At 41.9% G+C, this 144,179-nt stretch overlaps 1 protein-coding gene across 1 annotated transcript; it reads left to right on the top strand.

Moving 5' to 3' along the window:
• The first annotated feature begins 33,742 nt into the window (after positions 1–33,742).
• On the top strand, positions 33,743–96,107 carry LOC143147248 (uncharacterized). Its single transcript, XM_076312337.1, has 5 exons — positions 33,743–34,219; positions 42,593–42,858; positions 67,013–67,207; positions 80,068–80,225; positions 92,362–96,107. The coding sequence occupies exons 1-5, from the start codon at positions 34,215–34,217 to the stop codon at positions 92,908–92,910; spliced, it is 1,173 nt and encodes a 390-aa protein (XP_076168452.1). The 5' UTR covers positions 33,743–34,214; the 3' UTR covers positions 92,911–96,107.
• The last annotated feature ends 48,072 nt before the right edge of the window (positions 96,108–144,179 follow it).

Below are 144,179 nucleotides of genomic sequence, written 5' to 3'. Positions count from 1 at the left end.
ACAGAGCGAGTAAAAGATAGAAACATGGAGTAAGAGATAGATAGAGTGAGTGAGTGAGTATGACAGACTGAGTAAAATATGGAAAGAATGAGCAAGTGATAGAGAGAGCGAGTAAGTAATAGAGAGAGCGAGTAAGTGATACAAAGAGCGAATAAGAGACAGTTAGAGATAGACAGTGAGAGTGAGAGGGTGAGCGAGAGATAGGTAAAGAGAGAACGAGTGAGTAAGAGAGTAAGAGAGAGAGAGAGATCTAGAGGGACGACGGGACCGAGGATGCGCGGCCATCGGTGACGAAATCGTCCTGGCTCGGGACGTGATCCTCCATTCATGGAAGCACGGACGGGAAACGGTGAATGGGACCGGCAGAATGGGAACGGGACGAGTAATAATTTCGCGTTTCTGACTCTCCCGCTGTTGGAGCTGTTGGCCTTTTCTGAGCTCTCTCTTCGTGGTATCCTTTTTTTCTTTTTTTTTCTTCTTTTCTTTATTTTTTTGTGCGAGCAGCGAGATTGCCTTCTTAACGGGCCCCGGTACAGGGAAGATTTTTCGTGGCACTTTCAGGGGCGTGTTTTTTAGCCGCGAATTTATGCACGCCCGAAATCTGGAATAATGGTAACCGGCGAATTGTCGCGAACGCGCGCTGGGAGAAAAACTCACGAGAATCTTTGACTTGGCTCGTAGCCGGAGGTGCTGCTCCAGAGATTATGGTCGGAGTTGCAAGGTGTCGGAGAAGTGGAGTACCGGTGTACGGAAATGGTAAACAATGACAGTGAACGCAGATCACGGAGTGTTTAAGTATTTTACGAAGGATAGCGTAATTGCTTCGTGAGATTTCGAAATGAATGTCGACGATCGGGGATCGTGGAGTATTTAATTATTTTACGGAGGATAGTGTAATTGTTCCGTTAGTCTTGGAACAGATTATTCGCAAGTGTTCCAAAAGAACACTTGACTATTTTCTGACTATTTTCCGCGATTATTGTGTACTCGTCTTGTTCACTCTTTTCTTGGATCACTGTGTGCACACTGGACCATTCGGGGTAAAATTATACTTATCGACGGGACAAACGTAGCAATCGAAAAATACTTTCCTGGAGTATTTATCTTTCCTTCATTCAGAAATAATTACGTTTTACTGTTTTGCTTTTATAAGAATACGAGGTACGGTAAAAATGTAATATTTTTCGTACAATATTTACAAATTTCAAATCGTAATATCACAAAATTTCTTCACCATCTCAGAAAATTTTCATTACGATATAATCTCACTTTATTACAATCTTCGCTAAAAATAAGCTCCGTAGAATCTAACAATAGTCCACTGTATAGAATACGTCATAACTTCGAGAAAGAATGAATTCACGTACAAAAGATTCATCTCATTTACTAAAGTATCTTCAACGCAAGAGTAAACATAAATTTTGAAAAACGATACAACAACCAATAAATCGAAGAACCAATAAGAAAAAAAATATAAATAAATCAATCGACCTTCCCCGTACCAAGATCCGAATATTTCCAGCACACGCTGTGCGTGTATCTCGCGATCGTATTCGTAAAACACACGCACCAAACGCTCATAGGCGTTCACCGCACATTGCGTACCGATCGACGAATCGTCCCTCTCGGTAGGCCCAAAACCGATTAAACGCTGTAAAATCATCAACGTACCGATTCGAACATCCCGTATCTCTCCACATCTCGCCCCTCCAGATACTCGACACTTCGTAGAAGCTCCGTACCGAACGAATCGCGCACGGTATTATATTTCCGTTGCACGCTCGCGCGAGACGAATTTTACGTTACATTTCTCCCGAAACGGTGCGCGTGGATACCGGTTGCAAGACGCACAAAGCACGGGTACGACTCCTCTCGCTCGCGAGGGAAAATTGCTTTCATTGAAATTCAAAGTCGCGGCGTTGTACGACTTATTATTATTATTATTATTATTTTGCGCGGTGGCTGCGCGCCGACCCCGAAGTAGGCAGGCGAGAGAAGAAGGAGGAGAAGAAGAAGAATAAATAGAAAAAGAAAACCAAGTATAAGAATAAGAAGAAGAAGGAAAAGAATTAAGGGGAAGAATGAGAAGAAAAAGAGGAGAAATTAGCATCCGAATTCGAGGCCCTCCGATGGCGTTTCGATGGGCGGTGATCCAGGCCGCGATTTATCGCTGGTGGTCGAGGAACGCGCGATCGATCCGAGATCTCAGAAGCGTATTCGCGCGCGGAACCGTTTTCTCCTCTCGCGATCGAGGCGTGGCCCGGTTGTACCACCAAGGGATTTCCAGCAGTCGTCGTACGGGGCTAATAAACGATTATTTATCGGTAGGCGGGTTTCGCGGGTCGCTCGAGATCGATTGAGTCGTTGGCTGCCGCTTTCGTATCGCCGAACCCTATCCCTACGGCGCGACTTAATTCTCGATAAATGGCCGATCGGTTATGAATTTTATATCGCCCCGCATACCAATCGCGGTGCCAAACAGATGTCGTTCGATGGATATCGATTTTACGTTGTCGACGGTGTGTGCGAAACGTCGCTTGCCAGCGTTTATTAATGCCGGCCGGCAGTTAACGCACAATACGGAAATAAATTAATTCCGACACCGTGGCGGCGAGGAGTCGTTGCATTAATTTCAATTCGATCGATCCCTTGAGAATCGGAGACCATGGGAGAAACTTTCGAGGATCGAGTGTCTTCGTTCGATGCGTGCTTGAGAAATTTATTTAGAGCACGTTCTTCAAATTTGAAGCGAACGTAGTGTACTGGAATATAGAATTTTGTACAATTCCGGATCGTACGAGGTAACTACTATCCAATGGCTTGAGAACTCCAAGGAATAGATTCTTTATGTTTCTTGGTTATAGCGCGATAAGTTTCTTTGAGAATCGGAGACCGTGAGAGGAAAATTGGAAAATTGGAAAATTGGAAAATTGGAAAATTGAGTATCTTCGTTTACGCGTGCTTGAAAAATTTTTGAGAGTATGTTGTTAAAATTTGGAGTGAACGTCTCGTGGTGTACTGGAATATAGAATTTCATACACTTTTAGTTTCTTTGAGACACTTTCTTTTACACACGTTAAGTTTCTTTGAGAATTGGAGACCGTGAGAGGAAAATTGGAAAATTGAGTGTCTTCGTTTATGTGTGCTTGAAAAATTTATCGAGAGTGTGTTGTTCAAATTTGGAGCGAACGTAGTGTACTGGAATATAGAATTTTGTACAATTCTGGATCGTACTAGGAAACTACTATCCAATGGCTTAAGAACTCCAAGGAATAGATTCTTTATGTTTCTTGGTTATGGCGCGGTAAGTTTCTTTGAGAATCGGAGACCGTGAGAGGAAAATTGTAAAATTGTAAAATTGTAAAATTGTAAAATTGTAAAATTGTAAAATTGTAAAATTGTAAAATTGTAAAATTGTAAAATTGTAAAATTGTAAAATTGTAAAATTGTAAAATTGAGTATTTTCGTTTACGCGTGCTTGAAAAATTTATCGAGAGTATGTTGTTCAAATTTGGAGCGAACGTCTCGTGGTGTACTGGAATATAGAATTTTATACACTTTTAGTTTCTTTGAGACACTTTCTTTTACACACGTTAAGTTTCTTTGAGAATTGGAGACCGTGAAAGGAAAATTGAGTATCTTCGTTTATGTGTGCTTGAAAAATTTTCGAGTGTATATTGTTAAAGTTTGAAGCGAATGTTTCTCAATGCCTTGGGATATAGAATTTCATACACTTCCAGGATGTACAAGACACTAAAAAGGTCAAAGATTCTATGATACGGAATCTCCAAAATAAACAAAGAATATTATATTAATTTAGAAAACATTACTGGTTAATTTTATTTCGAAATTACAACCATTTTTATATTTTTCTAGTAGTTGATTCCTCTCACGAGAAATTCTATTGGAATTCACGTAACACTGTCGTGCGTTGTTCACGCGCGATACAATTTAATAATTCATAGCGTATTATCGAAGGTTCGAGTTTACAAATAATCGATGTTACACGCGAGAAACGTATCGCCCGTTACGAAAATCCAAACGCGATGGATAGATTCTAAACGCGCTAGATCGATTTACAACGAAAACTAGTATTCGAATACGTAAATTTTGGCTCGCAATCTTACGGAAAATTGCGAATTTATTCTCGTATCGTTTATCGCTCGGTGAATTGAAAATCGACGCATCGTCCACCCTGTATAGCGATCCGTAAAAAGAATTCAAGGAGCCGAACGAGAAATCAGAATGATCGCTACATGAATTATATTTCCTGACGCGTTTCATTGATTGGATCTCTGTATCAGTTTCGCTCTTTGTCCTGGCGTGGCCCCGGGATTATTGTCGGATTTATGCTAAGCTGAACGTGGCACGGGATTTGCCGAACGATACGCCCGTGTAATGAAGGCATTTTACAATTAGACACGGTGTATTACACTTTATGGTTATGTAGCGCGGTGTTAATATACTGTGTATGGCGGCAGCTGTGAAACAAAATTGCAAGTGCTACCGGTGCCTCGCGGAGATAATCTACGATAAATAATAATGCACGAAAAAGATGAATAATTTTATTGCGAAGTCGGCGAATATTTGTCGTTAACGATAGGAATAATTTTCGAAGCTCTTCGATCGAAGACACTGATCCTCTTCGAAAGAAATAAAAATTTGAGCAAAAGTTATAAAGTTCACCTTAACGAGGAAAGAAGATACTTTAATTTAAAAAATATTTCAGAATTTTATTCTGTTAAATGAAACGTTAACCTTCGGTGAAATGTATATATAAATAATATTAGAGTGTCTTGAAAAATATTGCTCCAAATAAAGCATATATTTAATACGTTTTTTACCAAAAAAAATATATTTTACCTTTGTTTTCGATTTCATAATTCGAGTCGTTCATTTCTCGAACGATTTCCCCCAAAGAAGTCTAGTTCGTTCTTTCGTTCTAACTATAATTAATAATTAAGACTATAACTCTTTCAGCGTACAGTCCAGACTTTTAGTTAAATTTCAATTAACATAACGCCTATGTGCGCAGTTTTCGTATCCAAAAATATCAAGACGATACGCGAAAAAAATGCAATTGCTTTCGAAACGATGCGAGATCATAAATCCTCGCGGCACAAATTATATTTCATCGCTTTTATCGCTCGACGAGTTAAGCTTTTGGGACGTGCAATAATTTCTAGGACACCCTTCCAATAACACGAGTTCCGCCCGAGGGTGTTTCTTAGGGGTTGGTCCGTGAGCTTAACAAATAAAAAAGGATCACCGAATCTATCCTTCGAAACGATTAACCGTACGTCCATAACCAGATCCGACTAATCGTTCCCCGACAACCGAGCGAACAACGTTCCCGACACAGGAGGCGAACAATGCGCGAGCCGGTTGTGTAAAATCGGCGCGAAATTGGCGCGGTTCGAGCGATTTGACATCGTCTATTCTGGCGATTGGCGCGGCGCGCGCCATTTCGACGTCGCTTACACGGGGCCCGGTCCACTGTCATGCAAAACCGCGACACAAATCTCAAATCACGATTCGATTGCCATTCATCGGGGCCGGGGGCTGGTTGGTGACTGGGGCGGCGGGACGCGAAATCGAATCGAGGCGAATCGATGTTTCCAGCCGTGCTTCCACGATGCAAATGCATCGATCGTTCCCTTTCATTCTTCGTTTTTTTACGCTAACCCCACATCTCCCGTCTCTCTGTCTCTCTCTACCTGTCCCACCTATCCTAACTCTCACTGACTCTCTCTCTCACTATTTCCGATCCTCTCTGACTCTTTCTACCTCTCCTTGACTCACCCTGACTCTGTATCTCACTCTATCTTTATCTGTCTGTGACTCTCTTTAAGTATCTCGAACATTCTTTCATTTTTCCTGAGTATCTCTGGCTCTCTTTCACTTTTTGTGATTTGACTCGTGACTTTCTGTAACTCTTCGTGACTTTTGATGACTCTCTGTGACTCTCTGTGACTCTCTCTGACTTTCTCTGACGCTCTATGACTCTCTCTGACTCTTTCTGACGCTCTCTGACTCCCCCTGACTCTCTCTGACTCCCCCTGACTCCCCCTGACCCTCTGTGACTCTCTCTGACTCTCTCTGACTCTCTCTGACTCTTTCTGACTCTTTCTGACTCTCTGTGACTTTCGATGATTCTCCTTCACTATTTGTGACTCTCAGTGACTCTTTCTGACTCTCTGTGACTTTCGATGATTCTCCTTCACTCTTTATGACTCTCTCTGACTCTCTCTGACTCTTTCTGACTCTCTGTGACTTTCGATGATTCTCCTTCACTCTCTGTGACTCTCAGTGACTCTCTCTAACTCTCTCTAATTCTCTCCGACTCTCTCTCTGACTTTCTCTGATTCTCTCTGACTCTTTTGACTCTCTCTGACTCTAACTATCTCTCTCAATTCCCCGCTCCCTTTCTTCCTATCCCTCCGCGTCTCTTTCTCTCCGCGATTTTATTCACCAGAACTATTTTCCATCCCGAAAGTATATCCTACATATGCCACTTGCCCTCCGTCACAATAGGGGCGAGAAGGGCCCCGAAAGCCGTGAAAAAAAAGGGGAGGGAGCGTCATCCTTCGATATTAGAATTTAGGCATGCGGAAGCAGGTAACGCGCACGCTTACGACCGACGCCAGGACAGATCCTGCCCGACGGCATGAATAATTTCTAATCGGCCGTTAACGTTTCTCCCGCGCGGGTAATTCGATACGTATTTCTACCACGGGGTTTCGAGCACGAGTTCTACGGTGGTATGTATCGACGACAGAACGGTTACGCGCAAGTTTTTGTGGTGACGTTTCTGGCCTCTCGGTTGTTGCTCTTTTCGCATCACTTTCGAGAGTTACCCGGTGTATGTATTCCGTTGCGTCGCTAACTTTGCTGAATGAATTTGATCTTTACTCGAGAGGAACATTCATTACTTTAATCGATTTGTTAAATTAGTTGGAGATATTGAATAAAGTTGGGTAGTTATAATTGTACCCTTTTTAGAAATCTATGAATTGGCAGGGAAAAATATTTGAAAATATAATGGAAAAATAGAGCCACGACAATATATCAAGCAGATGTGTGAAATTTAAACCGTTGAATAAGAACAAGCAAGGTGGAGTTAATACCGTATGAACAATTTCAAAACTTCGCCAAAATGTTGAAGATAACTTTGCGACAATTTCAAAGACAAAAATCGTGACAATAGAAGAATAATTTTCGTGCGAAGAATTTATTAATTCTCTGAAATCTCTCGAGAAAACTTGGTGCTCGCCAAATGGAGCAGAAGAGTTCCGATAAACGCGACTCGAAAGATTGAAATTTACAAAATCGTGAACAATATTTTGTCTCCAGCGCACAATCGCAAGAAAGGAAGAAAAATAGTTACATTCGACTGATCGTGAATTTTTCTATCGGTAGATTTCTCCGAGGTAAAATTAAAAATCGATTCGATGGATCGTGCTCGATGGTGAGCTAGAAAATTTCCCAGGGTTCCTCGATCCTACGAATCCAAAATTCGTGATCCAGCAACAACAGGCTCGGTAGAAGAAAATTAGCAATCTCACGCAACAAACGGATAGTCACGTCGAAATGGGACGGGGCATCGTTCGGGGCAAGTTTCGCGGCGTATTCGTGAAAGAAAGTTTTTCAACTCGGAGAAAAAAGGAGGAGAGAGGATTCTGTGAGAGAAGGAAACGACAGTCGGTAGAGGGGAGCGACAATGCCAGTAGCAGCAGGTAACAATACTTAAGCTTGCTTCCTACAATAAACGCTGCAAAGGGGCCGCCCTCTATATCCTCGTTCATCCGCGCCTTTGTGCCGCGGCTCAGAATCTCTCTTCTCGCCGGCAATGGGATTTATTAACAGCACGACGAATTTATTGTTGCCCCGTTAGACGAAACGAAATCTCTGTCCTTCCTATTCGAACGCGGCGAGGTGATTCCGAGCTTCCTACGTTCCACTTCTTACCGTTCGTCGTTTGTTTCCCATCGGGATCTCCCGCCCTTTCACCTGTTTACCTGCTGAACTAGATTTTAATTGCTCCTTTCGATCGTATCGATAACGGTATTTCCGTTTTCGAGAAACCGATCCGCGATTCCAGAATCGAGACAATTAATTAATATAGACATTGATATTAATTAATATTCATTTTTGATTTGTAGCGATGGTCGATCACTGGAATCCTAGACCTAATCCAGGCACTTCGAATTTAAAATTTGAAGCCTTTAGAAGAAACGAATTTCAATATTTGTAAAGTTTTCAGTAACGTTAGTGTCGTTAGCTGTGCTGTGAAATACTATAATAAATACGTTGATAAACTATCGAGTATTTTTATTTTTCATGGCAGAATTTGAACAAATGTCGAGTGTATTCTTCGATACGGAAAACTGACAGTGTGAAAGAACTTTGTCGATTCGTTGAAAAGAATCTTACTTCAGCTTGAGTAGAATTTGTAAGGAATGAAAGTTCTAATGTAACTTCGTTCGTATTGGTTAAGTTCCGTTTTGTTTGGAAAGTAGTCACCGATTTGCGGTGTACGGAGATCGAAATGGTTATGGAATATTTTCAATCGGTCGAAACAATTTAAATATGAAAGTGGAGTAAAAATTCTCGTGTTACAAGTGTCGACGAGATTGGACAGAGATTGAAATTTGTGAGAAATAAGGATAAAAGTTTTCGAAATAACACACCTTTTCCCTCGAATATTATAGTTTCTTTTTAATTGGTAATTTTTCTTCGAAATGAACGTAATAACGTGATTTCGTACCGTTGAAGGAAACTAGTATCCACGATATTCCGTGAAGTTTGAAAACCACTGGACTGTGCGAAGGGAGAAGTCATCCATCGATGTTACCGCTTTCTGCCGGTGCGACTATGCAGTTTGACGTTTTTCAGGTGTCGGTGGTAGATCTATAGACCATTTTAGCTTCCAGCGGAGGGTTTATTTGAGTTTCTTTGCCAGAGAGCTGCAATGTTGTGGAAACTCGATAGGTTTCATCATATCTTTGAATTTGTTTATTCCCGCATTGACGTGCCACGTATCGAGATCTTTTAGCGTACACCAATGAAGTGTATTTAGAAAATTATTTACAACGGAACATTGAGTATCGATTCATCGTTTGATATTTTCTCTCCGATCGATCACTTTTACTCATTTCACTCGTTTAATCATTCTTTCACATTCTCACTTTGTCACTCACTCACTCACCAACTCATTTACTCATTAACATACTCAGTCATTCATTCACTAGCTTCTTCACTCGTTATCTCACTCACTCAATCATTCACTAATTCCTTCACTCATTATCTTACTCACTAATTTACTCACACGCTTGCTCATTCACTCCCTCATTTACTCATTTACTCATTTACTCATTTACTCATTTACTCATTTACTCATTTACTCATTTACTCATTTACTCATTTACTCATTTACTCATTTACTCATTTACTCATTTACTCATTTACTCATTTACTCATTTACTCATTTACTCATTTACTCACTCACTTACTCACTCTCTATCTCAGCTGTTTTCTGTTACTTACTCACTCATTTATTCAATCTTTCACTCACTCATTCATTTACTCATTCACTCATTTACTCACTTACTCTCTTCCTCTCTCTCTCTCTTAGTTGTTTTCTTTTACCCACTCACTCATTTACTCGATCTTTCGCTCTCTCTTTTACTTGCTCACTCACTCGCAGCCCTTGGTCGGACGTTTTCCGCGCGTGTTCCGGGGACCGAGAGAAAGAGAGAGGCGTCAAGTTTCATTGAGGGTGGCTGGTCCAACGAGACAACTCCGTGGGTAGAAACGTCCTAATGGCCTGAAAATCCAAACCCACGCGCATTCCGGATTCCGTCGGTCGGTCGGCCAGACCGCTGGGCGCCTTCGGGATTCTCCTCTCGTTCTTTTCTTTCGTTTTTGGCGGGAACACCGTCCGGCATGCTCCGTCGGCCATTCAGCCCGGACGGTCGATTGTTAACGCCTCGATGGAACAGGTATTTCTATCGGAACGTTACCAGGGAGGAGGTTTCCAAGGATAGGAACGTTTTTCGGTGATCTCCACAGATGGAATTTCGAGTGGCTGACTCGTTGGCGATCGCTACAAGTTTTTCAAGTTTAACGCGGCGAACCACTCCCGATCATGGCCAACCGAATCGCCTCGTATCGAAGTTTCTCGATTTTCGTTTCGATACAGAAAAATGTTTCTCGAGGAGAAAGAAACCGTGGAACTTTCGAAGCATCGATGTAGAATATTGCAGAGTGACGAGAGAGGAAAAGAGAAATAAGTGGTTGAGCTTGTTCGAAATTGTTACATCGTTTTAACGAGTTAGGTGTCGTTTGGGTACCTGCGAAGGAGTTAAATTTCACTCAAATTTTAACGAGTCCCTTTAGGACAGTCGTTCCCAAGTTCTTGCTACGAGACATCATTTAGCGACGAATCCGAACAATGAACCGATTTTGTAACGAAAATTGCATCTGTGAACTGATCTGCGCCCGTCGATAAATAGTCGACAAAAGAATTTATATTCGTACAAGAAATCCTCCCGATACGCGAATACAGAGTCGCCATTGTTTCCCATCACTCGTTACAGTAACAGTATACATTGTTACCAATGGTTGAATTCAATTACGAATATTTATTTCCAAGTTTAACCGTTACTTCCATCTTACGATATTTAAAATACGTTAAAAGCTAATTAAGTATACTAAGGATATTCGTACAGTATCGATCACTTTTCCTCGACGAACAAATATATATTTTCGATAACGTCCATTCAATCCACCGAAACAATTTATTCATTCTCCGCACACGGTTTTGTTAATTTCACGGCGAACGAACGATTCGAGACATCCCGATGCAACGATCCAATGTCACGTATCTAACACGTAACCGATATTCTCGAATGATTTAAAATATTGTCCACCCGCCCCGTGTTACCTCGATCCAAGACACGAAAAACGCGAAACAATATCCGTCCACCGGAATTGTTAGAAATTCGCGAAGAGATCGAGGGCACGATCCGAACGAATAAAAATCAAAAATGTCGTAATAGGATGGAGAGGTGGGGGTAGCCCATAGGTGGTTTCCAGTCCGCGGGGTGAGGCCACAAAGGGCCCGCCGCAGAAGAGAAGACTTTACCGGGTCGTTGCACGTTTTTCCGCGAGAGGAGGATCGGGGCAGATAAGAGATCTACGATAGAATAACTTCCTTTTGTGGCGAGTCGAGCGACCGTACCGGGGGCTGCTTACCCTCCCCTCCCCTCCCCCGTTCGCGTGAGTTCACGATTTAAAGTTACACGTACGCACGAACGTATGTACGCGCCGGATAATCCGATCGCGGGGGCCATTGTCGCGAGTATCTGCTCGACGCCCGCCGTTCTGCGTGTAAACTTTACGAGGCTCACCCCCCACCCCCTCCTTCCTCCACGCCCCTCCCCTTTTTACGTTGCTCTCCAATCTCGTCGGTTTTTAATCGGTCGACCCCAATATCCACGGGTTAACGTTCGTGATCCGATCGTGATCCCTTTACTTCCGCGGACTTGAGCGCGGTCGATTCGCGATACGTCGTTTCGCGCGGTCTGCTCTTCGTGTGAAATTAAGCGCGAACACATCGACGATATTGCGGCTTTGTCGCGCGAGGCGCGACGACGACGCCACTCGCGACACGATTGAGATTTTGGAGTATAGGGAACGAGCAGGTGAGTAGAGAACGTGCGGGGGATTCGTGGAGACGAATGGGGCACGCGTGGGTGATATGTACAGTCTGTCCGTGAGAAGATTGCAAACGAGTGTTTATACTTTTACTTTAGTGTACAATCTATTACCAAATCGTAAAGTAGAAAGGACAATAGGAATCGTGTGGAGGATTCATGGAAACCAAAGGATTACGTGTGGGTGATATGTATAGTCTGTCTATGAGAAGATTGCAAACGAGTGTTTACATACACACTTTAGTGTACAATCTATTATCAAATCGAAGAGGAGCAAAGTCAGTAGAAAGGGTGTGGAGGATTCGTGGAAACCAAAGGAGCACACGTGGGTGATATGTATAGTCTGTCTATGAGAAGATTGCAAACGAGTATTTACACCCCCAATCTAATATATAATCTATTACCAAATCATAGAGTCAGTAAAAATCGTGTGAAAGATTCGTGGAAACCAAAGAGATACGTGTTCGTGATATGTATAGTCTGTCTATGAGAAGATTGCAAACGAATGTTTACACACACACTTTAGTGTACAATCTATTACCAAATCGAAGAGGAGCAAGATCAGTAGAAAGGATGTGGAGGATTCATGGAAATCAAAGGGTTACGCATGGGTGGTATGTACAGTCTGTCTATGAGAAGATTGCAAACGAGTGTTTACACCCCCACTCTAGCTTACAGTCCGCCAATTCCCCTATGTAGCGTATTGTCGCTATACGGGAATTCTTTCTCCCGAACATACAGTGTCCCAATCGTCACCGGTCGATTTGAATTTCGCGCTATTTTTAAAACGTCTGTCATCTAGACAGACGAGACATTAATAATGAAAAAGTACACGGTAAAAGAACGCGTGCAAATTATTCAGGTGTATTAAGAAAAATCTCGATCTTCAACGCTAACGATTCGAAAAAAAGAAGGAAATCGACGTGACGATTGGGACACCCTCTACGTAAGATACACAAAGTACTTTTATTACACAAAATCGACCAAGAATCCTCCAAAATCGTACCAGTCTCGTACCCGATGTAACTTTCCTCTCCAGCATCCTCCCCCCTAACCGAGAAAAACGATACAAAGTTGGACACAATCGAGCAACGAATCCGCTCACAAAACAATCTTCGGTTCCGATCGCAGCTGCAACGAAGGATCGGCCCTCCGTTAATCGCGTCTCGTTAAATACTCCGAGGGAAGAGTGTTTCGCGTTGCCTCCCCCTTTCAATTCTCTCCCAAGGATCACCTTCGTCCCGATCTCTCCCCCTCTTCCAACCAACATCGTCTCGATTTCCAGGAATAAAGCCAAGACACCGTGGTATCCACTCCGGCAGCCTTTTCCTAAGCAATCTCCCTAATCTGAAAGATGGCGCCGATAACGTCAGTCAATTGGCGATTCGACTGACTCGGGCCTTGACTCCCCCCTTTTTTTTTCGCCCGTGCGCGCCCTTGGCAGAGAGAGAGAGAGAGGGTGGAGGGGACCCACCTCTCCCGGTCCCTCCTTTTGTGGGGAGAAGAAGAGGAGAGGAAGAGAGAGAGAGAGAGAAAAAAAAGAGAAAATGTACCAAACAATCGGATAGCAGACGGCCACGTCCATTGTGCCCGGCTAAATGACAGTGGGAGATCCTTCAGCTACCGCGCCGCGATGCGGATCTCTCGGTGGCTTCGACTTCCTTTCTTCGGGCGTAATGAGATGTCCCGAGATGCGTCGAACTCGCGCACAGTCTCCCCCACTCCTCTCCAACGGCCCCGTGAATCGGATTTTCCCCGATCCGTGGAACGGGGAGAGGGGGAACGACAGAGTGAGAAAGAGGGAGAGAGAGAGAAAGGAAAAAATAGTAGACGTGGACGGGGATCGACCGAAAAACGGGAAACGTGGACGTTTTGTTGTCGTTTGTCGTCGTTTGTCGTCGGTTGTCGTCGTCCTCGTCGTCGACGTTCCACAGCCCACGGTTGTTTCCCGTTTCGCGAGCGACTTCGATGCTGCGCGCGGAAAATTTGGGTCCAATGCCGCGTTCGCGGTTCCCGCCGTGCTGGTTATTCCACGCGCTCGAATATTTCGAAATTCGCCCGTTGTGCGAGGGAAAAGAAAAAAAAATTGGCGGCCTTAATTCGGAGCCGGGAGCGACCGCCGGAGTCGTTGCATTTAGAGTCGGCTGGTACCACCGACGACTGGTTGTCGGGATTATTGTACCGGGGGTAGAGGGAGGTCGGTGTTCGTCGATGTTGGAAATTGTGTCGACGATGAGACTGTTCGAATTGGACGACTGGATATTATTTTCTCGGCCAGTGGCACAAACCGCTCGGCAAAGAATTAAATATTGCGTCGTTCGATCGAATTTAAGCGAAACACTTTCCTTCGGGGAAGGGGAATATTCGTTCGAGGTGTTCGATCGAAATTGAATGAAATACTTTCTTTTAGGGAAGGGGGATGTTTGTTCGGGTTTGTAAACGGTGTTGGAATACGCCTTTCGGGCTGTTTGGGAAAATCTTTTTGAAACAAAAAAACAGTGTCGCAGAGTATAGCAATTTTGTAACATTTATCAACACTTTGTTCAATTTTCGAGTACATTTACAAGTACAATCGTTGAAAAATAAATTATAACGAGTAGAACAGGACAGATTCAAAATTAGTAATTGTCAAAGTGTAAAAAGTCTATTTTTCTCAAATGTTTCAAAATATTCATCTCGGACTTGTATTATTTCAGAACTCGTCGATTCAAACAATTAAGCACTTCTACTACAAACTAATTCGACATCGAAGAGCTTGAAATTGATCAGTCGCTCGTCGGAAATAATTATCAATCGTTTCCAATAATCCCTTACCACACAAAATATTCGACTCAGTTCCTTCCAAATATCTCCCACATACTTCCAACTTCTAAAATCAATTCAACCAATTCAACAATTATTCTTCACCCACCAATTCGACAACGAGAAACTTAAAACTACCAACACAACAAGCTCGTTGCAACCGCTTCGAAATCATCGATCCCTCCCAAAAACCGCGCAAAATTATCCCACGATTCGACGAGAACACCCGAACCACGTTCTCAATTCGTCACGTCTAACCTACGTCAGATCGCGCAACAACGAAAGCTTCGTAACAACGTACTCGATCGCGAAACGCTTTCCCTTAATTTCGGTGCAGTCACCGAACAACAAAATAAACTCTGACTGGAATTCGATGCAACGATGCGCGTCGAGGGTGGAAGAGTGTGAGTCGAATCGACGTCCCCCGTAGCGAGCAGGTGTATTCTTGTGGAGAACGACACGCGCGAACCGAGAAAGAAATCCCGGATAAGCCGAATTCGTGCCTGGTACGGGGTTCCGCTCCTGTTGGTTCGGTCAGTCCGTGTACACGCACGCGGATGCTTCCCATCCGGGAATCGAGCGTGTGTCCGTCTTTTTGTACGCGCGGTTCGGTCTCCTCGAGGATTCTCGGGGACGAAATTAAGCTCGCGTCCACCCCGGAGACGGATCCTCTTACGACATTATCGAGTCGTTGTCCTCGTGGACTTTTTCACCCCCCGACGTATGACGTTCTTTGTCGAGGTGACCGAGAATCGAAGACGAAGGGAGGGATTCACGAATCTTCTCGAAGCCGGTGAGTTCATTTCGTAGCGGCACTGTCGTTGGATTCTTCGGGGTCGGTTTCGGGGTTAATCTATCGATCGAAGGACACCCTGGGGGGAGGGGGGATTCTAGAGAGATCGACGAGTACACAGTGGGGCAATTTTCGTTGATATTTTGTTTCTCGATGGTCGTTTTATTGCACGGTTTGGTTGCAAGTGATGGATAGTTTTAGACATTTTTTGTTGTTTCTCTAGTGCTGTGTTTTTCAAAATGGGAGCGTTTGACGAGTTAAGGAGAGTGGTAGGATGTTTTTAATATAGGAAGGTGAGGGTAATTTGGATTTTTCTTTCTATTTGCGCACCGATGTGTTCTTCGGGGAATTCTTTGGGTTGTTCAAAAAGTCATTTCGTTTTCCAAAATGGAGAATACATAATTTAGTAAAATGGTTATACACTCCAAAAAAATCGTATTTTCACCAAAAAAAAAAAAAAACGAAATGACTTTCCGAAGAACCTAATAGATGGGTCGAGTACCAAAGAGGAATTTTCGTTAATGATCGAAATATTGTTTCTTGTCCGCCATTTTATTTTACGGAACTCTATAATAAGGGTACGTTGTAAGTAGTATGTGGTTTTAGAAACTTTAGTCGTTTCTTTATTGTAAGTGCTTTTTAAAATGGAGGCCACTTTATAATTTATAGAAGAGTGGCAGGATAATTTTTGATTTAGAAAATTAATATGATTTAGATAAAAAAATCGCTACGTAAGTACCATGTCGATCTACCACAAGAAAGCAAACAAGTGTTTCCTCTAGTTCACGATCTCCTAGTTGCCCCACCATCGCGGCCAATCTCGTTAGAAAAGATTGTCAGTGGCCAATAGGAACAATAGGTGTACTCAAGAAGTTAATACACTATAACCGAGTAAAATATAAACACTCGTTAGCCTTCTTCTCTTGAACGATACTCGCTAATCCTACAGTATACCTAAAACCGATGGAAACAAAACTCGACCAATCCCCATCGATCGGATCACCCACTTGTAACACTCCACCCTCTCGAGTCTCCACCCCCACTCCTCTCTCTCACTCACTCACTCACTCACTCATCCACTCACTCACTCACTCACCCACTTACTCACTCACTCACTCTTTCTCTCTCTCACACACTACCCACATCCTTGGAATATCCACGAAGCATCGCTCAGGTATCGAGTGGAGGATTTTCGGTCGGAAGATAAAAAGCGTCCGTAGCTCGGTAGCGCGGCCACGGGCGGGCGTCGCGACGCGATACATCCCTCTCGGGTACACAGAGAACTTTTCTCGCGGAAAATTCGACGGACCGCGCGGCTGTATCTCTCCCGCCAACCTCGACGTACACAAATGCGGGATTCTTCTCGAGTAGGCGGCACACGTCAGGGCCGTGAGGTGTCACCGCGCGCGGAAGAGGAAAACGCGCGATAGGGGTACGAGAGGGGCGGAAGGGGAGGTTGATGCTGGTGCTGTACGAGCGAGAGAACCAGCCAGAGGGGAGAAAGCGGAAGAGAGACGGGGAATTTATCCACGAATGTCGCCTCCTCCGCAACCCGCGATTTATTTGCCCGGGCTAAAAGCTTGAGAGCCGTCGTGTATTCCGCGCTGGGAATACCAACCGGCGGTGTATTCTGTATTCGTGTCGTCGTATTCTCATCCATCAATTCCATGTATCGCGAAAGAACGCGAGGCTGGTGGAGACGACGACTTTGGTTAGGGCGGAGGGTGAAGGAGGAGAAGCGTACAAGCTGGAGAGTGGGGAGTCGAAGATTTTTTTCTTCACCGTTCCTGTTCCTTTCTTCTTTCTTCCCAGTCATTGTTGCGCGTTGTCGTCGTCGTCGTCGTCGCCATTCGTCCGGTTTATTCGCGCCGGTATTGTGTTTACCGCGACGCAAGCACGGCCCCTTTTCTTCGCGCGCCGCGTTGCCGCGAAAATAGGTGAACTTGCCTCGTACACCCCCACCTAGACTGCTCGTGACGACGTCGACGACGTCCCGACCGTCGAGACGTCGAGGAAAATGGAACCGACGAGGGGGTAACCGTTCGTTGTCGTCGATCCGGATTTTTAATACACGATGGTTCCTAGCGGTGGAAAGTGTACGTTCGAGGAGGACTAATTGTGATTAGGTGCGATGGTTCGAGAAACTAATGGTCTGTATTAAGGAGAGACAAGGTGGAATCGTTTATTGGGAAGCTGAGTAAATTTTAGGGATTTAAAATTGGAGATTGAATGTTGGGAAGAGTTTTGTTCGAAGTTGATTATGTAGTGTTGGGAGTTGAGAAGATTAAATGTTGGGAAGAGTTTTGTTCGAAGTTGATTATGTAGTGTTGGGAGTTGAGAAGATGTCACTTGAGTGGAACGTGGAGAGGCAGGTTCTATTGGTTGGAGGTTTGAGACTGTTTGGAGTGCTCTTTGATGTAATTGTCAAAATGTAGGGAAAGACAATTCAGTTTCTTTTAAATTGATATACAGTGTTGGGAGTTGAGAAGATGTCACTTGGGTGGAATATGGAGAGGCAGGTCCTATTGGTTGGAGGTTTGAGATTGTTTAGAGTGCTCTTTAACGCAATTATCAAAATGTAGGGAAAGACAATTCAGTTTCTTTTAAATTGATATATAGTGTTGGGAGTTGAGAAGATGTCACTTGGGTAGATTATGGAGAGGCAGGTCCTATTGGTTGGAGGTTTGATACTGTTTGGAGTGCTCTTTGATGTAATTATCAAAATGTAGGGAAAGACAATTCAGTTTCTTTTAAATTGATATATAGTGTTGGGAATTGAGAATATATCACTTGGATGAAACATGGAGATGCAAGTCAATTGATTGGAGGTTTGATACTGTTTGAAGTGTTCTTTAACGCAATTACCAAAATGAGGGGAAAGACAATGCACAAACTATCCGAAGAAGAAGTGGAGTTTCTTGTATAACAGTAATAACTTAGTTTCTTCGTCGATAGCAACAAAGTAAATTCATTTACCGTTATTATCGTCAAGTTCTCGTTTCGTTCGATACTTCTAACGAAACTTTTCTTCGGTAAAAGTTCTTAAATACCCGCTCTACGAAAACAGTTTAAAAAAGGTACCATAAGAACACGTACCAACATTTTTAGAAGCCTCAACATCGGCAAACTAACAAAACTAAAAACCAAAAGTCAGGGTCCCTGGTACGATCGCAATAAACGAAGTAAAAATCTAAAAACACCATAGCAATACTTATCCAAAACGGAAGTCACCTCGCAAACTAAGATGTCTTACTTCTTCCTTTCGAAAGAAAGAATCAAACAACTCGAGTATCCCCATTCACCTACACAGAACAAATTCAACCTCGTTAAAGAGTACTTGGAACAGAAATACACCTTTACAATACACGTCGTTGAAAATTCGGTTTCTCTTTACGATGATCTCGGTTCGATTCAAAACCCATGATCCCCCGATTCACCGATCGTGATCCTTCTCCCTTAACCCTAAAAGAAATCCCTCGTTGTCCTCCCACCCTTTTATCCCAATCGGTGAAATCTTAGCGAACTGGTTCGACGGTCGGCAAAAACCACCATTATTCGCGATTCTCCTTGCAGAATTAATTGAAGGACCTGGGGATAATGGCGGCGGTCGGCTCACTTCCGGCAGATTGACCTCTTTAACGATATCTGCCCCCCACCCCCGTCCCCCGTCGGTGTCCCGTGGAGTTAGGCTCGAGGAAACGTCCATGGCAACGGGGGCACTGGAACGATCTTTTGTAGGTGCAAATTCGCACGTAAGTAGGTGACAGAACCCGGTGTATCCTATGGTTGGGGATCGTGGAGGGGGGGAGGGCTGTGTCGGACGCTTTTAAAGGGCTTAGCGCGAGCATTAGCCCGGGCATTAGCCCTCCTGTACGGTTTTGTTCCAGCGTGATACCTACACACCGCTGGTTCCGGGATTTGTCGCTCGACTGTTATTAATTATTTGCGGGCTGGGCTGGCCCGGTCGAGCCACGAGCCCCGGGGAACACCTGTAGGCCACGAGGAGACCGATTATTGTGCCGTTGACGAACAACGGCTCGGCCAGTTCCCCGAACAATGGGGTGATTTTGTGCAAACAGCGTGGGCGCGGCTGGTCTTTCAATTTGGTTACATCGCGTCGATCCGCCGGCTCGGAAAGATCGTCCACGATGACGAGAGACCTGTCGCGAGTACGATGTGATCGATGAACCGGGTTCTGGCTCGCGTTACGAGGACAATTTTGCAACAGAGGCTGACCATCCGCGAGGAGCTGCTACCGTTTGCGATTGGGTGCGAGTGTCTTTGAATTTTGGCGCGGAAAATTGAGAGTTGTTAGCAGGAGATGGTCATCTGCGCGAAGGTGACACGGATTAAAGGAAAGTTGGATTCTGTCGCGGAGAGTATTGTAATCAGAGTTTTTTTCACGGAGAATATTATTATCAGAAGGTGGAGATTACCACTGTTAGTGGTCAGATTAAAGTAACTTTGGATTTTGTCGCAGAGAGTATTGTAATCAGAATTTTTTCACGGAGAATATTATTATCAGAAGGTAGTCATCTGCGCGAAGGTACTACTGTTAGTGGTTAGGTTAGAGCAACTTTGGATTTTTTGCGAAAAGTAAAGTATTATTAGCAGAAGGTGGTCATCCGAGCGAAGATGCCACTGTTAGTACCCAGGTTGAAGTGACTTTGGATTTTATCGCGAAGAGTAGAGTATTAATGGCAGAAAATGGTCATCCACGTGAACTTGTCACTATTGGTGGTCAGATTAAAGTAACTTTGGGTTTTGTCGCGGAGAGTATTATAATCAGAATTTTTTTCACGGAGAATAGTATCAGAAGGTAGTCATTTACGTGAAGGTACTACTGTTAGTGGTTAGGTTAAAGTAACTTTGGGTCTTATCGCGAAGAGTAGAATGTTATTAGCAGAAGGTGGTCATTCGAGTGAAAGTGTCACTGTTAGTTGGAATAATATTAGATTTTATCGTGAAGAATAGAGTGTATGGGGATTTTGACGTTTGACGTTGGTGTGGGACTTTTTTACATAGTGTAGACTATTTAATTTTAGTCTTGTTGAGTCTTATTGAGTCTTCACAATCGGAAGATATTTAATGCAGCAACTCGCATTGTATCGCACCTAAATGTATGGCTGAAGCTATAGAAATGGCCAGACATTAAAGATTTAACAATATTAAATATCCCCCAGTTAAGTTTAATATTACAAAATCTTACATTCAAATCTTGCGTATCAACGAACAAAATTTTTCCATCACACGATCCAAAATATACTAACTCTCACTATAACTCCAGAAGCTTTCGAACTCTCCTCTCCGACTAAAATTGAAAATCTTCGATTCCCCGAAAAAGCCTAGTGTCTTTCGTTAATAAAAATAATTCTAAATAAATCTTCTTTTACCTTTCCATCGCTCGAAATTTTTCATTCCGTAATATTCGCTCGGTTCTCTATTTCACTAATGCCCCCTGGATACATATAACATCACAGAATCTTACATCCAAATCACACAATCAAAAACACACTAATCTAAATAAATATACCAGTCCAGAAGCTTTCTCACTCCCCTGTCCAACTAAAATTGAAAATCTTCGATTCCCCGAAGAAGCCTAGTGTCTATCGTTAATAAAAATAATTCTAAATAAATCTTCTTTTACCTTTCCATCGCTCGAAATTTTTCATTCCGTAATATTCACTCGGTTCTCTATTTCACTAATGCCCCCTGGATACATATAACATCACATCATCTTACATCCAAATCACACGATCAAAAACACACAAATCTAAATAAATATACCAGTCCAGAAGCTTTCCCCCGTCCAACTAAACTCGAAAATCTACAATTCCCCGAAGAATTGCCCCAGCACGGTTGTCCCAGGTTCCCCAAGGGTACGTCGCCGTAGTGTTCGAAAACCGCCGATTTTTATTAAACTGTTAGGGCCGAGTTACTCGCTCGGAGGCTCGTAAAAGGAGGAAACAAGCAAGCCACCGGTCGACGATAGACGAAAAAGGACGACCCGCTGGGCGACGACAATTCCCACCAGCCTTTTCGACGGGCAAAGTTTTACCGGTGGCCGCCCATTGTCGCCATTGTTGCTTATCTTTCGCGACACCTGCTCCTCCGCAAAACAGAAAGACAATGGGGCTCTGGTAGGCAAAGGCGGGCCACGAACGACGTCGGAGACACCGACGATCGTCGATTCCGGGATCAGCTGCTGCCGTTACGACGAAAGGCACGTTGGTACCCCTGGCCATCGTTCCGCGGGTGGTGCTACCCCTGCTTTCGGTCTCTCGAGTCGTCCGACTAATAAAATCTCTTTCGTTTCCCTTAAACAGCGTCCACTGTCCTCTGTCCTCGAGTCTGCGACTATTCTCGCGCACGGCTCGTTTAAAGAGATCAGAGGGGGCCCGCTGCGAAAGCTGGTGGCCGTCTTTTGTCCGCTGACCCCCTCCTCTTCACGAAAGGCTCGCGTTTACGATCCGCTTCATCACCGCAAAACTGCAGGGTCTCGTTCGAGACAATCGCACGGGATGACACGGTTGTTCCCGCCTTTCGACGAGTAACACCGTTTCGCCAGGTGAGGGGACCACAACCTTGGGAGGGGGCGAGCCTTCTCGGACATCGACGACTCCGTGCCACGTACCGCGTGGACCCTGGCAATAAACCGATACCAAGACTACGCTCGTAAACCAGTAATAGGATTCGACGACTTTTTCTCACGGAAAAATTATCGAGTCTCACTGATCCTATATTTTCGAACTTTTCGACGGTGATTTATTTAGTTTGTTTTGTTTTAGTTTGGGTAGGTTTCGATCGATTTCTCAGAGCCTGGAACAGTGATTCTGATATTAGTGTAGATTTAATATTGTTCCGGGTGATCGAGTTGTGGAAAATATCTAGTGTAACCTTTTTTTTGACTCCTGGTGAGAATTTTAAGACAATTTTACTTTGTAATATGTTCCATTGTACCCTCAAGAGAATAGAACAGGTTTTTGGAAATAATACTTTGATCAGTAGGGTAAGAATATTCTAGATGTTCGAATTTTTGTCGAAAATATTTCTGGGATTTTTTTTTTCATGTTTTGCTGTTTTTGTCAAAAGAAAGTATACTTCTGGTATCAATCTTTCGATTACCAGGGTAACAATATTATTTTACACGTTCAAGTTGAAGAAAACATCGGATGTAACTACTTTCGACTCTTGCCGACAATTTTTCGGGGATGTCACGAGTACACTTTACACAAATATCAATGAAATTTAATCTCGTATTGTGCGTTCCGGATATATAATTTCCTTCAAGGTCGTTTCTTTCGTGATTTCGAGCTCGTCGATTTTTTCTTACGATAACCATTCAGACAGCTCTGCTGTTATAACTCTCGTAGAACAAGTTACACCTTGTACGATATATCACTTCCCAAATGACCTTGAATGGAAAAGAAATCATGTACACGACATATCTTTAATTTGGCTTTTTGGTCTAGTTCGTCTGTTATTTTCGCGAGGTTTCAACAAGACTATTCCCAAGCAAGAAAAAATGAATTTCGTCTCATATTCGTTAATTCTCTACGTTCCTTGAAACCGATATCTTTCACTCGAAACGCGTATCAGTGTTCGTGATCGATCGGTTTGAAGAATCGACACGTTCGATCTGGTGCAATATTTCCCGGTACTTGGTAGTCGAAAGTCGAGACAAGTTGGTAACAGGTTTCTGAAATATGAATACTTGGAGCCTCTATTTCAAAGTTCTACACGTATCGTGGTAATATACATATTCATGAGCGTGTTCTTCTACTTGCTACGAATGCTTTTCAACAAATCAACGCGTTATCTGCATCTACGACGGGCCTCCGGTCTGTTAAACCCTTTCTCTGTTCACCGATTCGTTACCGAACGTGTAACACGAGTCTAAAAATGAATGCCGGTTTCCATCGACATTCCGGATCCCTCGTATCCAAGAAGCTCGATACGTAGCACGTATCGAATACCCAGATCCTAGATACATCGACTTCCGTCCATAAATCACCGGTCGCGTACCAACCGCAGAATAAGAACGAATCGACATTATGAAACGACGCGAGTAAATTACGAAATGAAACTTATTAACTCTTTACATTATGGTAGACATCTAAATCATATTGTACGATTGGAGATTTTACCGACCAGATAGCGAATAATCTTAAATTTCCTTCTCATTCGTGTCCAGCTTGGAAACGGTTACATTCTCTGTCGATTAAGTTTTTCTTTTTTTTTTAGTATTTCTAGACTAATTGCGTACCAACCTATTTCCAACGTTAACCGCGAGTCGTTCGATACACAGGACTCGTTTATCTCGTAAATTTATTCGCGCGAATAATCTTGCTCCGTTGCGTATTTATTTTGATTGTATAGGTTGTTACAAAGTTCACGGTAATATAGTAACTCGGATCGAGTGCGTATAGCAACGCAGGGTAATAAAATCGTTCGTGGAAGTTGTATCGGTGGATTGGTCTTGGAACACGTTATTTTTCTATCGATCGTATTTTTGTTCAACCGAATGGAAATCGTTCTTACTTTTTCGATAATTTTTTATCTCGAACGAGAACCGATTCGCGTACGAATAAACAAAGATTTACACAATAGTTACATCCGTATGGAAATTTTGGAAAGAATCAACAAATACGAATTAAATGATTTATACGACTCTAAATTATTTATCCAGTGCTCGCGCAGATATCTGCACATGTTATTTACAATACAACATAATCGGTTCAGAACTAAACTCGCAAAAATGCATCCAGAGAGACAAAATACTTTTCCGTGTAAAAATATCCAATACCGAATAAAGAATAATAAATAAAGCCTACTGTAACTCGTCCAATTCCGTAGAAGATTTCATTAATTTTCCCTCGTATTATTTTATTTCATTTCCTGAAATATTCCTCGATCGTTTCGTTCGTACACCTGTTCCTTACATTAATTGTACAGAAAGAGAAAATCGAATCCACTGGTAAACTAGTATCGATAAAAAGATAAACAACTCTTTCGACGGACTATCCGTTAGTTAAAAATCGACCCACCGTTACTCGAGGGAACCTAAACAAATAGTTCCACAAAACTAATATCACTCGTGCGCGTGCACAGAACACACATTCGAATAAACTTCTTCCGCCTAGTCTCTGCACGCAACGTATAGTTAATTTGCATTTAGCAGACCGGACGAGACACGAGCGTAAAAATTGTTGCGGATCAACAAGTCTCATTAATCGGCGTGTAAGAACACCGTCAAAGGTACGCGTCGATTCACCCACAATTCTTCCCGGTTTTGCTATGGAGCATCCCCCGAAGCGATGAATTAGATTCTTCGAGGCACGGCGCTGCGGGGCCATTAATAAGAGGGATCTCCAGCTTCTCCAGCGATCCCAGTCGACATGTTCAATTTCACTCGACGCCAGACAAGCTGGAGAGGCCTGCGGTCTGCCCTGATTTGCCCGAAAGTTATTATCGCCTCTCATCGTATCGGCGTGTACAGCGTGAGATTTACACTTGGGGCGTTATTCAACATCGGGGGATCTACCCCCCGAAGGGAGCTGAGCGAGTAGAATAGAGAGAGAGAGAGAGAGAGTGTTTGTGAGAGTGAAAGAGAGAGAGAGACCTTCGAGGGTGGTGGCCCAGAGCCCCTTCCCGAAACAAAACATATTGTCCGAATTTAATTGTGGATGGGGTGCATTAGATATTCATACGTTACATGTTCCACGACGCGTACAACAATATGGACGCACCCTGGTCCGTGAGCGCGGGGAGTCAGCACGTGCTGCACCACCGAGGGGAAATAAATCTTCCGCGCGATAAACAGTGAGACTGCTCGAGCATCGTCGACCTGGTGAATATTTGCTAATTTTTGTCTACGTTGGGATTGCCTGGAATTTTTTTTTTTTTTGTATGTTTGAAAGACCTTGGTAAGTGGATAAATAGATTTAGAAGATTGTGACGAAGGGGTTTATAGTACTCATTGAGTGCAAAGAATCTTGATAGAGCCTTGACCTGGTGAATATTTGGTAATTTTTGTGTACGTTGGGATTCTCTGGAATTTTTTTTTTTTTGTACGTTTGAGAGACCTTGATAAGTGGATAAATAGATTTAGAAGATTGTGACGAAGGGGTTTATAGTACTCATTGAGTGCAAAGAATCTTGATAGAGCCTTGACCCGGTGAATATTTGGTAATTTTTGTGTACGTTGGGATTCTCTGGAATTTTTTTTTTTTGTACGTTTGAGAGACTTTGCTAGGTGGATAAATAGATTTAGAAGATTGTGACGAAGGGGTTTATAGTAGTTATTGGGTGCAAAGAATGTTGATAGAGCCTTGTCGACCTGGTGAATATTTGGTAATTTTTGTCTATGTTGGATTTCCCTGGAATTTTTTTTTTTTTTGTACGTTTGAGAGACCTTGATAAGTGGATAAATAGATTTAGAAGATTGTGACGAAGGGGTTTATAGTACTCATTGAGTGCAAAGAATGTTGATAGAGCCTTGACCTGGTGAATATTTAGTAATTTTTGTCTATGTTGGGTTTCTCTGGAATTTTTTTTATTGTACGTTTGAGAGACCTTGATAAGTGGATACATAGATTTAGAAGATTGTGACGAAAGGGTTTATAGTACTCATTGAGTGCAAAGAATGTTGATAGAGCCTTGACCTGGTGAATATTTAGTAATTTTTGTCTATGTTGGGTTTCTCTGGAATTTTTTTTATTGTACGTTTGAGAGACCTTGATAAGTGGATACATAGATTTAGAAGATTGTGACGAAGGGGTTTATAGTACTCATTGAGTGCAAAGAATCTTGATAGAGCCTTGACCTGGTGAATATTTGGTAATTTTTGTCTATGTTGGGATTCTCTGGAATTTTTTTTTTTTGTACGTTTGAGAGACTTTGCTAGGTGGATAAATAGATTTAGAAGATTGTGACGAAGGGGTTTATAGTACTTATTGAGTGCAAAGAATGTTGATCGAGCCTTGTCAACTTAGTGAATATTTGTTCATTTTTATCTACGTTGGGTTTCTCTGGAATTTTTTTCTTCACTTTCTCCGAAAGTTTTTTCGAAAAATTTTGTAAAATAGATGGATAAATTGGCGGTAGAAAAGGACCGCCAATACAAGTCGATATAAAAAGAGTCGAGACTAGAAGAGTTTATAGTACTCATTGAGAAGTGAAAAGAATGTCTAATTGACGTAGGCCCTACTTACAATTAACTTTTGTTATTTACATTTATTTTATTTTTGCTTTTGGACCATTCTTTTTACAAAATCGAATACATCGATCCAAGATAACAAATCTGAAGGTGATTCCTCTACGAAGGAACTAATCGTAGGTGAAATAAATCTTCCTCTCGATAAACATTGCGATTACTCGAGCATTTGTTCTCTGTACCTGTTGAAATTCCCCTAATTGCACTCTTCCCCTTTCTTTTCTTTGTAAATTCAAGAAATCGCAACGAGAATATTTTCACGCGATCTAGACAGCGACGAATGTACTACAACCACTTACTACAGAAAACCACAAACAATTTCTCATATTCTCGCGACACTAGGAATCACTAAATAACAAATACCTTTAAAAACGCGCATATCCGTAACGTGTAACGATTTCTAATTCCTAATTCCTTAAATTGGTCGTAAAACAGGTCCCAATCGAATTAAAACCTGATTAAACCGAATTAGAATCCCTTCCCCACATCATCGATGTTTTAGACACCCTCGTACAAAACGGTAACGCGTAATTTTGCCCGATAAAAGTGACCAAAGTTCGAGGAATATCGTCGTCGGTGCAAACGAACGTGGTTAAATCGATTTAATCGTTCGAAGCAACGCCTTTCGCTCTAACGGGGATCAAGACGAGATCCAAGCTTCGAAAATCAGAGAACGAAACGGCACAGTGACTTCTCCCGCATCTGTCCCGTACTTTGCAACATCGCGTTGAAATTTCTTCAATGTACTCGCACTGTTCGCGAGGCAATTATTCCCACGTGAGAGCGATTCAATGGCCGTCGCTAATGCAGCTCCTAACAGCGTCGCGCGACAATTTTCCACGAGAATTACACGCAAATTGTGTTTTTACATCGCCGTGTGCACGGGTGGCAGCCGAGGAAGCGCGAGCGTTCACGGCTGCCATAAAGCGTGTATTGGCTAACTCGGTGCGTCGCGGATCGGCAACTCATCGCTTTTAAGGGGACTCTGCTTACTTTGGTGAAAATAAAATTCTTCTTCTTGCTTTTTACGTTTCCTTAATGTTTTAAAAAGTCTTGAAAGTCAATATTTTTACACGTGAATCGTATACGAGTCATTTTAATTAGCTCGCGTACTTTCGGTTGCTCGAGCATTTATTTCTTTGTGAAAATATATGTATCTCGCGGATGTACGATGCACGACTTGCGTGGACAATTTTTGTTTGTTTGATGGTTACTGTGGAATTTTGAATCGATTTGATTTTTCTCGTGGGTCGGTAGGTTTTGTACGATGTTAGTTTTCTTGGTTATGCAGTGTGTTTCTTTTCGCGATAGGTAATTCTTCGGTTGGGGATTGGTTGTTTTGAGAAAATAAGTAAAATTGATCTTCGGAGAGGAAATCTGAAATTTATTTAGTAAAATCTACAGGACGGTGAATCGATCATGGGTATTGAATACATACTTGTGTTTAAAATTGTTTCTTTCGCGTTTTTTTCATTTTGTTTTCGATCAAACATTTTTCCTTTTGCAGTGTGAAGAAGCAATTTGGCGAAGAAACTAAATTTGCTAAGAGAACTAAGTGGTTGGAATAGTTTTCTTCCGACTGAAAAATTGAGAAGTTGAAAAATTAGAAAATAGAAGAATTAAAAAAGAAGATAGCGAAGAAATTGTATATTTTCCGAGCGAACAAAGTCTCTCGAATAGTTTTCTTCCGATTGGAAAATCGAGAAGTTGGAAAATTATAAACGCAAAAAGTAGATAGCAAAACAATAGTACATTTTCTGAGAGAACAAAATATCTCGAGTAGTTTTCTTCCGAGTGAAAAATCAAAAAGTTGAAAAATTAGAAAATAGAGAAATTGAAAAAGAAGATAGCGAAGAAATTGTATATTTTCCGAGCGAACAAAGTGTCTCGAATAGTTTTCTTCCGATTAGGAAATCAAGAAATTGGAAAATTATAAATACAAAAAGTAGATAGCAAAACAATAGTATATTTTCCGAGAGAACAAAGTGTCTGGAATAGTTTTCTTCCGAGTGAAAAGTCGAGAAGTTGAAAAATTAGGTACTAAAAAAATTAAAATGAAAGATAGCGAAGAAATTGTATATTTTCCGAGCGAACAAAGTGTCTCGAATAGTTTTCTTCCGATTAGAAAATCGAGAAATTGGAAAATTAGAAACACAAAAAGTATTATAAATAACAAAACAATAGCACGTTTTCTGAGAGAACAAAGTTTCTCGAGTAGTTTTCTTCCGACTATAAAGTTGGAAAATTAGGAAATAGAAAAATGAAAAAATTTTCAAACCGAAGAAAGTTCTTCTCAGTGCTTTGAAACTTTTCTCGCGGTCGTTCGTTCCGGATAAAGTCGAGCGTATGGTTGTTCGCGCGAGCGTGCGCTAATTGCGAAATTCAGCGAGTGTCGTCGATCGCGCGTAAAACGAGCGTGAGTCGTGACGAAATTATCAGATCGGCGTCAGAAGGGGTCACCGAAACGCGGTCATTCAACCCCCCTTGACGCAGCGCCCCTCATTGACACTTGAGGATAAACAAGAGGCGATCGATGGACGAAAGAGGGTGGAATCGAGTGTCCATAGAGAAAACGGACGCTCTATAAATTCTTTTGTCATCGACGCCACTTCGGGTTCGTTGTCGAAACCTTTTCACCGGTTCGTGGAAACGATGAAAATCGCACGGACTGTCCAATCGTTCGTGGTTCGAGGCTGAAATTGGCGAAAGTATATCGAGAACACCGTTTGGAATTTAAAGGAAAAAGGTAGCTATAATGACACAATAATGCATATCCTGGAACCTTAGAAATATTATAGTACAACGTTAGATGTAATCCTTGAAATTAGTCGTGAGAGAAACACGATGCAGTTGTTGTTAGAGTTGTGCGATAAGTCGGTTCTGAATGAAGAGGATTAGTTACTTCAATCGTTGTCACAGGCTTTATAAATGCATGAAAATTGCAACTTTTGCCCTTGGTTCGACAGTCTATTAGGAATTTTTAGTCCACGAATGGAGTAAGGTTGTCGTTTTTAAGAAGAGCTAATTTACAGCCAGGTGATTTAATAAAATTTTAATACGACTTTGTACTGGGAATGGTCAGATAGTTTTAGAAAGCACTCTTAGATAGTTCACAGTGATAGAAGACTTGTCACAAGGATAACTCAAATATCTCTTTTAGTACGTTCATCGTATACAATTAATTTACTAGTTGCAATAGTACCATATGTTTCCTGTATCGCTTAAAACCTACCATAGAAGTTTTTCTCCTTTTTCACAGAGTCCAGAGGACAATACTTAACACCGAGAAATAAGAACAACGCGTATCTTTCTTTTCCTTAAAACGTTCACAATCGTAGTTAAAAAATTCTACCAATACCCACCTATAATCATTCTGGTCACATTCGAGGTTATCCACTTGCCTCCAGCGATCAAAATTTATCTCCCTCCGGAGAGTAGCTCGAGAGAAAAAAACTGCACGAGAATAACGTACATCTCGCTTTCCGTTAACAAGTTCGCCATCGCTGTATACCAATTACAGTACTACCTGTCCCTCGTTCGCAAGAAAAATGTTCCCTTTCCGTGTAAATAAAATTTAAAAAAAAAATCCCCAAAACCGTAATCGTATATAGTAACACGTGGCGTGCGGTGTTTCCAGGAATTACCATCTTCCGCTACTCGACCATCCACCGGGGTGGTGCTCCAGGGATCTCCTTGGACCCCCTCCCCCAGATCCGGTCGCTTAAAAGAGCAAAACGCCGCGAGCTACCATTTTGTAGAGGAGAGTGGGCCGCGTCGTAGCCGTGAGCACAATGTCCTCCTCTCTCGGTGGAAGCGAGAGAAACAACCGATGGGAAGAGGGAACCCGTGGTGGCTCCGGAGGCGGCGAGAGGTGGCGGGCCGAACGAGGGGTTGGTGAGACGGGGCGAAGCAAAGGGGGATGCCGGTGAGTGGTATCGAAGAGAGAAGTCACTTTCTTATTTCCATTCTTAGCAGCGTTCTTTCGAATTCGACTCGGCAATACCGGCGGCCACCATCTCGCAGCGTCCCACCTTCCACCGACCTGGAGTCCCCACCACGCATGGGCTGGATCGGTTGGTACCCGTGGTCGACGCCGGCGGTAGTGGTGGTGGTGGTGGTGGCAACGGTGGCGGTAGCTCAACCTGGCTCTAGCTCGCCCACCCTCTCGTTTCTCCTCTTTCTTCGTTCCGTACCTGACTCCCCCTTCTCTTTATCCTTTACGTTCTGTCTCTCTCTCGCTTTCTCTCTCTCGTTCTCTCTCTCTCTTCGGAAAGCCCGACCTACCCCCGACGAGAGTATCCGCTGGTGCAACGACGCGACGCGGTGTATTACGTGGACGCAAACAGGTCTCCATTATCGCCCGAGAATCAGAAATTATTGCCGCGAAACTCCTCTTTTCCGTCCTTTCGTTCCTGTCTCTCGAAGACACGGGAGGAAGATTTTCCAGAAGGGAGGAGATCCAACCGCTGGAACGCGCAACTGTGACGATCTTTTTCCCCAAACGAGAATTGTATTGTGATAGAGTCACAGGTGACTTTCGCACGAAGTCATGAGTGATTTTCGTATGAAGTCATGAGTGACTTTCGTATGAAGTCATGAGTGACTTTCGTATGAAGTCACGTGTGACTTTCGCGCGAAGTCATAGGTAACTTTAGTATGAAGTCACGAGTGATTCTCGTACGAAGTTATGAGTGATTTTCGTACGAAGTTATGAGTGACTTTCGTATGAAGTCACGAGTGACTTTCGCGCGAAGTCATAGGTAACTTTAGTATGAAGTCACGAGTGACTCTCGTACGAAGTTATGAGTGATTTTCGTACGAAGTTATGAGTGACTTTCGTATGAAGTCACGAGTGACTTTCGTATGAAGTCACGAGTGACTTTCGTATGAAGTCACGAGTGACTTTCGCGCGAAGTCATAGGTAACTTTAGTACGAAGTTATGAGTGACTTTCGTATGAAATCATGAGTGACTTTCATACGAAGTTATGAGTGACTTTCGTACGAAGTTATGAGTGACTTTCGTACGAAGTTATGAGTGACTTTCGTATGAAGTCACGGGTGACTTTCGCATGAAGTCATAGGTAACTTTAGTACGAAGTCATGAGTAACTTCGTATAAAGTCACAGATGTTCATTAAAAATGATAGTAAACTATATGCGATTAGTTGTTTGACAGTTTCCTATTTCGAAGAATAAAAAACAAATTTAATATGAAGAAAAAATTCATAGTAACCATTTTATAATCAAAATTCAAACTAAAAGAGGAATGTCGGAATTTATTAAAGACAAGTTGAAATGTTTGCGGGGAGAAATTTCTTCAACCATGTCTCCTGCATTAAATTTTAAATGACAATTAGGGAAGATTTATTTGCTCCGTTAAAATTAATACAATAAGCGTTTAAACCGAGTAAATTGCACGAAATGAATTGTATAATACAGTTGAACATTAAACAAGGCGTCGGGAGGAATGCATGGGAGTACATTAAAAAACAATTGTACCTTTTCTTTCTTTATATAATCTGATACCAACTATCAAAGGTATTAAGTAACGTGTCGAGAATTAGGAATTATTCTTCGACTATTCTTCTTTCTATGCTTTCTAGAAACACAATTAATCAATGAGGATTCTTTACATAGCATTGTCGATAAAAGCGATACGACGAAGTTGCAAATTAAGCGATGCACAAAGAATATGCGAGTGGATATAACAACGAGAATAAAGAACATCTTTTTTCTCCTTTCTTCCGTGTAATTCAATACCAACTATAGCGTCGACTTGCCGAAACAAGGGTATCGAATTTCACGGCACTCGAGTTCACTATATCGCTTTCACCGACTCGACTCGACACGACCCGACGCGACACCGTCCCTGTTTTCGTCTCATTGAAACACGAAACGTCTTCGAGAAATTTTCGAGAATGAATCGAAATCTAACGAAACAGAGGCAAATATTTACATAAAGCTACATTTTCTTCCTTTGTCCTGTTACCCGATATTAATTATTATGTTCGAGTGCCGAAACAAGGGTGTCGAGTGTCATAGCGCTCGAGTGTGTTTTGTATAGTTCGTTGACTCGCTTTTGCCGACTATACACGGTTTAACGATGTGCATTACTGGAGGACAAACATGCTGGAAATTATGGTCGAGAAAATTGTCGTTTCGCGTGCAATTAGGGAACGTTTGGATTGAATTTTTGCGCAAATTCTTTTTATTTTGAGACGACGTCAAATGAATTTGAAAACGACAAACTTAAGAACGAGTTACCGACGTTTCTAAATCTGTTGCTCAAAGTTATACGTTCTTCGAAGTTGTACTTTCGCATCGTACGTAACGTGCTTTCAACAGGTAATCCCAACGTAAAGGAATTCGTAGTTAGGTTATAAAAACGACCATTTCTTCGTTCAGAGACATTAAACTGACTTCTGATACATTCGCTCGACTCGATTGCACGCAATTGTATTCTCTCCGATAATGTTCATCTCTTAACTTTTCGCGTCTCGGCACCCGCACGAAACAATATTCCCGACAATGCAAAATTCTCCAATTGGAATATCCAAGTTCGTTCACCGATCAAAAATTACTCCTAAGCCAACAATTCTCCCTAACATCGTCCCTCGAATCAAACAGGTCGCGGGGTTAAGACCTGACTCGAAACGTTCTCGGTCGTGGAATATTTTAAAAATCGCGTGTACATCGAATACGCGCGAAAAGCCGAAGTATCGGGGCTCGGGATGCTGGAAAATCGTGTAGAAAAAGAACAGCGTGAGAAATTTGTCCCCCGAAGAAAAGGTAACGGAAAGGGAGGGCCGATCGTCGGAAAGGAGAATTCGCGAGTTCGCGGAGAGGAGATCGGGGCGAAACAAGGGGAAAACACCCGCGCGCGGAGAGGGTGGACGCGCGGAGAACCCAGGGAGGGAAAAACTCGGCGCTGAGGGAGACGCGTCGCGAGCCGCGCGAGAGACGTGACGGGTTCGTGATCGGGTGGGGGTAGACGCAGGTCGGTCTCGTTATCGACGGGTCCGGGTCGCGGGCCAATGGGACGGGCGAGCGATACCGCGCTCGCCTGGTGGTCACCGCCCACCGCGCGCTCTCATTGGGCCGCGTACTCTTTCCCGCTGGCGGCTCACCGGTGGGGGGAGGCCTGTGCTCGACGCGCCGTGGATCGGGTCCGGGAGTCGGGTCGTGCGTGCACACTCCCAAAACTATCGTCCGCGGTGGCGCATTGAACAACGTCGTGCTGCACGTCGCGTTCGTCCTCGTGTTTCCTCGAGAGAGAGGAGAGCCTTTCGGTCCCGGTTTCCATGCAAGTTACTCCACCGTCGTCCCCCAGTCGCCGACGATTAATCATATTTGGCGCCCCGACGGAGGAGATGCCGTCGTACGACCGGGTGGTCCGGTGTCGCGACGCGGACGTCTGATCGACAGCGACGGGAGAAGAAAAACGACGGTAAAAACCCAGTGGTGACCCGGTGGAACACAGTGATCGAGAACTCGAGTGGATGGCCTGATATGACAGTGCAGTGACACACGCTGTTGTTGTTGGTTTTTGCGTTCCGCGTTGCGTTCCACGCGTTCGACACACGAGATATCCATCCTATCCGCATTCCAGACGAGAAGGTGAGACGCGAGTCTCAACCACGGCACCAAAATTGAGCTGGACTTGCACCAACGGGCCGCCGGCCACTTCATGAGGTGAGTTTTAGCGTAGAAAAACGCGTGCTCTCTGAGAGGGTTTGTTGTCGATTGTAGATATAGCGTTTAGGTGATCGATAGTTATTTTTCTCGAGAGAGAGAGTAGGTTATCGGTGTAAGTTTGTGCAAATTTGCGACTCGAAATTGGAAAGTACTTTTTCATTTAGTAACAGAGTCCCACGACGAAGATTATTTAATCCATGGATCTATTCTTTAGGTGTATCGAGTATAGATTAGGTACCATTTGTATCATAAAGTTTGATGATTGAGATAAATTTTAATATCTGAAATACTTGAAAAATATATTCCTAGGGATAGTTTGTATTCATAAAACTGTGTTACTCGGTACAATTAATAACTCGAGAACTCTGTATGAATATGTCGTTTTTTGAAAATGGTACTTGTATCAGGTACAGCACGTTTCTCGCAACGTTCGTCAACGTGATCTAATTGATACGCAGTCCTCTTCAGAGTATAGTTATGTATAGGGACTATTAGCTCTTTGAGAAATTATTCCATCGATGGCGGAACGGGTAATTAACATTAACGGTTCTTTCGAACACCTGGATAGTTAATCCTCACGCGTACGTGGTTACGAAACTCGTCGAAATTTATTCTTCGAATTCTTTGATGTATCGAGTTGGTACCAGGAATCCTCTCTTCGTGGTCACAATTTTTTCGCGAATTTTCCCCACCGTTCTTGTTATTTCGCAGTTTCGGCAGGTAACGTTCTCAGAATGTCGACGATTCTCTGAACATCGAGGACGCGAACACCGTTGGCTAGGTGTTTATCAACACCGACGGTGAGTCAAGTGCTCGAAATCGAATCCGAGCGTCGATGTCCTTACAACTACGTTCTGAAAGATGGGTATTTCAAATCCAAGAAAAGATACACAATCACCCAGTCAGATATCAAAGTTTCTCTCTTTTCCATTTAAAAAGAAGCACTTGCTTTGTTTACTATAGAATACTTATCCTCCATTCTTCGTGAAGGATAAGTTTAGTAGTATTTTGTACTCCACGAAAGATACCACGATTATGTGTCTATAAATTGAACGATTATCAACGTATACATAAATTGATCATTTTTCGAGAAGCCTTCAAAAGTGGACCTAGAATGTTTCTAGAGTACTTTTACTTCGTTCAGAATTCGAGTTTCTTTTTGTTGTTCGTCTCTATATTAGAATTATGATGTTTAAGCCAATTTTCAAGCATGATTCCACTTGGCGATGAACTTAAAAATGGTACCATTCCTCTTTGGAGAACTTTTGTGTCATACTCGTTTGATTCAGGATATCCTCTCCAGTACCAAGAGTTCATTCAATGGTTCGTTACCGCTGGAAAGTTTCATTGGTACAGTCGTTTGCTCCAAAATGTTACCAAACTTGATATTTCTTTTTCAATTTCACGAGAATCGATGGTTCGATTCCATTACACGAACTTTTTCGCAGTTTCACAACTCGAAAAGAAATTATTTCTTAATTATTTGCACGTTAATTGTACAATTAATACTCGGAGTGAGGGATAAGTGGCGACCTCTTATCTTTTCGTTCGTAGATTGTGTAAAACTTTCTCGATGAACTCTTCAAGAACTGTTTTAGAAACATCGAATTCTCCCGATTGGGATCATTGTACAACGAAGGATTAACCCCAAAAGAAATTTTGTAAAAGTGTTTTCATACTTGACATTTTTAATCCGAGATATTCGTTTTAACTAAAAGTTCTTGCGAGAACCTTATTCTCACCCTTCGAATTTTTTCAACGCGTTATAAAATATTTAAATATCATCTCTTAGCGAATAAAGTACCCAAAGTAGCCGAAAGACAAGTACAACCCAGTAAAAATGTTGGAACAATTATTTATAAACGTAGAGTCGAAGTACGGAATGGGCTGATTGCCAAAATTAGACAGATTGGAACATTTCAACAATTAGGTACTACTTGTTATTAACTTTGTTAAACATTGCTTTGCCTTTTCTGTAATAACAACTTGAATCAAATATTTTCTTTTCGTAATAGCAATCTGAACAATTTATAAATATATATTTTCTCTCTATAATTAAAAATCATTTGTCAAAGTGAAACATTTTCTAAATAAAATACTTTTTAAGTAAAATACTTTCTACATCAAATATTTCCTAAATAAAATACTTTCTAAGTGAAATATATCCTAAATAAAATATTTTCTGCATAAAATACTTTCTAAATAAAGTATTTCTTACATAAAATACTTTCTAAATAAAATATTTCTTACAAAAAATACTTTCTAAATAAAATATTTCTTACATAAAATACTTCCTAAATAAAATATTTCTTACATAAAATACTTCCTAAATAAAATATTTCTTACCTAAAATATTTCTTACGTAAAATACTTTCTAAATAAACTATTTCCTAGATAAAATACTTCCCAAACAAAATATTCCCTCAAATAAAACATTTTCATCATACCCTGCTATTTATCGCTCGTTCGGTATTTTCACTATACGACACTTCCAATCTTCGTCGACTACACTCAATCGCAATCGAGACACCGATTAGAAGGATTCCTCGCGCGAATGGAACCCTCGAGGACCATTTCACGATCCTTCGGATCGGTACTCTTTCTACGATAGAGATTCCCGAATAGAGCTTCAGTGAAATAAATTGCCACGCGTGCGCGAGCGAGCGAGCGAACGAACGAACGAGCGAGCACGCTCCGTTCGAACCGGGGTCTAAACATTCAATTAGCACTTCCTAATCCCCCGTCGCTCGTTGTCAACAGCCATTACTTCCAGCATCTTCTCTCCTCTCCGTTGAACCCACCCCCGAGCACCCTCTTGGGGTCTCTCTCGTAAGCAACCGCGCGCTGGTGTTCCCCCCGGAGGTCCCCCAACCCCCCTCCTCACGCGCCCCAGCCTCCTCGCTAACCAACGTATCTATTAATCCGGGTCTGAATGACACTCGAGGGTGGCCCGAGGGGTGATTCTAACCCTACAAAATCGTAACTACCGCCCCCGGGTTAACTCCCTCGACCACTACAGGTTTTTTTTTTTCTCTCTTCTTAATGAATGCTCAAGGAGATCCGCGCGTAATTGTATTAGTTCGAGAGGAGAAACGCGGAGAGACTCGAGGAGAGGCAAAAAGTAAGAGAGAAAGAGAGAGAGATAGAGAGAGAGAAAGGGGGGATTGAAGCGAGGTAGAAGCCCCCGAGAGCGAAGGGTGACATTTAGGGTAAAAAGACGGTAGGAGAGAGGGCCGCCGCGCAGCCGACGCGCGGAGATTGGTTAATGGCTTTGATACGAGGAAAGGATAAGATTAATTTGCTTGCGAATCAAAGAGCAAACGAATAAGCAATTACCGGGACCGTGAGGAGTGGCTGCACGAGTGCCCTCGCTCGGTTCTTCTGCGTGTCGGTGGTGCACAATTAAAAGCCACCGAACCGGAGGAGCAACCGTGCTGGTTTATGGAAATCGCAGTGTGGCCCGGCGGAAAGTCGCCTACGAGGAGGCGAACCGTTTGACGGGATTTGGAGATGGATTTTGAGGTTAGAAGCTCGGTGAGCCCCGGGTCTATCAATTAAGCGGATAGCAATATTAGCCGGTTGATAATGTTGGGAATTTCAGAGAGGATGTGGCGCGAATGGGACTACCGTTTCGATAGTGGTGGAACCTAATCGGTCCGAATTATAATTGTTTTTTTAATAATATTAGACTATTTATAATTGTTTTTAACAGCGAGTTGCTAATGTTGGGAATTTAGGAGTAGTGTCGCGAATGGAAGCATTGTTTCAATGGTGGAGGAACCTATGATAGAGTCACGGTTTGTAATTGTTTTTGCATAAATGACAATAATATTGGACTATTTATAATTGTCTTTAACAGCGAGTTTCTAATGTTGGGAATTTAAGAGTAGTGTCGCGAATGGAAGCATTGTTTCAATGGTGGAGGAACCTATGATAGAGTTACGGTTTGTAATTGTTTTTGCATAAATGACAATAATATTGGACTATTTATAATTGTTTTTAACAGCGAGTTTCTAATGTTGGGAATTTAAGAGTAGTGTCGCTAATGGAAGCATTGTTTCAATGGTGGAGGAACCTATGATAGAGTCACGGTTTGTAATTGTTTTTGCATAAATGACAATAATATTGGACTATTTATAATTGTTTTTAACAGCGAGTTTCTAATGTTGGGAATTTAATAGTAGTTGTGTTGCGAATGGAAGTATCGTTTCGATGGTGGGGGAACCTATGATAGAGTCACGGTTTGTAATTGTTTTTGCATAAATGACAACAATATTGAACTATTTCTAACAGTTTCTAACTCGCGTGGAAATTTTTTCTTAAATTTTGAATTACGTAGTCGGTAACGGTTATTTTCGTTTCGTTGACATTGAAGGACATTCGTAGATTGCTTTCTAATTATTTTTGCGCGAATAATAATATTGAACTACCTATTAGAGTTTCGAACCCGCGTGGGAACATTTTCTTGAGTTTTAAATTGCGCGGTCAACATCGGTGATTTTTGTTTCGTTGAAATTGAAAGAAATTTCTCGATGGCTTTCCAATTATTTTTCCGCAAATGGCAATAACGTTCAACTACCTATCAGAGTTTCGAATAATCGTGGAAACATTTTCTTAGGTTTTAGATCGCGCAGCCGGTTTTGTTTCGTTGAAATTGTGGGAAATTCGTAGACTGTTGTCCAATTATTTTTGTGCAGCTAACAATATTAAATCACCTATTAAGGCTTCGAACAATCGTGAGAACTTTTTCTTGCTTTTTAGTTTGTACAGTCGCAATTAGCGGGAGATTTTTATTTTTCATTAAAATTGAACGTAATTTGTAGACCTATTCGCTGGTTAGAATGTTGCTGTTTCTAATTATTTTCGCGTAACAAACGACAATATTAAGCAATCCGTGTTTCAAACGCTCGCGATAACTTTATTTCACTTTTTAGCTCGGGTAGTCGGCATTAGTCAGTGATTTACGTTTTATTGAAATTGAAAAGAATTTGTAAACCCATTCAATGGATTACAATATCGCATTTTCTAGTTATTCAAACGTCACCAACAGCGATCACAAACAATCAAAGCTTCGAACACTCGTGGGAACATTTTTATTTCTTTTTTATTTTCAGCTTGTATATTAGGCACTGATAATTTCTTTTTCCAATTTGCAAAGCAGAAAGAGTGGTATAAAAGTGGAATATTTTTTAGGCGAGTTGATAATTCTTTTTCAAGTACTATGCAAATTGAAAGTCCACGGTGCGAAGTACGTTGGAGGAGAACATAGCTCCTCGAGTATATATTACGACACATGTGCAAATATTACGTTACTCATCAGAAAAATGATTGACTTTAAAATATGCGGATACGTGTCACCGCCAATACCGAAAAAATTAATCGGTCGACGAACGTGTTAATTTTTTATTTACGATATCGTATCTCCGTACTATACGGATTATATGAAACGCGTTCGGAAATTCGGAACAGTCATCGCTGCGAGCCAAATGCAGAATCAGCTTTCCAATAATAGTTTAATTTTTCGTTACGGTAATATTTCGAGCGAATGTTTCACGCGTCGACTGCCACGTCATGCTTACACGTATGATTGACGCTAATGTTTCGGTTATTACGGTGTTACTTTTTAAGGCTCGACACGCAAATACGATTAACGCTACGTAGAGATCCAACGGGTGTTCAATAATGTCCTTTATGCAAAAACTGCTGGTCGAATTGGTCGGTGTAGAGTCACTTATTAAATTGTAAACATAAATTGTGAAGAAAAAATACATGGAACGAAGATCGAGGAAAGTTTGATGAAATCGACTTGGTAGTCGACGCGTTAATTAATACGGTAGGCGGAATATTTAAAGTTGTGCACGTTTTATCGTACGATGAATTTAGTGGATGATTTTTCAACTATTTCACGGAGCGCGGGCTTACGTTAACGCGGATTAATGTTTATAGAAAGCGGCGAAAACGCGTGATCGTTACTTCGTTGTAACGCTGTGACATTTGAAAACTTCACACCGAACCTTGTTGAGGATTTGTGCAACTTGTTTTGTATTCTTTTTCGGTTGGTAATTTATCACGGGCAATTTCCGTGATAACTTGTTGCATTCGAACGAAGGAAATAATTATAGAAATAACGAGCTCGTTAATTTGGAACCTTTTTCAATACTTTTGCGCCGGTATTAATCTTGTTTCGGTGGATTCTGATATTTACCATTTGTTAATACCCGGAGCGACATTTATGGGTGAATTATTGACTGGAAAGGTCGCCCGGCGTTCTTGCAAGTTTGTTCATTTTTACGTTGCGTTCCAGGGAACAAGTTATTCGCGTTTAGATTCTGCAATTTATTATTACCGAATACAGTGATACACGTAGCACGTGACAGAAAACTATGAGTAATCGTTGACTGTTGAATCGCAAAAATCGAACTTATTTTCTTACTTTATCGCGAGGGTTCACTTTCCTGAATAATCACTGAATTGGAACAACATTTGTCGACACAAATTGTACGATTTGTGTTACACGGTACAGTTTATATATTACTGTCCGAGTTGTTACTCTATAAATTTCAGAACGTTGATTCTTGGGCAATGCTCGTGTTTTAATTAGCCGTGTATTTTCGTTACATTCGATAATATTAACGATTGCGGAATTTCTTGAAATGCAAAACGAAGGAAAGAAGATAAAAAGTGGACAAATGTTTACCATAGAGAATATAGATTACTTAACTAGGTAATAAGGAAAAACATGATTCGTTATCTGCTACCCAAATCAATTTGAATTTTTAGCATTGGACAAGTAAATAGTGTCATAGAATGAACAACAATATAAAAATTCCTATAAAATTCTAACTTACAAAACTACCTTCACCTCTTCGCCCTATAGATCTTAGGATAAACACAACGAGTCGAAACTCTTTAAAATATTTATTAAAGTCTCTTGATATCTGATTAATTTCACGATCGTTTAAGAAATCGATTAACTTAATTTAAATATTACACTTGTTTCCTATAACCTTGTCAGAGATGTTATTAAATTTCATAAAATTCTATAAAATCCCATGAAATTTTATTAAAACTCATGAAATTCTATAATAATACATACAATCCTATAAAATTCTATTAAAATTCCGTAAAATCCCAAGAGATGCTATTAAATTCCACAAAATTCTATTAAATCATATAAAATTCTATAAAATCTCCAAAAATTCTCTAAAATTCCACAAAATTCCATAAATTCCAAAAACTTCTATAAAATTCTACAACATTCTATTAAATCGTATAAAATTCCCCAAAATTTCATAAAATTCCATAAATCCCCCAAAATTCCATAAATCCCAAAAAATTCCATAAAATTCCATAAATCCCCCAAAAATTCTATTAAATCGTACAAAATTCTCTACAATTTCAGAAAATCCCTAAAAATTCTTTAAAATTCCATAAATCCCAAAAACTTCTATAAAATTCTACAATATTCTATTAAATCGTATAAAATCCCCCAAAATTCCATAAAATTCCATAAATCCCAAAAAATTCCATAAAATTCCATAAATTCCAAAAAATTCTATTAAATGGTACAAACTTCTCTAAAATTTCACAAAATCCCTAAAAATTCTCTAAAATTCCATAAATCCCAAAAACTTCTATAAAATTCTACAATATTCTATTAAATCGTATAAAATCCCCCAAAATTCCATAAAATTCCATAAATTCCAAAAAATTCCATAAAATTCCATAAATTCCAAAAAATTCTATTAAATGGTACAAACTTCTCTAAAATTTCACAAAATCCCTAAAAATTCTCTAAAATTCCATAAATCCCAAAAACTTCTATAAAATTTTACGATATTCTATTAAATCGTATAAAATCCCCCAAAATTCCATAAAATTCCATAAATGCCAAAAAATTGTATTAAATGGTACAAAATTCTCTAAAATTCCACAAAATCTCCGAAAATTCTATGAAATCCGCTAAGATTCCGTGAAATTCCACAAAATGTGATAAAATTCCGTAACGAAAGTTGAGCGAATAATTTGAAAAAGTATAGCCCGCTGTCTCAACAACCTCGATCGGTATCCCATCGAAGCTTCGGAAGACTCGTACGGTGACTAAATAGCGCGAGATAACGTTGCCGAGATCGTAAATCAGAGCGTTTGTCTCCGTCGGCGTGCGTCGGTCGCTCCGTGTCCCTTGAGCGTCGAAACAATGGACTCTCCGCGACGCCCTGGAGGTGCTGTCCTCCGCGTCGGTCACTCGTGGTACACTCTCTCCTTTTCTTTCTCTCTCCCTGTCTCTCTCGAGGTCGTCGTTTTCGCGTGGGCGTGTCCCACGAACGCGGCCGCTGGGGTTACTAATTGGTGGGTTGCGTTTAATTACAGAGCCGGCGGCAACATGTGCGACGGCTCCTTCACGGAGACCCTGCGCGGTATGCAGGGTATGTCGGGCACGTCGCCTCCTGGTGGCGCGGGTGTCGGCCCCATGGGGGTTGGCCTCGGCAGTCCTCTCGGCCCGGCTACGAAGAAGGCGCAGGAGCAGCACATCAAGAGGCCGATGAACGCGTTTATGGTCTGGTCCCGGCTCCAGCGACGGAAGATCGCCCAGGAGAACCCGAAGATGCACAACTCGGAGATCTCCAAGAGGCTCGGTGAGTACAAATAGTCTTACTCGTGTGATTCTCGGGTGGTTTGGACATTTTTTTGAAACTGTTGACCCCCTGTATTGCATTTGTCATCGAAACAGTGTACGAATTGATGATTAATGGGGGGAAGTCTGGATTAAATTAATTTTCTTTTCTTAATTGTACTCGTGAGGGTGTACAAGAATCGAACGGATCAGAAAATTGTTCAGAGTTGTGTACAAGGATCGAGGGGTTCGAACAGAATTTTTCTCAGCAATAGGGGACTCGTAGATGTAGGCAAACATTGAAGAAGAAGGCAAGAAATTGTTCAGAGTTGTGCATAAGGACCAGAAAGTTCTTGTGTCTAATGTTTCTTTTAAATTCGAGTATCTAAAATCTTCTAATTATGGGATGCTTTTACTCGACTGTCTATGAATCGTCATACGCTGAGACAGTTGATAGATTCTTAGGAAACAGTTGTTGAACAAGTGTGTATAAAACGTCAGGGGACATTCTTGGGATTATTAACTGTAAGAAGATTATTATCCGGTCGCGCAAAATGTTAGAACTCTCCTGAACTTTCTTACACTCAGAATCGTTTGAAAGAATGTGTAACACGCAACACGAGAAAGGAAGCCTTTACGTTCTAAATCCGTTTCCATTGAAAAAGCTTGTCCAGATCGCGACGTAACCTGGCGAGACACAAGCTCGTGAAAAAATTTGAATAGCAAAGTTTGTTACGAGATTGTTGGGAATCTAGAACATTGGTGCACCGTGCCTGCCTATTAATACTCGAGCTCTCGAACCTTCTTACCTGGTATTTCGTAACGCGATCGAAACTGTGATAATCTCGGCGATAAGCGACCGTTTAATAATTGTTTTAATCACCGTCACGCTAGGTTTATTCTACGAACGTATCAACAACGTACCGGTTAACGTATCTTCGTCGACCCTGTTTGTTGGTTAGTTATATTCGTTGAACATTGCACAACTTCCGTCATCACTCCAGTCATCCACGATCAAAGAAACGCTCTAACACCGGACTACAAAAGAATCGTGGAAGATGGTCGAGTGTTCCCATTTGGTATTCAACTATCTTCCGTTTGCATTTCCATTTCTATTCGTAACCGTAACTTCGTACGGTTCGCCTCGTGTTCAGCTTTATTCGTGCGTCTATTCATACCGAACTTGGTCTCTAATATTAGACCCCGGTATTCTCAATTAGTCGGGCGTCACGCGCTTAGTAATTTCGTAAACTAACTTTTTAGTTCTCTCGTCGTTCGCACGAATCGACAATCCGTAGGTCTGTAAACGGTTGATAAACCGCGCGTGGAAACACACCGGGGATTATTTATTCGTGTCAAGAGCGAAGTCCGTACGAACTTTCAAACGTCTCTCCCTCCCTCCCCCTTCGCCCCACCTTTCTCGAAACTCCGAACAGCTTTTCGGCTTCCTCGAATCGTAAATCACGGCCGCGTATATGAAAACGATTCGAACGAAAATATCCGTGTCGGCTCGAGCACCGCGACGATATTTACCGACAAAAAGCGAGCGCGCCACGTTCGAGAGAAAACGAAGAAAAAGAAGAAAAAAAAAAAGGGAAAAAAAAACCCCTCGCCACAAAGCGTTCCACCGCCGGGGGTTTTTTTCATCCCCCGCGAACGCAATTGGAAGAGCCTAACGCGACACCAAACGGAGCTGCGAGGAGAAGAAAAAAAAAAAAAGAAAAAAGGAAAAATGTTCCCCTCCGCGGCGGAAAGCAGAAGCTCCCTTCGAACAACTAAAACCCGGGGAGAAAGAGAAAGAAACACGGTCGCCGGAAACACAGCATTAATCGCATTTTCGACGATCAAACCGCGATGGTTACACGTTCGAACGCGACGGTGGCGCCTGTTTGCGCGCTCGCACGCGCGCATGCACGCGCGAGTACGTACACTCTCCGATTTATTCGAAACACACACACACAGAGAGACACACGTACACGCGCGCTTGGCCGCGTGCAAACACACATAGAGCTGCACCGAGTTCTCCTCCTCGTCGCATCATTCATCCCTTTCAAAGTTCCTTGCTTTGCGCTCCGACGGTGGCTCGACGGTCCGGCGGCGCTCGACACGCGCTCGAATTATTCGTTGCTCGCGATACAGACGAGTGTACCGAGGGAGAAGAAAGGAGATAAAGACGAACGGGGACGAAGGTATTCCGGTTGGTATTTCCGTTAAATACCCGGGAATCGACAAAGCCCGGGTTCCCGCGGCTCCCCTCGAAGCTTCTTTATCCGTCATTTTCTTCCTCCTCGCCTCGGCTCCTCTCGCTATACCCCCGTTTCACGTTCCCCCGGCGACGACGAATAAGGGAAGTGCCCGCTCCTCGGCAAAAATGATGCGCGCACGCTCGAGCCCACCTCCCTCCGCCTAGCGGGATATTCCACCCCCAGAGCTCTCCTCGGCTCTCCCTGGCTCTCCCTGGCTCTCCCTGGCTCTCCCTGGTTCTCCCTGGTTCTCCCTGGTTCTCCCTCCTCCTATCCCTCCTCCTGTCCCTCCCGTTGCTTCCCTCTACCCCCCAGCCACCCCCGTTCTCTTCTCCGGCTTGCACCCTTTGTCGAAGCGACACTTTTTCGTCGCTCTTTTACCGCCATGTCCCTGCCACTGCGTATATTTCTGCTTGATATACAACTCTGGGCTCTCTCCTACGTTCTCTCTCTCTCTCTCTCTCTCTCTCTCTCTCTCTCTATTTCTCTCTCTCGCTTCTTCTTCTCATGGCTGGCTTGTCGGAGCATTTGCAAATTTCATCCTGCAACCCTCTCCCTCCCCTCCCTTCGCTTCAGCGACCCACCACTCCTCCAGCCACGGTCGCTCCTTTTCCGCGCGATCCGCCCTCCGCTACCCCACCCCGTAACCCTCCTCCTCCTCCTCCTCCTCCTCCTCCTCCTCCCCCTCCTCCCGACGACCGCCACGACGACGACAAAAGATTCGAGGAACCGATGTACTCTGCCGAGCACTCTCGACTCCGCTCGCTGGAATCTCGCGCTGGAATGCCGTGGTCCGCTTTCTTCCGAGCCTCCTCGCGGTTTCCGGGGAAAATGTTAACTCGCGGAGCCCGCTTCCTGCTCGACGCCGCGGCGGCGAGGGGAACGGTGAATTCGAGGGTGTAACATATTGTCGTGGAAATAGGATATTTGATTGTGGGGAGGTGTTCATCAGGGACCGTGTTCCCTGTTTTGTTCTTCGCGGCGACGAAGTTTTTTTTAAGCTATTCAAGGTCTACGATCAACGTAGGGGTAACTTGGATCGCGTAGGTACAGTGTACGCGGTGAATGGAAATTCCTGCGTCGGTTTTAATTTCGAAAGTAACGCGTAACGATCACTTTTCATTTCTGATGTTATTTCCGAATTGTCTCTTATCACTTTCGATAAGGAGGCCAAATTACCCCCACTTTCGCAAAGGATGGTAAATTTCATTAACTCAGTGCGCGTTAAATTCGATCAAAATTTGTTTTTCTTTCTTTGGTTCTTCTTTTCGTCAGAAACTTCGCATTAGTTCACTTTCATTTTTTCTAATTATTTAGTTTACCTGTTGTTGCAACATTGGGACAACTGTCGCTCTCTAGAGATGTGTGTACGTTAACATGTAGGATATAGCACTCGAGTAACTGTGCTGCGGTACGCGTGCAGAGATCTACCAATATTTTATTACTTCTAAGAAGACAATCTACGGTTTTCCTTGAAAACAAAAATTCGTGGAGTAAAATAAAATTCCGGTATATCGTTTTAATTGTACGTGTGCCAAAATTTCCACATTCGTTTCAATCAAGTGGGTCGTTTGTGAAAATAGAAAATCAATTTCCAAAGAAGAGTCTTTCCGTCCGTTCTCTTGACCCCAACATCGATCATCGTTGTCACCAGAGACAGCAGCAGTTTTGTCAGACAGGCAGTGTAGTCCCGAGTAGTCTCAAAACTGTGTCACGAGTTTTGCAAACAATTGCCCGATACTCGTCGAGCACCAGATGATAAGCAAACGTTCGAATTAACAATGATTCCGATATCCCTGATCCGATCCGGAGCCTAGCCATCCGCTTTAATCGATCGATCCAGAAGTAAGTAACGAAAGTAGACACGGTAGCTTCGGAATTCGAATATTTACCGTGCAGATTCGTTCAACACCGTAGGCTCCACCGCGGTTGACCAACCGTTTAGTTTCGTTTGCAACAGAGTGCAAACTTTTCATTCGTTGGACTAACCGTACGCGCATGGTCGGTGTTGCACGCGCGGCGTCACGTGTATCTCTCTTACCGATACACGAGCGAAACGGTTGACCACATAAAAGTTGATGGTGTTTGTCGAGCCTGGGCAAACGCGAGAGCCGGCTCGAAACGGCTTCTAAATGGAAATTCCACCCGGGGCAAAAGCTGGCAAGTTTTCTTATTGACTAAGATTCCGCTATTATATTCTTTCCGGATATAAAGTAACGAATTTATGCATTCCAGACGCGCAACTTCTGCTACGGAACGTTGTCTCAACAAAGTGCAATGTAGAGAAGGTCGGTTCGATGGAGTATAGTTTAATCCGCGGTCGAAAGCGTTTCTAAAAATTCAACCCTCGGTTCTCAAGTTCCGTAGCGACTCGATCCGAATAACCGTACGCAGAATAAAACGGCGTATATCTTAGAGCGGGTTAGTGAAAGTCACGGAGAAACTCTCAATTGGTGCAACTAATAAGTTGCAATCGTAAATAACGGAAATAAACGTGGTCGGGTCGGATTTTTGAGGAATACCGCTCGCACGACGCCTCGTTACGTCGCGAGTTAATCGAGCTTTTGAAATGGATATCGAGCGAAGTAACTCGGAAGATGTGTATTTTTCGATGCGTTATTGTCGATGGATAAACTCGGGGACGGTATGGAGGGAATCGGCATCTGCGAGGGACAATGGCGTAGGACAACTTGGCCCCGTTTTCAGAAATAGATTCTCGAAGCGCGGCCAACGCCCGTAATACCAACTACCTGTTCCAATTCCCTACATAAAAACGCAAACAATGTAACAATTACGGTGTCATTCTTCCACGTTGTTCGATGTTATCGTTTCAAAATAATCGAATACGATCGAATTTGCGCAAACTTGGATTCACTAACGTTTCTCGAAATCCGAGTAGAGGATATGTTAATTTAACGATGTTAATTTAATTAACAGAGAAAACAGAATCTACGGATAAGATAACGAATTTTTCCAGATAAACGAGTCGACGATCTGTTGAATTTTTGCGAGATGTCGCGGAACGTTCGTCGTAGAATCGGAAGTTGGATTGTTGACTCTAACCTCTTCGAAAAACTTGTCGCGTGTTCGTGAAAAGGAAATTAACCTGCACGGTTCGTAATTAACACTGGGAACAGGTTGTCGCGGTATCTCGCGAAGCGAACGCGTTCTTTCCCTGTCATCGGGCGAACGTTTCGCGTGAAAGGTGCGCGCGCAGCCGGCGCGCATTGGCGCGGACATGTCGGCGGTGAAACGTCATTGATAGCCGCGTATCCAGTGCCAATTTTACGATGTCGATTAGCAGATGATCACCGTCCCGCGTTTATCTTTCAGTCGGGCAGTTCGACACGTTTCATGGTCTTCCTCCCGAGTGAAAACTGTACCGGAAGCGAGATTGAGGGTGCGTCGGGGACGGTTTGTCGAGTAAGCGGTCCATTGGGAAACGGTCGAAGCTAATCTGGTTATTGGATGTGCCTGCAACCGGCTCGAACGCGTTTCTGCCCGCGAAACTTTTCGATCCTCTCTGTCCGATGTCTCTCCTTCCCAGAAGTAGCCGTGAAAAGGGGTTCTCCGGTTTCGTCGCTCGTATTTCCAGCGAGGTGACTCGAGGTGGATGTTAATCGAATAAGATCGACTCGGTGCATACGCGGGAATCCTTTGGGAATTTCTTTTCTTTAATTAATTTCGAACGGACGTTACCGGTTTCAAAGTTTCAAGCAACAGTCTTTAAAATAAACGAAAAGAGTTTTGTAACAAATTGTTACGATTATTTTACCAAAAATATTATTCTTGCTTACGAATTGGATCTGAGTTAATTGGATAAATCACGTTGAGGAATTTTCTGATATTGAAATCGCCTTTTAACTTATTGAAAGAGAATTGTGCACTCGTTTTAAAATTTAAAAACACTGTTCGAGAAAGATTGTCTATTTCTCTTAATACTGTCATATTAAAGAAAAAAATTATCCCTGAAAAAGTTAAAAAATTCTCAACATCTAACTCCGTACACCCATCAGTATACATTAAACAAAAAATTCTTCCTCAAAATTAAAAAATTCTCACCATTGAGAAGGAAAAATACAAAATGGTAACATTCTTAAGAAAACAATTTCACGTGTACTCGGAAGCTTTCTTTCCACAAAGTTAGAAGACCTCTCTGATCCGCCCGATCTAAATTTCCGCGTTAAAATTAACGAAAAAAATCCTCGTTTCTACAAAAATAAAAGAAAAAAAAGAAAAAACCTCTCCATTCGTTGGCGTTACCAACGCGAGCCTAATCTCTATTTCTTAGCTGACGTAGGTTCATCCCGTTGGCGAAGCAAAGAATCCTCCCTGTGACACATATGCGACGTCCCTCGCGAGAAACGAGCGCGTTAACGAGATAAGCTGCGAAACGACGAAGCAATTTTCAAGCAGTCGGAGAAAGTTGGTTTGCGCGAAGAAGGGAAATCGACTCGCGAGGAGGGTAAGGGTAGAGAGAACGCTCCTCGTCCCCGACTGGCTCGACGCTCGCCTCGAAGGGGTTAAATAGGGTTGTCCTTCGGCGCGCGGGAGGATGAATGTCCTCTCTCTCTCTCTCTCACTCGCTCGCTCACTCACTTTTTCTCTCTCTTCATCCCCTCTCACCGCGTGTTCCTCCCTCGTGCTCCATTCGCTTCAACGTCGATGAGCGCGCAAAACCGACAAGTCGTTTCTTTAACGCACGCGAAAGAACTCGGGAGGACGAAGAGAGGCTACGGCAACCGGCAGAAATACTTCATTACGATGAAAGCTTCGCTCCAACCTTCTCAAGTCTCTCCTCCCTCCCTCCCTTTCTATCTTCTGCGCTGTGTGTCTCTGCATCCCCGGTTCCCGTGTTTGTACACGGAATACGTCGCCGGATACACCTACATACGCCGCATCCACCACCTTTTCCTCTTTGTCGACTTTCTTTTCCAACCCCTCCGTGCCTTCCCCTCTTTCTTCGTTTTGTCGGTGAGTCCCCGGCGAACGTGTGCGGGAATCGTGTACGTGTGCACGCGTTTTTTTTTGCATTGTAAGAGTGCGTGGCGTTCTCGTGCGTTTTTACCGGCGCGACAATAGGCCCGGGTATTTTAGACGATGGGCGAGAAAAAGGAAAGGAAGGACGTGCACACGAGGGGGAAATTATGGCGATCGATGGCGGGACGACTGGATCGTCGTTTCGTCTGGCTGTCCTCGCGATGAGCTCTGAGTAATTGAGTCCGACGAACGGGGAATAATGTCGCGCCAGGCGAATCGAGCCTTTTTACTTTAAACTCACAATGCCTCGAAAAACCATTCGTACGCTATATTGTGGGAAAATTACCAGGCGATTCGACTTACAGTAGCTCAGAAAAGTATTCGTATGCTATATTGTAAGAAAATTCTCAGGCAATTCGTGGCTTTTTCCTTTAAATTTATAATGGCTCTAAAAAGTATTCGTACGCTATATTGTGGGAAAATTACCAGGCGATTCGACTTACAGTGGCTCGGAAAAGTATTCGTACGGTATATTGTGAGAAAATTCCCAGGCGATTCGAGGGTTTTTCTTTTAAACTTACAGTGGCTCTAAAAAGTATTCGTACGCTATATTATGAGAAAATTAAGAGACGATTTGACTTACAGTAGCTCAGAAAAGTATTCGTATGCTATATTGTAAGAAAATTCTCGGGCAATTCGTGGCCTTTTCCTTTAAATTTATAATGGCTCTAAAAAGTATTCGTACGCTATATTGTGAGAAAATTAAGAGGCAATTCGACTTATTCGACAGAAAAGTATTCGTACGCTATATTGTAAGAAAATTCTCAGGCAATTCGTGGATTTTTCCTTTAAATTTATAATGGCTCTAAAAAGTATTCGTACGCTATATTGTGGGAAAATTACCAGGCGATTCGACTTACAGTGGCTCGGAAAAGTATTCGTACGGTATATTGTGAGAAAATTCCCAGGCGATTCGAGGGTTTTTCTTTTAAACTTACAGTGGCTCTAAAAAGTATTCGTACGCTATATTATGAGAAAATTAAGAGACGATTTGACTTACAGTAGCTCAGAAAAGTATTCGTATGCTATATTGTAAGAAAATTCTCGGGCAATTCGTGGCCTTTTCCTTTAAATTTATAATGGCTCTAAAAAGTATTCGTACGCTATATTGTGAGAAAATTAAGAGGCAATTCGACTTATTCGACAGAAAAGTATTCGTACGCTATATTGTAAGAAAATTCTCAGGCAATTCGTGGCTTTTTCCTTTAAATTTATAATGGCTCTAAAAAGTATTCGTACGCTATATTGTGGGAAAATTACCAGGCGATTCGACTTACAGTGGCTCGGAAAAGTATTCGTACGGTATATTATGAAAAAATTAAGAGGCAATTCTACTTACAGTGACTGAAAAAAGTATTCGTACGCTATATTGTAAGAAAATTTCCAGGCAATTCGAGGTTTTTTCTTTTAAACTTACAGTGACTCTAAAAAGTATTCGTAGGCTATATTGTGAGAAAATTAAGAGGCGATTCGACTTACGGTGACTCTAAAAAGTATTCGTACGTTATATTATGAGAAACTTCCCCTAACCTACAAGTCTGATTTCAATGAAAGTGTGAGTGTAAAGCATACTTGGGCCACATATGACATAATTTTTTTATCGACAAAAAATATTCTCGAGAGAATAAAATCCAGACCTGAAAATTCAATATTTCTTCGTTGAGATCGCCTGTGTCGTACAGGTAGAAATATTGAAAATATTACGCGATCGAACAATTATTCCACTTCTCGAAAAATCATGTCGTTGCACAGGACGTGTATCATGAGTTCTGGTATAATTTCGCGGTTAATTGTTCGAATTAGAGAGAGTTACCGAGGAGGTCGATGGTTTGCGAACTTAAAAATGCGCGACGAATTTTGAAGTATCGCATCGTGTGTATTGCGTTGCATTCGAGATCGTAAATTTGTTCCGGATTGAAAATATCGCGTAGGAAAATTTTGATTAGAATGTTACGTTGTATGTATCGCCCATTACATTTTATCCGAGAATATTCCAACGACACGACTCTTCGAGAAGTGGAATAATGGTTCGATTACGTAACATTTTGAATACTTGTACTCGTGCGATACAGAAAGGACAAGCATTCGGAGCGAGACACTTTTAACCGAGTTCTAGTTGAAATTGTATTCTAAATTTTCGACTTTTTAGCGACGAATCACTCCGATGTCACTTCGGTCGCAATTTATGGGACATTTTGAATAAAGAGAAGTGAATACCAGAAATAAGAGAAGTGTACAGAGTACCTACGCGAATTTAAACTCGTTCTATTCTAGTAGAAAGCTGCGTACCATTATTTATTCTGTTTATTGAATATCGTATAGATATACCATTTGAAAACGAATGAAGGAAGGGTTGAATGTGTAAAAGGTGAGCTGCAGGATAGACACTGTTCTCAAATCTAGCCATAAATAGTTGACCTAACTATTGAACTTAATTATTGAAACTAATTGCTCCATTTATCATTAATTGTTACACCTACCGTCGATCGTTACACCTCTGTTACCGTTACAATCTTAATTATTACACCTCTTCTTGCCAATTATTATATACTCATACTCAATAATTATACCTACACTTAATTACTCCTCAACGATTATATCCGTACTTAATTATTACACCTGTGCTCATTTATTACACCTCTGCTCGATTATACACTATCTTCAATTACAACATCTATTTTCAATGGTTAAATTTATACTCAATTCTTATACCTATACTCAATTATTACACCTATACACAATTATTACAACTACACTCAATTATTACACCTGCACTAAATTATTACACCTACATTCAATTATTACACTCACACTCAATTATTACACCTGCACTAAATTATTACACCTACATTCAATTATTACACTCATACTCAATTATTACACCTGCACTAAATTATTACACCTACATTCAATTATTACACTCATACTCAATTATTACACCTGCACTAAATTATTACACCTACATTCAATTATTACACTTACACTCAATTATTACACCTGCACTAAATTATTACACCTACATTCAATTATTACACTCATACTCAATTATTACACCTGCACTAAATTATTACAACTACATTCAATTATTACACCTATACTCAATTATTACACCCAACCTCAATTATTAACCCTAACATAAATTAATACACCTACACCCAATTATTACACCTATACTAAATTACTACACACAACCCCAATGATTAACTCTAACGTAAATTAATACACCTCAATTCCATCCTCAGTATCGTTCTCCGCTATAAAATCCAACCTCGATCGTTACCCGCGACAACGCCCAATTATTACACCTAACCGAAACACTTTTCAATTCGTCTCCGTACCTCCCCGAATTTCTCTCTCGCGTGGCTGTCGAACCGAGACAGAGGAAAAAAAGAAAGAAAGAAAGAAAAAACTGAAAAATAAAATTAGCCCCGTGAACGCGAACGTGTTTCGTCGTGCCGGGACACGCCGTACCGTTAAATTCGCGTCGCGGCGTCTGTTCGCATGTTAATTCTCTTCACGGTCGACTTCCATTCGTCGCGGAACTTCCAATTGTTTCCGTCGCGAGCGCGCGATACAGTCTTGGGCGCGACACAAAGTTTCCCATCCTGTCGAAAATTCAATTGAACGCCCAAGGAACGTTCGGAAACGAACAAAGCGGACACGTAGCGGGGAAACGAGAGGGTTTTCGCGAAAGAGGCGCTGGAGGGAGGGTGGGAGGGAGGGAGGGTGGTAGTGGGTACGTAATCCCAACGAAAGTGGACATAATCGGGTGTCTAGGACACCGAGAGGAGAGCGGCCGGCGCTCTCGCGCAAGATTCGCGAAGAAAACAATTCGCGGAGGACCCCGACACTGCGATCCTATAGAATCGCGGGAACAATGGGCGCCGTTGCGACAAAGGAGGGAACACAAAACGCCTGCACACAGGTACACGCCACTCTCTCTCTCTCTCTCTCTTTCTCTCTTTATCTATCTCTCTGGTTCTCTCTCTATCTATCTCTCTGGTCTCTCTTTCTCTCTCTCTTCTCGTCCCTCCCTCTGTCCCCGTTCTCTGTCTCCGCGTGATTAAAAATGATCGTCCCCGAGCAAGCTTTAAGCTCTCCGGGCTGGAAAGCTCTCCTTCCTCCGCGCTGGATGTGTACGCCCGACGTCGGCTCCGCGAAGCGACTTGGCGCGCGGATTGGCGCGGACCAACGGGAGCAATCTCGCCAAAGTGGCGGGAAAATGTTCTCGGTGGAGCACGATTGTCAACGAATCGATAGAAACACTCGGTTTCGTAAACCGTATTTTCATCGAGTTTGGTACACCACTTTCACTGTTAACGCTTATGCCCTGGAGGGTGGTAATTTTCTTTCTGCTTGGGGAAAATTTGTTTTTAGCCCCCCTTTTAGAATTGAGAATCGTCGAAGATCTTTTGGAATTTTTGAAAATTTAGAAAGTTCAGGTATCGAAAATGTGCATGGAATTTACAGAGTTGAAATTATTATCTTTGTTACACACCTTTGTGTATTACATCTACATGGCTAGAAATAGATGACATCTTTTCTGCTTGGGGAAAATTTGTTTCTAGCTCCATTTTACAATTAAGAATTGTCGAAGATCATTTGGAATTCTTTGAAAATTTACAAAGTGCAGGTATCGAAAATGTGCATGGAATTTACAGAGTTGAAATTATTATCTTTGTTACACCCCTTTGTGTATTACACCTACATGGCTAGAAATAGATGACATCTTTTCTGCTTGGGGAAAATTTATTTCTAGCTCCATTTTAGAATTAAGAATTATCAAAGATCTTTTGGAATTCTTGAAAATTTACTAAGTTCAATTATTGAAAAAGTGCATGGAATTTACAGAGTTCTTCTTTTGTTTGTTAATGTTGAAATTATTATCTTCGTTACACATTTTTGTTTATTGTAGTCTATGGACTGGGGTAGGTAACGTCTCCTGTGTTGGGGGATAATTTATCGCAAATATTGAGGAATGTTTAGCCCCTTCTAGAATTAAGAATCGTCAAAGATATTTTGGAATTCTTGAAAATTTACTAACATAAGTGCAATTATCGAAAAAGTGCATGGAATTTACAGTGTTCTTCTTTGTTTGTTAATGTTGAAATTATTATCTTTGTTACATCCCTTTGTGTATTACACCTACATGACTACAGATAGATGACATCTTTTCTGCTGGGGAAAATTTATTGGAAATATCGAAGAATGTTTACCCCCTTCCAGAATTATGAATCGTCAGAGATCTCTTAGAATTTTTAAAACTTCACAAATTTCTTTGTTACACCCTCTTGCCTATTAATATCCGTACTCGGCGAATCTTTCGTACGCCCGCGCATAGAAAATTAATGGGAAGAAAAGAATTTTTAAAATGAAGAATCATCGAAGACCCGATATTATTAAAATTCGTAAAATTCGGTTCTCGATAAACTTAAAAATTTCTTTCACTCGATCGAGAACTGTTAATTAGCTCTATCTCTAACTTGTAAACCTCGTTTGGCACGTTCTCCTTCGAGAACACTGTTCTCTGTCAACACCAAAGAAATCTTCCCTTAATCATTATTCACGAGTGAAAAATTCGTTCGAAACATTACCAGGAACACCCGTCGAGACACTCGGTTCCTTAAACGTTTTCAGCGGATTATTTCCAATAATTTCCAATAATTTCCAATGGCGTCTCGCTTTCTCTAGCATCGTCGAGGTATTAATTGCTCGGTCTTGTTTCGTTAAACCGCTCCCCTCCCCTTGCTTCCCAGGATATACGTTTCCACGCGAAGCAAAACCAACTAGCTCCGTAAATCAAACGTGTTCGCGTTGTTCGCTTTCTTGGAAAACGTTAAATGATTTACATCCGTGGCTCGGCTCCACGTGTGAAAGCACGCGCGCGAATTTATAATTAACACCCGGGAATTAACGATCCGTTCCGATGGAAATGGGAAATCGAACATTCCGAACAATGGGACCACCCACGATGGGTTTTTACCTCTTCGTCGAGAGAGAGAGGATTCTCTCTCCTCTTTCTTCGAGCCGTGAAATAATTTATACCTCGTCAGAAATGTTGCACGGTATAAATTAGCGCCTCGAGCAACGTTATCTAGATGATAGGTCCACGTGGTTCGCGTTGCTGGCGAGAAACAATGGCCCGCTTATCGGCCTTGACGATCTATTATTCAACGCGAAAGACTGTTGGTTGTATTAATGAGCTATGCACATTGCAGATTAATAGGTCCGCTATTATACGTGTAATGTAGTAGTTTTTTTTCCCCCTGTTTTTTTTTCCTTCTTTTTTTCGGCGCACAAAGGATCCAATTCGAACAAATTGGTCGTCTCGCGTTGGTAAATATGCTCTTTGAGACGGGAACGCGTAGAACGATACGTTTGTCGCGAGTTGTACGAGCGAGGTATGCAGATTACGCGTCTCGTTAAATCGTTCCGAATTTTTATACCAGAGAGACGTTTCGTGCAAGGCCGGTGAATCGAGCGAGAATATCGACTTACGTTTCGCGTGACAGAAATTTGTATTCAAGATCGCGGACCGATTGGAATTCGTAATCTCGGTTACGAAATGTCGAGCAGAAACGGAGAAAGACGAGTCGGAACAATTATTTTCGTCAAGTGTCGGTTAGCTCGTTTCGTATTCTTATTCGGGGACAAATTAGAAGCAATACTGTAGCTGTCGACCCTTTTCAACCGTCTAGCATTAACTTAATGTGTCACACGTGAGTGTACTTTTCCTTTTGGGAAACACTCGGAGAATGCGAGCATTTGATCAAACACGAGACACAATGGAAACTATCTTACGAGTTGTACCTTCGAATCATCGAGAATTTCAATCTTCAACGCGTTACGTTTCAAAAGTGAACATTAAAATTTTGTTTAATTTCCCCTTATCTTTCTCTCTTATCTTATGTAAAATAGTTGAGTCTCTTTCTTGGTTAATTAGCCTTCGAAGGAATTCATTTTGTACATACAATGTCATTTTATTCGAAACGTTCCTTATCTTTCATTCGAATATTTCTCTGAAAATTATTTTCTAGGCACAATTTTCGTCAGAAGAAAAATTGGTCTTTAAGATACCTCTCGAACAGAAATTTCTTTCGTACGTGTTCTCTACAAATTTGTCCATAGAGAATTTTATCATCTATTGCATTTAAAATAACGATACAAGATTCACTTTTACGTATGTGGTATGTCTTCATAACTTATTGCAAAGAAGGCTATCGATCTATGGAATAAAAAGATATAATGTTCGTATTTAAAGTGACAAAGTTAACCTTCAAACTTACCCAATATCCGAGTAGATTTCGAGTTAGGTTCGCGCGGAATAAGCGATCCTTTCCATCGTCGGATGACCTGGATGTCCTTGCAGCTGCAATTATATCGAATACTTTCGAACTTTTCAACCTTTTGCGGAGCACGTGTTGGCCAGGAGAAAACGACGTTAAACGATGGAACCCTTGGTTCTCAGCCCTCGTAAAAAGTCCTCTCTGTCAGGTCAACGCGTGCCTTCGAGGCTTCACGGTTAGACAACTTCCTGCGTGCCAAACAATGGGAAAATAGCAAACTAGAAACTCGAAGACTCGCTACAATACTGTGCTAAAAAATTGTTAGCTTCAAAGTTCTCTTGCAAGAATGACAGTGTCGTTAAAATGAAAGATAGATTTTAATTTAGAGGTGTACTAATTATATTAATGTATGTCTCTATTTGAACTGAGCATTTTTCCTAAAAGAAATTGGGCTGTATTTTACCAAAAATTTTCCCTCATAGGGAATATTATTTCTACATGAAAAAATATTATACCTATAAAAAAATAATATTTCTACAGTGAAAGTTATCGTACCTTCGGAAAAATAGTATAATTTCCACAGAAAAAATTACTATACCTCTTACTCACAAATAGAAAAGTTTCCCTGGTAGATAGAACGCAGACCACTGAAGATCGAGCATACAGAGATCGATATCTCGCTTACCGTCGATCCTACGGAAAATCCATACTTGACGAAAAACTTTTCAAATTTAATTTCCAACAACTTTGATCATATACATTTTCACCGTACGAACAACAATAAACGAGATATCGCCTCCTCGGTACATCCCCTTTCTCCACTCCACAATAGCTCCAAGGTTTCCTCGCCATAGCTCCCACAATTTTCCCACGAGTGGATGACACGCCGCGTTTCATTTCCCCGGAATCCACCTCCACGTTGTATCTCGAGCGGTTAGGGTGTCGTGCGTACCGAAACATTTCGAAACGTTTACATCGTTGCGACTGGTAAACGGAACGCGAGACGACGAACCGCTCCGATTCGCGCGTGACGTAAATTACGAGCAATAAAGAACCCGACGGGGTAATTAACGATCGGACAAGGAGCCCCGTGGGCGATTCTTCGTTTCGAAAATCTATGGAAACACGCGGGGGTCCGGATATTCGCGCGTCGGTCTCCCCTCGTGCTCTCGACGACGAAGACACGCGAAAGAAAGAAAAAAAAAAAAAAATGCGAACAAGCGGGGGACAGAGACGACTGGTTTGGTAGAGGGGGATGAAAAAAGGACGAGAAAACTGGTAAAACAGTGGCCGGGTAGTAGCGGCGGTAGTAGCCTAGTTTTCCCCCGGCGACAATGAGGACGAGTGAAAAGGAGAGGAACGAGGGAAGAAAGCAGCCACCGGTGGGTTGGTAGCAGTGGACTAAATAATGCCGGCTGCCTTCAGAAATAGCAATGCCGGAGCAATAGCGCGCGTCGTTGGTGCGGTAAGAGCTGGAAAGCAGAGCCCCCCACCCCACCCCACCCCACCCCACCCCACCCCCTTCGCCATCCTCCAGCCACCCCCCCAGTCTCTAGGAATGGCTCGGTCGCCATGGCTGTCCTCTCCTCCTGCCCCCTTCTGGTTCTTCCTCTTCCCTCGGCTTCGTTTCTCTCCTTCGACCCCGTCCATTAATTAACAGGCTTTGTACTTTTAAACGATGTTAAATAAACGGCATTGTCCGCCAGCGAAAGGACTGAAAAGCAGGCGCCATTGTGCTTTAAGCTCGGTCCTCATCGTCGTCGTCGTCGTCGTCGTCGTCGTCGTCGTCGACGTCGTCGTCGTGGGTCCCCTCCGAAAGCACGGAAAGAGAAAGAAGGAAGGAGAGTACTGGCCGAGAATACCTACCTACTAATACCGCCGGTGCCGGGAAGCCTTTGTTCTAAACAAATACGCCGACCCCACCCCCGTTCGGCCCTGTTCGTCGCCTCCACCCATCCTGTACCTCCTCTCCTCTATCCACCCCCTTCCAGCACCGGTCTCTTGTTCGTCCGTGGCACCTGCCTTTTAGATGGGAGAACGTGTATCGATTGGGATAGGCTGTAATGTAAACACCCGAAGAAGGAAACCCCTTTCGTTCGCGGTGCACGTGCGAACGGACGTCCCTCAGGATCGATGGGATTCGTGGTACCAGGGACCCCGAGTCGTTTCTCAGATCGGGCAAGTCGGTGAGGGTTGTTCCTTGAGGTTATTATGGGGATCGAACTGGCGAGTTTGAGGAGAACAGTCTGTTTAGTTGTGATCGGAGAGAGTCGGTGTGGTTGGGGTCGTTAGAGAGAGGTTAGGTACGAAAGAGTCGGGGGTAGCTTTGGTGTGAAATAATTCTGTTGGAGTATGTAGAGTTTGTTACGAGGGTATTGTGATAGACTTTGTTCTCGTGGGTTTTTGGAGATTGAAGTAGTGACTTCGAGGAGGTGTTTAGCTAAGGTCAGGACCAAGGTAGTCACTTGGTCAGAGGTTTTTAGAGAGGTTAGGTGCGAAGAAATTGATCGTATCTTTATTGAGAAGGTTTGAAAGAGTTGGTTGTATCTTTATTGTGAAACAACTCTCTGTTAGAACATAGTTTCTTGTGGTAATAGTATGGTAGACTATGTTCTTTGGGTTACTGAGGATTGAAGTAAGTGACTTTGAAGAGGAGTGTGTTACTCTCTATTAGAATGTTTATAGTTTCTTATAGTATTACTATGGATATGTTCTTGAGGGTTTTGAAGATTGAAGTACTGACTTTGGAAAAGAGAAGTCTAAGATCAGTCAGTTGGTTGGAGTTATCATTGAAGAGTTGTATGTCTCTTTATCATGAAATAATTCTTTGTTACAGTATTTACAATTTCTTGTAATAACAATAATAATCAACCACCGAGTGTAAAATTAAATACCAAGTTCTTGTCCTTCCTGAAAGAGTCGAGTTTGACGTACTTTGTGGACCATGTATGTTCGACGTTGATGTGATTTAGAGTTGTGCAAGCTGGACGTAGTTAGAAGTTTGGAGGGACAGTTAGACTTCTATTGGATAATGTTTGTGTATCTTCATCTAACGTTGTGTATCGTAGTTGGATCGAACTTAATTGGCTGCTCGAGGTCAGTTTCCTAGCTGTGAATCGCGCCAAACATGATTTCTATCTAAAAGGTCCATACTCTGTTAGTTTGACCATGTTTGAGAAACAAAAAGCGTCTTCTATCGCGCAGAGAAATAACAAATAGAACAGTGAAAAGAGTTCAAATATGCGGTGAGGATAACAGATCTTTTGGGTTTGTTTAAGAGATCCTAGAATTATAAAAACATATATACAAGACAGAGAAATTACAATAATTTCCAATAGATGTGCCAGAAAATTTATTTAAGCTTTTCGTGTACGTATGTAACACGTGTCAATATGTCGCCAACTAATTCAGCAAAAGATTTTCTTTAAGAAAAATTCGAGTCTCTGTATATTGCATTCAAAACAATAACAGTAACAAAGTTTGATCTAAATATTCAGTAGTACTCTATATAACCAATTATTACCCTCGCTCAAACCAATTTACTTTGTCGCATATTGTTACATATAGACAATCTCTGTCATTTATTCTACATTATCGTAGTCGAACCCGCAGAATTAGACAGTGTAAATATATCTGCAGTAAGATAGAATAATAAGACAGGACTTGTCTAATAGAACCTGTCAATAAGTGATCGGTTGAAAATCTTGCACACTGCCTGTAGGATTAACATTACCATATTAGAAATAATCGTATGCATATTTACATATTGAATGACCGTTTGTTTATGGTAGCAAATCCTCAGTCGACCACTAGTCGACACCAATATGTCCTCGTGTCTAAACTCAGGTCTGCTCCACGTATCTAGCCTCGCTATCGACACCATTAACAGACCTGGAGCTAAGTTTCGTAACCATTCATCTTCTCTGTCCATCTGTAATGCGATTCTATAATTGGTGAACCAAATGGGTATCACGTGGACGTACAGAAATTTGAATTTCAAACCTTCTCGTCAGTACCAGTGCCCGAGGACACGAATACATTGTACACGTGATCACGTTAAAACCAGGAGTAGCGATCCTCTACACCGGTCGTGTTCTTTCTATATTTTTCAAATGTATCGGAGATGTCCTGGAACAGGGATTAAGAATGGTCCGACACCAGTCGCTGGACTCGAATGCGTTATCAGCGCTCCACATTGTCCCGGAAGACAAACATCTCGGATTCCACAGTTTCCTCTTTCTCTCTCTCTCTCTCTCTCTCTCTCTCTCTCTCTCTCTGTTTTTCTCTTTCCCTTTTTCTCTCGTTCACTCGCTACGTTCCTCGAAGTTCATTGTGAACCACCACGTGTTCGTATTGTTTAGCCCGCTCTCGCCATTCTTCTCCGTCTTTCTCTGTGTGCTCCACTATAGCGAAGCAACTCTTTTCATTGTTGTTGGCTGCTGTCAGCAACAATAACGAGGAGAGTAAAAGATCCATCGGGCAACGCGAATCCCATCCTCTCTGGCTCGTATCTGCTCCGGTGCGCCTCGAATTTCCGGTAGTGTATCTCGGCTCTGTATCGAGAACTTTCATCCCCCTTGAGCGATTCCTACGACAGACCCGTTGTGTGTCCGCTGGAACGTGCTCGTTCCTGATATTACTGTCGCGCGTTTCTCCTTGGCCTGATTTTTCTTGCCTCCTTTGGGATTCCCGTCGCCTGTCTTCTCGTTTAATTCTAACCGAATATTTTGGGAATATATTCCGCCGTTTGAAATTTATTTCGCAATTGGCGCGGGTTGCTTCCCCGTTTATCGAGACGTTCAATTTTGAAGCGCGATAGGAATTTAAGATGTTACGAAGATTTATCGTCAAGAATAGAAAAATGTTTTCGATCTTATAACAATGAAAATCTTTGCATCATTACAAGATTCTTTAACTCTGTAAAGTACTGTCTTTGGTTCTTAAATTTCTATCGATTAAACTTCTATCAACGGTAGTCTGAATAGAATTGCCTGGAAATAAATCGAAGCTAAATTTTTTACAAATTTTCTTCTTATCGCTCTAACGTCGATGTTTTGCCCCTGATCAATTTTTATTCAATTCCATTCAAACACGTTCAAACTTCGCTAAACACTTTCGTCTTGGTCCACTCGAATACACTCAAACTTCGTTAAACACTTTCGTCTTGCATCCATTCAAACACACTCAAACGTCGCTAAACACTTTACACCTCCAATCGAACGTTATTCGATCAAACATTCCCAAGCCTCGTAGACGAACACTTTGCATCCGAAATCGAACGTATCGAAAGTCGTCGAGTCGAACGGGCTCAAACATCGTCAAACACTTTCATCTTGGTCCACTCGAATACACTCAAACTTCGTTAAACACTTTCGTCTTGGACCATCCATTTAAACACACTCAAACCTCGCTAAACACTTTCGTCTTGGTCCACTCGAATACACTCAAAGTTCGTTAAACACTTTCGTCTTGCATCCATTCAAACACACTCAAACCTCGCTAAACACTTTACACCTCCAATCGAACGTTATTCGGTAAAACATACCCAAGCCTCGTAAACGAACACTTTGCATCCGAAATCGAACGTATCGAAAGTCGTCGAGTCGAACGGGCTCAAACATCGTCAAACACTTTAATCGCGAAACGAACGCATCGGACGTCGTCCAATCGGAGCCGTGGCCCGCCCAATCCTCGGTAGGCAGGATCAAAGATCGGAGTGGAAAGACGCCCGGCGTCTCGACACCCCCGAGCATTGTTACAGCGAGTTGGGTGCAACCTCCGCGTCCTTTGTTTCGTCAGTTGCAACCGCAGAGGAGGACGGACTTCGCGCGACGCCCGACGCCGACGCGTCGCGCGTCGTCGTTTCTCGTTTGAACCGTGCTCCGTTTCCAGGATGCAAGCGCTTCGCGCTTTGTCCGCGCGGCTACAGCTAGCACCCCAACAACAAGTGGTAATTAATTCTCGGTGAAACAATCGACCTGCTACCGCTGAAGGAACAACGACGCCAAAGAAGAAAGAGGAGGGAGGGAGAGAGAGAGGCCGGGAGCATTTTGCCGGGAAAACATTGGTTGTTTCGAGCAAACGACTCCCTTTTCTCCGTCGCGTTCTCCCTTCGTGGCTCGTGAAACAGTTTAAACGCGAAAATCGGTTGTTCGAAACGAGCTGCCATGGTTTCACCGCCCCCTACCCTACCCCCTTATCCTACTTCTTTTTTTTTTTTTGCTTACGACGGCTTTTTGCAACAAAAGAGTCGACGTATGCTTCCGCGTACGAGTTTCCGATCTCGAATAAAATTTTATCGCTGGAGTAGGTGATGCGAGGAATATTCCCGGAATGGAAATTCATTTTCCGCGAAGTTTCTTTTCCTCGGACCCTTTGATTCGCGAGTATTTTGTGGAATTGAGCTTCTCCCGGAACTCACCAAAGCGAAGGAAACGGTAGAGGTGATTTGTGTTGTGGACGTTGTTTCGAGATTGTTTCTTAAACTTTAACTCGAATTGCGAAAGTGATTTGAAATGATGTTTGTCCGGTTGGTTTCTAAATTATTGAATAATTCTCACTGTGAGTCGATTTATTAGTGAAAGTATTTTAGAGAAGAAAAGAAACTAAGTAAAATGTATAATATACTATGTTTATTATATAATATATAATACACTACGATATAGTTCAAAAATTAATTGGACAAGTGTAAATCTAATAACCCCAAATTATATTAGGCACACTCATATATACGTAATCGAAAAGTAAACACGAACGAATCCTTATATTGCTCTTATTCGAGTTAATTCAACAACCGTGTCTCTGCTTTCCAAATTTTTCGTTTCGATCCCTGTGCTTCTTTACCATCGTTGACGATTCCCGATATAATTTAATTCCGTTAAATTTCTCTCCCTTTCGATACGATATTTTAATCATTCGAGCCACCGCTGACGCGTACGTATTCAAATTCAATTTTCCGCGCGTTTGGTAGTTTCGCTCGGCAACGCGACAAATTGTTTTCAATTCACCGAGCGAACGGTGTACAATTACAACGAATTACCGTGAACAAAAACGAGATATCTCGTGAGTCGTTCGCAGCCCTCGATACGGTAAACACGAGATCTCACGTGACCCGTGCGCAACATGTTGATCGTGCCCTTTTCACCGTGTAATCGTGATTACGCCCCGAGAATAATCGTCTTGAACGACACGGGCAACGAGACGCACGATGGAGTTACCCCGGGAAAATGAAAATGCAATTTTCCGCCCGGACAATCGTCAACGAGGCGGATTTAAATGAGGCGCGATCGCGGCCTCGTCGATAATTCAGCCATAACGGCTGGTTCTGCCGGCGGCGGCACACAACACGGCCGTTTCACCGGGTAAACACAGCGTCCAAATGCCTTTTATACTCATTGATCGGACGCGTTATCCAAGTGCCTATCGTTCGTTTACAAACTGCTTCATACAGACCGCAAACACACGCTGGATGCCGGTGCACCGCTCCTTGTGTTTCCACGACTGCGAGAAACTTGCATACCTGTTTTCTATTAACGAATAATTCCTTGGTTAGATATTCGAAATACGTTCGGTTATTTAATTTTATTTTTTTCTTTCACAATCGTTGTTCCCTTAGGCAACACATCCTTGCGTACCTGTTTTCTATTTAGGAATAATTCCTTGGTTAATATTCGAAATGCTTTCTGTTGTTTATTTTTCTTTTTTTTTTCTTTGACAATCATTGTTCCGTTAGGCAATATATCCTTGTGTTACTGTTTTCTATTAACGAATAATTCCTTGCTTGATATTTGAAATACGTTTGGATATTTGTGTTTATTTTTTTCTTCGTCATGTTATGCTATATATCTTTGTATACCTGTTTTCTATTAACGAATAATTTCTTGGTTAATATTTGAAATGTGTTCTGTTATTTATTTTTATTTTCTTTTTCGACAATTTTTCCGTTAGATAAAATATCCTTGCATATCTGGTTTTTATTAACGAATAATTTCTTGGTGGATACTCGATATACGTTCGGTTATTTATCTATTTCTTTTTTATTCGACTATTGTTCTTCCGTTGGGCAACTAGAAATAAATCCCTTATTTGTATTTATTTATTTTTAACGGTTTCATTGCACCGTTAAGAAATAGAATTCAGAAAAGGAAAGAATTGGTTCGATAGACACTGTTTTAAATTCAAATTCTTGTCAAGCACAAGATGTATTATTAACGTTTTGTAGCTGTACAATTTATTTGAACGATGTATAGAAAGGGAAGCATAGAACGTTGTTGTGCTTTAGTAGGTGTACAAGATAACGCTTGGGTAATTAATCCATTGTTTATTAAATCGATGTTTCGACTATATAGAGGTGCAGCCCCTTTCAGGAAATTACTATCTCGAATAATATTGAAAATAATAGTATTAACGCGAAGTGACACACATAACAGCTTATAACTGATAGAAAGATAATAAAATTGAAAGAACTTACACGTACAAGCACACTGGCAATTAAACTGAATACTTGTAACGAAATAATTTCTTTTATCTTGGTGGTATTATTCTTCCAGTTTATTGTATTTTATTTTTCCACTTGCATCGCGATTTGAATCGTTCAGAAAGATCGCAAGAGTAAAATTTATTCGTATGTCTTTACTAATATACACTTTTAAAATTGTTTTTGTTTGTGCTAATCTTTTACATTCGAACCAATAGATAATTCTTAAAGTGGACTAGAAAAATTGAGCTCTTATCGTTGAATAAAATTAAACAATGCTTGCTTCGACAATTAATTTCATACTGTTATTTTTTCCTCGGTCGAACAATAAATACACATTTAGTTTCATTCACTTGTTAATCGTCAAGTCGAAACTCATTATGGAGGATGTTCAGTAACTGCTTCGTGTTTTCCTCCCATTTCGTTTAATTTTTCAAACTTTTGAACACGGTTCGCGCCCAACTTTTCAAAGAGGAAATTTTTTCTAGTGTTTCGAGCCCATTTACCACGGGGCACAGTCAATTGCGCGCGTGCTTGACAAATAATACTCCTCAATTTCTCTATCAACGCAGTGATTAATGGAGTCGTTAAAGTTTGACATGCGACGATACCCGAGAATAAAAGGAAGATGAACCTGTTCGGAATAATATTTTCAAACGACGAGTACGCGAACGATTTGTCGTCCGCATAGTCGAATATTGCGTATCGTTTCCCATAAATAAATTTTTTTTCAAATACCTCATCGTGCGTGGAATATTTACTGAAAATATCGAAACTCTTCGAGAGAAGTTTTCGAAACTCTCGAAGAATCTCCGAACCTTTGAAGACTTTTCAAACGCGCAGCGAACTTTGCAATTCTCGATGGAGCCTTCAAAACTAATAAAAAAATCTACATCGTGATACTTGGTAATAAAAAAAAAATAATCAACTACTTATTTTGTTTCAATTTTAAAAAGATGAATCCATTATATCGCAGATCACCATGGACCCGAGTAACACTGAAATTTGAAAATTCAATATATTATAAAAGTTGCTTTAATCTAAAGTTTCGATAGAAAATTTTCGGAAGAATCGTGTCTACGATCGATTCGTCTTTTGGTATTTTTAATTACCAAAATGCATTGTTTTCAGGCGCTGAATGGAAGCTCCTCACGGAGGACGAGAAACGGCCGTTCATCGATCAGGCGAAAAGGTTACGGGCACAGCACATGAAGGAACACCCCGATTACAAATACAGGCCCAGAAGAAAGCCGAAAACTTTGCGAAAGGAGGGCTATCCTTACAGTATCCCGTACCCAAGCGTGCCCATGGACGCTCTTCGGGCTGGTAAGTCCGACCTTTCAGTTGCAAAAATTATTGCTACCACTTTGGGAACTCCGATACTATCCAATGCGAACGCGTAACTGCCCGATACTTTCCTGATAAATCACGAGCAAAGTATTAGAAAGCGTCGAGATTTTATTGCGAGAGATACGAGATGATTTGTATGTGTACAATAACCTGAAAAACTCTTGGTTACTGATTTCATACTTGCAACTATTTTTCCAACGGGATTACACGCGGGTGTATTTATGGCTACTTGCTTTCCAACATGAACCAGTTTCGTACGCGGTTATCCGAAGTTTTTTGAACATCTAAGGAGCGATTTGCTCTTATATCGAGGACAGTTTGACTATGTTTTAGGAAAACATTTGAAGTAACCTGTTATTTTTAGTTTTGTGTAATCGTTAAGTTTCTCGTCGATATTCCATTTTCTACTTCGATTGAAACAGCGATGGACGTTGCACGGTTTGCAACTGTTCGAAGCGGTACGAGTATGTTTGTGTATGTTTACAGTAGGTTTGAAGTTCACAACAGAAAATGATCTGCTATTCTCACAAAATTTCTTTCTTCTGTTCCGTTTCTTTTTCTTTCGAATACAACAGCAAAGAATATCATACGGTTTGAACCTGTATGGCAATGTTCGTATACTTCAGCATTGTTTTAAATTCGCCTAGTCAAATACCCAGAGACTCGCGAAACTCCCAACACGCCCATAATTAATCACGAAATTACACTTCCTGTCCATTTTCCATTCCGAATGAAACCTCAATGGACATCGCACACGGTTTGAAGCGGTAGAAGCGCGTTCGCGTACTCCTGCATCGAAGCTCGTACACTTAAATACCCAAGTGCTCGTGAAACGACTCGATACGCCCACACTCGATCGCAAAATTACGTTCCTCGTCGATATTCAATCTTCTTCCACGACCAACCGCCTCAAACTTCGTTCCAACCCACGCTCGCTCGTAGTGGATCTCTCGAGACCGCGGTTACCAAAGAATCCCGGGTTCCTTCCTCCGCAATTATTTGTCCTGGTCTCCCCCATTACGATATCGGTGAAACAATGCGATTATGGTTAGGAAAAGACAAGGCGGGATCGATCCTCGCGGATCCAAGAGAATGCCGCGGACTGAAGGTGTGCTGCGCCAGTTGCGGCCGAGCACAATGGGGAAAGAACAGTTCGTCTGGTAGGGCTTTGATATTCTTATCTTTTCGGCTCGCGTTTCAGCCGCATTGTTGCCGGCGATGCCCCCCGGGATCCGTGGTCGGAAGTCTTATAATGGCGATTTCTTCGAGGTTCGCCCGACTCTCGTTTCCTCTGCCATTTTCTCGAGCGTCTCGTTAATGGTTCGCGCGTTGCCCGTTTCGCGTCAAAGACACGTTCCGCTGCACCCTTCTCCACTAGTCCAGTTATTATCGCGAGCCCGCGATGCACTTGGGCAAACAGCCGACCGAGACGAACACTTGCGTTTCAACTGTGCTCATCGATGACGCCACGTTTGGACAGTTTCCCTAGCTGGTCGATCGTCGTTTCTTCGCTTTGCTCTCGCGAGAAGGGCGTGTCCACCGATCGGCGAAGATCAATGACACTGGAGAATCGATAGGTCAATTAAATGGATGATCGGTTTAAATAGGTCACTTGAAATTTTAGGTACTTGGTTAGTTATTGCGGTTGGATGACTGCGAGGATTAGTGTTGTATGTTGGATCGAGGCTCTGAAGTGGTTGTGGGACTCTTAGGTCTGCGCCAAATATTTTGGCGGCTCGAGGTTATTATTCTGATTGCGAACGATGTAAAAGGCTAGGTATAAGATGGGTTTTTGAATATTTGGGCAATCTATTGGCTACTTGTATCGATGTTGGACAAGTTGTTTGAAATTCTAAGGAGTTGGTTAGCAATCCTAGATTGATTACTGTGAAGTTTAGTGGATGTTAGATGGAGGCTCTGAAGTGACTGTGGGACTCTCAGTCGGCGCCAAATATTTTGGCTGCTCGAGGTTACTTTTTTGGTTGTGAGTAGTGTCAAAGATTACGGTTGAGAGACGAAAAGTGTGGTTGTTTGATCGGTTGAGCAACGTTTGAGTTATTGGTAGCTGGGCATGTCGCTTGAAATTTTAAGTGCTTGATTAGTGAGCTCAGTTCGATCAATAGGAAGTATAGTGGCTGTTAGGTCGAGTCTTTGAGGCGACTATAAAACTACTAGAGGTTGGCGCCAAATATTTTGGTTGCTCGAAGCAACTCTTTTGCTACATGTTACTTTCGCATCTCGTTACTTTCTAATTCTCATTACTTTAATTATACGTTCGACTTTAATTATACGTACTCTTCGATGCCCTTAAGCGGTCAAAATATATGGCGCATACCTAGTACCTCCTTACAATGGTCAAACAGAAAATACAAGTAAAGCGCAATACTCTTGAAACATTCTATATTTCTTCTTCCTTCTGAAATACAACTTTCCATTGTTTATTCGTAGTAAATGAAACATAGAAGAAGAATCTATCCCAACATGTTTGTATAAAATAACTTCCAAAGAGCTACTCTGTTATTCTAAACATTAAACTATTTTCTTATCTCCTATCCTCGGTTCCTAAGTTCCTAATCACATTCGTTCGTACACCTCGCTCATAATTAAAAACACCCTTCACTTCGAATTATAAAATACACTCGAAACTCGTTTCACTAACTACTAAACCAAACTTGTAAACATTGCCGTGTACAACCTCAATCGAGCTTAAAAATTCAAGAGGGAAACATTTCGGTAACTCGAGGACCGGTTTAATTAATTTACCAGTACTCGTTCGAATTTCTTCCCGATCGGTGACACCGCTCTTATCGAACGTTTTAAAAGTACCATTTCTTAACCGTTCTTTTTTGTTCTTATTTCGAATTCGTGGAACGTTTTCCGTTCGTGGAACCTCTTTAATTCGTCGATCGTGCAACATCGATCTCGTGGACGGTGGATCGCCCCGAGACAAATACTCGGCGAGGAATCATCATCGTTTTATTCGAATTTCGTGGAACCTTTCGGAACGAACGTTCCCCCCAGGCTGCTCGTAACTTGTTTCTCGTTCACGTAAACGCGTTCACGGACATTATTCGCGCGGTGTATCCCGCGTTCATTCACGGGGCAGCTCTAACACGGTTCCGTGGCATAACCGAACAAAATTATTAATTCCGGCAACGGCGACGGCCCGATTAAAGCCGGAATTTATCTCGCCGCCCACGCGACACCTCGAAAAGTGATCGGTAATCCTCGATTTATCGGTCGTATTCCGCGTCCACTCTTCTTATCTTTTTACTCCCCCTCTTTACACTGTCCCCACCCTGTCCCGTCCTCCTTCTTTCTCGGTGGATTTCTCGAGACATTTTCTTCCTTTTCGCGACACGGTATTTTGTCCCATTAATTCCCCTGGAAGTACGCGAAGTTCCTTGTAACTAGAAATTTCCCAAGTTTTTTTCGTCAGTTTGATTTAGGAGCGGCTTTTGTACACTTTGTCGGGCGGGGAAGTTCCCGAAGTGAAGTCACCGGTCATTCGATCATTATATATATTTCCTCAATTCCATTCATCGATTGTCATTTTTATCGCGTTCTATTCCGAGTTAATAACGGTTTAACTTCCGCGTATTAGGTCACGATCGATCGTACATTTCTTGTTGCATAGAACTAAGATGTTACAAAGATATACTATTATTATTAATATTTGTAAGAAAAGATGATATCAGGTTATTTACTACATGTCCGTACACATTTTTCTAGTAAAAAGAAAAGTAATCGAAATAGAAATCAATAGTAATTAAATAGTAAATAATACTAATATCGAATATAGTAGTAATTTTTTTCTATTAAAAATTTCCCTTTCCATATCGTACAAATACATACAAATTGGTGCGCTATGGTTTCCACTCAGTTCGTACTTAACTACACCAAATTTTGTATAAAAAAATTACAGCGTAACGAGTATCTAAACACACTCAGGAAAGACTAGTTCCACCCTTAAAACTCTACCAATCACCAACAGTCCTTTCACATCGCTTTATTACAAATACCATTGTGTTTCGCGACGGTTGAAAATTTACAGACTCTGCGATTGTGTAAATTTTAGCGGGCGGAAATCTTCTTCGAATTTGGACCACGCACCTTGAAGATTTTCGTTCCACAAAGGGTGCTCGTTTGTATTCGAAATTCGGGAGTAGTGAATCGGCTACCGATTCCACCGCCATCTTCTTCTCGCGCTCCGTAAACCCCTTTCTTCTCTCTCGTTTGGCTCGGCTGTTGGCGAACACGTTCCCGCACAGTGGCACGCGCATAAGACAAGTGCGTGGGTGGCTGGGATAAATTATCGGCTTAGGCTGGAATTTCTGACCGCGGTTTCCGCTCGCGCAGATAGCGCGACTTAAGCGCGTAAGTTAAGGGGGGACGCCATTTCTACTTTCGGCCGTGTTTCTACTTTCATCCTTCCCTTATTCGCGGTAAACAACCACGCTGCTTCGAGATACGATTCAGTCTACTTATTCGAGGCCGCGCGATTGTGGATCCTTCTCTTCGAGGTCGTAATGGATTCTATTGTGAACCGATGTGGATACACCGGGAATGTGTAATTGAGAAATTTATTGAAAATCGAGTCGACGGTTTCTCGGAAAACTCAGAGTGTGCAAGTTTAGCAACATTGTTATCCTTGTGCGCGTGTACGACTTTGTTGAATGAATTATTTTGATGTTGGTTCAACGTAGTACGAGAAGATAGGTTCGTTGAGTTATTTTTATAAAATAGTACCATGGTAGAATATTTCTTTTAAATTGTTAAATTATTATAACCGATATCGTAGCAATGGGATGTAGCGAATTTTCTAAGTTTATTGTTTTTTTTTTTTTGGAAAGTAGTATTTACTAATGATGGAAAAATATTTCTAATGAAAAGTACGTTTGATGGACACTAGCAATTTTTCATTATTGTGGTCGTGTTGGTGAAGTAATAATTGTATTTCTGGAGGAAAGTAATCGCAATAACAAGAGTGTACGCGAGAGAAAGGAATCTATAATTTATTTGTACAGCGATAAGAAGTATAAAGAGGTGATTAGCGACTTATTACAGAATAAATAGTAGGTGGATCGTTGGTGGAATTATGGTTGCCATTAATCCTCTGAGTGGAAGTGACGTACCGCCCTCGTGAATTCACTGTACCAAACCGAGCAATATTTATACATTTAGTTATATTTGGAAAGAGTTTTGACTGATCTGGGTAAAAAAAATTCTTAAGGCAAATTGTGAAGTAATTTTACAATCCGTTCGTTTATTTTAGATAACGAACGTATTGTTTCACGAAACAAGTTTTCTTTTCAAGCATCGCACGCGTACGGAATTACGCGATGAAAAGAATATTAAACATTCTGAGTTGATGATAAATAATCAAACGTCAAAAAAATATTTCGATAATATTCTTTTTTCGGGAAATCGTTCAGAATCAGATGCGTTTGGAAAAAGATGGTACGTTACATATGGTAAAATGTGCAGAAAAATTAGAAACAATTCATTGTTCTTTGTGCCAATTGAAGAAGCAACTGTAGCAACATACGCCCTTTTTCCACATTGAAAAAGTTTGAAAACGAGAAAGTAATTTGTTAAAAAATTTGTTAAAGCATTTGTCAAAAATAGATACAAAAATCATTATGTGTAGTAGCAAAACATTGAAAAATTTATAACGTACATCCTTCTTCTAATAAATGATTTGATAATAAGAAACTAATTGATTAACCGCCAGTGTAAAATTAAGTACAAAAGTCACAGTATCTACATAGTGGCAATTTTGAAAAATTTGTAACCTACATTCTTCTTCTGATAAATAATCTACTAGTGAGAAAGTAATTTATTAACCTCGAATACAAAATAAATATAAAAATGATTGTATCTACATGATGGCAATTTTCAAAAATTTGTAACCTACATTCTTCTTCTGATAAATAATCTACTAGTGAGAAAGTAATTTATTAACCTCGAGTACAAAATTAAGTATAAAAATTATTGTATCTACATGATGGCAATTTTGAAAAATTTGTAACCTTCATTCTTCTTCTGATAAATAATCTACTAGTGAGAAAGTAATTTATTAACCTCGAGTACAAAATTAAATATAAAAATGATTGTATCTAATAGCGAAAAATTTCGTAAAATTTGTAACTTGAATCTTTCTTCTGGATACTCGTTCTATTATTCATCGATACTGCCATTGATTAAATCAATCTTCTCGCTCTCTCTCTTTCGCAACCCTTATCAAGGCTCGTCGACGCATCGTCCGCTTGGAATTTTTCTTTCGAGCTAAATAAAAAATTAATTATCCTCCCCGTATCGAAATCGCAATTGACAAAAATGCTTGTACAAATTTTTCGAAATCTTTCGTCCGATCGTCTCGAACCGTATCCCCCCACTTCCTCTTTTTTTCTCTCCGGCAACATCGGATTTATAATCCGACTTGAAGTCACGTGCTTCCGTCGAAGGACCCCGGGCGCAATCGTACGCGACCTCGCGCGTAATAGCGCGGGGAACTAAGACAATTCGATAAATAATGAGCCGAGCGACATGTTTATGCTCTCGCGTGCGCAAACCCAATGAATCGTGGGCACGAAGCGCTACCCTTCCGCGCCGAAGGGAATTATTCGACGATTTATACCGAGCCCTTCGAGGTCCGATCCTCGAGATACAGGACTGTGTACGCTGACTTTTGACCCGTGTTTTTCAAAATAAACGTAGAAGTCGTCGCGTGACCGCTTCATTTTTGTTTCTCTTTTCTTTTTTTCTCGAAGGTTAATTTACCGCTTATTTCTGCGCGGTTTTCGCGCATCTCGTTGTCGCCATTTTGTCAGTGGTCGAACGAGAGGAATAATTCCAGTCGGTGGAGGTTCTTTGTTTCGTTCTTTTTTTTTTTTTATATATTTGCACAACGTCGTGCTCGAGTGAAAGCAATGGTTAATTTACTGCTACTTCGTGCGCGGTTTAACGCTCTTTTTTTTTCCACTGTCGCCATTTTGTCAGTGGTCGATCGAGAGGAATAATTCAAGTTGATCGAGGTTCTTTTTTTTCTTCATATTTGTCCAGCATCGTGCTCGAGAGAAAGCAGTTGTTAATTTACTGCTACCTCGTGCGCGGTTTAACGCATTTCACTGTCGCGATTTTATCAATGGTGTTTGATCGAGAGGAATAATTCAAGTTGCTCGAGGTCCTTTGTTTCGTTTTTATATTTCTGCAACATCGTGCTCGAGAGAAAGCAATTGGTGATCTATAGCTGGTTTCTGCACGGTTCACGCTACTCACTGTCGCCATTTTGTTACTATCGATATCGTTACACATTTCTAAGTAGAACAACTATAGATTCGTCGATACTGACCCAGAAAATAGATGACAATTTTCAAATACTCTGTCCATCTATTTTGTACAATAACAGGGAACAATTCGAGTCAATCTAGCAACAAATTATCTTAACATATTTTGAATTTTGAAACCCACAACCATTTTCCAGATTCTGTACTCGTTTGTTCCATTTTTCGATCCATTCTTTACAACTTTTCAATCCAGCGACTTACTCGTTACATCAATGTCTCACAATTATCTCAAACAATTCATCCGCATTTTTGCACCGTATCTCAACTTCGACTCAATCTTCCACATTTATAAATAAAATCACCAAATATGTACAATGGCTAATACACCTACCCAAATACGTTCTACCTCGAGTTACAATAGGTCCTCGATAAGTGTTTTCTCCGAAGAAACAAACCTATTAAATTCATCGTTTTATTTTTCTAAAAAATATTTCTCAACCTCTTGATAAACATATATAAACTTTCCCACAGATCTGTCGACTCGTTCGTATATTTACAATTGTTCAAAGTTAAAGTGTCCCACTATTTTTTTCGCAATGAAAAAAAACCACAAAACTCATCGAACAATCTATTATTTTGTTCCTCGAGTAAGAAAAAGTTTTCCTCGGGGCGTGAACGGGGTTAATTATAAAATCGTCGAGTTTATCAACGTTCGTCGTAAAGTTTCGCGATCGAACAAGGGGAACAGATGTCGTCCGTATCGGGGCCCCGCGCGTGCACGCCCCCCTCTTCGACCCCCTCGGTTTACACAGATTTGTTCGGCGTTCCGGCCTCTTCATTGTTTTCATTGTTTTCCCGCCTCGTACTGGATTACGTAATTTTGAATTTCTCCGCGGCGCGGCGGGTCAAAGAAAAACGGGAGGGCGGAACAATCGCCGCGAAATTATGATCGTGAATGGTCCCCCCTCCGTGCGGAGGGCGGCCAACGAATAATCGATGCACGAAATTTCCATTTGGCCGCCGCGCGTCGAACAAATAGTTCGCGTCGAAATCGACGCCGCGAACAGAATATCCCGATTCCGACGAATTTATCGAGATTCCCGGTGATTGGATTCCAGTTAACTGGAGTTCACTTTTTGAACGTTGAACGGGTACGTTGCCTCGACCGTTGGCCACGATCGCACGGAATTATCGAGTCGGAAAGACGGATCAATTTTCGTTTTCGGATTCTTCGTGGATATTGTTCCACGGTATTGTTCCAAGAGGAATTAACTTCGTGCACGTTGTTGTATAGTTTGTATATATATAATATATACAATATATAATATATAGAGTATATAATATGTACAATATATACAACAATATCCAAGATTCTTCTTGGATATTGTTTCAAGAGGAATTAACTTCGTGCACGTTGTTGTATAGTTTGTATATATAATATATACAATATATAATATAGAGAATATATAATATATACAATATATAATATAGAGAATATATAATATATACAATATATAATATAGAGAATATATAATATATACAATATATACAACAATATCCAAGATTCTTCTTGGATATTGTTTCAAGAGGAATTAACTTCGTGCACGTTGTTGTATAGTTTGTATATATAATATATACAATATATAATATAGAGAATATATAATATATACAATATATAATATAGAGAATATATAATATATACAATATATAATGTAGAGAATGTATAATATATACAATATATAATATAGAGAATATATAATATATACAATATATAATATAGAGAATATATAATATATACAATATATAATATAGAGAATATATAATATATACAATATATAATATAGAGAATATATAATATATACAATATATAATATATACAATATATAATATAGAGAATATATAATATATACAATATATACAACAATATCCAAGATTCTTCTTGGATATTGTTTCAAGAGGAATTAACTTCGTGCACGTTGTTGTATAGTTTGTATATATAATATATAGAATATATAATATATACAATATATACAACAATATCCAAGATTCTTCTTGGATATTGTTTCAAGAGGAATTAACTTCGTGCACGTTGTTGTATAGTTTGTATATATAATATATACAATATATAATATATAGAGTATATAATATATACAATATATAATATATAGAATATATAATATATACAATATATACAACAATATCCAAGAAGAATCAGAAAACGAAAATTCGTGTCAAATTTCGTGCGTGTAATATATACTCCGTGTATTTTATACGTACTCCGGGACAGAGTTTATTGTTTATATACACCGTGTATATGATAGAAATTAAAAATTGCAAAAATGAAAATTTTTCTGTGTTGGATATGGAAACAAATGACGGAGGAATAGATCGAATGTTGTAACAGAGTTTATCGTATAATTGAATCACTTTTTTGGTAAATGCAACACCTGCAAAGTGTAGTTAAATCGTTTCCGCCATACTGGATATAAAAGTAAGGAGATTGACTCTTTTCTATTAATTGGGAAAAATATTGCACGATGCATGGACTTCCCTGGAAGTACTTAATGGATTATAAAATCACACATTCGAGATAGAAAAATTACTCTTCGATAAAATAATTTGTGTAAAATAACTCCTGTCGTTTCACGAGCAATTCCAAAGATTGTAATTCTTATGATTTATATTTCAAATTATATGATTTTTCAAAAACTATTTACAGTAATATGTAATGATAATACAAAATTTTTTGTCAAAAGAATATATGGTGCTAGTTCGATAGTTTAACGAACAATTCCAAATAACATTATTTTTATCGAAAGAACGCACGACGATAACTCTACTCGTTTTACAAACACTTCTAAAAAATGTATCTATCGCTAAAAGAACACGCGACGAGTCCGTTAATTTGTGTCCGTGTACTTTTTTTTTTATAAAACAATTTTTACATATATTTTTCCAAAAAGATTCTGTAATTCGAAGGTGCTCGTTTCGTTAATTCGAGTATTTCGCTAACAACGATTCCAAACGCGATTCTCGTTAAGTGTACACTCGATAATCCATTGCAACGATCGGTGTGTCATTACCACTTTTCGTTTCACCGTGTCCGTGTTTCTTTTTTTTCTATTTTTTCTTTTTTCATCTTCTTTTTTTTATTAATTCCGCGGAGCTAAGGCCACGGAACGCGCGGTTACAAAATCGCGCGATTAATAATCGGATGCGCGTGAATTCTTCGTTGTCGGTCATAAATCTCGGCCGCCAATCATCCCCGACCTTCTTCCGTGGACCGAACCAGGCACCGAGCGACGTTTCTTCGTCACCGTAGAGATTCACGACGCTTCGACAATGGTGCTTCGTTGCTATAGGTATTCTTTCGCCGCGTTTCCGTCGTTCGACGACGATGATCGATAAGTCGGCGGTTCTTACACGCGAGAGGAACGCGCACGGCTCTCGATATTAATCTCGACGAAAATGCCCGCTTGTTCGGTTAATCATTGGCATTGTCGATCCTCGAAAGGTTGAAATCGAAGATGAAGGAACGATCGGCTCGGTCGATTGCGTTATTGTCGAGCGCGCGTTTAGGGAAAACGGACCGCGCTTGTCTTCACGAGCGCGCGCGTCATTCACGAACGTTGCGCGTGGCGTTGTTTGCAAAACTTTTTTACACGGAGAGCCTGTCGGATAAATAACACCGACCGATGCTGTACAAAATTAAGCAACGCTCGTGTCGGTGGGATTTCTTTTTCTTTTCTTTTTTTTCATTAGATGCGAGTATCGAGTCGTTTCGTTTCGATACCGTACGAATGAAATTTTACAACGTTTTCTCACTGGAGAATGTTTTTGGTAAATGTATAAGAATGTTAGGTTAAATATTGGGATAGAAATTAAGACGAAAGAGCGAATGAATTTCCCCGAGGACTGATTTATAATTTTGTATGTAGATTTAGTTCCGTTCTGGTAATTTAATTATTGCCGACTGAGAGTTCCGAATAGACTGTTGTTGGAATTATTATTTGGAATCGGTGTGCATAATCGTTGTATAGAGTGACTGTTTCAGCTGGTCACGGTGGAATATTTCAAGGGGGAGGGTATAAAAAGAATGTCGTTGCAAAAGTTGTTTGTACTGTAATTTATTTCGTACCAAATACATTTTGTACTTCTGCGATGTTTTTCTACCAAGTTGGAAATTCTTGAGGGTTTAACTTTGAAAGATTTTAATCGATGTTTCTGAAAGCTACAAGCCTCGATTTTTAACGAATTCGAAGAATTATATTCTGTGTAACCAGGAGTCGAAATTCATTCGGTATAAAAAGTGATAATTCCTATTCCAAACACCAACGATCAGTGGCAATACAATTGTAAAAACTCTTCATAGAATGTATTACAAGAAATTCAAATTTTACAAAAAGGTTACTTCACTGTAGGACTTCTTACCACAGAAAGTAACGACAAATTGTAACTAAATCGTAAAAACACCCCAACAAATCTACTACATGGAATTGAAATTGAACAAAAATTATGTTACTTCACAATTTTACATCGCAAACAAATCACTTTACTTCACAAAAACTAATAACATCACAATCCTAAAAATTCTCCAAAGAATCTTCTAAACAGAATACAAATTGAAAATTGACTATAAAATACCTTATCGCGGAAACCAACGACAAATTCAACGGTAAAAAAAACTCTTTAAAGGAACCCCCACATGAAATTCACACTTAAAAAAAAAAAAATTACCGTACAATTTTCCACAAGAAAAACCACCGACAAACCGTAACATAATCTTAACAGTTCTCCCACTTGGTTACAATCGATCGCAAAAAATGAGGACTAAAAATAAATGATTGAAAACTCAAATGCGTTTTATCATCATGTTATGGTAAATGTATAAGAATGTTACGTTAAATATTAGGATAGAAATTAAGACGAAAGAGCGAATGAATTTTCGCGAGGACTCATTTCCAATTTTGTATGTTGATTCAGTTCCTTTGGAGGGCACTCTGCATCACCTCAAAAGTACCAACGATTCTCTCTCTCTTTCTCTCTCTATCTATCTCTCTATCTATCTATCTATCTATCTATATATCTGTGGCGGCACTACTCACGCTTGCCACCAGAGGGAAACTCACCACCAACCGTTTCCCGCAAGTTCCCGTACCTGCTCCGATCGCTATATATACGACCTCTTACCGATCTTCCAATGTCCCGGCGTATAAGGCAGGGCCTGCTAGGATGCCTTACTGACGAGTCCACTAGCAGGCCCGGGATGAAACGCTTATCCCCACTCCTTATATTTCCGTTCTCTCCTTCCTCTAACATACTTTAATTTAGAGCCGCATATCTATCTATTTATCTACCTATCTATCTATCTATCTATCTATCTATCTATCTATCTACCTCTTCCCCCCGCCCTCTATCTATTTATCTATCTATCTATCTATCTATCTATCTACCTCCTCCCCCCGCCCTCTATCTATCTATCTATCTCTCACTTACTCACTCACTAACTCTCTCACTCACTCACGTATTTTCCTCGTTCTGTTCCAGGAATGGCCGGGAGTATGGGACAAGCGGGAATGGGTTCGTACTACGGTCCCGCGGCCGCTTACGGTTCACTATCCGCGGCCAGCATGGCCGCAGCGGCGGCCGCGGCTGCCCAGCAGTCTGCAGCGGCGATGTCCGCGGGCCTCGCGGCACCTGCTCAGGTGAGTCGAGGTTTCTTCGTAAATAAATACTCGTCCCGCGTAACGAGAACCATATTCACGGCTGCACCAGCCGCCACGGGTCCCAGACCTAACCCTTTTCATCCCCCCTGATGAGCACCGGTTAGCTCGATCGACGAAACGATCCCTACGGTATCGATTACGATCTGCGCGCGAGACCGAGCGATCCTTCGAACCCTCTGTATCGATTTCGATCGTCTCTCGTAACGGAACGTAACCAACCACCTCCGTATCGCCTCGATTCTCCATCTCGGCGACGATGCGTGAACGATACGCGAACGGTGCATACACGCGCGAAACCGAGACGAACGCCAGGGGGGATTAATAGTTGGAAAGATTGCAACAAAGCGGACGGAGTTGCGCGGAATTTTAATTGCGCATTGTTACGCGAGAGGTCCGTTTTCGTTTATCTCGCGGCCGGATTCAGTGCACGTTGCATTTTCTTTTCCGCGGGAGGCGGCACGCTTGTTTCGCACAATCGGAGCGCGCGCGAGCGCGCGCCCGCGTTTGTGTGAGTTTGTACCTGTGTACCGTTACGCTGCGAAAAACGAGGAAGTGGTACCACTTTCAGCGATAGATAACGCCGAAGAACAACAGCGCGGGGACATCCTTTTTTTTTCGCCGGGACAATAGCTTGGAAACGCTTAAAGACGATGGGACAAAGGGAACGGAAAAGAAAGCACCAACGGAGGGAACGTAATGTATAATGGACAGTTGGAAAGAATGCCGTTGGATGGAATTCAGATTTCGGTGATCACGGTTCCTTTTTTTTTTTTTTCTTCTTTTCGGGAGAGGGACCGATGTTGCGGAGTTGGAGAACGAGAGTAAGATTTTTAAGGTCGAAGGGAGTTCTTCTCGAATTTTTGAAAATGTCAGATGCATTCTTTACAGTTGCGAACAGTAGGATGTTCTGAGGTTTAGCGAAGAATCGAGTCTCGTGTGACACGGTGTGCCATTTTAGAAGATCGAACTATGATCGTGCGATCTAGTGTGATTTTTGCACAGCACTGTCCTGCTCTGAGATGTTTTGTTTATTTTTAATTGTTACGCTTTTATTCGGTGATTTTATTTATCGTAATCGGGGGTAGAATTATTGGAAAGAGTACGTACTCGTGTGTACGAGAATTTGATGCGTTGCATTTAGAAAGTGCACGGTTAGAGAATTGGTTAATTATTGTTTTGCAAGTTGTTCTGTAAAAACATGTAGAAATTATAGTATATGAAAACACACAAAAATTGAGGAAGCTGTATGTAATTAAATAATAATAGAAACTAGAAACTATTGCAATGCTAAGAATTGTTTTCAGAGCTTACTTCGAACGATATTGAAATTCTCGAAAACGTTTTCGATTTTTCAAAGCTTTCGAATAATTACTACGTAACAATCAATTACCGAACAGTCGTCCGAGAAACGGTCGCGATATCGTTATTTCTTAATTGTGTTTGCCACGTTGTTGAGGGATGACATCATGTTCCGTTTTATAGGCAATAAATCACCTTGCGTGCATAATAGATCGCCTTTGTTGGAAATAAATTAGTATAATTAATAACACGACTAGGTGTTAACGTATCGAGTGCCGCGTCACTCGTATTTGTGCGACAGGTATTATTATTGGCTACAAATATGCGTCGTTTAGAGTAGAAGAATAATGAAGGTTCAATAGAACTTTTTTTTACGAACACGAAGATGCACTTCGTTAGAGAGTATAAATCTATCGTAACCCACACGTAAGGGTAAGAATCCTCTAAGAAGATTTACAAAATATCGAATAGAAAGCTAGAAAAATGTTTACCTTGATTTCTGGTAATGTTCTCGTCAAGTTTGTTTAATATGAAATAGGTTAATACAGGCCGTTGTTTGTCGAAAAAATTCAAATTTCAAGACAGAATTTGACATCGATACGTTGTTCGTGTTTTCAAAAATTTCCAACTGAAATAATTGACAAAACGTCAAATATTGAACCATCTTCGATCTTTAAATGAAAATTTGATAACACCACCTGGAAATACTTTTCCAGTTATCAAATTATGAACAAATCGTAACACCGACGATTTTATTCTAAAAAAATTCACGAAACATTTTCAATTTTGGAATAAACATTCTTCGAACACCACCTGGAAATACTTTTCCAGTTATCAAATTATGAACAAATCGTAACAGCGACGATTTCGTTCTAAAAAAATACACGAAACATTTTCGATCTTGGAATAAATATTCTTCGAACACCACCTGGAAATACTTTTCCAGTTATTAAATTATGAACAAATCGTAAAATCGACGAAGCTATTTTCGCTCTTCGAATAAATATTCGTCGAACACCACCTGGAAATACTTTTCCAATTATCAAATTATGAACAAATCGTAAAATCGACGAAACATTATCGATCTTGGAATAAATATTCGTCGAACACCAACCCAGAAATACTTCTCTATGATCGAGTTGCAACGATCACGCGAAATCGGTAACTCTATTTGCAAGAATAGTTTCGCGGTGAAGCATGGGCCGTTTCCGTGGCAGGAGATTAAAAAGAAACGACTTCTGGGACGACAATGCACGATTCAATTAGAGAACGAGGTCGGTTCCAGCGAGAAGGGGAGCATCGACGATTGCGATTTGTCAGCCACGAAAAATGCGTAAGACACGCTCGCAGGAACGGGCGTTATCGAGATGCCGGCGGAAAAGAGCCACCCACGCGGTTATTTCTTTCGTGTCCCTATTCAGCGGAATTTGACGTCGAGAGACCCGATCGGGGAATCTCGAGATTTATCGCTGCATTCGCGCGTCTCTTTTGGGATCGCCTCGTCCCGACCAAATTTTATTAATCTTTTTCTGAATGCGAGTCCACTCGTCTATTTTTCTTCAACTTTGAATAATCGAGGCTGACGACACTGGGGGGTATTTTCGGAATCTTCGAGGTGTTTCGTAGACACAATACAGGGGAGAATAAACCGCCGATCGAATATTTAATCGATGTTCATCGACGAAGCTCGATCTGGAATATCACAGAACAGGAGAATACTTTTTGGTAGAATTCTCTATTGGTGAATTGTCGAATAGAATTATGTACACGCAGTGGGGGCTGATTAGTGAATCATTATTTAGTTTCAGTGTCATTGTGTAGACTTTGAATTACACTAGGAACAATATGGAAAATATTTCATCCAAAGGAACACAATACAAGTAGATAGCAAAAATAGTTTCCATTCGTTAAATATTCTCGCAAGAAAGCCCCCTGTAACTCTTCAAAAATTAATTACTCATAAAATATTCTATTGGAAGAAACACAGTGCTTATTAATAATTGAAGCCTTGATTCGTAAAATATTCTATTCAAAGGAACATAGTACAAATCGATACTCTTCTTCCTTCGTACGATTAAGAAAAATAGTTTCCAATTTTCTCCCGATTGGAAAACATCCCTTCTAGAAACTCTTCTGAAAGTGAATTCCGTTCTTCGGTCAATTCGGAAGAGATTGTCGGAGCGTCGTTTCTTTCTCGGCGTCGGGAAACGGTGCACGCGCACTTTGAGCGTAAAAAAAACGAGCTGGAACGATATCGTGAATCGAGATTCGATCGAAGCCGCTCTCCTCCGTGCCCCTCCGCGCGCAACACTCGCGCTAGGGGCTAGGCTAGATCGTCCACTGGTCCGAATGAAAGGGAGGGAACGACAGGGGGAGAAAAAAAAAAGGGAGATAGATCGCTGATGAGAAGCAGCAGGAGCAGCGAGAGAGGATATAGGAAGAGGAGAAAGAAGAGGAGGACGATGCGGAGGACGAGCGTAGGTACGTTTCATTCGTTGTCGCAACAAAGGGGCCCCCGGGTGGCTTCGCAAACAGAAACCGGAGACCGTGGTCTGTGTATGAATTTCCGCAGCTGGGTACGGGAGACAAACAGATAGCTAGTTATTTCTGCATTCAACGGCTGAATGGCCGACGCGTCTGGAACGACGCACCGACGCGATACAGCCCGACTATTATTGGCGAACCGGCGAGCACGAGCGAAGAATTCCAACGCCGGTGCTGTTATCGTCCCTTGGAACGAAACGGCATCGTCATCGCCGTCATGGACCCGTCATTGCCACGACGTACGTTTCGGGAGATCCGCGAGGCCCGGTGATCATCCTCGGGAACTTGGCACGAGTTTCTTCCCGGACCTCTTTTTCGAGGAGTCAGGAACGGTTGCCTCTGAAACCGTAGAGAGTTTTCAAGGAAGAGGAGATTTTCTTTCGAGTTCTCATCTTTGAGAATTGGGCGTCAGGAACGGTTGCCTCTGAAACCGTAGAGATTTTTCTAGGAAGAGAAGATTTTCTCTCGAGTTCTCATCTTTGAGAAGTAGGCGATCGTAGGTGGATGGAAAGATTTTGGAAGAGGAAGAATCTATTTTTTCTTGGGTATCTTTTTAAAGAAGTGAATGGCAAAAATGGTAGAAGCTGAACGAAGAGATTTTTCAAGGAAGAGAAGATTTTCTTTCGAGTTCTCATCTTTGAGAAGTGGGCGCCAAAAATGATTGTAGGTGGATGGAAAGATTTTTGAAGGAGAGGAAGAATCTATTTTTTCTTGGGTATCTTTTTTAAGAAATTGGCGCCAAAATTGTATACGATTACGTAGAACGAAGAGATTTTTGAAAGAAGAGAAGAATTTCTTTCAGGACCTCTTCTTTGAGAATTGGGCGCCAGGAATGGTTACCTCTGAACGAAGAGATTTTGCAAGAGAAAAATTTCTTTCGAATTCTCATCTTTGAGAAATGGGCACCAGATGACTGTATGTGAATGGAAAGATTTTTGAAAGAGGGGAAATATTTATTTCTTCTTGGGTATCTTTTTAAAGAAGTGAATGCTAAAAATGGTAGTCGCTGAACGAAGAGATTTTTCAAGGAAGAGAAGATTTTCTCTAGAGTTCTCACCTTTGAGAAGTGGCCACCAGATGATCGTAGGTGTATGGAAAGATTTTTGAAGGACAAGAATCTATTTTTTCTTGGATCTCATTTTTAAAGAAGTGGACGCCAAAAATGGTAATCGTCGAAGGAAGAGAAGAGTTTCTTTCAGGATCTCCTCTTTGAGGAATTGTAGTCGCTGAATAAAGATATTTTCTTGGATCTCTTTGGAGAACAGTGATTGTCGCGAAGAAACTTTCAAAGGTAGAGGAAAGTTTGTTTTCGTGTACCTTTTCTATGATAAGAATTAGACGCCCGAAATGATAGTCGCTGGACAAAAAGGTTTCCAGAGGAAGGGATGGGTTTCTTTCCGTGGATCTCTTACTCGAGAACTAGACGTCAGAAATGGTAGTCTCTGGACAAAGGGATTTCCGATGGAATGAAAGAGTTTTTCTCAGGATCTCTCCTTTGAGAACTGGGTACCAGAAATGCTAGTCCCTGGGCAGAAAGGTTTCTGGAGGAAAGGAGGAGTTTCCCTCCTTGGATCTCCGATTCGAGAACTAGGTGCCAGACATGGTAGTCGTTGGACAAAGAAATTTCCGAAGGAAGGAAAGAGTTTTTCTCAGGATCTCTTCTGTGAGACCTAGGTATCAGAAACGATCGAAGGAAAAGATTTCGAAGGAAGGGAAAAGTTACGTCGATTCCGATAGGTTCGTTCGAACAATACTGAGAAACGAAATTGATGGGATTAGGTAGATTGAGCTTGCTGGAGACTGAGTGAAAACGGTGTATATCGAGAGGATTTTTATATGAATCTTTTCGAGGATTTATGAATATTTAGAGAACAGTATCGTGGTTTGAGCTCTTGTGTCTGATGTTACGAATAAAAGTGTATCACCAGATTCTCGTAGCACGAAAGAAACTTTAATGATTTTTCTTTGCTTTCGAATCTTGTGATTATAATATACGGTTAGACGATTTGTTTTTTTGGTGTGGAAGTGTATTTATCGAGAATTTACAAACGTTTGAAAATTACTATTGGATGTTAATCCTTTGTGCCTGGTAATGGATACACCTGCCAAGGTGTTACGTCGATTCTCTTATAAACGTAAATGGTCCATCGAGTTTGAATCCTTGTGTTCACAATGTCCAGGTGAAGGATTCTGTTCTGCGGAGTTTTAGAACAATACGTACTATGTATTAATAATTTATGAATATTTACAAAGCCGTGTTCGATGTTACTCTCCAGTCTCTATTATTGGATCGACATAATATAGTGAAACATAGTCACATTTGGTAACTACGATTGTCTTAACATAGAGGCATATTAAATACCATATTTGATCATATAGTAGGTTACAAGAAAGAATAGTAGAATTAATTTATCGTAATCAACTTTTACCCAAATTCGTACAAACAAATATTGCAAACCTCTATTTCATCTGGGTCAGAATTCTACGAACGATGGACCTTGAGAAGAAAAGAGCAGATACAGAATTTATTATTCTAAAATTTTATTACTTCGATTTGTTGTCAAATCTTTATTCTTGTTTCCAAAAGAAACTTCGAATATTCATTATTACGAGTAATGGTATTTGGTACGTATTTTACATTTACATTATCTGTATATAATCCAAGTATCTGTATATAATCCTGTACTAATCTAGTACCATAATCTATTTTTACGTAAACATTATTACGTTTGATGTCAAACCAATGGAAACACAGTAAAGAAATTCGTGAATACAATACGCTCCACGATCATCACCGTGCTCTTTCATTTCTCCGAGCATCGACACGTTCAGAAATTAAAAAAAAAAAAGAAAAAAAAACAAAACGACTCCCCGTCATTGGAAGTGATCCACGATTTGCTAAACAAACGATCCCCGAAGGAACTCGGAGGGAACCGGACGGAATTTATTATCAATTCCACACCACGGTGCTCCGACAAATACGAAACTGTCCGGGAAATGAAAAAAAGTTACCTCCATCACGTGTCACCGTGGTTCTCCGTGGGCCAACACCGAGAGAATCCGGACTCCTTCGAAGGCATCATCGCCCGAAATAATTACCCCGACTCTCTCCGTTGCAGTCACCTCCAACCTTCGAGACTCGAAATTCGCTATTCCGTGATCTCTGACTAGCGTCCAAAACGGACGACGAAGAAAAAGACAAAAGAAAAGAAAAAAAAAGCAATGAAAAAGAAAAGCAAAAAAAAAAAGAAAAGAGATAAAGAAAAAAGAAAAACATTCTATTCGGCTGGTCTGGCGTTAGCAGTGGTCGTCTAGGCCTTGTCGGGCAAGACTTAATTATCGTGCACCAGCACGGTGTCGCCGTTCAAGCGTACAATAACGTCGTACCGTTTCTCTTCTGTTTTCATTCACAAAAGCGCCTATTCTCCGCGCTGCCATGTGTCGTCGGAGACGCGGAGGGACGAAGGGACACGGAGAGTGAAACGGGCACCGTGCCGTGGATGCTAGGAGGAACGAAGAGGGAAACAGAGCGCGGAATGTCTTTTGCTAGGAGCGCACTTTATTTTCTAAATGGCCTTCCCTTCGTGCCCGAGCCAGAAAGGTTGGCTAGAGCGAGAAAGTCAACCGGGTGCATTGTTGCACCGGCTCGTCAATATTTCACCCACATTGCGTCCTTATGGATTCGACTTGGAGTAATGTCGCCGGGAGAGTGGAGTCGATTGAAACGTGGATTTTGTTCTTAGAATTTATGTGCATTCTGGTCCCCACACCCCCCCTCGGCTACCGTCATCTCTGCTCGGTGCAGTTAGAGGCAACTTTCGGGGAAGAGTAATCCCCTGATGGTACTTGGAAACTTTCCGCAGTAAATTCGTGGTCACTGAGAAACTATGTAACGACTCGTTTCAGGAAGTCCACCGGTGTGTGTTGCGTAATCTCGATCTTCTTGTACCGGGTGGTTGGAGATAATGCGTAAAACGGTAAGGATAAGAATTTCGTTCGCGATAGACCACGTTCGTTTCGAGGTAACAGAAGGACGACAAAGACGAAGGTGTTGTTGATATTTGGGTGTTGAGTTTGAAGTTGTTTTTAACTATTATTTATTTAAGGTCTTTATTGTATACAGGTGTAGGTGTAAGATGAATATAGATCAGATATGTCAAAAGAGAGGTTAGATTGAAACGACAGGAGGATAACATAGACAGGGAGCTGAAAGTATTATTTCTAGGTGCTGAATTTCAGGTTACTTTTATTTATTTATTTATTCTTTTTTTTGTGAGACAAGCACAAGTAAGAAATGTCGACAGAGACTTCCATTTTGAAGTGGAGGATGATGACAAAAATAACAAGATGGAGTTGCTACTTTTAGGTGTTAAATTTAAGGTTACTTTATCTTTAATTTATTTTTACATTTTTAGTGCACGTATGCAAAAGTGTGCGCAATATATCCTGACAATTGTGCGAAAGTACGGCTAAAATGATGTTACCAACCTAACCTCAATTCTATACCGTGTTACCTGTGACTTGTTGGAGACGTTCTATCCAAATGCTTGTTCCTATCGAGACAATTGTAACGATTAGGTAGAGAAGATAGACTTTATTTTGTAACTCGTGATAGTTCGACGCACAGAACGATCTATAATGTTGATATTGAAAGGGACTAGCAAGGATTCAATGGGCAATATCTAAACGAACTGGTAACCGTACAGATCGTTGCTTTGTATTGTATATTGTACGTCGATTTAGAAACACGACTTGGTTGGGTTGCAGAACTTGACTGTGCGACACAGTAACGATACCCAAACGAACTGGTGACGATGCTGCGTTTGAACATTCACTTAAAAATGAACTAATCGGGTCGAAAATCTCTACTGTCCCATAAATAACGGTGCACGAATAAACTGGTGACTATTCGAGCTCTGAATATCTCGTATAGTAAGGATATTAACATCAACTGGTAACGATTTAGACTTTGAATGTTCCTAGACCTAGACAGAGTCCTATAGAGCCTAGGACTTTGACACTTTTTGGAGTAGGAGATAGTGTTAGAATCTACAAGATAGCAATAGTGAGTTTACGATAGTCTTTCGAACTTTTACTCAGAATTGATAATGCAGAAGATAAGATGACGTTCAATCCCTTCAGAGATACTGATACGTACCTATACTTAAGTTAGGTGTAGACCAGCCATACTTGCCTAACTGCCCTCACCTTGCTTCTATAGAATGTAATATTCTCGTGTTTATTTAATGCTGTCCAAGGTAGTAAAGAAACACCACAGTCTAGTATCTAAACAATACTTGATGTACCCAGAACTAATCTTTGGATTCGAACAGACTAAACATTATCATAGCGATTGAACATCAATAAGAATATAAGAAGCGAAGAGAAATATCGAGCACTCGTGCAAATATCGACATTCTCTTTCCATTATTTTTCTTCAACCGATCTTCTTACTCTTCTGATAAATATTCCCTCGAAATATAACCTTGCTATAAATATTCTCAATTAAACATTCCCAAATTCGTGACCTAATAACAGACGATAAACACCATAGTTGCAACTTCGACTCTTCTTCTCTTCGAACGCTAACACCAGCTTCACCATTAAAACATTCAACCATTAAAAATGGCCGGTTTCGACCATTGACAAAGAAATTTACATGAAATTCCATAGTAAAATTTCAAAACTCGCAACCTTCTCTACCTTACACACATAATCAATTTCAGAAGTTCCTCTTTCGTGTTTCAATCACCGACTTTCCCTAGACACACATAACCAAGAAAAACCCCTTGCTCGATCGACATCGAAATCTCTCGATAATTCCACTATCGATTCACCCTAGAATCGCGGAGATGAGTTTTAAATATCGAAAATACCACTCGAATGTTTACCGTGGTGCGCGCGTGCACAGTTCGAACGAACAATCGATAAATCAAACGGTTAATAGCACCGTGACACCTGCGATTCTATAAATAACACGAAACACCGCGGATCGCTCCGCGACGCGTTCCCAGCGGCTCGGTCCGCGTCGAGGAATGCGGGGAACACTTAATTTCCGGATCCATCGTGGCCCGGCGAGCGACGTCGCACGGCGAAGGCCCGATTCGCGAGAAGGAGATTTTGAGGCGAGAGGAACCGAGCGGTAATCAATTGGACGTAGCCGGGAGGAGAGACGAGCGAGGCGGGACTAAGACTGGATGTAAATCATCCGGACAAAGCCGCTTAACGATCCGACAAAGGGTCCCGCGCGGTCCTCGTCCACGAATTATAGAATCGGGAATACGCGCTCTTCACCGCCACCAACCGGACCCTTTCGTTCCTTTTTAAGTATCGTCGCGGTTTCACGCGCCGGACCAGTCCCTCTCACCGGCTCGTGGCGATTTTCGTTCGCGCACCGTTATGAAATTTATAGCCATTGGCAGCTTTGTCCTCCGGATAGAACAAATCTCCGAGTGAGCCTGCACCGGAGTCCTCGTCGTCGGAGTCGGAGTCGTCGCGGATCCGCCGATTTCGCGATTTGCGAACTCGGACCGAGTCGAATGGGCCCCCTTTCCCTCTCCCCAACCCTCCATCCCCCCGTTACACCGCGTCGGTGGTGTTTCTTTGTGCCCACGGACCTGGAATAGCTCCTTTTTCGTAGCCTCGTCCAGCGAGGATCGGTCCTTTTTGCCGTATGGATTTATTAAAATTGATTGGCGGACGAGAAACGTGACACGGGATCCATTAGCTCGGGGCCCCGAGACTAGGATTTACAGGCCGGGCTGGGGAGGGGTGGAAGGAATTTTAAAATATTGCACACGATCTCGTCTTTCGGTCAATTTGGATTTCAGGGAATATTTCCTCGCGAATGCGTCGGGTGATTCGGGACAGGCAAGGGTTGTTTGGTTTTTGTTTTTTTTGCTCTCCGTTGTTCGCGGTATTCTCGTTTCTCTTTTCGTCGATTGGTTATTTACAGTGGGCAGGTGGTAGTTTCATGTCGGGTACTTTAACTTGTATTGCAACGTGTCAAGTTCTTTTGCAATTTCGAACTGTCTGTCGGGGTTGTTCGATCGTCGGGATATCGTTCGAGGTTTTCTTTGGAGTTACATCAACCTTGGAATAATATTTTCCAACGATCCTCCAGGTTTTCTCGTACATCGATTTCAATTCTTGATATACGTGGTCGTTAATTGTCTCGATTCGTTTCTGAGGTAACAGTCAATTTAATCGTACGGTTAGGGTTCATCGTTCTAATTATTATTTTAGAAACGAATTTGGAATTTGAAAGACAGTTTTGAATTGTGAAAAGTTTCTTGGACGTTGATCGTTTAATTTATTTCTTGTTCGATACTCAAACTTTCCGTCAGGAATTGACTAAAAACAATTGTATTATTATTTTTAAGGTACAAAAGTATAAATATTAGCCCTTGAGAGGATCTCCAACGTAGTTTGAAACATTCATATATTTACATATATACATATTTCCTTGCTGCATCGAAAAGAACTACGGTAGAAACTCGATAAATGCAACCTTGATACTTGTACGTGAACTTCGTTAATTGTCTCGACCAATGGCAAATTTAGTCATTCGGTAACAAAAAAAAAAAACGAATATAGAAGTCTTCCAGACTAAAAAGTAATTGTTGCCAAGAGTCTAACGATTACCTGAGAGATATCGAGTCTACCTCGATAGTTGCACCAATTCAGCTCCTTTTCTTATATCTGTCGATGCACCGTATCAACGCAATAAGTTATTCGGAAAATCATTTCATTTTTTTTGGTAAAAATGAAACACGATTTTTTTAGACTGTATAAACATTTTATTAAATTATATATTCTCCATTTTGAAAAACAAAATGACTTTCCGAACAACCCAATGGAATAAAATACAAGCCTTAATTTTCATCAACCCTTCCAACACAAGCTTAACTTTTACCAACCTTTCCGATACAAGGTTAACCTTTTACCAACTCTCCTAATATAATACAATCCTAATTTTCTACCAATCCTTCCGATACAGTCCTAATTTCTTACCAACGCTATCGATACAAGCCTAATTTTCTACCAACCCTTCCGATACAATCCTAATTTCTTACCAACGCTATCGACACAAGCCTAACTTCTCACAAACCCTCCCAATACAAGTCTAACTTTCTACAAACCCTCTCGACACAAGTTTAATTTTAAATCAACCCTCTCGATGCAATCCTAATGTCTCACCAACTCCAATACCATCTCAATAAAACCATTTCTAAGCACCAGAAGATCAATCCGTTTCTCTCAATTGTTCCAGGTGGTTAGCTCGATGGACGCCATGAAGTACTCGATGGAAGCGGACAAGTACCGCGCTGCCTACATGCCGCCTAGCACCTTGGCGATGAGTATGTACTCCGACCCCAAGTACCTGGACTCCAGTCCGAAATCGTATCTGGACCGGAGCTACCTGGACTCAGCGAAGGCGTATTTCGAGCAATCGAAGCTCTACATGGACCAGAAGCCGTCGATAGCCGATTACAATCGACCCAGCTACGAGCACAACAAGCTCTACGAGGAGTCCAGCCCCGGTAGCGTGGTGGGTGGTGGAGGTTCGACGAGGTCTCCAGCGGCAGAGTCCCCGGACATGAGCAAGCAACACGAGAGGACCGAGCAAGGCTCGTCCAGCGCGAGTTCCACGTCAACATCTTCGGCCGCGAGTCCTGGTGCGAGTCTACCGGCCTATTATCCCGGCCCGGTTCAAAGTAGCGGTCTGCTGGGACCACAGATGAGCCAGTACAGCGGCTACCAAACGGCCCCCGCACCTGGAAACGAGTCCTTCCGACGACCGTTGACTGTCATCTTCTGACCCGACAGAACGTAGCTCTGATCCATCTTCGAGGAGCAGTTGCCCTAGAGTTCGGTCCGAACGTGGTCGCGTTCCAGGAGGTGTTTGGGTGCTAAGCGTGGGTTCGCATCGTCGAAGACGAGAGGTCACCAGGAGACACAGGGTCTGAAACGACGAGGAGCGAAGCTACCGTCGTGGAAACGTCGATCGTAGAAAGGCTTCCTTGTTCTTGTTTACGTTGAAACGTTAGAAGTTGTTCTAGAAGCGCGACGAATCCTCTTCGGAGGAGTGGCGGTGAGTCTTGGTCCGGTTCGAGGTCTGTAAGGTTCGTTCTACTCGATAAACGCGGTAATTCCACGAGAGCTGGAAGTGATCGACGACGTTGAGGCGATCGAGACGGATCGAACTTTGACCACCACCGGAACGTGTAGAGTTAAACCTAGAAGTGAGATTCACCTGTAAGGAATAAGGAACGACGTCGTAGCGAATGACTCGGGGTCTCGTCACGAGTGAGACCAAAGGCTTACCCTGAGTCCTGAGAACCGAACACGTCGAGGCACACCCGAAGGAACGAACACCTCGTGACCTGGACCGATGCGATGCGGAAACAGGGCCAGCAACGGTGTACATCGTTGAAAGTAACAACGAAATCGAAACTCTCCGTTCTAATCAACCCCCGGGCACGGAGCCCGGACGCAACGATTATTTATCAGACATAGGTTTCGTCGTTCGAGGACGAAATTATAAAGAGAATTGTACATAGTCCCCGTGTAAATAGCGTAGCATGGATTATTATCGCGCGCGACGCCCGAAAACGGTTTTCCTACGGCCCAGTTCCCGATGCCCTTGCATCCTGAAGCCCTCGAAACGGTCCAGGTGATCCACCGTGACACCCACACCGTTCGAGGACATCCTGCTTCGGAACCAACGTACACCGTCGTCTATTTCCATCGGTAGCCTTAGGCCGTTTTCCCACCTGAACGACGCGACGCGATCCAGAGGACGATCGACCTTTCGACCGTTCTTCCACCCAGCCGATCGTAAAGATCACTCGTCGATCTCACGTGACGATTCTTTAAGCCCTTCTCCCACTCGACGAGGCTGCAACGTGACCGGGAAAGAGATCATCCGATCGGTGGTACAAAGATGGTGTCCGTAGTCACGTTGGTGGGGGAAGCTGAGACAGAACGTAAAGCCACACTCCCACTTCTCTGTGACACCACTGAGACACCATGGACAATGGACGATGTTACAAGGTACAAAGCGACATTGACCCATATAATATCGATCGATCTTGCAACGACGTTACCACGTCCCGTCGTGGGAAAATTTTTGTCAGAGATAATTGTTCGTCATTTTGGAGGTTACTTTCACGTTAGAATATTCTACAATTTGTTGAACTTACGCAATATTGTTCGGTGTCTTGTCGCGCGATGGAAACAGAAAGTATCGAACTAATACACTCGTGTCATTTAATACTATAAAATATTTACAATAAAATTTCTTTAATTCGAATAGAATCAAATATTCCGATAAAATTTGTCGAACTTACGCGATGCAATATTGTTCGGTGACTTGTCGCACCATCGAAACAGAAAGTATCGAACTAATACACTCGTGTCATTTAATACTATAAAATATTTACAATAAAATTTCTTTAATTCGAATAGAATGAAATATTCCGATAAAATTTGTTGAACTTACGCGATGCAATATTGTTCGGTGTCTAGTCGCGCGATCGAAATGAAAAGTATCGAATTAATACACTCGTGTCATTTAATACTATAAAATATTTACAATAAAATTTCTTTAATTCGAATAGAATCAAATATTTCCGATAAAAGTCGCGCAACTCGAATAAAATGAAAGAAAATATTTCCAAGGAAAGTTATTCAATTGAACGTATCCAAGATCGAGTAATTCGAGCAAAATGGATTGAAATAAAATATTTTCACTAGCGTAAAGACCGATGGTAGACGTATGTGTCGGTGTCCTTGAAGAGAACGAACTATGCCACGTGTCGCACAAGTGGAATCGGGGCTTAACGTCTCAACATTTGAACGACAAGTGGAAGAATGGCTTTAGTCTCATGAATCGCGTCCTCGACATATTTCGAACGCGCAGGAGCGGGTGGTGTTTCGCGCGACCGGAACCGGAAAGGAGAACGCGTTTTCCGCGCGGACGTTCGAATCGTAATCGCTGTACATAGATCCCCCCACCCTGCCCCCTGTCACCAGTTCGTTGAAGTATGTCGCGCCCCCTTTTCCCCACTTCGTTGTTTTTTTTTTTTTTTTTGGATATTCTTGTCGTTCGACGACTCGTTCGACGCGTATTTCCATGTCCCCCCTCCCATCCCTCCTCGATCGTTTAGACACGAACGCGTTGCGACGAACGTTCTTCCGTTTTGTTTTTTTCCAACGGATCAACGAGTCTCCCGGCTTATTTATTATTCTCGAGCTGTTTTCGTTTTGCACGTTGATCATCGAACGAGTATCGCTGGTGCTCGAAAGCTCCGCGATAAAACGTGCAAACAACCGGTGACAACCATCGACAGAGAACGCGTTTGTAAAATATCGTTTTTCCCCCACCTCTCCGTTTCCACCTTCGTCCCTTCGTTCGATTCGTCGTTCTTTTTCTTTTTTTTTGTTTCTTCATCGCGACGAAGGTAGGTACTTAGTACCTTGGCACTTTCGCGGGTTGATTTTCATTGTTTTGTTTTCGTACGTTCGATTGGACGATTCCACGAGAGAAAGATTTTATAGATGTTTCGTGAGAAAGAGAGAAAGAGAGAAAGAGAGAAAGAGAGAGAGAGAGAGAGAGAGAAGAAGCGTTGTGAGAAATTAGGGAGCTTTGGCGAAACGTTCACGCCCCGCTGTACGACGTGTAACCTTTGTATTTGTATCGTTACGATAAATCTTAAACTGTACCGATTATTCGAGTATTACATTTAAAGCGGCAGAAGTAACCTATAAATATTGTACTGTAAGTGAGAAAGCAAAATAAACGTTAAGTATTATCCTTCGAAAGTGGCCCGAACACCGTGTAATAATCGCTCGTCCGACCCCCTGTCTCGTTTTCATTTCGGTTTCGTCGCATTGAAGAGCGCAAACTCGATACATTCGATGCGACAGTTCTCTCGATTCCTCTTTCAAATCTTACAAATCTTCGACCTGTGTTTTTCCTTTTTTCTTCTTCTCCACGCTTTTCTCGATTTTCTTACGACGTTTACCTTGACCATTTTCTCCATAAATCTCTTCCGTATACGTTTTCAGTGTTTTCAACTTTCGTCTTTTCTTGTTTTTTTTTTTTTTCTTTTCCCTCGAACCACCACATTTACAAACAGGTCCTTCGAGACTTTTTCAACTCAGTCTTTTCTTATTTCTTGAATCACCCTTTGTGAAGTTTTTCTAAACCTTTCCCGCGCTTTCAACATTTTCTTTCGTTTTAAATCGCTCTTTTCACAAATCTTATACAGCTTTGTCCCGTTTCTCACATTTTCTCGATTTTCCTCGACATTCGTCTTAATCATCTCGCGCACGAACCCACGTATTTTCTTTCGTTTGAATCGCTCCCTTTTGTAGATCTTCTAAATTATTTTTGACCTATTTTTGACATCTTAATTTCCTTTGACGTTCACCTTTGATTACATTGTCTGTGAAACTTCCATACGTTTTCATTGTTTTCAACGTCTGCCTTTTATTGTTAAACCAACGTTTGTACGGGGCTTGTAAGCCCTTTTCGGGTCTACAGTGTTTTACTTTTTCTTGAATCACCCTTTGCACGGTTTTTGCAAACCTTTCCTTCGCTTTCAACATTTTCTTTCGTTTTTAATCGCCCTTTTTATAGATCTTACAAGACTTTGTCCTATTTCCGACCTTCCCTCGATTTTTCTTCGACATTCATCTTAATCACCTTGTGTTCAAATTTTCCAAGCATTTTCTTTGCTTTCAACGTTTACCCTTTTTGCTCGAACCACTGTTCGCAAACGTCTTTTCCTTCGCCCCTCCTTGCCTCGACTTTCTTAGCCTCTTTCTTATTTTCAGTGTTTTAATTTTGTTTCGTCGTTGTTTGCAGAGGTATTTTAAACTTTATCCTCGTCTTTTCTTTCGTATTTTTACTACTCGTGCTATACTCTACCGAAACAATTTAGTAATTATAATAATCGAAATCGTGGAAACTGATTATTTTATCAGTCCATATTATTTAGCAATCTTTCCACTAAAAAAGGAATCTTCTCGGTGAGATTTTTCATCTGTATATTTAATATGTACTACACATAAACAGTAGAAAAAAATTTTACAAAAATTATTGTTAATCCATCGACAGAGTTACAACGCACAGAGTGAATTATTAGAAATAAATCATCTGAATATCTCACTTTGATTTGAAATCATAAAAAAATGTACAGCATACAATTTAGGTAGTTTAAATAGTCGTATGTGACAAATTCTAAATAGTCCCCCATGTTCTTTTAAAAACACAATAATTATAAAATATCAAATAATTTGAATAATTGACGTTTGACTCCGAAATCGTGACATTTGAAAATGAACGTATAGAAAAACTCGAAGTAAAAGTATTCATGGGTCCTTGGTTCAAAAATTCTAAATAATTCCCCATTTTCTTTTAAAAACACGATACTAATGAAATATTAAATAATTTGAATAATTAACCTTCGAGAAAATGTTCAATCGTGACATTTGAAAATGAACGTATGAAAAAACTCGAAGTAAAAGTGTTCATGGTTCCTTGGTTCGAAAATTCTAAATAATTCCCCATTTTCTTTTAAAAACACGATACTAATGAAATATTAAATAATTTGAATAATTAACCTTCGACAAAATGTTCAATCGTGACATTTGAAAATGAACGTATGAAAAAACTCGAAGTAAAAGTATTCGTGGTTCCTTGGTTCGAAAATTCTAAATAATTCCCCAATTTCTTTCACATCGAACCGCGGGATTTTCACACTCGAACAGAGAGGCGCGTCCGACCCGATGGATCTCGAAGGGGACACGTCCTATTCCCGATTCACAGACCCCGAACAATGCACTCGGGAGTCCGAACGTCGGACACGAAATCCAAGATCGGTACCCCGTGAGCGACCCGGGTCCCCGAAATCCCCGAAAACAAGGAACGCCAAGTTAAACTGCGCACAATGTCTATCGAAATCCGACACGCGGTCGAGGCGCGAAAGAAAAAAAGAAAAAAAGAGAAAAAAAAAACACACGGACAGAAGGTTTTCGACCGTGACTCATTGTCGAAGTTCGAAGAGCGACAGCTGCGATCACAGTAGCCATTCGAAGATCGCCACCATTCATCGGTTCGCACCTCCGCAACAGAACCCATGGAACCTCGCGGGTTCCCTTTTCGAAGGATTCTGTCGTTCGTAAAAGAGGACACCCTTTTGAGAAGGTTTCCAGCGAGACGAGATCTCCGTTCCCTTGAAATTGTTGGTCAAGCGGTTCGGAGAGCGGAATGGAAACGTGGAAAGTGTGAATTATATCGATGGAACGAGAAACGGGGATGTTTAAATCAGAGAAGTAAGGAGACAGAATTTGGTCCTTTGTTGAAAATGAACGTGGAAACAACGAGTTGCAAAGAGTAGGTAGAATCTGGAGAATTATCGAGGTAATGAAGGGAATAAGGTGTTCCACTTGCACGGTGTATCCTCTTGTTTATAGCTGGTGATTGATGTCTTGTGTAATCGATAGTCTCTTTTCTATCTAAGAAAATAGTCTATCAGACCATCTGATTTTGTTTGGTACTAAAACCTTCCATATATAATTTCAACCCTTGCTGAACGACCATCTCTTTCGTCGCAATGCAACGAACAAGGTTCACTTGGAAGTATGTAGATGTATTCACGAATGTCGAATGCAATTGGATCAAAGCCAAGCTAGAAGAGACAATCACAAATCATGGACATCGGATGTCTGAGAATTGCTAGAAACAAGTTACTATGAGTAATTAATCTCTTTCTTTTTCAAGGATCTCAAGATGTCGAAATCTTGGGTCGATCGAGAATCTAATACGTAAGAGACAATTCTAAATACATTATGGATATCAGATTTTAAACATTTACGATCTAGTTACCATTTCAATTCCTCCTGTATCCATAAATTTTGAAGTTTGCAAAGTCCAGGTCCCAGTCTCTAGAAAGATAACTCGAATAGTTAACCAATCATTAATGCACACTCACAAACGTCAGATGTACACGAGACTGAAGTAACATAGCTGAACCATTAACATTGCGTCGATCTGCACCAACGTTAAATACGAAGAATACCAAAGCGATCCTATAAGAGACAATTCCAAACCGTGTTCATCAAACCACAAAAAGTCACGATCCAATCACCAATCCCGATCCCTTCGTCGCCCACAGGCCCTGAATTTTGGAGAATCAGTCAGGAATCTGAGGATCTCCACACTCTGAACAAATCCGAACGACTCTTACCACACCGAATGAACCATTAACATTGTGTCAATGCGCGTCACAAACGTCAGATACAAACTAGAGTAAAGTGACTCCACGAGAGACACAGTTCCAAACGTCAAAAATTGCGATGCAGTCACCGATCCCAATTCCCTTCAACAGGCCCGCCAAGTGTCGAAAGCTCGAGTCCAGTCGCAGAAAGCACTAAGATCGATTCGTTGGTCCCCGATAGAAAAGAAAACATGACGGTTGTTCCAACCGGCCAGTGGTCTGTCTCTCGCTAACTCACGCTAACTCACTGAGAAGAGCAAAGCGCACGGTAGCCCTGGACCTTCTCCATCGAGCGATAACGAGGCGTCGCTCGCGAGAACGGTGATTACCGACTTACGCACGCCTCTTGCCCGCGACAAACTGACAATTTTCACCGTCATTATCCTCTCGACTGCCGCGCCATTGTTTCTGATCTCCGTGGAGCCATTATGCTGTCGTGGCCCCGAGACACCCGCGCGTACGCGTTTACACGCCGAGGGACACGCTCCCCCGGAGCAGTTCCCGAAGGAGGACGCCCGGGAGGTGGTTGGCTACCTTCTCATTAAATCCATTATACCGAGTGAGCAGCGATGAACTCGACCCGAACGCCCGTCAGCCGGGGACCTCTTCTCCTCTCCACCGGTTAGACAGATCGTTTAGGTGGAATCTAAATCATCCGGAGAGGGCCCCTCTCCCCCTCCATCACCCCCTATCGACCTCCTTCTCTAACCTACGGCCACGGTCGAGCCTTCGAGCGGACGTTCAACCGTGTTGCACCGTTCTTGGCCAACCTCTCACGACTTCATTAGTACCTGCTGACTTTGGAATGCTCCGCTTAGAGGACCCGCGCCCACTGGCCCGACCGGAGAGGTGTTACCCACCATTGGATTTCGTTTTTTGTGGCTTTTCCGATTCTCGCGGCCGGCGAGGACCTGGAGGACACGCGGCGAGTGTGTCCTGATAGGGATTTCATCGGGGGAATCCCCGGGGGTCTTTGTCGACGATGGATTCTTAAGCGGTCCGTGTGAGCCCTCGTTAAAGGGAAGCGGTGACGAGCAGGGACTCCTTTTCGGGGTGGATTGGCGATAGAAGACATTCTGATTTTAGGGGGAGGGGGGATTCTTCGGGGAAATCTTCGTTATTCGAAGTTGTGGAGAAATTGAAGGGGGAGGGGAGAAGTTTTCTAAATCAATTTCTTTTAAAAATTAATAAAAGATAATTATAATCTCGTTGTAATTCTTATTTTAAACGTTTCATCTTGGTAGATCACGTTCATTTACGAAGATCGTGTATACCATCATCAAAGTCTATCTTCGTCACTCATGGAGACATGGAATCTCTCGCCATGTGGTTTATGTTTATATTAAATGTGGTTAATTTCGATCATAAAGTTTAAACTCTTGATCGTTCAAGGCCATTGACAGTGAACCAGGTATGGGCTACATAGTGATATAAAAGAACGTGTACAGCGATTTATAGATAACTTTTATTTTTATTTAGTAATACATTTTATAAACGTTACTGGAACATTTTTTATCCCATGGAAGTAAAATTGTTTACTCTATTATTAAAAATCATCGATCTGACGAGGTGCAAGTACAAAATTTAAACAAACTTTTTCTAATTACTTTTTGCACGTTATTCGACCTTTTTATCTTTGTAAAAGTGTTAACAATCTTTTCTGTCAACATACTCTACTTGACAGACTGAGAGACTGAGAGCATGTATCTGTCGATGTAATCAAAAAGACAGAGATAGAGCGATGATTAAATAATGTAGTGGGGAAAGCTCTCGAGTGACCTTGAGCAGCCAATTGATCTGGCTACGCCTCATCGATTATAGACCGTGTACAATACTCGATCTATTTCTAGGCTTTGATTTCCGTACTTGGTTAATCCAGTGGCCTAAGATTTACAGTAACTGGAACCCCAAAAACTCAAGAACATCTGGTGCAATCAATATACGAGCGATAACGTCGAAAGTTGTATGTCGCAAGTATTTCAGCAACCTTTGTTGTGACAACAAATCGGTCGCAGGTGTAAGGCTACCACTGTACAGTCCCTTTTCGAAAAGCAGACGTAAAATAAAAAATCTGTCTCTTTATTGCAATATACGCGCTTCGTCCCAAAAGAATCGAACTTCTTTTCGTCCAAATTGTATTAGAGATACTATTTGTAGGTACAGAGTGATAAAAATATTTTTTCCTTCGGGGTTTTATCAATAGCTATACTCGTTTTGCTTGGTTGTGGCGCTACAAGTGACAGTAATTGTTTGACACTTGAAATAAGTCATCACTGTGCACAAAATTGTTGCATTTTGACAAATTGTTCTTTGTCTGTCTCGAGTAAACTTTCGAGTAGACTCATAGAGTCTATGAAGAACGTACAAAGTTATTATAAAAATGTAATACAATTATTTTCCCACGAAAATAATTTTCTTCTCCACTTGAATGATGTTTTATCCATTCTTCAACGTACGAAGCAACAGAATGTAAACACAGCCTGGGTTGTTAAAACTGTACTGTATTGAACAACTATAATCTTCTCTGTAAACGTATGATACAATCGCAATATTACAGGTCAACTAAAATATTTGACAATTGTTATAAACTTCTCTTGTCGCAAAACCTGTGGAAATATGATAGTTGAATCAAGCTGGACATAAACCTGAAAACGATTGATATCTCACAAGATATTCTTTCGATTCAGATCTTGGCAGGTGTGTGTGTGTGTGTCATTTTCGACACACCTGGATAAAAAACAACCAGTCTCGCTCTGTTTATAACCGGTCAATTTTACACTTGCCACTCACAGATCCACAAAATGTCCATGCGGGTAAGAATTTCGCACAACGAAAACATAAACAACTTTCAACCCGCTACACAGTTCAACAGCGAATTAAACAAGCAACTTTCGATCTGCTACTCATTGCGTAGCGAACGAAGCAACTTCCTATCCACTACTCGTCGATCAAAAATAAAGATTCCAACGATAAAAAATTCAACCGTCTGCTCGTCGATCAAAACTAAAAATTCGAACGATAAAACGAAAAGAATAAAAATTCAAGCGTCTGCTCGTCGATCAAAAATAAAAATTCGAAAGATAAAGCAAAAATGATTAAAATTCAACCGTCCCGCCACATAAATCTCTACAATACGATCTCTCGTTGGAACAACTACCTTCGATCCACACCACCGCCGAAATTGCTCCTCGCTCTCGTTTCCAACTTCGCGACACACCCGGTACACCGTTTAAATCGTTCGAGCTACTCTGTCAGGTTATCGAAACAAGTTACAACACTCAATAAGACATCCGCGCTAAAGGTCCTTGAGAAACGAACAGTCCGTACGCAACAAAGCAGATGTAGCGACAACGTCATCGTTCCACGGAACAGGTTCTCCCTCCTGAAACGAAACTCGCGGCGTCAGTGGTGTTCCCTTCGTTCGTTCGGCTTTCCACCCGGTTACGAGTCGCTATAAATCGTTCCACGGTCGATTGTCTCGAATTCGGCTACCGGTGCTCGACGTGGAACGACGGATAATTTAATTACTAATTATACGTCCCGTCAGTTCCGCGAGGATCGAATCGCTCGCAGCCGCCCGGACCAGGTGTGTGTCCTCTCTCTCGTCCTCGTCCTCTACCTTCTCGTCGTTCTATTCGCGCGCAGAAAGACGCCGCGAACGGTTTTCTCATTAAATTCATTATAGAACGACGAGCAACGAGCCTCCACCGCCCCCCCACCATCCCCCACACACCCCACACCATCGTACTTTCCAATGAGAGAGTGCCTCTCGCAGAGAGGTTAGCTCGAATCGCTTAACCGGAATGCGAATCAGTCAGCGGACGCCGACTCGTCCATACACTGGCACGCGGCTTCATTAACGAGAGGGGGGTACCGTCATCGGGATTGCAGGGGGACAAGGGGAAAGTCAACGACGAATATTCTACTTCCGGTCGACGATTTTTCCTCAAGCTCCACCCGGTACTCCCCGTTCAGTGGCAACCGTGTTCCTCCCAACCGGGAACTCGAACTCTCGCCCGCCTCTGACGGATTAATTACTTTTCGAGATCGCGCAATTTAAATGCCCGGGGACCACCAACGGGGGGCGTTCCTTTTGTCCTCGAGGGCTATCAGCAAGATGGAAAATTATAATCATAATCGCGTTAGGTGCTTACCGAGCGGTGGGAGAAATAAGAGCCCGGGGTGGGGATCCACTGTGGCTGCCATTCGATGCGCGGGGGAAATTATTTAAAAATGTCAACCGTCGAGTGTCGCTGGCTAGAAATTAACCGAGCAATTATAGCGGAGATGAAAATATGTATCCTCGTTTGGTGAGTGGTAGAAGAGAGGGGGTGAGGGGGTTGGAGGTTGGACGTCAGAGATCGAAATTAGCGACCGGGCTCGGTGAGATGTAACGGATGGTGGGGGAAATTGGAAAATTATGCAAAGTGGCATGTCGGTGAATTGTGTGGGTAATTATGTGTGTAGTTAGGAATGGAGAGGAACTGTTTGGTTTTTGTTCTTCGATCGTTCTGTTTCGAGTTTTCATTTTTCTTTGGGAGAGTATTTTTTCTTGGGGTGGTTTTACAGAGGGAGAAGGTTTATTTTAGGTTGTTGGGTAAAGAGTTTCGGTTGTTGATTTGCAAGGTGTGCAAATATTGGAGAAATATTTTCTTTTTATAGTTTTTGAGAAACTTTTACCTTAGGAACTCGAGCGAAGAATTTCGGTGTTCGTTGATTCGAAGAATGAGGAAAGATTTAGGAAATAATTTATATTTTTTTAAAATTCTATCAAATCGGTACAACTGAGAGTTCTTTCTGTTCTTTTGTATCCTCGTCCTTTCTGTAACATCGATTTTCACGAAGTTTGTCGGTAATCGATGTATTCTACATTCGAGGTTAGGAATCAGCAAAATTCTAATGCGTCCAATATACTGTATTCTACTTTAAATATACAGTCACACTAGAACCTCGGTAAATGTAATTTTGACAGTCGTATGCTAACCTCGTTTGTTCGATAACGTTGACAAGTTTGCAGGTTAGATACTTAGCAACAAGTGTCGCCCTCTACGTTCCATCCAAGACCAGATTCTTGGTGAACATCAACATTAACCACGTACATTACAAATACATCGAATTAAAATAAATCCCTCAGATTAATTACCCCGATAATTGCACGAATATTTCTTTCACCGTCTTGACAAGCCTACAAACAAAATCTATCGTTTACCACCATAAATATTCCCCTCTACGTTCCCTCAAAAATCAAATCCTCGATTAACCGTTAACACTGTCTACACGCATTACGTACCTTCTTATTGATTTCATAAAAAATTACTCGCCTGGATAATTATAGCTCGAATATTCAGTCCCTCCTTTCTGCAACTAACGCGTTTCGCTGTGGAACGTTTCGTATTTAGCATTTCTCTGTACCAAAATGTTAAGTCGCTCGTATTTCGCGCACAACGACACGGAACTTGACCCACCACGTCGACGTGACATTTTTTTTCTTTTTTTTTACGCTCGCAATCAACCCTACGATTTATTGGCAAAGCGTTTGCATTTCCTTCCGGAGCAGGCTGCACGGCGCTCAACAAAGCGGCGTTGAATCGCGCACCCTTTTTGCTCGCGTAATTTCTTGATTGGCGCTTCGCGGCGTGTTCGAATGCGTCGTTTTACACGAGCGATCTCGATACGAGCCCGCGAACGGTATAATTAATCGTTGATCATTGTTCGCGGGGGCTGGCGGGAACCTCGTCGCCCCGCTACTCGAGAATCGACTCGACCGGCTCTCTTCCTTCTCCCTGTTATTTTTTCTGCTTTCTTTCAGCGAGTCGGGGTTGCCACGCACCGGAAGGAATTACATCCACGTTATTACACGGTACGGTGACGTAGGTCGGGATTCTCGCCCCCTTTCTTCCCCAACGAGCGTTCGAGTAGGCGTAACAGGATTTTTCGATTTTTCTTTTTTATCGTCGGACGACTGATCGTTTCCACGGAAACGAAGGTTCTCGCCTGGCAAGACAACGACCCTTTTGATTAATCGAAGGAAATGTTCTTTCTGTGTGTCTTAACTTTTTTTTTTAATGCAACGGATACGAACATTGGAACGTATTTGCATCTGTGTCGATGAAGATGTTTTCATTTTTTTTGCTTTGCTTCGATTCTTTTGATAAGAATTTCAGTTTCGCTAGAACCATCTAATTGGAGAAAAATGTTTGTTAACATTCTTTTAATGAAATTGGCTCGAAAATTAGAGTGTATTTGCACCTACGTCGAGGAAGATTTTTTTTTTGTTTCAATTTTCTTGGTACGAATTACAGTGTTACCAGAGCCATTTAATTGGAGAACAAATTTTCTTTATACGTACTGTACAAAATACAGGAAAGGAAAGAAACATGGAGATAAAAAATATTTTTTCAATTTTAATCTCTCGTATTAGGTACTCTGTTTATCGAGGAAGCTTTAAAATAATTTTTTCCACTCAATTTTTCTCATTTCTAATTAAAAAGTTAGAAAAAAGAAACGCACAAATATAGAATACACTTCTGATAAATCCTCCGTTTATCGAGGAAGCTGTAAAATAACATTTTTGCGCTCAAACAATGTTTCTCATTTCTAATTAACGTTACACGTTAATTTCTTTGCTCAGAAGAGTCAAATAAATATTTTCTCTTCTACGTAATCTACACAATATTTCCGAAAAGTAAAAGAAAGAATTTGTTTTTCATACGAGCAATTTTCATATTACAACCAATTTATATTCTTTGATGAATTCGTGCGAGGAAAAGAAACACAGAAATATATCAAAGAATTAAAGAAAAAGAAACACATAAATATAGAATACACTTCTGATAAATCCTCCGTTTATCGAGGAAGCTTTAAAATAACATTTTTGCGCTCAAACAATGTTTCTCATTTCTAATTAACGTTACACGTTAATTTCTTTGCTCAGAAGAGTCAAAGAAATATTTTCTCTTCTAAGTAATCTACACATTATTTTTGAAAAATAAAAGAAAGAATTTGTTTCTCATACGAGCAATTTTCATATTACAACCAATTTATATTCGTTGATGAATTTGTGCGAGTAAAAGAAACACAGAAATGTATCAAAGAATTAAAGAAAAAGAAACACATAAATATAGAATACACTTCTGATAAATCCTCCGTTTATCGAGGAAGCTTTAAAATAACATTTTTGCGCTCAAACAATGTTTCTCATTTCTAATTAACGTTACACGTTAATTTCTTTGCTCAGAAGAGTCAAAGAAATATTTTCTCTTCTATGCAATCTATACATTACTTATGAAAAATAAAAGAAAGAATTTGTTTCTCATACGAGTAATTTTCATATTCCAACCAATTTATATTCTTTGATGAATTCGTGCGAGGAAAAGAAACACAGAAATGTATCAAAAAATTAAAGAAAAAGAGACACATAAATATAGAATATACTTCTGATAAATCCTCTGTTTATCGAGGAAGCTTTAAAATAATGTTTGCGCTCGAGCAATATTTTTCATCCTTCGGTTATCGTCGAATAACTCGGCCGTTCGACGACGAAATCTTATTTACTCGTTCGTTGATGTGTTTCGTAATTCCATACTCATCGCGGCTCACGATTTAACTCCCTCAAAGGGACCAGACAGTCAACAATACCGCAATAATACCCGAGGCGTGCTTAACGAATTATCGCCTAATCTCGGCAAAAGCGGAGCGGCCAGCCGTTTGTTTGCGATGTAATTATTTCGAGCAGGTGGCCCGCAGAACTAGCAATCCGTCCCGGGGTTGTTTATGCGAGTCAATCGTCGCTGCAGGCAGCAACGCGGCCGCGGGCTCGTTGCTGCGCAAACATTTGCCATAACCGCGCTTCGCCGCCCGTAATCGACAGTAATAGTAACCGAGGGAATTGTTCGCTCGACGTCGGAACCTGGAACGATATTCCCGTATCAATTTTCAACGTCACCGATGAGATCGCGGCTCGATACGTTCGACGAAATAATTAATACGGTAATAATTAATTCGAAGAAACGAGAAACGAATTTTATTCACCGTACCGTGTCGAATCTGCTCGATCGGTATGTTAATTACTGGACACCCGTTACGTGGGGACATCGATCTCTCGAAGAATGTAAATTCGTTTATCTCGAACGAACGTAATTTATTTCTTTTATATTATACGATGGTGTGATTTCTCGTGTGGTATGTACGTTTTTATTCCAAGATTGTTTACATTCGAGAAACGATGTATTCTATGGAATAATATCGTAACATAGAAGGTTATATCTTGAACTTAGTACGAAATGGAGTTCTCGAGATATTTGACGATAAAAAGTAAGATGTAAAAATTTGGTGTTGCGATGTAGCTACTTTTTAAGTTGTTTCTAATATTTCTTCTTTTTTTACAGATTCTTCCATCGTTCGAGATAACTACAGAATTATCTAACTAAGATAATCTATATTTTGATCAAAATTGTACAAGTTTATCTTTTGTTCACTTTTCAAAGTTAGGTATTCGAATCATTCTCTGGGTCAGTCCAAATCCTCTTTATCAATGCTCAATTGTTTTCAGTAGCGTAAATGTGTCATCTTCGTACAAGGTGGATGCAAGAGTGCAGCGCGAGACAGGTGAGCCAACGTTCAAGATGGTTAACACCAGGACTACACAGCGAAAGCTGGTACCTGCATTCGTTGTAAGGACTTGTGAGTAATTGATAAGCGAAAAACAAACGCGTAACATCTTGTTACAACTATGTAACCAAATGTACCGATGTGACTCAATGGCGTAACCAACAATTCTAGAATCCGTACTAAAACACACGATAGTATAGTGTGTTTAATATAAAGTATCAATTTTTTATTTTGAAAGAAAAATACCGAAAAAACTTTTGAAACGGTATTTATTGAATCGAACAAAATTTTCTTATCAAATATTTCTAACAAAATAATTACAAGACTTTCCCATATTTATCGTCGAAGTTACATTTACAAAAGGAACGTGTATAGTGAAAAAAGTCATCGCAAATTAATCGGTACTATTTCAATTCTTTTATCAAATATTTCCAACAAAATAATTTCAAGCCTTTCTAATTTTTATCGCTAAACTTATATTTACGGGAAGGAAGGTACACAATGAGAAAAGTAATCACAAATTAATCGATATTCCTTTTGATTTGTTTGTTACTGAGTCAAGTCACTTTTACAAGTGGTGTACACCCTTGGTTACGCCACTGACCTAATACCTACTTAACCTCGTATTTACCCAACGCGAAAATGCCATATAAGGGAACCTACGATTATCAAACATCCAGTCCCCCGATTAGACGAACGAGGTTCTGTTGTGTTCCGTCTAATCGATGGTGGTTCTCCGAGCTGAGAAGTATAACGCAACAGTGGAAAGTTTTTATCTTTCGAGCGCATTTGCATAAGCCTGCATTTCCTATCTGCGCGCAACGAACCGGTGTGTTGAACTTGCGGTTTATGGCGGCGATACCCCGACTAGCGCGTGACAATTCGAATTAAGCAAAGACCGTGAACCGTCCGTGAAAAAAGGGTGCCAATGCCCGCGAATTTCGAACGTTCACCCGATCTGGAAAGAAATCCGATTCTTCACCACGGATAACAAAAACCCGTCGAATCAAAATTCCCTGCTTTGTACAATACTTCACAGCGTGACAGGTTTCTTGTTTACCATGGAACTGTTCTAGATGTTTATACGTGTGTGGCGAAAGTTTCTTCTCGATGCGACGTAAAAAAATGTTACTTGCTTGACTATTGGATTTTAATTAACACGACGACAGAAAATTAGGACGTACAGAATGCGTGGAAAAATTATATTATTTTTGTTTGTTAATTGTTAATTAAAGTAACTTAGGATAATATGGAAACCCAGAGGTTCGGTAAAAGTATCATTATTTTACATTTCAAATACGTTGAAAATGATTAGGGAATCGAGCGAATCAAATTTTGTTATGGAAGTCTATTATGTAATGTTACTCTACTTAAATCACTCCCAGATTTCAGTACTCGACTTTAATAGTTGTTCAACTTCTGTACACGATTAAAAAAATTAAAAATCTACTATTTGCTAAGTTTTAACGTCTAAAAAATGAAACAAGTACCATACATTGTATTTTTTATCGAACATTTAACGTAACACTAGTATTCGAAAATTACTGCTCAAAATGAAAGAGTGTACACCCACCAAAGTGACCACTTGTACAAAGGTATGCTACTTTCAAACCTAACCTCGAAACAAACAATTCCAATTATTCTAATTACAGCTCAAAATTAAAAGTGTATACCCACAAAGTGACTACTTGTGTAAAGACGTGCTACTTTCAAACCTAACCTCGAAACAAACAACTTCAATTATTCCAATCACAGCTCAAAATTAAAAGTGTACACCCACCAAAGTGACTACTTACGAAAGGCATGCTACTTTCAAACCTAACCTCGAAACAAGTAACTCCAATCATTCCAATCACCGTTCAAAATGAAAAGTGTACATCCACAAAGTGACTATTTGCACAAAGACGTGTTACTTTCAAACCTAACCTCGAAACAAACAACTCCAATCATTCCAATCACCTCTCAAAATTAAAAATGTACACCCACCAAAGTGACTACTTACGAAAGGTATACTACTTTGAAACCTAACCTCGAAACAAACAACTCCAATAATTCCAATCACCGTTCAAAATTAAAAATGTACACCCACCAAAGTGACTACTTACGAAAGCTATACTACTTTGAAACCTAACCTCGAAACAAACAACTCCAATAATTCCAATCACCGCTCAAAGTTAAAAATGTACACCCACCAAAGTGACTACTTACGAAATGCATGCTACTTTCAAACCTAACCTCGAAAGATCAACTCCAATAATTCCAATCACCGCTCAAAATAAAAAGTGTACACCCACCAAAGTGACTACTTACGAAAGACATGCTACTTTCAAACCTAACCTCGAAACAAGTAACTCCAATTATTCCGAGCACCGTATCAACATCGTTCTAACCGGTCCAATACCCCTTTGAACTCGCATTATGCTTCAACAGCTGACAAATTTAGTTATCAGATCGTGAATATCGAGGAAGCTTCGAATGGTATTCTCGCGACAGGAGTTTGGCGCGGTGAAAAGAGGAGTCGGTGGTCGTGGGGGGGTAGGGGACGGTGCGCCCTCTTCCGCAACGCTTTTTCATCGAAACTAACAGGTAGTGAATTTCTTCTTTTCCAGGCGGCGGCCAAGATACACCCGCCGGATAAAACGTAGGAGCTTTGTTGCCGGGAATTCCAGGCCATCGAGAAGCCGGCACGCCGGTTTCGGTGTATGTAAATTAGCCGGTGGCCTATTCACACCCGTACACCTGGTCGCGGCCTCCCGCTGCACGGATGCTCATACGTGGACGCCTTCCACCGCGACGTCCCACCGCGATTCGGAGGTGAGGTCTTTTATTTCCTCGCTCCTCTCAGTCGATACGATTTTCCAGATCGTTTATAGCTACCCTCGATGAAAACGTTGCTTGAAGTTTCGACCAAGTATGCTTTCCACGATAGGGTGGATGTCCCAATCGCTGCCACTTAGAATTGGCATTAACGTAGTAATACTAGTATTACGTTAAATGTTCGAAAGAAAAATACAATGTATAGTACTTGTTTCATTTTGTAGACGTTAGAATTTAGCACGTAGTAGTTTTTTTTATTTTTTCAGTCGTGTACGAAAGTTGGACAACTATTAAAGTCGAGTACTGAAATCTGGAAAGTGATTTCGCTTGCACTTACCGCGCAAACGAATCACTTTTGTTCGGTTATGAACAATTCAATTCGTTATTTTAGAAATTATTCAACGTACCGATCGGTCCAAATTGGAGCGTAACATTGCTCAATGTCTCTTTCATTTGTGAAGATTTCTTTTGATGTTCAATGTACGATGAATCGATTATCAATTAATTGTAAAATGTACAACGAAGTCTAATGTTCCTACTGCTGTTGCTCGAAAAGTTGTTAGTCGAATGGATATGATTTTTGTGTATTACCATTTCAATTTGTGTAACAGATATAATAGTAGAATTGTTGTCTTTGCTATATTATGACAATTTTCATATTTTCTACTTAGATTAATTGCATCTTTTGTACTCAAGTGACACATTCATTTTCTAATATTTATTTTTCAGTATTAAGTGTGAATAAATATGCAATGTCTATTTATCGCAACGTAAAAACGAAGTCCAAGTTTGATATTAAAATTGTTTCATTCGTGATTCGTGGTTCATTGTTCCGTTGTTAAATAAAATAATTCAATTAACAGTTATCGGGACATTTACGCAGATCGTTGCGAGAATTGAATTTTCCTTCTACCTATATATTGACAATTTGATACATCTTGCGTTACAATTAATTACCACCGCGTCTCTTTCATTTCTCATCGATCGATTACGTAGAGGAACATTCGAATTACAATAGTAGAAAATTTGTATTTGTTGAATTTGTAAAAATGATAAAAAATCCCCGATATCGATATATTCGATCGATCCGCGCATTTCGTGTCGAGTAACACGAAACACCGCATCTAGACCGATAAAAAAAAGGGGATCTAATCGGGTCGTAAATCCAGCGAGAGAATATTTTTTCGAAACATTAATTTCCATCTAAATGGACACCGAATTAAGATATGGTGGACGCGGAGGCCCGAAAAGTACGAAGGGAAACAGGAGAATAGAGACTAACGCGAAGAGGCCTCCGCTCGGTGGAATGCAGCTGCACAATGCAGCAGGTTCTCCAGGGGCGCACAAACCTTGAATCTATATTAATGTAACGTGCGCGTGGAAGAGGACCCACCTAGCCCAGCGATAGATTTCGTGCGATACGATCGATAGAATTAATTCTCGTGTGCTTGGAGAACGGTGTTCACCGATAATAACGCGGCAAAGTACGCTTATACCGCGATTAACCGCGTGGTTATATTTGCGATGCAAATCGGAGGGTAGCGCTAATCGTAGCTATGGAAACCGTTGTAAACATAATTCGAGGAGGATACCGCAACAACGCGAGAAGAATTGAAATTGGAAAAATAATTCACGACGAAACCTGCCAGCGAACAAATATTTCCTTACGTTTCGAAGCAGAGAGCGCGAAGGAAAAAAAATATAAATAACATTTCTCTTTAACGACACACCGAGCGTCGGAGTTTCAGAATCGCAGACGTAAAATTATTTTGCACTGTATTAAATACCTACGTAGATGTAAACATTGAAATTCATTTTCTCAGAGACACTTTTGTGCAAATTTGGAATTACTTTTTCTTTCAAAACGATCCATCCGTTGTAATCGCTCGCGGTAACGAGACGTCGCGAAATTCTTTGATTAAAATTTTCCATTTAATTCGTAAACTTACCGTGTGATTCTGTGACCAAATTTCCTGCACTGTTCTTAATCGGTGCAATACGTCGTAATAATTTTTTTGGATAATCGTTACACGATTTTGTAACCGAATATTATTTATACTATCGTTTCTCTCGCGAGCGTGCGATGTGTAATTCGTAATCGAGAATTTTCAATATCGGAAAAATTATTTTCCAGTGTGAAACAAATTTAGCGCGTAACGATCGATGTTGCTTTATTCTTCCGACAAACCTGGTGAATTTGATGAACCTTCGCTTTTATCAACGTTCTATTGAACATTTTTTTTTTGCAAGAGGAGCGAACAATAACTATCTCTTGTTAGGTTGGTAGAGTGGTCGTTCTCTCTCTCTCTCTCTCTTTTTCTCTCTCTCTCTCTCTCTCTCTCTCTCTGCCGAATTTTTTAAGCTGTCGAGTCGATTATTGATTGCCGTTCTGTCGCATTAAACGATCGATTGTCGAGTCGATTACCGGCTGTAGCGACGAATCGACATCGCGACGCAGTGACTCATCCTCGAAGGATCGGTCGTTGTCGGGGGATGAAGGATTGAAAAGAGGGATCGATGCCTCGCACGTGACCCTCCAAACGAACTGGCTTAGTTAATACGAAAGAACCGACGCGATACTCGACGATCGATTTAGAATTCGCAGGCCTCGGAATCGTTTAATCGAAAGACTGGAAGGTGACGTTACAAACCGTACTTGCATGTTTATACGTGAACATTTTTACGATGTTCCACGAATAGTTCATTCTCGCGAGAACATCAATAATGAACGTTTGTTACAACTACTTCTTTGAAGTCCAAGAAATCAAACGAAGCCGAAAACGACCATCCTTCGAAAATAATATCGGTAGAGGGAAATATTTCTACAAACTTGACTAATTTATAGAAACGTGACGATGAAGCAGACAATTGTGTCGATTCTATTACAAGTTTCTCGTATGTATTTTTTCTTGATTAAAAAAAAAAGAGGAACAGGAAGATTTTGCTACTTTGAGAAAGTTTTCTCAACCTCGTTGAAAGAAACTTTTCGGCTGAAAGAGACGAGGAAGACCTTATTTAAAATTAGTTACTTCAAGAAGATTTCGTATAACTTTTACTATCCCAAAATTATCAGAGGGTCTTTTATATTTTCAGAATCTTCCACAAGATTCAGAGCTATTATGTTCGTTGTTTTATTTTTCTAAAGATGGTACTGTTCACACTCTTCGATGAACATCTATAAAGCTTCATGTAGATCTGTCGATTCGTTTATGTATTTACAGTTGTTCAAACTTGAAATGTCATTCTTTCACAATGAAAAAAAATGACAAAAACTTATCGAACAACCTATTTGTCAAAAACCTCGGCAAAAGTCTTCAAAAAATTTGTCAATCGACGTCAGTTTCATAAAAAGAAACTTTCTCGCCGAAGAGTACCGTTGTTTAGTCTAAGATAACCACTGTTCCGAATTAACCAGTTGAAGAACGTTCCGTGTCATCTTTGTTCACCGAACACGCTCCCCGTCTTTGTCCGAAGGGCACCGCGTGTTTCCCCATTTTGTTTCGAAACACCAGGCGGGGGGGCGTAAGTGCACGACAGTTCTCGTTATATCCGGCCGCACGTATCGAGCAGATCAACGCGCGGAACCCCAATCTGCGGGATCCAGATAACAGCGTGAATCGTTACTTTATTGAATTCGCGAGTGGCGGTGGGCCCTTTCGCGATTTAAAAGCTGCGAGCACGGCCAGCAACAATGACACCCTCCTTTCAATCACTCGTGCACCGGCGCGGCGATATCTGTCCAAGAGGGTTGGGTCGTAGAAAACGAATTTTCGGAGGGTAGACGCGCATTGAACATTTTTGTTTACGGAGAATGACGCGTGTTCGGTATATTCCGCGAATAGCTACCAAATGAGCACGCTGGACAACGAGGAACCATGGAAACCGATTTTGATCATTTTCGGAGAAATTAACGCTCGATTTGGTAAGGGAGAGTAATGCAATTTTTCAATATTTTTCGCACAGGATATATTGGCACTAATGATTCGATACAATTATTATCTGAAATGGTTTGGTTATTGGAGTATTTAATTATAGTAAAGGGTTTAGTGGAATAATTATCGTATATGGTCTCTAGATGCATGAAAAACTTTGAAATTTTATAACGTTAGGGGTATAAATTATATAGGATGTTTCGTGAATTTATATAAAAATAAACATACACTCGAGATCTTATGTTTCCAATAACCTGAGAACATTCTTTTTCTCAATTATTGTAAATCTGTAACAATTGCAAGTAAAATAATTCCTTGATATAAAGTGAAAATAATTAAATCCAGGATAGTCAGTTCGTTAAAAAATTGAGTATTGATTTTGATCTCAGCCTAGAATCAGTGCGAAAAGTGAATAATACTCGCGGAGAGCAAGCGAGACAGAGCAACAGCTAGCGAGCCTCGCATTACTTCCCCTCAGTAATCAAAACATTTTCATATTTCTCATTATACATTCGCTAAAATACTGTCAACAAACCCACAAGATTTCCCCGATAAAATCGTGCCCGAAACACGACCTGATCGAAACACGCCGATATTTTCAAAAACGATTCAAAACTCAAAAACGATTTTTTCAACACGAACACAAAAATACTCCTAACAGAGTCGTGTTTGGACTCGTTTTCACCGGGAGAATCTCACCGATCCACCTATCACACTCTCTAATAAAAAAAACTTCAACTCCCGTCAATAAAAATGCTACACGTATCCCGTGTAAAAATTGTCACTCGAGAACCGAACGTACCCAACTGTACGTTACCTTCGTACGCTTCTGTCCCTCGGAAACCAGTATTTCCTAACATCGTGAGGATCGATAGCTCCCCCCTGTTGAACCCATCGACTCTGTAATTCGAATCCATCGATCCTCGATCCTAAAAACGCTTTCAACGCGAACGTCCGTGGACTCGAACGGCAGCGGTCGAGCGTTAATTTACCAAGCGCGATTCCACTCGTCACCTATCGGTGTATCGGGGCTCATTGTGGCCCCGGAACAGAAACAGAAGCCCATTTTCGCGGATGGGGGTACAAACGGGGCCCAAAGAGGGGGGGTGGGGGCAACAAAGCGGCCGGCGAACGTGATCAGCGGGATGCGAACGATCCTCTCTGCGTTTCTCCGATCGCCGCGGCGAGCCTCGAATTATCGGGCCGACGAATTTGATTACGGCTTCTGAAGGTGCCGTGGCGGCTCCATACGGATGCCGGTAGAGATGGGTGACGCGGCAACAAGCATTGTAGACCGTTTAATAACTCCCAGTGGGTGTCTAGCGAAGGCCACCGGTGTTATTCGGTCGGCTTTCATTCCGCCGTCTCGAGACACCGCGGAATCCGAAAACCGACGGCCACGGTTCAAAGGAGTGGACCTCGGTTGTTCGATCACGTCGATACCTCGATCGGAATATAATCGAAGATACCGGCTCGCGGGTGAAACGTAGCCTCGAATCGTAATTAATATCTCTTGCTTTCCACCGAGAGAGTCTGTAAGCTAGTTCAGACTCTTGGAAATTGTGGGCTGTGTTTGAGATTTGTTTTTTTGGAGAAGCGAGGCTATTGGATGTGTATATTTTGAACATGTGGTTATGTTTAGGTGTATGAAGGTTTTAGAGATGCTTTCTGTGTTAGTCGAATACCTGATAATTGTGCATTCACGGGTTAAGGAGGATACAATGGCTGGGATGCAGTTAACGTAAATTGCAAATGGTAAAGATTCTTATTGTTTGTACGTATGGCTAGTCTTTAAACCCAAGATTGTCTTAAACTTCAAACTTGTGTCGTCACAGGTAAGAGAAGCATTAGTTTGTTTTTGGCTACTGCACGAGTCTGCAGAGTTTCATCAAAGGAAGACACAATTTGAGTTACAGTGGTTAGAAGGTGTATCCTCCATTTTTGTCCACTCTACCAGGTTGCAAAGTTTCATAAAAGGGTGCACACTTTGTAAATCTCCCTCATTGGTCTCCCCGTGAAGATTTCTTTTTCTGCTACTTCTATCTTTTAACCTTCAGTTTCCGTAGCTAAAGAATAATACATATTGTTGATCGCTCTACGAGCCTGCTGCAGTAGCTCTTCCTAGCTATCTCTTATTACAGATACTTTCGTCTCCCTAGCTACCTTGAATGAAAGATAACATCCCCCGTTTCTGACTACTCGGCAAACCCGCAAAAAGATTTCATCAAAGGAGGAAACACTTTGTAGATGTTCCTTGTTACTGTGTAACAAACACTTTGTGGATGTCTGCTTGTTAGCAGCGTTGCTAGAAAGAGTTGCTAAGACTCACATTTAAAGAAAAGAAGAAAACGTATTTTCCCAGCTTCCATTGCTTCACCTATTGTACTAGCGTCTTCGCGAAGAATTTTTCTCCCGTACCTTCAAACTTGAATCGTCACGAATAAAAACCTAACGTATCCTTCATCCTTCACTCTTCTATCCCGAAAAATTTCATCGAAGGAACCTCACCCTTCGTAAATCTGTCTTACCAGTGTCTCCACGAAGATTTATTTTTCTCTCATCCTGAAATTTCCACTTACCAATCTCCATCTTCGTTTTTCGATTGCTCACGTCGAAGTCCAACCATCACCGCGGAGGAACGGTGATAACGGAGGAATCCTCCCGCGTTCAACATTGCAACGTTGCGCTCCGATCTAACCCAGACCTGACCCGGACCTAACCAGGAGAAACGAGAAATTAGTTTCGCGCGGTGAATCCTGTTCGGGGGCCACATGACGGTGTTTCGTGGCGGCTACCTTCTCGGTAGCTCGGTTCATTACCGAGGCTGGAAAAGGGCCATGAGGCCGCGTAAAACGCGAACCGAGAACTTTCTCCCTTCAGTGTCTTTCTTTCCACGGCGTGGCGGGGTGTAATCGCGTAAACGCGGATCGTTTGTAGTCGTCGGCCACCTGGGAGCGATCGAACGGCGAACAATCGTAGCGCAGAGTCACGATCGCTTCGAGGAGAGAGGTGGATAGGCCGACGGTGAAAATGAACAAACGAGAAGGAAACGGGAGAAAGGGAGAGAGAGAGAGAGAAAGAGAGAGAGGGAGGGAGAGAGAGAGAGAGAAGGGGGAGGTTGCTGTCATTATGGGCACAGGAGAGCACAAAACGAGCCCGCGCTAAAGAAACGGAACTCGTAGGATGACGATCGAATCCAGCGTTTAACGATACTCGATTGTCGGGGATTCCGGACCCGAAATTGCCCGGGCAAGACCACCTGTACAGCCGGATAGTTACCTCAGGACTAAACTCGTACCGAACGCTCGAAAAGTTATTTAACACGTTGAACGTCACGCTGGTCACTGGCGCTTCGAAGTTACAGTGGGCCTCTGAAGCGTTTAGGGGTCTCTAAGACAAGAGCTCGAATACTTGCCAACTTTTAAGTAGCACTACTCTCGTTTGTGATAGTACGAAATAAGAGGAATCGTCCAGGAATTATGGAATATTTTTACTTTTTACGTTATGGTGTGGACGAATATCGTGGACATTCTAATGTATGCAAAACTGACGTGGTGGTCATTGGTGACCTGCACTCTAAAATTGTACAGGGTCTCTAAAACGTTTGCAAGACAAGGACTCTGTAATTGTGAACTTTTAAATAGCACTACTTTTGTTGGTGATAGTACGAAATAAGAGGAATCGTCGACGAATTATGGAATATTTTTACTTTTTACGTTATGGTGTGGACGAATATCGTGGACATTCTAATGTATGCAAAACTGATGTGGTAGTCATTGGTGACCTGTGCTCTAAAGATGTAAAGGGTCTCTAAAGCGTTTGCAAGACAAGAACTCTGTAGTTGTGAACTTTTAAATAGCACTACTCTCGTTGGTGATAGTATAAAATAAGAGGAATCATCGACGAATTATGGAATATTTCTACCTTTTATATTAGGTCATTGGTGACCTGCGCTATAAAGTTACAACGGAACTCTAGAACGTTTACAATTTTTAGAGCAAGAGCTCTATAGTTGTGCACTTAACTTAAATAGCACTACTCTTGCTGGCGATACTATAAAATAAGTACATCGATAAATTGTCAAATATTTCTACATTTTACACTACGATGTAAACAAATACAAATTAGAGTGGCGGTTAACGTGTTAAGAGATCACGAGATCACGTTCAGGAGAGAATTGGGATTATTGTTTGGAGGGAAGTGGGGCAAAGAGCTTGGTAACTGAAGGAATGTTCAGTTGGTCAGAATTTCGACTTCTCGTGGAGAAAGACCTCTAAGGAGTGGCGACTATCGGTTGGTGTGGAATTTTAACTTCGTTCCGATTGAAAACTGTTTGGTAAGCCGTAAGAAATCACGGGTTATAAGAATCGAGAAGCACACCTCGAGAATATTCTTTCTAACTCTTAACTGTACTCGTGCCATACGTGCATCGATAGAATACAATTGTTCCCGCTTTGAAGCGAGAGAAACGGGACCGGCGATTTGCTCGAAAGCGAGGTAGGTAGCGATTTTTATCTCGAGCCGAGGCAAGATGGAATTATAAGTTACTAGTCCCAGACTGAAGTGAATTTCTCTAGGGCTAATGGTCAGAATCGAACAGAATTGAAATTTTTAGAAACTAAACGAATATCGCTATCGTGGTACGCACGAATTTTGAAAAATACCGATTTGTGCAGAAATGGTGAACTTCTTGAGAAAAAAATCTAAATTTTGCAGAAAAGAATCGACTAATAGGAGAAAAAATTATATATTGCAAATACAGAGCTCAAATTTCAATCAGATGAACAAAATTTCTGAAAAAGTTACCCACCGATTTGAACAAACTTGTTTCGAGAAAATCGCGTTCAAAGTATAACTATTCGAGCATTAGGCTACACTCTATGGAAAACGTTCTATACGAGCAAATGTTGTCAAACTTCGTTAAATTTTCTAAAAAATGCACAAGAAACCAATTTTGTTTCTAATTAGAACAACGATGTTCCTTCTTAAAACGTAAAGTTGAACAAAAAGAAAAAATGCACTCGTAAAGTAAATACGAAGTATTCGTGGACAAATGTCGAAATAAAAATCGTGGTGGCGATGGTTGAATGGTAACCGTTGAAGATAGAATCACATATGTAAAATTGAAACCAAGATGACGCGCCCGAAACTATCGCCCCAATGACGCCACCAATGATTTTGTTCCGCGTCCCGAACAAATGTCGCTAATTACAATTAATTCGGGACGGAGGTGCACGGAGTAGAAGCGGCGATCGAAAAGAAGAGCGAAAGGAGAGGAGGATCGGGGACGATCCAGGACGAAGTCGCATATTATATCAGGTCGATGGGGTACGGGCCGTGGCGTCGTTTGTCATCCGGCTCGCTCTTACGGGCCATTCGTATTTTCTAAGCGCGAGAAAAAGAGAGGAAGAGGAGCCCCGTCCCGCATTGTCGCGGCGCACAAAGCCCACAAAGGAGGACGTGTGAATCAGCAGTAATGGGGATAATGCAAAACTACGGACGAGCGCGGAGGGGGACGCGCGGGGGACATCCAAGCGATTCGTAGAGACCGTCCGAGGAAGATTGTCGCGGCTCTTCTGCGATCGATGGACACTCTCCTCGGATCGAGGACTGCGAGGCCTTCTTAACCCTTTTCGCTACTATCCCCACTCTTCGATGGTAATTGCGGAGCATCGAATGTAATCCGATGGGAAAGATTTATTAAATATCTTTTTCGAATTTTATAATCGTTCACGATGAATTTCTATATTTAATAGAAAGAAATATTAAATGTAAAATTGGAATGGAGTATAATTTCCAATTGTGAATTATTTGTTTGCACGAATTGTGTGAAAATAAGCACGGAAGAATCTAATCGTTAACCAGATACAATGTCGAGATTTGTAGAAGTGACACCCATCCTGTGCGGAAATCCCGTATCTCCGTATACGAAGCACGCTCTCCGAACGCCTTTGGGCGTTCCGCGCACGATTCGTACCGATCGATCCAGTAACCGAGCACGTGCCCCGAACAACTTCCGCATCGATTTTCTCGAGAACGAAGCGTCCTATCGGGAAAAGTTTTACCACGTTTTCGGTTTATTTTTAGACGTAGAATCGCCTCGTGTACGATCGAGTCACTCGCGCGTCTCGATCCGGGCGTTTCAGGATCGAAGAATACGGTACGGACGATCGAAGACGATAAATGAAATCTCGCCTGGGTCGATCGAACTCGCGGTTAATTTTCTATCGTTCGTCTTCCCCCCTCCCGTCACAGAAGTCGGCAAATTTTACACGTCTGCGTCGCGATAGGTGCACAGATTCGCCGGCTGACGACTGTTAATGACGTTTATTGGAAATCCGGCGCACTCAGTCGACGCGTTCGAGGCGCTTCTAGGCGAACTAAGTAGCTGTATAGACCCCGTTGAACCGAGGCAATCGATATCTCTATGGCACTGGCGGATGCAAAAGGGGCTTTCCTGATTAATGAACGCAGCCAGCGTACCTATTCGCGCGCTATATCCATCTTCGATTCGTTCGTTCTTCGCGTCCCGCTAAACAATCTTTCGATCGGTTCACCCTTCTCCAACGGCGCACACCCCCAACCCTCGTTTCTTTTTCTACTTGTTCCTTTCTAATGGGTAGACGGACAATGCCAATACCTCGTTCAGACGTTCACGGGATTTCTGAAACGCAACGCGCTCCGTTATTCCTACCGAATGCTATTCGTCGAACTCCAACTCTTCTGTGTGTTTTTCTTCACCCAGGTGGTTTTGTTTAACGGGAAATTTGAACGATTATTGGAAGAGGGTGAGTGCTTTCGAGCGTCAACTTTATTAAGAAAATATTGTATATTAGTAGCATACGATGGACCTCTCCTTATCGTTCGATGGTACGGTTTAAGCAGGTTTCTGTGAAATTGAAATTGGCCCGCGATTACAGAATTTGCAAAATTTTGTCACGTGTTGTTTTCAGTCTTTAACGAACAGAATACTCCGTATCGAAAGATCCACTTAGACAGGTTTCTGTAAAATGAAGAAATCGAGCTATAATTACAGAAATTACAAGATCTTAACATTTCTGTTGCGCTACATAAAAACTAGATATACAAGCAGTCCTTCACCGAATATTCATTCGTAATTAAAGAAAAAAAATACAAATCAAGAGATGGTTAAATCGCTAAATTGTTATCTCTCAACTTCTACGATACGCTACTAAACATATACCATTACTGTCAGAAAAGAACGACCTTGGAAACTGACGAAAAGAAATCCTAAGAAAAATAGTCGTCAACCGTAATATTTCATTCCTCTGGAAGCAGATAGCTGTATTTCTGACACGTTTCTCCATATAATCGTGCTACGATAAAATAATCGACGTATCAAGGTGGTACGGTCGTTACCGGCCGATGGGAATAAAACCGAATGTAAAATTCACGCGTGTCGTCCGCCATTATCGAATCGATTAACCGGTGGTTGCAACGCACGGGAAAACGTTCACCGAGAGAATTCGATCACGCGTGTCAGACGTTCAAGAAACCCGGCCAGCCTCCTTTTCGCACAAAAGAGAAATAAATCCTGACGTAACGGGGAACGAGCGAGAGAACGAACCAACGAGGGACAGGGACCGCGCGTGGATTGTTTATCTCGTGAATCGGGGGCCCCCTCGCGTCGAGAAAGGGTTCGTTCGATCGGAGAGAAGGAAAAAAAAAAAAAAGGAAATAATATTCTGCCTGGTATCCCTCCACCGTGGCCCCCTCTTGTTCTCCGCGCTCGATACGTATTCAGGGCAATGAATGAGAAAAAGGAAACTCAATCGATCGTGGCCAGAGGGGGTAGGTGCCCCCGACGTGTCATTGATCGAAACGGAATCATCGAACGTTTTTCCACAGTGGCAACAATGAGCCCGAACCGACAAAGAACGACCAACGGGGCAGGTAGTGTCACGTTTTGCTTCCTCGTTCCTCTGTCCCGCCACCGGAAGTAAAATTGGACCTCTTTCTTTCGGAAATCGAAGCTCTTGGTCCACTTCGAAGAAAACAGAGGAATCCTTCTTCTTCTTCTTTTTTTTTTTTTTCTTACCATCGAAGAACGAAAGAATCATTTTCGGTCAGAAAATGCTGCAGAAATTATTATAATCGTTTTATCCGGTGACTGTCGTTCCGTCTCTTTCTCTCGTTAACTCTCTGTCTCCGTTTAACACCGTTCAACAGGGTTTTGCTAGAATTTCCAGCTAATAACGCGTTCGCGCTCGTTATCGCGCGTCACACGTGAATTAGCACCGAGCTAAGGGAACTCGTGCACGCTCCACTCGGCGAGTTTCCTTTGAATGTTCGGCGTTTCACTGCTGAAAATTGTTTATAAGTGAGAGAAGCAGAAAGGGTTGCCTGGGGGATGTCGTGGTGGGGGCGATGGTGGGAATAATACAACGTTTCACTCGGCAAAGGTGTCAACGGGCTCGCGGTCATTCGCACCGCTGATAGGGGAAAGCTGCCGGAGATAAAGGGGCTAGTTTTAAGGCGCGAACGAGGTGATTGTTAATTAGAACGATGCAATTAGAAACGAGGACCGTGTTAGCGAACGTGACGCAATTATCGATCTTCGAATGTGTTTCTATTTGGACGTGGAACGAGGTTAGGTGATAATGGAAGCCAGGGAAGACATTTTGTTTTTAGCTCGAACGAAATAATCTGTGGATACTGGAATTGATAATTTTGCGGGACGTGGGCGATTTTGTTATTCAATAATTGGTCAAATATTCTTCTGGATAGTTAGGAAATATATAAACAGATATACGCGGTGTTTTTCAGCCAGGTTTATATGGAACACGAACAAGTTAAGGTTAGGTCTGGGTTAGGGTAGTCTAGGTTAGAACGAACGAAAGTTAAACTCTTTAGAAATACCAATGCATACGCGTACGATTAATTTTTGTATTATTTGTGGAAATAACAGTCAAAATTGTGAACAAATATGTATATAATTAAAATTTCCAATAATGTAACGCAACTTCGTTGCAATATAGTATTAACGAATGTCGTAGATCGATATTGCTTTGAATCTTTATTTATTTGAAATCAAAAATAAATCTTCTCTAAAGAGAAAAACCGTTGGAATAATTTTCTTCGATTAACTTCATTTTACTTTCTTCGATAGTCAGGTTGCAATTTTTCAAACTTCGGATCGAATAAAGTGTAAAGTGAAATACAAAGTGACCTCCTTCGACAAGGATACGAGTCCCACGTATAGCCTTGTGAATTGTTGTTACTATTGTTAAAGTTATCGTTATCGTTATCATTATCGTTATCGTATACCTACGATTTTTCCTGTCGTGATATCGCCTTCGAGCGGATTAGATTCGTATTAACGAGCTCGACGTTCCATTCGCACGTGTTCTCCAATGAAAGACTTTGGGAACAAAGCCGACACGGACCCATATTTATATAACATTTTTTTCGTCGTTACAGCGCGCACAATATTCTTCTAAAATTAGACGTGACCTTTTGGAAACTACCTGTACACATTGATCACAGCGTCCTGCAATTTTATCACTTGCACTATCAAATACGGTTAATCCTATAAGCCAGGCATGTCAAACACGCAGCTCGTTTGACCTTTCTGTCGGAGGTATTATTTACTCGGAGCACTGAAAAATATTACCGATATAATTTACCTCCGTATTTCTCAAAATGAAGCACATGTCCTCTTCAAAGCAGGGGGAATCGTCTTACGATTCAAAAGGGGGTACGAACGAGAAATTTCAATATGGAAAGATATAGTTCGAATAATATAGTTCTCTTGTAATTTTCTTATATTCGAATCTTTCCCTCAAACTTCCATTTTTAGAGAGGTGTCTTTTCTATGAAGTTTGCAAACCGCTAATTTAACACGTACGTACAAAGAATAAGAGACATGTTTATTCACAATGTGTACAACTCTCGAGAAATATAAAACAACGTTATTCAAGGAACAAAATTGCTACACACTCGACTATTGTGCAGAAATAAGTATTCCTCTGCCTCGTTCTCTATAAATTATTATTCTCTACTCGATCCTCCACTTCCGATACGAGTACAATAACCGATATCATTTGTGAAACTACACGATGAAAATATTTTCAACAGCCGTGATTCCAACAGATCGCGAGTTTCCGTAACGCGTGAATTGACCCTCGCGTTTAAAACGAGTACGTTACGCCCCCGTTGAGCGATTCGCGCTCATAGAAGTCACCGATGCCCTCGAAACTGTCCCGTGAAACGTCCTCCGTGCCAACCCTACCCAGAATCAATCATCCCCGCAATTTCACCTCCGAAAACCCAGTACCAGTAGCGTTGAATCCGCCGGTTCTCGAATCGCCCCATCGAGGCGTCAAAAAAATTGAACAATCCCCTCGGACGAAGACAAAAAGAAAATCACCCCATCGGTTGTACCAGAGGGGTATTTAACATCGATATAAAAAAAAAGGAAAAGAAAAAAAAGACGCAACACCGTTTGAGAGCGAGTTCAGAATTTTCCCGAGATCATCGAGCATCGAACGCGCGTATACGGGCTCGGTGATCGTCGATAAACGTCGAGAACCCTCGAACCGCCCCCTCTTTCGTTCACCGTTACTCTCTCTCTCTCCAACCACGCGGGTACGATGCGTGGAAGGAACCAGCACTCTCTCTAATCCGCGTTTTTATCGAGGTGCAGCTCGCGTCGGGGCGCGGGCATATGCATAGGCGACACAACCGAGCACAATGTGTTCTTTAATTCTCCACTTTCGTGGCCGACGCTGGAATCCCATAAATCGGCCGAAAATTCCCACCGGGGGCAACCGTGGCCGGCCTCGTGGACGTAAATTACCGGCTTATTTCCGCGGATATACACCACCACCAGCGCGGCGGCGGCGGCGGACACGCCGGGTGCGTATAGCGCCGCTCGACGTCGCACGGATAAATAAAAATATTTATACCGAGGCCGCGTGCACTCGGACACTAAATTAAACCCCTTTCCCCAACCCTTCGGGTTCTTCCGTCCTTCTTCGTTCGTCGTACGTCGGCTCTGTCCGGCTAGGTCCGCTCTCCCCCTCCACTCGCTCTCTCACTCACTCTGGCCCTCTCCCCACCCTCGACGCCAGCCCGTTACTCCATCTTTGATTCGGTGCGCTCCCTCCCTTGACGCTGTCTCTCGCTCCGCGAAGCGATTTTTAATTTCTCGTTTTCGTTTCTGGACTCGTTTTTCATTTTACTTTTTTTTATTTTTGTTTCGTTTTCTTCTTTTTTTTTCAATTTTCTTTCTTTCTTTTTTCTCGTATCCATTTTGTTCCGCAGTTCCCGTTCCCTTGCGCCGGGTGTCGCAACGTGCCCTTTTCCCGACTCCCTTGGGCTTTAATTTCACTCGCTGCGCGCTCGATTCTTCCTCTGCTTGATTTTTAATCTTCAGTCCACCACGGTCCGCCTCTCTCTCTCTCTTTCTCTCTTTCTCTCTTTCTCTCTTTCTCTCTCTTCTTTCTCTCGCTCTTTTTTTTCGTCCGTGGGTGTAGTTGTGTACGTGTGTGTTTTTATTCGATTTTTAATACGCCGCGTTTGGCGCTCGACGCTCGTTGTTCGAGCGTTAACAACGTCACGCGTTTTCCGTGTTTGTCCCCCCTCCTCCGACCAACCCCACCCTTCTGCCCTCCCTCCTCACCCTTGGGTCGATTTTTCGCCTTCCTTCGGACAACCTGCCGACCGTTTCGACCGCCGAATTTTCTCGATTGCTCGATTTTTAATTATATTTGACCATCGCGTTTGTGGTTTCTCTTGTTACGAGGGGTTTTTTTTCTCCATTTCCCTCGTTACAGCGCGCTTTTCCCCGTTTTTTCGTTCTTTATTTAATTTTCGGAGAGCGTTTTGTCCCGCGCTTCGTACAATCAATTTTGAATTTTTTCCTGCCGCCTTTGGCGTCGAGTTTTTCACTCGACTCGTTTTTTTTTCCCTCCTCTCTTTTTTGGGATTCTTTTGACTCGATTTTTCGACAACCCCTGTCTTTTTTCTTCGACCAAATTTAATCGAACGATACACTCTTGCGATTGATTTTCTCTGCGCTTGAATTTTACATTGTTTCAACGTCTGATGTCTTTACATTTGTAAATCTAGTTTTCCTTTCCTTTTTACACGATTTCAAATAATGAATTCCATCGCTCAAATTTTAACGAAACTATAGATACAAGTACCTGTATCAAATAATAAAAAATAAAAGAAACTTGATTCAACGTTAAGCGATGAATTCACCCTTCTATATATCACCCCTTTAGTTACAAATGCAAAACAATATTTTACACATTCGGATGAAAAATTTTGCTCCATAATAATAAAATATCAGCGTAGATATTTTTACCTTCCAAGCCATCGATATCATCGTAAAGAATTTTCCAAGAAAATTACCTATTTTAATTCAGACCTCGCAACCCTCATTTATTAGACACTGACATCGATTAATTCCTATTCTGGCGAAAGAAATCGTAAGTTCGAAAACAATTTTTCTATTAAGCTACCCTCGCGATTGACCACCCGAAAAAACCTGCAAAATTTCGTTAAAATCAACGACCCTTCGCGTACATCCTCCGCGACTTCGTTTTATCATTTCCGCTCTATTTTTCGTTTTTATCGCCTGTTCGCGGGCCTACACGCGTACGTAATTTTCTTCTCCTTTCTCGTCACACACCTCGTGTTTTCCCTCGTCTCTCGTTCTTCCGCTTGGTCGTCCGTTGTAGAACACGTGCGCGCGTCGAGCCACGTACAAAACGAAGTAAACGCGTGCTGCCACTTCGTAGTTTGCACCTGTGTCCAGTGTCACGGAGTTTACTTCAGCTTGTGATGTTAATCGTTTGCGCTTTGCAAAGCTACAGAAGGCTACGAGTCAACGTCCACTGCCTTCTGCCTCGTAATTTCTATGGCGAGTCTACTGCCGAATAAAATTCCGAATCCTTTTAAATTAGTACGAGAAAGAATATTTTTCTATCGTTCGACTCTATTCCAACCGATCTCTTGTCACTCGAGACGATTTTTAAATAATTGTAAACGCAACGTTTGTCTCTTGGTTCGCTCTCGAAGCAATCGACGATCAAATCGAGCAGCTACACCGATTTTTTATCATTTAGAATAATTTTTGAGTAATTGTAATTTTTATTTTTTTGTTCGGTCTCGAAGCAACGAACATGACACGAAAGTCGGTGTAAATTTTGTCAGTGAATATAGTATTTTTACGAAACAATATTTGTGTTTATTTTTATTTCCGTGATAAATATTCAGGGGTATTATGGAACGTTTGTTCTTCGTCCGGATACTCGTGTTATAATACGATTGTAATTGTTGTTTCTTCTAATGTAAATTTTCTCGATGCACGAATATTTAAAATAAATTGTTCACTTTTCACGTTCATCTTTATTGGGATTGAATATTTTCTGCAAATTCACTCGTACGTCCAAAAACTATGTACCAAGTATTTATCGATCCACATTTCGATCAATTATTTAGTGCTCGAAAATTTATTGAATTCGTTTTGTAACGCTTGCGTAAGTTTCTTATTAGCAAGTGGTGATACTCCCTCTGAAGTGTACGGCAAACAAACATCGAAACTCAACGTCGTAATGGGATAATAATGTGCAAAGTGTCGGTGGCATAAATAATCATCGAAACGCTCGTGTTCGCATCATGAACGCCGCGAGGTCAATAATCGTGAACAGCATGTGCGAAAAATAAATATTCGCTATGGTAGCGATGGGACTGATACGATTAGGTATTACTGGTTCCCAAGCAATTCGATATCAAAGTATTTAATAGATAAATACGTCTTAGAAAATATTCAAATACTGGTATCAATATTCAATAGAGATACTTTTGCAACGAATACTTGATCGATGTAAATTTACAATCTAATCGATGTAAAATAATGAGTACAAATAAATAGATAGAACTTTGAAAAATTATAAAATCTAATATCTAAATCAAAGATAAAGTAGATGCAAACGAGAGATGATCGAAATCCTATTGATCCGCCAGTTCGCTACTGGAAAACCTGGAAAGTTGTAAAAATCGATAAAGTTTGTATTGAAAAATGATTGCAGGAGCCAAAATAACCTAAAATATTGTACATTGTATATACGTACAAACTCGTACAAATTTAATTGCACTTAATTGCAATTTAATTCCATTTAATTGCCCGAATCCATTCAAGGCGTGCCGCACTTGTCGGTAAATCTTTCATCTTTAACTCGACCGAATAGCAGGTGGAAATAATTATTTAAAATTGCATCTAATTTCGCGTACTTCTACCACCGTAACGATTAAACTTTATTTCTTATTCCTGATATATAAATTTCCAACACCTAACCGTGTCTACTCGGTGTTCTTTTGGTTTTGGCGAGGATCGTGGACACGTTACAAATGTGTCCGTGTCGAAAATTAATACCACGCGTTACGTCGTTGTAATCGATGGCCATCGAGAGTCTCGTGTCGGTGTCGAAAGCGGTTTCATTGGAAAATGGTACTTCGTTATCGGTAATAAATGTAGCATCGATACGGTATTAGTCCCATCGCTACCTGTACACACCGGTCGAGCGTGCATGCCCGAGCACGCTCGCTGAAAACACCTGTGATCGCAATTAAATATACGAAAACCGAGTCGACCACCCTGTACATCGGCGAGAAAGTGCGACGGGACACCGCGAGGCACCTGCGCCCGATAATGGCCACTCCCGAAGAATTATATAGAGGTGTACGTCACGGAGAGTTAATTCTCGACGAACGCTCGAGGAGCGTGCACGTTAGGTGGCGGGAAACGTTCGATAGATTTCGTGGATTCCTGGAAGGCGTACCCGAGTGCCGCGGGATACGCGATAAATTAGCGTTATTTCAATAAATTAGGTGGCGAGGCGCTCGCCTCGTGACCGTACAGGATGCTGAACCCACCGAACCGAGAACGCCCGAGCAAACTCGTTCAACGACCGATTCCGAGCGTTTCTTTGCTTCCTTTTTCCGAACATTTCGCGCGACGACTATTTTGGAAGGTACACCGTACGGTTAACCATTTTTCTCGTTTACAAACAATGAGAATTTAACGATAAGATTGAACTACGGTCAAGCGATACGTAATATCGTTACACTCGAGAAACTGTCGTGAAAACTCGGTTCGAATCGAGACGAGAATTTTCTTAGATTCTTTTGGAATATTTGGTACAATTGTTTTCGTCTACGAATAATAGGTTACATCGTACGGAGAAAAAGGTGAAGTTTATTTCTCCTTGACCTTTTTCATCTAGAATTGAAACATTTCAAGTAAAAAAAAATGACTCGAAGGAAAATCGTGTAACACGGTTAATTCTTCCGAATGTTTTTGTCTACCCTCTTTTCCAAAGCGGAGGAAATATTTCAACTGACTCAGACATCCTGTACTCGTTCTTCGGATTGCAAATTATTTTAGACTATTATATTTTACTATTATATTTTTTATAATCGTCACGCGCACAAATTCGGTCCGATGCATTCATTACAGAGCACTCGAAACTCATCAGGTATCGATTCCTCGATCAAGAATAACCGAAATCGAATCGAAAAAATTTCACCTGCGATCTGGGCGGTATTTTTCTTTTTTTTTTCTTTCCCTTTTTTTCACGAAATATCGCGATTCACCGAGACAATTTCGTTCGCGCATTGTGCACGGTAAAATGTAACCGATTCAAAAATCATCCCCCTTTGAACGAAGACCACGGGATGATCGACCAGCCGACCAAATATTTTCCATACTTTTCAACGCGCGCGTCGACACGCGTTCCATCGCCGCCGCGATATACTTCACACCCAATAACGCGACACAAACATTATATTCAGCATCAACAAGCCCGCACAATTAATGCATTATAAATGGGTAAATTCTACCGGTTACAATACACCTGAATACAATAACCAACGAAGGTCATAACGTTCGTACCAACCGTGGCGCCCCATTGTCGAATCTCCACCCCACCCACACCCCCGCAGTTCTCCAGTTTTGATCATTATATCCGACGAAAAATACTTTTCTCGTTTCGCGCTTTCGCATTTTAATGCCTGTTTCCTTCCCAGCTGGCGCTCGCCCTTCCTTAAAATAAATAACACACTCACACCGCCCGCGGACCCGAAACAAACCGCGAATTGTTTCCCTAATTGCATTCTGCGGCCACGTTTTCTTTTCCGGTTCGGGCATAATGCGTCATTATGACACGTCGAATTATTGTACACGCCCCCGTTCAACGGCCGAGATTTCCCATTGTCCGCGATACACAGCGCTCGACAATGCCGAACAACGACGATCCGGCGAATAATATTTATATATATATAATATGATTACATACATATTATATATATATATATATATATATATATATATATATATATATATATATGTAGAGAGAGAGAGAGAGAGAGGGGACACACTATGGAACATCCTTGAACTTACCTCAGGATTGGTCGTGACAGTAATACGTTCTCGATTGTGCGCAAAAGGAGTCGAAAATGTACAATCCTTGAAAGTAGAAAATGTAGAGAAATAGAAATGAACGTAGATCCGGGTACAAAGCCGGGATACAATTCTAACCTGTTAGCGACCTAACCTCGATACCGCTCAAGGCGCAAAAGTAGTTCCATGAAGAAGAAAGAAAGAAAGAAAAAAAAAAAAGATACGTTAACAATCTCGCTGACTCCGGCGAAGAGCCATCTTGTAAAGAAACAAACGAACGAACAAACCGAACACCCCCAACCGAAAAAAAGAGAGAGAGAGAGAGAGAGAGAGAAAAAAAGGAAAACAATTACGATCCACGAAAACCATCGAAACCCGTGCCCCATATACATTAATCCGTTGCCTTGGAGCGATCCACCGACTCTCGGAGTGTTCCATTTCCCCGTCACTATTACTATCGAATGGGGGAAAAAAAACAAAAAAAAAAAAAAACGAAAAATTTCCCGATGCTCTCCCACGGTAGGAATTTAAAAATCGTGTCCATTGAAACGTACGAAAAGAGTCTGAAAGGTTCGAGCGCAATCCGAAAACCGAAAAAACTATCTCTCTGTGAGCAGTCTGCGCCGTCTGTCCGTCCGTCCGTCTGTCCGTACGAATCGACCAAGACTCACCTCCTCTACCTCCTCCTCTTCCTCCCTGCCCCTCCCCTCTCCTCCACCCACCGGGACGCCCCTCCCCTCGCTCGAAACGACCAACAATGCCGCGCCCCGTAGCAGCTACTTTCGCCCCCGCTGTTTTTAATTCACTCCTAAACATTTCTCCGTTTTTCGCCGAAAAAAGAGCGCAATCTCATTGTTTACGCGACATGCATGCACCGTGTTCCGTCGTTTGTCGGCCGGGCCTGGGCTCCCTCGAGTGCACGACTCCGGGGGGCTTTGTAAAAAAAGCGCTGGCGAAAATTCGGAATTTCGCCCTTTTCCGTAGTCGTCGGCGGGCCGCGCGCGGGCCGGGCGAGGGCGAGCACGTCGCTCGGTGGCGGGGGCGGGGGGAGGGAGTTACGTGGGCGGCGAGGGGACGGGGGGAGGGGGAGAGAGCGCTCTGGCTGGAGTTGCGGGCGAAGCTGCAGCGGTGCGTGCACGTAATGCACATTTTTCCGGGACGTCGAGAATCCCTCTCCTACTACCGTACACCTCCGACCACCCACCCCCTCCCCCACCCCGCCCACTTTCGCCCGACGTTCCTCCCCACCAACGTTTGCTCCAAGTTCGCGCAAAATTCCCTCTTCGCCCGCTTTTTCGCCCGTCGTTGTTCCCCTTTCTCTGTCCTCTTCCTTCCGCTTTCTTTCGCGCGGGCGAAACCGTTGCTCGATTTTTTCAACGTGCCTTCGCGGAAACCGCTTCTCCGCGAGGAACCGAGATATTTCGCGTTCGTTGCGTTCTCGCGCGTAGTGGGCTGGTATGCACGCGGTTGTGTTTTAAAAAAATGTGCGTGTACGTGTATTTTATTGGGTGTTTCAGAAATATGCACCGTGTGTGAATTTGTACACCGAGCTGGGTAGAAGATTGCACGAATGTATCATAATGTACTGTGTGGGGTGATTTAGAAGTACACGTCAATACTTCGGAGGGTGAATCTACGCACTTAAGTGAGTAAAAAATGTACTACGAAAGTATTGTTTGTGTGTTTTCCTATATAAAGAATAGTGTGTTTTCCTATATTCAATAGAAGTCAAGAATGTACTGTGCGGAGTTGAGAAGATGACCTCCGGAAGAGGGTAAACGTTTTGAACGGTTTTCGAAGACCTGCAGCTAAAAATAAATAAAAATTAATAGCCGTTGTATATATTCCTCTAGAACTTGGTATTATATTCCTCTTAAGGGGGTATTCTGGTAATCTGATTATAAAGTACAGATTTTTTTTGGACAATGAGTATTTTCGACAATCATCCACGATTCGAGAACTAAGATACATAAGACATATGATACTGTATGCCTTAACATTGAGTTCTGCACTCTCTTTAAAATACCAGGTGTTTCACAAACAGTTTCAAATCCATTTTGCATCTTTTCTCGCCGATCGTGTACAGTTGGAATCTGGACAACGTCGAGCAACTTTTTTAGTTGCTGGCTTTCAAAGGCTGATTCCCAATTTCTTCCAGAGATAAACTTCTCAGATCCGCACAATACAATAATGCATTGTTGACTTCTGTTAAATACACAATAGATTTTAAATGGCTTCAAGATAAAAATGTCGAAAACCAAAGTAGACATTTTCAACATTTTCTTCAACTCCTAGCAATACTAATGGTTAAGACGACTACGAGAGAGACCACATATGGGTCTAAATTGACCCATAATTTGACCTTATACAAATTAAAAGTTGCATTACTTTATCGTAACTCTCTCAATTTTTATAAAAAGTTGTACCAACGGTATAATCGAACAATGCAAAAGTTTCTCTGGGTCCGAAAGGACCCATACGTTGAACAGCGAAGATTAATCATCCAGAACTCGAAAACGAATCTATTATATATAGAACACCCCTGAAGTTTTGGCATGTATTTTTGAAACACCCTACACACACACACATACACACATTATATCCCAACGAGGCTTCGTTTTCGAGAAAATCGACTTGGAACATTTTCGGAGCGCGCTCGATCAAGGACTCCGACAACGCGTCGGTCCATAGCTCGCCGTTTCTACTTGCGTCCGTCCAAGTAGCCGAAACGGGCAACGCGAGTGGAAACAACGAGCAAAGAACCGACCGAACCGGTGCCCCGTGAACACTCGAAACCGATTATCTCGAAAACGGTGCACCGTACGAGGAAATTTTATTCCACGTTTTCGATTCGCTTTTAGACGAAGACTCCCTTTACGTTCGTATCGCGGATCCTAACCTAACCTGTACAATACTCGGACGAGTATCAGAGCCACCGGCTGCATCTGAAAAATCCTCCTCCTCCTCCGCGAGCGTTCCACGGATTTTTTTCATCCCGCCCCAAGATTCTTCCATCGAATTCGATATTCAGTCGGGTTCTACATGTACCTACCCAGAAGCTACCCCGTTCGTTCGTCGCGTTCGTCCTCCCCCTCCCCTCCCCTCCCCTCGTCACGGAAAACCCCCACTGTCGAGTCAAAGAAGCCCGGGCTGTCCTCTTCCCCTGACTCGGATTCACGTTCCAGCGACCAGCAAGAGGGAAAAATATCGGTCGCGGTCGCATCGGTGAGCAAGGAACGAGCGTCTCTATACAGGAGAGCTGAACGACGCGCAGTCAGCCACTTGGCATCCGTTGGCGTCGCTCGAAATGCTTTTTTATTAACTCGCACCTGAATGACTTTCCTCTCTTCCGTTCTCCTTGTTCCTTTCTCTACGACGATTCAGACGCTGCCTGAATACATTCTCCGCCTCAATAAGGCGAGCTGGCGCACCGTTATTCGAACAGGGAGACGGAGTGAGAGAGAGAGAGAAAGAGAGAGGGTGAGGAGGGGGCGTGGGAGGGCGAGAGGGGGAAACAGAAGCCTTCGCCGCTCTTGTCGGTAATTATTTGCCGAGTGGTAATAAATTGAAAGCGAAGCAGCGATAAGGCGGCCAAGTCGGTGAGGAGAGTTCAACCCCGACCGGATGGGACCGAGTGAGAGATGGTAAGAAAGAGAGAGAGAGAGAGAGTGAGTGAGAGCAGAATGGCGCGCGACTTTTGGACTTAATAAGTCGGCCGGGGTGGGCTCTTTTCTGTTTGCCGTGAGGTGTCGCGTTTGCCCCACGATGGATGCTCCTCTTGTTCCTCGTGTTCCCTCGACTCCGGGGAAAACTCGCCCTCCAGACGACCGGCTGAGCCCGAGCCGTTTAGAGACGTCTTTAAGTCTTTAAGGAGACCCACCACCCTCCGAGCCGGCGAAAAACTCACTCTATACTTCCTACGGAGGAGGCCGTAAATTTACCAAACGATCTTCGCGATATTTCTTCAATATATTTGCCAACGTTTAAGATCGAGTGTCGCTTTAAAGTTATGTGTAAGATGTGAGTCTATTGGGCGATCTTCGTGCTGGACGATCGATGTGAGAATAAATTTTGGGACAAAGTAGTACTTTGTGTGGAATTGGCAGTCAATTTAGTCAACGATGTTTAATACTATTTTTGGAATATATTTGTCAATATTTAAGATCGAGTTAGCAGACTGAGATGTATCTTGCGTGAACGTCGCTTTAAAGTTACGCGCAAGATGTAAGTCTATTCGATGATCTTCGTGCTAGACGATCGATGTAAGAACAAATTTTGGGATAAAGTGGCACTTCGTATGGAATTGGCAGTCAATTTATTCAACGATGTTTAATACTATTTTTGGAATATATTTATCAATATTTAAGATCGAGGTAGGAGACTGAGATGTATCTTCGTGAACGTCGCTTTAAAATTATTCTTGTGCAAGATGTGAGTCTATTGGATGCTCTTCATGCTGGACGATCGATCTGACAAAAAATTTTACGGATAAGTGGTTCTATATTTTGTATGTAATTGGAGGGAAATTTACTAAACGATCTGGACAAATTTTTTGAATATATGTCAACGATAATGAGAAAAAACAATTGGAAAAATTTCTTCCACGTTTACAATTTTTCAAAGTCGAAGAAGCCGATGAATCTCGATAACGATTGATATACTTATATAACATATAACATTGCAATTTTTGTACGATCGAAAATTTTTTGCAAGTAGCTGTATTGTATAATAGTGTGACAAAAATTGCAAATAAATCGCACAGTTTCGCAAACTTTTCCCCCAGATATAGCAGATTTAATTTTCAACGTCCTTACACGTTGACAGAGGGGAAGAAGGCTTGTATCTGATAAGAAACATCGGGGTAGGTCGTGGTGATTCTTTTTTGTGGGGACACCTGAAATCAATAGTATATTCTGGGTCAGTGGAAAATGTTATAGAATTACGAACACGTATTCAATTCGACACGGTTAAAAACACTGATCCTTTTCGACGTTTTCATTGTACAAATTAAAGAAAAACTGAACACTTCACCTCAACTGTGAACGACTGCCACGATTTCTCAAACATTTACCATACGAAAACGTACACATCTTTCGGAAAATGTAGAGTCTATAAATTTTGAGACGCTGCTTTAGAAACAACCTGTACAACGGTTAAACGAACTCACGGTCAATCACCTAGAACACGATATGCACAGTTGTCCAGGAATCTCCGTTTTATGATGTTTCGCCGGTGATAAACCGATGTCTGAGCTGCGAGCTTTTCATGGCCCGTTTACTCAGTAAGTACCAAATTACTGTTTTTCTCAAAATTTATGTTCACTCCTCGCACGAAGAATAATTTAGTTTATTAAACGAACGCAATAATTTTTTTTTTTTAAATTACAACCTATCCTATGAATAAAACACCGACACCTACGAATATTTACACCGAACAATAAACACCAGTAAACTTCTACGGGCACTTTTTTAAAATGGAATCAGATTTCATTATATACTATATTTTTATTAAACATATATCACGGAACAGATTGCGTAACAATAACATAATGCTCGTTATTCGAGTTACATCGCTCCAATATAAAATCCTGTTAACAACGTTCAAAATTTATCTAAATTTTCTCTAAATACACCACGTATATTCAATCTCTATTTCCTTAGATAATGGTGGTCGAGAACAGGATAATGGTTAAATTCCAAAGAAAAGGACACATAAACTTTCTTTATCCTCTTAACAAAACCACCGAAGTATTAAATTCTTAACATACGTTGCAATAAACTTAAATTCAACGAAACGAAAATTTGTCGATCAGTGCCTCCTAACAAATCTCGGGTCTACTTTGACCCACCTTCCCCAAACCCTCGTCGATTCCTCTCCTTTGTATCTTAACCAGTAAATCGAACGATAGAATGACAAAATAGAAAAAAAATAACTCGGGTCTATACTGACCCAGGTATGGTTACCAAGAGCCTCTGGTTCGACGGTCGGATTAACGAGTTAATTTGCGCGTGGGAAGGTGTTTGACATTCTTCCCGAGGAATTCCACGCGACGAAGAAAACAATCCATTTTATTATCCGTATCGTTGAACCGATCGTGTTTCCTATTGGCGGTTGACTCGCGTAACGCTCGCTACGATCCCGGTGTCGCGTCGCAAGGGCCGTTTCGAAGTAAGTCGACGCTCGCGACGATTTATGTTGGCTGTCGTAGATATAGCCCGGGCAGGAATAGGCATAAAAGTCCTTCCCGCAGGACTCCTCTCGACGGAGCCCCGGGGACCGTGGCGCACACCTACACGGTCGCCTCGAGGATTAGGACGGCGCGTGAATGGGAGAAAATGCGAATTGATACGGTCGTTAAGAAGACCCTCCTTTGAACCGTAGATCCGCATGAACGTACGCGTGCAAAGGAGGAGACGTTCGGTGTGGGACCGCTCCGATCCTTTGCCCGCTCCCCCTCTCGTTTTCGTTGTTAGAACCGCGACCCCTGCGCGATTTATCTCGCGCTGCCCCGTACCCTGCCTTTACTTTACGAGTACTCGGGACAGGTGAGTCTCGCGATACGGAATTCTGTTACTTCTTTCTTCCGAGTACGCATTTTTTTTTTTCTTTTTTTCTTTTATCGAGAATCCAGTCCCCTTCTCGGTCACTGTTCTGACGCAATTTAACGACGAATGGACACACTTGGACTTTTAATACGAGAAATACCGGGTGAGCCGAGAAACAGTTCCGAGAATCTAGACGCGCGCGTACGATTCTTCCAGAGGGTGTTTTCATACCGGTTTTATTCCTCTGCGTGGATTTTTTGCACCGTAGTTTGGAAAATTGATCTTTCTTAAGCGTGTTTTAATTTGTATTGGAATATTCGACTTTTCATAGACATTTTTTTCTCCTTTCCTTTTTGCGGTCTCTGGGAGATACTTTAACTCGCACAATGGCGAGGTACAGCCCGAGGCTGCTTTTAAACCTAACCTCGAAGTTATTGCAAAAACGCGGACAATGTGGAATAAGACAAAACGAGACAACGTAAGGAAATATGTAGGTCGAGCACGATGGAAATCTAAGAAGGAGAAAAGTTAAACAAAGTGTCGTCGGATAAAAGATCTGGTGGCGCGTTCGTGAAGCAGAGAAGGTTGGGTAACAGTCGCGCAACCGAAGGGGGTCATTTAACAAATTCTTTTTTAATATCTTGCCAAACATTTTTAAGAATATTTGTAGAAATGAACTTACTCTTAAACGAGCTCTATCTTCTAACACACGGACAAACATTCCCAAACTTAAATATCAAAGTTTCTCTTTCTAACACAAATACAAATATTTCCAAACCTAAATATCAGTGCTCCACTTTCCAACGTGGACTCAAACATTCCCAAACCTATCAAAGCTTCACTCTCCAACAAGGACTCAAACATTCCCAAACCTATCAAAGCTTCACTCTTCAACAAGGACTCAATCCTTTCTAAACCTATCAAAGCTTCACTTTTCAACAAGAACTCAAACATTCCCAAACCTAACTGAAGCTTCACTTTTCAACAAGGATTCAAACATTCCCAAACCTATCGAAGCTTCACTTTTCAACAAGAACTCAAACATTCCCAAACCAAACTGAAGCTTCACTTTTCAACAAGGACTGAAACATTCCCAAACCTAACGAAGCTTCACTTTCCAAGGATTCAAATATTCCCAAACCTATCAAAGCTTCACTCTCCAACAAGAACTCAAACATTCCCAAACCTATCAAAGCTTCATTCTCCAACAAGGACTCAAACCTTCCTAAACCTATCAAAGCTTCACTTTTCAACAAGAACTCAAACATTCCCGAACCTAACGAAGCTTCACTTTCCAAGGATTCAAATATTCCCAAACCTATCAAAGCTTCACTCTCCAACATGGACTCAAACGTTCCCAAACACGACCCTCTAAACACTCAATGCACACGGTAACACGTGCTGCGTCAATTAAAACTTCTCTCTTCGCGAATTCCTCCTCCTCCCGCCTGGTCGCCAAAAAGGCTAGACTCTTTCAATTTTTTTTGTCAAACTTCCGCTCCCGGAACGCGGAACCGAACAATTACGTAACCGATCCCAAAGTACGATTCTTCCACTTTCTCATTATTTCACCGTCATGGCCCCCATCTGGAGCGTTCGTCGTCGCGACCGAAAAGTAGGAAAAGTTTGCCTGCTTGTAAGAGCGTAACAATCGACGACCGTAATGCCGGATAGGAAGGAAGCAGGTATTTCGAGTGTACTTTCGGCCCGTCTCCACCCTCTGGCAACTCGATTAGGCTGTTTACGAGGCATTTTAGCCGGGGAGGGGGGTAGGGTCGACGCGATTTTTGTTACAGAAAACGTTCCATTCGGTGCGCGCCATCACGGGCCACCGAGACGGGAAACGGAAAGTTCGATGGTTCTTTCGCGTAACGACCGAGGCTCTCTTCCAGATTCGTGGACGAACGCCACGCTACCTCGGATCTTCCGGATCGTTTCCGTGAGTTAACAGCGAACGAGCCCTCCAGACGAGGGACTCCCGCGAGGTCCAAGTTGGCTTTCAGCCCTGCATACCTTTCAGCCGGACAAACGGGCTGAAACTATTTCTTCTACTTACGCGTATCCTCCGAGTTTCTCGAAAATTGCTCCCATTGTGGTACGAGTTCTTTTTCCGTGACTTCTTTTTTTTTTCATCGTCGGAAGGGACAGATGCGGATTGGAGAAACCGATGATTCGTTTCGTCGGGATAAAATCGGTCAAGAGGTTCTACCGTGAAATTATTCCCGGGTCCACGCTTCCTCGACGATGACACGGTTGTCGATGGTGGTTATTCGTCGACATCGCGTTCTGCTTTTACTTTTCCGCTCTTTCTGTTCTCGGTGTTACGAATATCGGATCTCCCGTTCGGCGCAGCGGCGAAATTTCTTTTTTTTTCATCAACGAGAAAAAATTCTTTAGAAATTAATTTCAATGCGTCCCCGTTGAATACGTTTGTTGCGATCGATCGTTCGTTGGAATTTGGAATTTTTTGTAAGAGTAATCGACTGCTGGCATTGAACGGAGGATGAGAAATTATCGAACTCAATTTATCGGAAACAGTTGACATTTGTACGAGAGATTGCAATATCTTGCACTCGTACGAGAGACGAGAGAATATTGCACAATGATTACACAGAATATTTTTTTCTAAAATTCGTTTTTATTTTTCGTAACTGAAATTATTCGACTCGCAGTTAACTTGTATAATCAACGCAAGGAAGCTTCTTTAATATTAACGATAAGTTTATTTTGAATAAAAGTTAAGGCTCACACTTGCGCTCAATCTTTGGATTACAACTTCGATAACTGTTCACACTTCTCATAGCTCCCACTTTTCAAATTTTCTCAAAACTCTACTCATTTTGTTCCATTCCCACACGTTCGTATCTCTTTTAATTATACCTTCGATAACTGTTCACACTTCTCATACCTTCCACTTTTCAAATTTTCTCAAAACTCTACTCATTTTGTTCCATTCCCACAGGTTTGTATCTCTTTTAATTATACCTTCGATAACTGTTCACACGTCTCATACCTTCGATAACTGTTCACACTTCTCATACCTTCCACTTTTAAAATTTTCTCAAAATTCTACCCATTTCGTCCCATTCCCACACACTCGTATCTAGTCTCTCTCGATCTCTTTCCTTCCCTTCGGATTAATACACCTTCCCTTAAACACCGCTAGGCTTCTCCAGGACCGCGCAAGGCCCGAGGTCCTTCCAGCGGTGCGTCTAAAATCACGGTATATTTCTCTGTTTCGTTTTGTTCGTCGAGTGTAGCGTTACCACGGGAATACCGTTTCTCCCCCCTACGTCCGTCCCCCGCGCGTTAACAAGAAAGCGCAATTCACAGGTGGAGAGAATACGAGCGCGTACGCAATGCAGTACAAGGGAGAATAAAGCGGTGCTAACAGAAACGATGAAAAATACATCGAGCCAACAGCGTCGCGCAACCTTTATCCGGGCAATGTAATTTTTCAATGTAACAGAATCCCATCCACCCACGGCCCCCGCCTCGTTCCGCCTTCCTTATTTCAATGGCTTTGTCTCGCGTCGGTGACACATTGTGACCCCACCCCCGACCCCTTCCAGTGTGACGCGCGAAACCCAGCCGGCCGATTGTATAAAATAACATAAAATGTATGTCGCCACGCATCGAACGAACAATTCGCCGACAAACGGCCATTGTCTCGGCGGGCATTATGCCCGTAACGTTTGTCGCGGGCACACGGCCGCCCGTATTCGTTCCTCGTCGTGTTAACGGGGCGAAACCTACCCTTCCGTCTTACTGCACCCTCGCAGTCCACGAGTAAGATCCATTTACCGACGACAGAATCGCGTTCGTTGGGGTGTTTCACCAGAAGGGGAACAATGGGGGTACCGTTATCACGGAGTGGGTCTGAGCACGGTGGTGGGTGTAGGTAGGGGTAGTAGGAGCACGGTGTTAACGCAAACGAACCCATTCCTCGATGAAACACAGAACGCGAACCACGTTGGCCCAAGGAGAACGTGGAAAAACCACACTCGCTCGCGGACAAATCACCGAACAATCGTCCCGCGGGAAGAATGCACCTTTCGTGAATTTTTTTTTTTTTAACGCCCCCGCACCGTCGAGCGCAGTTTACACGGCGCGCGCAGGGGCTTCGACTCGTCCTCTCCACCTCCTCCGCCACCTCCTCCGCTTTCCTTCCTTCCTTCCCGGGTTTTTTACCACCACCGGAGGAGAAACGGAGCCTCCTAGCGTGGAAAGCTCAACGAACGTATTTTACATATTTCCTGGATTTAAATAGCGCCCGGCGCGTGCACCACCGGAGTAGGAGGAAGGGGTGAGCTTCCGGGAGTCCCCCTACCCCTCCAGCTTACTCTCAGCCACGCAGGAGCACCGGAGAGACGTGTAATTGCCCATTATCCTGGCCTCCGAGACCATCGTTCCTGGCACTCGCCTACTGCTAGGGAAATCTCTGATTACCGAGTGGCTCGTCCCCCGCCTTTTCCAAAAACCTCCCTCCCTCCCTCCACCATCGTACACTGCTCTCGTCTCCACGCGTTTCTGTCGCGACATTTCGTCCATTGTGGTCTCGAGAGAATTTCGGCCCTCTCTAATTATCCCCGTGTTTTAACCCGCCGCGGATTGTTCAGCTGGTAATTTTTACCTCCGGACCGGGGAGCACAGTGGCCGATTCGAACAATCACCACCGGCTCTGTAGGCGTTTGTTCGTTCCCTGTAGTTTCCACGGCTTTTTGCAAATTTCGCGTGGTTTTTATTTATTTATCGCGCGCACGCACCGAGTTGCATCGTGAGAACGGTTGTACGGCCGAGCTTTCCGCTTGCTCTCCGATGTTTGTACTTGAACTTGCCTTGTTTCGTCAGCTTATGGCGGATGAATGAGAAATTGAGTAAACGGAAGGGTGGAATGTGCGATAAAATGCGATGGAACAAGGGACGATATAGTTTGAGGTGCGTTTCGGTAAGAGTTGAGCTATTTACTGCCAGTACGTAACCTCTCGACGTTTGTGCGAAACGTACTGTGCACGATTTAGAAGAAGTCACTTGGAAGAACGTAGAGACGAGAGGGACATATACCTGTGTATTTACTATTTTCCTTTTTTTTATGGTTTGGGCCGATCTTTAGTATTGTACGATTTATCTTTACAGGTGTATCGGAGTAGATTGTAACCAATCGAATTTGCGTTCGTGTTGAATGATTTCTTGCAAGCTGTGCACAGTACTTGCAATTATACAAATATGTATACACGACTTAGAAGAAGTCACTTGAATGAACACAGAGACAAGAGGGCCATTTTTTCATGGTTTTGGCCGAAGATTGTAATCAATCGGATTTGCGTTCGTGTTAAATGACTTCTTGCAAATCGTGCACAGTACTTGCAATTGTACAAATATGTATACACGACTTAGAAGAAGTCACTTGAATGAACACAGAGTCTTTAGTATTGTACGACTTATCTTTACAATCGTATCGGAGTAGATTGTAACCAATCGGATTCGAGTTCGTGTTGAATGACTTCTTGCAAACCGTGCACAATACTTGCAATTGTACAAGTATGTATATTTATTACGTTTTTGTTGGTCTTTGTAATACCTACGCGAACCAAATATACAAAGAGGGAGAAACATAAGTATCACGTAGGCAAGGTAGAAGTTAAAGTGCTGTTTTCTAACCTAACCTTAAAATACGACAACACAAGACGCATATATCAACGCGATAGGAAGCGATAGCGTGTTAGATGGACAATTTGAAAGAAAAATTATTAGCTACGCAAACTAATAACAAGGAATTGCCGGTATCTGTGGCAGTTATTATCTAAAAGCATACATTTTAGTAACAAAAGACGCATAAAGAATCCGCGTTATCTCTGTACCGGGAACTTTATGCATTTATTGCGTGCTCTGATATATAAAACGCGTGAAAAATGTACGTAAAATACACCCCGTGAAGTAATCCACCAATATTTCACTTCGCTCAAGTGCGTGAATTCTCTTACACGTTTACCGTGTGTTTGAATGTGTTTTCGTAGAACACGAGTACATAAAATCCATCGCCTCTTCGTTAGTTTCAAGAACCCCGCTGAATCAGCCGCGATAAAGGAAATTTTGATAGCTTCGATGATAAAAATAAAAAAAATGAAAAAGAGAAACGAGAGAAATAATACTCGAATTCCGTGGTTCGTTTCGTTGTAATAGAATATTCTACGGTGGGCAAACACAAAGTCTGTCTAGGTCGGTTGAAGTTCCACGTGGAACACAAAACACCTTGCGCGGAATGGGGGGTTGGCCGCGGGAGAAACGGGGGTAGTCGAAGGGAAAAGAGAGAGCAAGGGTGGCGCGGACGATAGACAGACCTGGATCGAATCTGCATGCCAAAACCACGTCCTCCCTTGGATGCCGGCAATACCGAGGCCGATTCGCATAACGCGGTGGGCTTCTCTCCTTTGCTTCGACGCAGTCAGCCGAGCATCACGTGCAAG

The sequence above is a fragment of the Ptiloglossa arizonensis genome, chromosome 5, assembly GCF_051014685.1.
Source record: "Ptiloglossa arizonensis isolate GNS036 chromosome 5, iyPtiAriz1_principal, whole genome shotgun sequence".
NCBI classification, from domain to species: Eukaryota; Metazoa; Arthropoda; class Insecta; order Hymenoptera; family Colletidae; genus Ptiloglossa; species Ptiloglossa arizonensis.
This window is presented reverse-complemented; position numbering and strand designations above follow the sequence as displayed.

Coding starts and splice junctions, on each gene's coding strand:
- LOC143147248 (XM_076312337.1), top strand. Junction 67,208..80,067: donor CATGGACGCTCTTCGGGCTG/GTAAGTCCGACC, acceptor GTTCTGTTCCAG/GAATGGCCGGGAGTATGGGA. Junction 80,226..92,361: donor GCCTCGCGGCACCTGCTCAG/GTGAGTCGAGGT, acceptor CAATTGTTCCAG/GTGGTTAGCTCGATGGACGC.